Source organism: Schistocerca cancellata, chromosome 2, assembly GCF_023864275.1.
Source record: "Schistocerca cancellata isolate TAMUIC-IGC-003103 chromosome 2, iqSchCanc2.1, whole genome shotgun sequence".
NCBI classification, from domain to species: domain Eukaryota; kingdom Metazoa; phylum Arthropoda; class Insecta; order Orthoptera; family Acrididae; genus Schistocerca; species Schistocerca cancellata.
In genome coordinates this window covers 1,047,595,107-1,047,739,260 of record NC_064627.1, presented here as the reverse complement: position 1 = coordinate 1,047,739,260, position 144,154 = coordinate 1,047,595,107, and the positions used below count along the sequence as shown (strand labels likewise).

Genomic DNA, 144,154 nt, shown 5'->3' with positions numbered 1-144,154 from the left:
GGTGCCGGCCAGGTTGGCCGAGCGGTTCTAGGTGCTACAGTCTGGAACCGCGCGACCGCTACGGTCGCAGGTTCGAATCCTGCCTCAGGCATGGATGTGTGTGATGTCCTTAGGTTGGTTAGGTTTAAGTGGTTCTACGTTCTAGGGGACTGATGACCTCAGAAGTTAAGTCTCATAGTGCTCAGAGCCATTTGAACCATACAAGTAGGCGATGGCTTTTGCACTGCTTGATTGAAGCCATGGTGAAGTAGATGTTTTGAGTACCTGATGTTTTCTTCAAATAGTGTCATGTCGAACCCACAATCAAGTCCAAATCAAAAGGAAGGGACATCATTGAAGTACAACACTCAGAACTGAAAGCTTGTTTATTACTGCCACCCACTTTCTGGACGGACAGTGCAGCTATTTCTAGAAACATCAAATATCCCAGAATGCTGATATTTATACCGACATTGAATATTCCAAAATATACAAATGTTATGAACATTAGAAATTTCAAGAACCTTCCTGAAATATTAAATAACAAATAATTACTGCTGGTCAGGTTTGAGTGGTGACCTGCAGTTTGCCAGCCAGTGACAATAACCTCTACACTGCACTGCATTGATTAGAGCTCACAGCAGTATTTTAGCATGATTATTTAAAAACTCAACCAGCAAAACAATGTATAACACTGATCAGAGCCACCAATTACAATTTAAGAACTCACTATTGCTGGAAACAGCAATTCTGGTGGTAAATGTTTCCGTAAATTGTCTCAAATGACCTTTTAAGACAGGGGCACCTAAGTTTTCAGCTCATGGGCCATGCCTGGGCCTCGTTACTTAAGTACTCAGCCTGGCTAGCATATTTCCCCTATTGCCACACCACACTGTCAGGCACAAGGAGAGGGAAAACTGCACACACACTGTATTTAAATGGGAATGCAGTCACACTGCATACTACCTGGTTTTATATTTCATGTTTGTGAACAACATATGTCACAAACAAAATAAATTTTCAGTATTATTTAATTACTTTTATTGTGCTGAAGATATAATTCCATTCAGGTTGCCATGTAATCATGAATTATTTAGTTTCACACAAATATATCGATTGAAATATTGTAGTGCTTTTGCAGCCTCATTTTGCAGACTTGGGAAACTCTACCTGAGGAAAGCATTGTAAATGTCCTGAACAGTTTTAACATATAAAGAATTGTCATTAAAACGAGAATTACCTTGTTAGTCAGTCAGTTACATTTGCATGTGCATAGGGGTGCATTCAACTGAAATGGCAAACTGTCTCAAAAACCAAGTGTAAGATTGACAGTGTCCTTGAAATGGTTTAGGAAACTGTCTTTGTAATTACTTCAAGGCCACAATGTTGACCCTGAAAGATGCGTAGTCAGTATGACGGGAATGCTGTGCAAAGGAGCCCGGTTCGATTCCTGGCTGGGTCGGAGATTTTCTCCACTCAGGGACTGAGTGTTGTGTTGTCATCATCATCATTATCATCATCATCGTCATCTCCTTCTCCTCCTCCTCCTCCTTATCATCATCATCTCATCCCCAACAATGCACAAGTCACCGAAGTGGCATCAACTCAAGAGACTTGGACCAGGGAAGCAGTAGCCACACTACATTTCATTTCAACGACACAATGGATTCCTGAAACTTTTCGTTTTTTCTTAATGGTAGTGAGCTTAGGGAACTGAACTGTCTTTGTCAGAATGTGTACAATGCAGTTTTCTTTTTAAATTGGTCCACATCAAACCAGAAATAAGTTACCCTGCAATCTCTTACTGCGAGGAGTGTGCAGTCAAGTTCACTTAAAAGGTAAAGTTTGCAATCCATTCTGGATGTTCTAATTTTTTTCTAATTGTTCATTCTGAAAGCATATGCTTCCAATTTTTATTCATGGAAAGTACAGGAGATACACAAATCACAACAGCACAGAAAAATAGAGCAGTATTTCAGCTACAGACTGCCACTTTTCCACATAGTTACCACGATTTGCTGTGCAATTTTGTCAACGATGAACCAGAGTCTGCATGCTGTGCTTGTAAAAATCAGAACCAGCTGAGGCTAACCAGTTCATTACAGCTTTGACAGCAGCATCCAAGTCTTGAAAATGTTCACCATGTTGTCCATCATTTAGAGGCCCAAAGAGATGGAATTATGAAGGTGCTAAATCGAGACTGTGCAGTGAAAGAGGGAAGACAGTCCAGCCAAATTTTGCAATGAGTTGCGTGGTCGCAAAACTTTTGTGGGGCCTGGCGTTGTTATGTTACAGGTGAAAGTTGGTTTCTTTCTCTGGCTGGACCCTAGAAATTTGGGCTTTCAGCTTAGTCAGTGCTATCTTGTAGCGTGCTGAACTGACAGTTTCTCCAGACTCCAGGACCTCCAAAAGAACCGTATCTTGGCTATCCCACAAGTCTGTGCACATTACTTTGCTTGCAGATGGCTGTCTTCAATTTTTTCTTTGATGGAGAATTTGCACATGGCCATTCCATGGGCTGTCTTTTGTATTCTGAGCCGGCCGGTGTGGCCGAGCAGTTCTAGGCGCTACAGTCTGGAGCCGCACAACCGCTATGGTCGCAGGTTCGAATCCTGCCTTGGGCATGGATGTGTGTGATGTCCTTAGGTTAGTTAGGTTTAACTAGTTCTAAGTTCTTGGGGACTGATAACCTCAGACGTTAAGTCCCATAGTGCTCAGAGCCATTTGAACCATTTTTTTTTGTATTCCGGCTCTTATTGGTGACACCACATCTCGTCTCTGGTGATGATGCTGTTCAGAAAAGTGTCACATTCAGTTTCATATTGGCTGAGCAGGTCCCGACAAATTTCCATCAATGAGATTTTTGTTCTTAAGCATCTGCAGAACCCTCCTCGCACAGACTTTGCGATAACCAGAATGTTCCAACATTGTTTCCAAGGCATTACAGCCAACATTCAGCTTTGCACACAATTTTCTGGTCATTATCCACCGGTCAGCATCGATGAGTTGATCAAGACGCTTGTCATTGTGCGGGATGACAGCTGTGCAGGGTCGACTGGGCTGTAGTTTGTCATGTACACCCTTTTCACCACCTTGAAAATGCCATACCCATTGCCCCACATTGTGGCTTGTCATGTACGTGGCATAGTCCATATCAATTCAGGCAGGCTAGGGAAAAATCTTACGTTCGTAGTCTCAGATGTTATTGAATTAAACTGAAGGACTAAGTGAAGAACATGTAATTTTTTTGTTTTCTCCAAAAAAATTTCTGCTTCGAAATGTAGCCCTCCAAAGACAACACTGTGCATATGATTCTGAAGAGGCGAATTTTGGAAAAAAATTTAAATTGCTGTATCTCTGGAACAGTTCTAGATATTTTGTTGTTTTTTTTTTTTTTTATTTGAAATATAATTGCTTTAAGATTACAAAGAAATCCTCCATTTGGACTTACCTGTCAAGTTATTTTAGTATAGCATTCTGAACTTTTTTGATAGTTTATGGATTTTGATTTTTGTTGTTGTTGTTGATTAGTACCATATAGTTCTACATTCCCTGAAAAAGAGAGCTTCCACTTTTAGGTCGAACAGGTTTTATAAACAAGTTAAATTTTTTCCATACATTATCACACAACAGGCTCATAAAAATCAAATTCTAGCCTTATTTAACAAAATTTTAGTTTTGAAATATTAGTAAGAGACTCATTTTTCAAGCATTTTAAATGATTCCAAAATGTATTTGAAAGGTCCAAAGACTTAAAGGTTTCAATTTATACAACGTCTGTGCACTCTGTTTTGCACCGAAATTATCCAGTTAATGAACAAAAAATGTGTTCCACTTCTTCATTATCTTCCTTTGATATAGAGTGGTGCCTTTCTGTTGAACCAATAGGAACTGGAGCACCTACAATCTTCAAAACATTGGGAACAGGAAGTGAACACTGATGGAGTTGCTGCTGTCATTGAGTTGGAAACATATCCAGCAGCTGGTAAATTTGGTAGCATAAAGTTCACTACAATTTTGTTTAACTCATAACTGGTGTCTATAATCTCTGCAATCCACCACTCAAAATCACACACACACACACACACACCACGAACATCACCTTTCTCAGGTTGTGAATCTGAATATTGTCCTGCTGTTTCTGAGGTGTTGGCCAAACGAAGGAAATTTCTTCTTTTTTGCTCTTTAAAAATTGCGTGCAATACGAGTTCACCTATCACTGAGTCCAAAAATGTGTCTTCTGAATTCCTATCACAGGAGTAGTTTGTTTGGACCATTCTTCTTTTTTCTGCTCACAGAATTCTTCGATTTCCTATTTGGACAAAAGAATGAGGGCTGTGGATGTGTAAGATTTCACATTTCTCGCAAGATCCTCACATTCTGAATCACAGCTGTATTTTGGTCTGGAAAGGTTATGTTTTGTAGCATGGTGCTTCAGCAGGCCTCCTACACCATCACAAGGCCCCTTCTCGTGACCAGTAACATTGTATAACCCATCAGTTGGCACAAGCAACTTACTCAATTCAAACAGCTGCTAACGATTTTTAAAATGACTAGGAGCACCATCAGAAATAATGATGATCTTCTCTGGCCCTGTTTGCAGTTGAAGAATTTTGCGCATTGCTAGCAAAGCATGTACTGAGTCATGCCCTGTGTCATCACTTATAACTGCAACACTTGTGGTCTTGTTTTGAAGTATGTTTTTCCTGTGAAAATTGAAACCTAGTCAATACTCCAAAGATACCCTTGTACTTCTTGTGGGATAATTACAGATCAATTCTCAGCAATATCACAGTGAAGCACTAAACATAGTTCTTCAGCCTGTACACACCCTTTCACCTCCAAAATGTGTTGTTGTTGCAATTTCCTAAGATGCTGCTGTTTTACTGATTTCACTGACCATTTACCAAGTTTATCAATGAAACTGTCAAAGGCAACAGTTTTCTTAAATAGTCTATTTTCCTCCCATGTCGCATATGTAATTTTGCAGTTATCTGGTCTGTCTTCCAGACCAAGGGTCTGTAAAGACAGTCTTCCCTTTCCAGGGCAGTCACCACTTTCTTGGAACAAACAAGTCTCTTGCTTTACGTATCATACTACTAATGACTTCACACGCCCAACTAAGGTGTCATATGTCACGTGCTCCAGTAAGTTCTTCAGTAACCACATGAAGTTCAAAATTCGCACAGTATACACATACACAGACATCTCTACGTGGGTTTGGAACTACCCACTTAGGTCGTAGTGCATAAAATTTTGATCTTCCAATATGTGAAGTTGTATAGTTGCTCTTATAAATTTCAAAAGTTTCTTTAATACTGCACCTCTTCACTTTCACAACTTTTTGACCTTCAACTGTTACAGTTATAGTGTCTTTTTTGTTGGCAGTCTGGCAAGAACAGCCCCATTTATTTTCCAGATGAAATGACTGCACTGTTTGAACTTGAGCTGCTTTTACAGGATGACCGTGATAGGGATCTGGTCTTCCAAAGACTCCTTTTACAGACCTCACATTTCTTGGTTTGTCTACCATGTACTTTTATACTGATGAAATGTGGTTCAAAATTGTTTTCATTGAAAATGTCTCTGAAATAATAGTTAAAACATGCACCTTTTCACTGTGGGATGCACAATATTCAACAGCTGAATTGATATTTGTGAAAAACTCCTGGCAGGAGGAGCAAGAGTGCTTTGGTTCAAGTTCTTCTGAAGATGGAATTTCTACTATGAAGAGTGTGGTCAGTTTTGCTGTAGTATATTAATTCATAGCTTTAGTAATTTCTCTGTGCTTTCTTGAGGCATAGAGCTTATGACTCGACTTCACTGACCAAGGTTTCTTAACAGGACAAACACATACCTCTGTAACTGACTGATTCAGGGTATTTAATTCATCCTCTATAGATGCAAAATCTGCATCATCTGGACCATGGGAGGCTTCACCTTCTTCAGATACTATCATTGTTGTTATTCTGTCAAAACATTTAGAACACAAAAGTCGTCACTGGAAATATCTTCACTTTGAAACAGAGTCTTCAAATGAGAACACTTATTCCCAACCTGAACCAAGTCTGTTTTTTTTTTTTTTGTTTTGTTTGTCTTATATATCACTCTTTAACGGATATGCAAATAGTCAGCACACTTCACTCTCCTGTGGCCCCAGTCGGAACATATTTCAAACAGTCCTTTTCACAAAACACACTGCAACAGTGTCAACTGGCAAATTCCTCATGGAAACACTGAGCTCACTGGATGGTCTCAGATTTCTTAGAAGCCTCTTCAATAAACAAATTAGCACTGAACAACTGCAACACAGAAACCTGCAATAAACAACCACGACAAAGAAACTGACAAGAAACTACAATAAAGTGTAAGAAATATCTGAAACAAAGAAAGTGATAAGAAATAACTGCAACAAAGACAATAGAGATAAACATTGTAACAAAGAAATAAGTAAGAAAAAATTTCAGTAAGAAAATTAAAAAAAAAATATTTTTAAAATAAAACCTGTCCAACTTAAAAGTGGAAGCTCTCCTTCACAGAGAATATAGTACAACATGGTACTAACCTACAGAAAAAATCTAACTTTTGTGGATGGGCATTTTTGAAAAAATGATCTGGGGATTATCACATGCGTGCGCTGATTGGCGGGTGCGGTTGGTCAAGCTGTTCATCTTCTTTCTTTTTATCTTCATTTTCCTTTTATGATGAAGGTGATTTTAGCCCATTGAACACCTCACGTTTTTTCCCTGTATTTTTATTACCATGACGTCTTTAGATTACGTCCCCTCAGCTCACCCAGGCTAACTAATGGCTTTAGGTATAGTTTGAGTTCCTCCTGTTGTCATAGGTAGCTTCATATAGAAGTTTCTTTACTAGCATAAGCAACTGTGTGCAGTTATATTTAGGCTTCATCTCCTGTTTAGCTCGTATCTTGTTCTATCCATTTCATTTTTTGATATACGTTAATCCATGGTTGGGAATATATGCTATTTACCCCAACCCATGTATAAACTTTCTCGTATTTGTATGCGCATGCACATTCAAGTAACTTGTCTTGTCTTGTGCATGTGCATACATAGCGGGTCAGGCTTGTAAGTGAGTGACTGTTTGTAGCTGCAGTTTATGGCGGGTCATGGCCCATCGAACATAGGCAAGTGTGAGGTGGAGTGTACACCATTAAGTTAAGTAGTGGTTTTGACTTTGTACATATGTACTGTTTGTGTTTTCCTTTTCTTTTACGTTTATAAATGTATAGCTATGCTGTTCTTTTAATCATTGACAGAGGTCTTCTTAGGCACTTGTGGGTTTTATTGTTGTTCTGAAGAAGGTGTAGTTATCTACGCCGAAACCTGGGCTAACACTTAACACTAGGTGCTTTTTCGCAATCGAGGTGGGTTTTTAGTTTTTTAATAACTTATCTGATTACAAACAAACTAAATGTGTTGTACCCCAAGGACCAGTAATGTTCCTTCTATACATAAACGATCTCAACTTAAATGTTGATACACATAAAACAATCATATTTGCAGATGACACCACAATTCTACTAAAAGGAGACAGCAATGAACAGTTACAGCAGACAGTAAACACAGTCACGAAACAACTTAGTAGCGAAGCTGGGCACAGAGTAATCAGCTTGTAAAAAAAAAATAAAAAAAAAAAAAAACAATTGCACTAAAATTCCACAATGCTCCTAACAAGGACATGTTTATCCCATTGGTCTCTATCAATGACAAACCAGTTGGTAACAGTACTGAAACCAAATTCTTAGGACTTTGGCTGCAGAACAACATCAGATGGAATAAGCATACTGAATATCTCAGTGCAGAACTGAGCAAAAGATGTTACCTTCTTTGCTCATTAAAATCATGCTGTAGTGAGAAAACAGTAATGAATGCATATCATGCCTACTTTCATTTTCGTCTTAGATATCAGGTCACCTTCTGGGGAAACTAACTCTAAGATAGCTTATAGCACTTTTAAACTACAAAAAAGGGCCATTAGAATCTTGTTTTTGTACAAGCCTAGAGACCCTTGTAAACATCTGTTTAAGAAATCTGGTATTCCTCCATTACCATGTGTATACATTATGGAAACCCTTTTATTCTTCAAAATGAATGTAATAGGTAAGGACCGCAGACTGCAAAAAAACTGTGTTGTACACAATCGCTTTACCAGATAAAACAGTAACTTACATACAACTCAAATCAGCACAGCTCTGTGCCAAAAGGTGCTTTTCACATGGGAGTTAAGCTTTATAACAAACTTCCTGAAAACATAAAAGCTATTACTGAGGTCAGTACCTTTGGCAAATCTCTAAAACCATATTTACAGCATCACAGCTTTTACTCCATTGAAGAATATTTAAATCTATGAAGTGTATTATATAAATACTTATGTATACAGTGTGTTATTGTAATCTTAGATACATATGACTTTCAGATGTATATTTATAACTTGACTTGTCCAATGTCTTATGAATTGCTGCTCTGTAGACAACAGGACCAATAAATACAAATACAAATACTTAATAATTTATCATGACTGATGGTATCAAACACTTTTGACAAATCTAGGAATATACTTGAGGTATGTTCCTGCCTATCTAGGGCCTGTAGAGTTTCATACAGAAAAGAAAAGATAGTTGTTTTAGTAGAGTGATTTCTCCTAAAACCATGTTGAGATTGTCATTTAGTAGAAGGTGTAATTAGATGAATGACAAACACTAACTTCACTTAACAAAAGTTTATTCCGCACTTGAACATGCAAGAGCACGGAGCAAACTGCCTCCTGCCAGAACATATACAGCATATATACAGCTACAGAACATTCCAGTGCAATGATTCTTGACAGTTGTGGATACTTCTAGAATGTACTCAAATTGAATACAGAAATTAAAAATGTACAGTCGAGGTGAGTTTTGAACGCACGACCCTCCATGCAACAGTTTAGTATCATAACCACTACAACACGGTGCTACTCAGCTTCTTCTGCGACATTCTCCCTCCTTAAGGGAATAGCATCTTGGTGTTACGTCCTAGTCCAGGAATGAGTCATCCATCCTGCATACTCCGACTCCTGATGACTGATGCTCGCCCTGGTGGTGACCTTCTTAGAACTTCTTTTGCCGCAAGCTGGTCTCTTGTCGTCTTGTGTCGGGGTCGAAATCTTCAACCTCATAAGTAACATCAGACAACTGTCCTACCACCTTAAAAGGTCCAAAGTAGCGCCTGAGGAGCTTCTCAGAGAGACCAGCCTTCTGAACAGGAGTGAAGATCCAGACGAGGTCACCAGACTGATAGACAACAGGGCAGCGGCTCGCGTAGTACCATCAGCGATCATTTTCTTGAGCCTGCGGCATGCGGAGTCGAGCTAATTGCCTGGCTTCCTCAGCTCTGGTGGTTAACACCTGGCCGATGTAGTCGTCGTCCATGTCATTGAGATGTAACGGAAACACAAGTGTCCATCGTCGTAGTCACCTAATGCCCATTCACCAGGAGAAATGGCGTAAATCCTGTGGTGTCTTGTTTGGCGGTGTTGTCAGCAAACGTCACGAAAGGTAACACCTCATCCCAGTTGCTCTGCTCAACACTGACGAACATTGATAGCATGGCAGCCAAGGTCTTCTTAAGGCATTCAGTAAGCCCGTTAGTTTGAGGATGGTGGGAAGTCGTCATGTGATGAGTAATGTTGCAGCGACGATTTATTTCTGTCACAAGATTCGACTGAAAAACTTTCCCTCAATCCATTAACAACCTTGGGGCACCATGCTTTAATACAATGTCTTTCACGATGAATTTGGCTATCTCAGATGCTTCGGCTGTTTTCACGGCTTTTGTAATGGCATAGCATGTCAAATAATTAGTGCAAACAATAATCCATCTATTGCCACCAGCAGACATTGGAAATCATCCTAGGAGGTCAGTCCCAACATGGTGGTGAGTCAGCCTGGTGCTTTCCAAGGACGTGCCTTTTCTCCTCTGGCACTCTTGACAGTGCGACACACAGTGACAGATACTCCTAAATAAATCTGGCCAGAAAAATCTCTTGTGGATCCTATTGTATGTCTTAATAAATCCTAAATGTCCGGCCTCAGGTGTGTCATGGAATTTCTGTAGAACATCTAAGTGCATGTGTTTAGGAATCACCTCTTTGCAAACGGATCAAAGTTTTTTTTGCAAAGTAATCCATAAACTACCTTAAATTGTCCTTTCACATCCTCTGACCGATTTAAGACCAGCATAATTTGAGATATCTTGGCGTCCTCCTGCTCAGCAGAGAGATCCTGGAATGCAGCGAGACAGTCACCATCTTCATCAAAGTCTTGATGGTCTTGCACAGGGTTTCTTGAGAGACAGTTGGCATCTTGGTCTTTCCTTTTACTTTTGTACACTATGGTCATGTCATACTCTTGAAGATATAATGCCCACCTGGCGAGTCGTCCTGTTGGATCCTTAAGACCTGTCAGCCGGCAAAGTGAATGACGGTCTGTAACGACTGTGAATGGCCGACCCTAGAGATACTGTCAAAATTTGCACATGGCCCAGATCACAGCAAGATATTATCTTTCTGTAGTTGAGAAGTTTCTCTCGGCTTTTGTAAGTGTCCTAGAAGTAAAGGCTATAACGTTCTCTTTTCCATCCGAAATTTGCACCAGAACAGCGCCGATCCCATACCCACTGGCATCTGTGTGTAGTTCTGTAGGTGTTCTCTCATCATACAGACCGAGTTCAGGGTCAGTCATCAGAGCTTTTCGCAGCACATCAAAAGAATCTTGTTGAGCACCAGCCTAGATAAATTTAGCATCGGCTTTTAACAACTCTTGGAGTGGCGTGGCTTTGATACAAGAGTCTTTGATAAAATGACGGTAATAAGTACATAATCCAAGGAAGCTTCTCACATCTCTAATACTTTTAGGAATAGGAAATTCTGTTATAGATCTCACCTTTTATGGGTCTGGCCACACACCTTTGTTTGACACAAGGTGTCCAAGTATTTTGATTTATTTTGCTCCAAAGAGACACTTTCTAGGATTAAATTTCAGTCCGCCTTGTTGGAGACACTTAAGAACGGCTCTCAGTCTTTTTATATGTTCATCAAATGTCTCTGAGAACACTGTAATGTCATCTAAATAACAAAGACACATTGTCCACTTCATGTGACGTAGAAGATTATCCATCATCCATTCAAAAGTTACTGGTGCATTACACAAACCAAATGGCATTACCTTAAACTCATACAGGCCCTCAGGGGTGATGAATGCAGTTTTCTCATAGCCTCAACTTCTTTGATTTGCCGGTATCGTGAGTACATGTCCATGGTTGCTAAAAACTTACCCCCCTTCAGACAATCTAGTGTATCGACAATTTGTGGAAGAGGGTAAACGTTCTTTTTAGTTATCTTATTAAGCTTCCTGTAGTCACCAAAAGCGCCAACTGCCAACCTTCTTCCTAATGAGAACCACTAGTGACAACCATGGGCTCTGCGGAGGCTGAATGATATCATTCTTCGTCATTTTTTCTACCTCGTCACGAATTATTCGATGTTCCGCTGCTGAAACACGATATGCTCTCTGGCTTATTGGTTGATGGTCTCCTCTGCTAATCCAGTGTTTCCCCGTCGATTTGTCTGATTTGATCTTCACTTGTGGATTGAAGCATTCAGAGAACTCTTGAAGAATGGCAAGTAGCTTCTCCTGTTGTTCCTTAGTGAGATCTGGTGATAGTCGAGCTAGAAGATCTTGTCTCGTAGTGGTAGTGCTAATTTCACCAACAGACTCAGCATGGGAGGTTTCTATGACGCTCAGCTGTTCTTCAATTAACGTCTCAGCGTTTGCTACGCAAATGTGTCTTGGAAGGATCTGCGGTTCTCGGCGACAGTTAAAAACCACAATTCACCGAATCCGTTCTTAAATGAGACAACAGAGGCTGGGATGACCAAGTTATTCTTCAGTGGTATGTTTCTCTCACATTCCACTACAAGATCCATGGGTTGATGCATGGCATGGCACGTGACAGTTACCTTTCTAGTGCTGACTGCAGGAATGATCACTTCATCCAGCACACATAATCTCCGCACACTCAAATTCGCATCTTCCTGTCCACAGTATCTCATCTCTAGCATAATCTTCGAGCAACCGCAGTCTATAATTGCCTGAGAAGCTTTCAAAAAGTCCCGTCTGAGAATGAAGTCACGACTACACTTTTAAGACGACGAATTCTAAGGGCTGTATATGGCCACTTATACCCACACGAATGACATCTTCTTGTAGGTTTTACATATTTCCCATTTGCCACCTTCAGCAGAGATGTTTTGTTGTTGACGAATATGCTTTTCTGCAACTGGCGACGGTACTTTTCCGAAATGACTGAATATGGTGCTCCACACTCCACAAGAGCTTGGGCTGGTTGGCCATCCATGAGGATATCGATGTAGTTTCCTATAATTTTTGTAGTGATCGACGGCGGAGGATTTTTCTCTTTGGCAGCCTCACCTCCAAGGAAGGTCGCACCCATAAGTTTTCCAGATTGCGGTAGCTAGGTGATCAGCTAGAGCTTCTAAACGGCAGTGGAGACCTTGATCGGCGTACTGGAGCGTCCTCTCAAGCGGCTGGCATGTGGCGATGGTGACCTATGTTGTCCTGCACCCACATCATCTCGTTCATCTTCGTTGCCCTGGAGTTGGCGTCAGCTGAGCTCGGTCTGCTGTCTTCTGCCATGGGTGTCATCAAATATCCACCACCTTTCTTGACAATAGTGCACCACATGTCCCTGTCGTCTGCAGTGGAAACATACTGGTTGGTTATTCTGGGCCCTCCAGACATCGGTCTTCCTTGGTGTCCAAACAGGTTCCTCATGTGGCATTGTAGGAATGTAATTCCGCATGAGTCTTGACTTTTTCACCATTTTAAAGGGAAATAAAGGCCGAGAGATTGGGTTCAATGTCTGTTCCACTTTCTCCCGTATGATCTCTTGAAGTGTCTCTGTTTTTTTTTTGCTCACCGTGCAGTCCAAGTGCCTTCTGGACTTCCTCTCATATCTGACTAAGAACACTTGTGAAATCAGTTGCTTCCTCCATCACAGATATCGATACAACGTTTGGAAGTTGTTCAAACTTCTTGCACGTAATTCTTTTTTGATGCATCGCCTCAATTTACTGTCACCATTTTATGAAGTCGTCTGCTGTTGAAACCTCCTTCAGGAGTAGGGCTTGATGCGTGTCCTCAGCAACACCCTTCATGAGATGTGCAACCTTATCTTCCTCCTCCATTCTAGGATCCACTATTTTACACAACTCCAAGACGTCATGAATGTAGGATGCTGTAGTTTCTCCTGGACACTGTGCCCAGCACTTTATCTTCAGCCTTGCATTCTGTCGTACATTGCCGAAATACTTGTGCAGTTCCGCCTGGAATACTTCCCAGCTTCTGAACGTCTCCTCTTTGTTCTCATACCATTTCTTGGCAATGCCCTCCAAGCAGAAAAATACATTAGCCAAACACACAGTGTCATCCTGTTTGTTAAATTTGGCTATATGCTCAAATACTTTCAGCCACTTGTTTGCATCTTGGCCATCATTACCAGAGAACCCAGAAGGATGTCTGATGTCGTGGCAAACAGTTGCTGTCATTGTAACATCCTCTTCATCTGTCTCCGGTAGATTGCGAACTGTTGAAAACGGCTTGAACTCTGGTTTCTTACCATGACAATGGCGGCTCTGTCTTGGCCTGATGGGAGCCACTGTGTTATCGATAATGTGCGCTATCACAAGTTCCATTACCCAGCGTCTCCACCAGAATAATATCATAGAGAAGAAGGTGTAATTAGATGAATGATGAACAATATCTTCACTTAACAAAGGTTTATTCAGCACTTGCACATACAAGAGCGCGGAGCGAACTACCTCCGGACAGAACACATACAGTATATACAGGGTGTTCCATTGATAGTGATCGGGCCAAATATCTCACAAAATAAGTGTCAAACGAAAAAACTACAAAGAATGAAACTTGTCGAGCTTGAAGGAGGAAACCAGATGGCACTATGGTTGGCCCACTAGATGGTGCTGCCATAGGTCAAACAGATATCGACTGCATTTTTTAAATAGGAACCCCCATTTTTTTATTACATATTCATGAATGTTTTAGTTGGACCACTTTTTTTTGCTTTGTGATAGATGGTGCTGTAATATTCACAAACATGTGGCTCACAATTTTAGACGAACATTTGGTAACAGGTAGGTTTTTTAAATTAAAATACAGAACGTAGGTACGTCTGAACAATTTATTTCGGTTGTTCCAATGTGATACATGTACCTTTGTGAACTTACCATTTCTGAGAATACATGCTGTTACAGCATGATTACCTGTAAATACCACATTAATGCAATAAATGCTCAAAATGATGTCCATTAACCTCAGTGGCATTTGGCAATACGTGTAACGACATTCCTCTCAACAGCGAGTAGTTCGCATTCCGTAATGTTCTCACATGCATTGACAAAGCGCTGACGCATGTTGTCAGGCGTTGTCAGTGGATCACGATAGCAAATATCCTTCAACTTTCCCCACAGAAAGAAATCTGGGGACGTCAGATCCGGTGAACGTGCGGACCATGGTATGGTGCTTCGACAACCAATCCACCTGTCATGAAATATGCTATTCAATACCACTTCAACCACACGCGAGCTATGTGCCAAACATCCATCATGTTGGAAGTACATCACCATTCTGTCATCCAGTGAAACATCTTATAGTAACATCGGTAGAACATTACTTAGGAAATCAGCATACATTGCCCCATTTAGATTGCCATCGATAAAATGGGGGCCAATTATCTTTCCTCCCATAATGCCACACCTTACATTAACCCACCAAGGCTGCTGATGTTCCCCTTGTCACAGCCATAGTGGATTTTCCGTTGCCCAATAGTGCATATTATGCCAGGTTACGTTACCGCTGTCTGTGAATGACGCTTCGTCGCTAAATAGAACGCGTGCAAAAAAACTGTCTCTGTCCCGTAATTTCTCTTGTGCCCAGTGGCAGAACTGTACACGACATTCAAAGTTGTCACCATGCAATTCCTGGTGCATAGAAATATGGTACGGCAGCTAAAACACCTACTTGGGCATCATCATTTGTCGCAGGTCGTGGTTGACGTTTCACATGTGGCTGACCACTTCCAGTTTACTTAAATAACTTAACTATCCGGCGAATGATCTGGACATGTGGATGACATCATCCAGGATACCGAGCAGCATACATAGCACACGCCCTTGGGCATTTTGATCACAATAGCCATACATCAACACAATATCAGCCTTTTCCGCAATTGGTAAACGGTCCATTTTAACACGGGAAATGTATCACTACATGAGTTTCGTTCTTTGTAGTTTTTTCGTTTGATGCTTATTTCGTGAGATACTTGGCCCAGTCACTATCAATGGACCACCCTACAGAACATTCCAGTACAATGATTCTTGACAGTTGTGGATACTTCAAGAATGTACTCGAAACGAATACAGAAATTAAAATTGTATAGTCAAGGTGAGTTTCAACTCACGACACCAAGATGCTACTCAGCTTCTTCTGCAACAGTATGTTACATTTATTTACGAAATAGGACAGTCTTATAAAAGTGTTTCTCTAGAATTTCAGAAAACACAGACAGAGAAACTGGTCTATAGTTTGACACCTCTTCCTGGCTTCCTTTTTTGTGTAGTGGTTTTTAAACATGTTGGAAAGCTGGCAGTTGAGGAGGACAGGTTTACGATACGTCAGTGGTTCACAAATTGTCTCCACTTTTTTTTTATACAGCAAATTGTGGTATGTTATCTATTCCTGATGAATGTTTCGATTTTAGAAGCTAGATTTCTTGCTGTACTTTTCACGTATTAGTTGGTGTGAGAAATGTATTTTCTACCTGTTCAGTTTTTGAGGGATGTTTATGGGTGACCTTGTGCTCAATACATTTTTTTGCTACATTTACAAAATAACTTAAATGTATTAGCTACCTCCTTTGGTTTGCAGATAGTATGCGGATTTTCATTGAACTTTTGTTTTGTTCCTACCTGTTTTTTTTTTTCTTCAAACAGCTTTTATTTTATTGGATGCATGTCTCATGTATCTGTCATTTTTTTATTACTTTCTTGAGAATTATTTTATAGTTTCTAAAATACTTATCAAAGTCTGATGTTCTGTGATGTTTTTGGAAATCCTTAGAGGAATTGTTTCTCTGCACATGATTTTCTGATACCTGGCATGATCCATTTGTTTGTTTAAGTTTTGACCTAATTCTTGGTGGAAACGCTACATCGAAATGATATTTCATTGTACCCAGAGAGGTATTAAATTTGTCATATATTTCCAGCACCATAAATTTGCTCCCATGATTTTTATTTTATTTTTTTTTTAATATTTCTAAATATTTCGATATTCTGATCATTGTAAGATGTGATCTCACATCTGGTCTCATATGTTCTTATCAGTTTGTTGGCCTTGGCATTGAAGCTTATGGTTTGTCCATAGTAGTCTCAATGTCCAGTCTATTAGTTCGTCTTTGTAATGTTGCTGATTAGAATTAATTATTTGGTCCATTGCAGATTTTGTAGAGCAAGCTTCTCATGTTGGTGAATGTATTGTTATTTTCAAGTTATAAGAAATTTTATTTTGTGGGGTTTGCTAAAGTCCACATTGAAATCACCACATATCAGGAATGTGTGTAATTTTTTGCAGTTAGAATAAATGTTTTGCTTGTGTTGAAAGTTTTTTTATGTCTCTATGAGGAGATCTGTAAAGGCATACCACCATTGTTTTGTGTGATGGTAATTCTATGGATGATATTTCAAAATCCTTTTCCCTATTTAGTGTCTTTAGTTGTTCTGTATTTTTGTACGCTATCCCTTTTCCGACAAAGATGCAGTTCCCACCACACTGAAGTTGCTTTCTACAAAGTAGGCTGCCAATTTGTAGTTTGTAATGTTCACTGTTTTTAATATATCCTCTCTTAACCAGTGCTCATTATGACATGCCACAGAAGCGTCATTTAATTCATTTGAGGGCATTATTTGCAATTCTATTAATTTATTGCACAGAGACTTAACATTCTGTTGTAACAGCACAAAATTATGAACTATTTTTCTGGATTACTTGGTTGAGCACTTACCTTTGCTTTTCTGACGTTTTTCATTTTTTCTAGTACCAGTAGATGATTGATTTATTGGCAGAAACACAAACAGTTTTTGGTAGTCTTATTTAAACTAACACCCTCTTTACTAAAAGTCAATTTCCTTTTTTTTTTATAGAAGCTCGCACATCTGCCAACACTTTACTGCAAGTTTTTCAGCCTAACCTATTCAGATGAAGCCCATCTTGTCTTAGACAAGATATCGTGGCCTGTGAGAAATACAGGGCGTATCGACAAGAATCGTCCGATTTGGCACATCCACATTTTTTAAACTAATAAACATACACAATGAATTTTGTTTTTTAATTAACAGGAAACTCAAAAAGCTTTTTCATACCTTTTCATAGGTGTTCAATATACCCCCTTGAGATACATAGCGTATACAGATACAGTATTCAGGTAATTTTTTTATTTATTTACATGTCAAGTGCTGTAGGACCAAACTGAGGAGCAAATATCCAAGGTCATGGAATGTGCCAGTACATGAAATTACAACATAAAAGTAATAACAGATAAAAATAAAATGTTTATGAGCCCAAAAAAGTCAGTCTATAAGTTTAAGTAAATACAATCAACAATACAACAACAACCAGCTTAATTTTTCAAGTAACTCCAACAGAACAGAAGGAGTGACCCTTGAGAAAACTCTTCAGTTTCGATTTGAAAGCGCGTGGATTACAGCTAACATTTTTGAATTCGGGGGGTAACTTATTGAAAATGGATGTGGCAGTATACTGCACACCTTTCTGCGCAAGGGTTAGGGAAGTCAGATCTGAATGCAGGTTTGATTTCTGCGAAGTATTAACCGAGTGAAAGCTGCTTATTCTTAGTAATAAGCTAATATTATTAACAGGAAATGACAGCAAGGAATATATTTATTGAGAGGCGAATGTCAAAATACCCAGACTCGTTAGCAGCGGTTGACAAGATGTTTGTTAACTTACACCACTTATTGCCTGAACCACCCATCTCTAAGCCAAAAATATTTTTTAGAATGGGAAGAGTTCCCCAAAATGTAATACCACATGACATAAGTGAATGAAAATAAGCAAAGTAGACTAATTTTCATGTTGAACGATCACTCACTTCACTTCAGATACCGTTCGAATAGTAAAAATAGCAGCATTAAGGCTTTGAACAAGATCCTGAACATCATCTTTTCACAACAGTTTACTATCTATCTGAACACCTAGAAATTTGAACTGTTCAGTTTCACTAATCATATGCCTATTCTGTGAAATTAAAACGTCAGGTTTCGATTAATTGTATGCTAGAAACTGTAAAACCCGAGTCTTTTACCATAGTTTATTTTCTACAATTCATTAAGTTAGGTCAGAACTGCACTATTTGAAACCGAGCCTATGTTACACACATCCTTTACTACCAGGCATGTTTTTTCTTTTTAAGTAAGTACCGTTTTGCCACACCGTGGTCGCAGCACTGTGGTCGGTGTTCTGCACATGCACACTGGGTACCTGCATCTGTTGTCTACGCACTGACGCTATTACAGTCCGATTCTTCCTTGTGTACGTTGTGTACCGAGTGTAAGATACCTCCGATAATCGTGAGTCCTGCTGATTGTGAAGTACAGGCTGTTTTAAGATTTCTTAGTGCTAAAGGCCTAAAGGCAATCGATATTCATCATGAGATCTGTGCAGTTCACAGAGAAAATGTTATGAGTGATGGAATGGTAAGAAAGTGGGTGAGAGCATTTAAAGATGGCCACAGAAATATACATGATTAACAATGGAGTGGGCGTCCTTCGGTCACTAATGAAAGTTTGATGCAGGAAGTGGACAATAAGGTGAGAGAAAACAGATGCTTACTGTAAGACATTGCACAATCTGTACCATTCAATTCAGAACAAAAGACGTGGCAAGTTGAGCAAGGGCATCGTTTTGCTGCAAGACAATGCCCGTCTGCATGTTGCGAATCAGACCAAAGATCTTGCTCCGAGTGACTACCATCTGTTCCTGCACTTTAAGAAACACCTGGGCAGTCAGTGTCTTCAAGACGATGAAGTCAAAACAGTGGTGACGCAGTGGTTAACAAGTCAGGTGGCAGACAATGTTATGTCAAGTGCCTCAATATTGATGGAAATTACGTAGAAAATTAGATTAAGGTTAAATTATTGAGATATCTTAGAACTTTTTTCTGTAATTTCAAAAGGAACAGGAGTGGCTCCAGCACAGACCCCTGCCCCCCCCCCCCTGCCACTTCCCATTCCCACCACCTTTCACCCTCCTCAGCCTATCTAGTTCCTCCTCTGCACATTTAACTGCACCTGAAGGGCACAGATCTAATGCTCCTGCTATTCTCTACAAACTTATTTCTACTACAGATTCTGCATTCCCAAGAGGATCTCACTAGAATACCCACTGGCTTTCTCACTGCATCCCCCCCCCCTCCCCCAAATGAATGTAACCCACTACTCACAAATCTACAACAGAGCCCACACTTCTCATTCATGGTAAAATTTTTCAGTCACAGAGAGAGAGAGAGAGAGAGAGAGAGAGAGAGAGAGAGAGAGAGAGAGAGAGAGAGGGGGTGTATATATAGACCATCTTGAAAAACTGCCCATCTAATTTAACTCCAGGTCTTTGTAGGATGTGTCATCTGTTTCAGTATTTTGCAATATTTGCAAAACAAATAACTTTGCACAAATCAGTGATGAAAATAATCACTAATACTGTTGCTAACAACTTAGATTTCATTCCTCTACGGACTTTCTTCTAAAAGCTTAGCTGGGAACAATTACTGATTACCAAGCTTACTCAGAGCAGTATTGCCAAACACTACTGAGAAGACTTTGGAAAAAAGAAACTTTTACCAAACTTTGGCCAGAAAGAACAATGAAGAAACTAAATTGATACTTCATTGTTGCTTCAGTAATACAGCAACTTTATGTAGTAAAAATACTGCAAAAACAGTCATATGCTATTTATTTGAATTAGATACTACTTACTAATGTATGTAAACAATCTTTACGGTCTCCTGTTCTGACGTCAGTAGGGTGTAACATCTGAATAGTTTATTCAGCATTCAGCATTGTTGGCTGGAAGTCTTACTTTTTGATGAGTCAGTGTTATATGCCACAGCTAAACATGAGGTCTGGGTGATTGAAACCAATGGTGGCTATGGTCTTCTTGTCTCTAGGAACAGATAGTTTATGACGGCTAAAATTTCACAACTTCTGGTAGTGAAGTGCCAGCAGATTACTAATGAATCTGAGTGTTCCTCTCATCAGTAACTTTTTACTTATTACCATGAATCTGGCACAATACCAGAAAGAAAAACCAAGTCTAATTGCCAAATGATTGTGACAATATTAGTACAAACAAGGTATGTGTTATTTTCTTTGCTGATGCCCAAAAAAGTCAGAGTAAGATTCATTGAAAATAGATTCATGACAACACAACCATGCTGCAATGTTACAGCTTGCTTGGAGTAATCACGTTCAAATGGATGTAGATATTAGTAGTAGTGTATGAGGCTTGTCCTAGAATGATTACCCTGATCTCTGGACTGAAAAGAATGTATTTTACAACTTGAAATTTTATAATCAAGTGTTTTAAACACACAACCTGCAACAAAGTATAAGCAGGTGCTGTCTGTCTTCACTGTTATGTAGATCTTTTAGTGCCTCGAGAACCGCAGGGTAAATTCTGTCTTCCGCCATCTCTAACACACTGTATTTTAAGTACGAGAGTGGGAGAGTGGAGATGTGTGTACTGCGCCACCGGTTTCTGTGTGTGCAGGATGAACATCTATCAGAATACCACAGTTGTGGCAGTCTAAGCTGACAAGTGTTTCCCCACTTGCGCCATAGAAGCTGTGTGTGAAGTACAAGAAGCAAGCACGCGTTATTTTTTGACGGTGTAATGATTGTCTTTGTTATGAACAAACTAAATATGATTTGACTAGAGACTTAATTTGGCTGTTAGACTTTCTAGAAGCAAGAACTGTCTTTGAATTTCTGGTGGTTATTGAACTCACGACATTGTAAATATACTTAATTTTATCTGACGTTGACGCAATTGACTTGCAACAATTTGTATACTTATGACAATTGTGGAAAAAGGAATATACCACAACTGAACTGAAAGTATTGTTAGAGTACCTAGTTATTTCAAGAGCACACACACACACACACACACACACACACACACACACACACACACACACACACACACTAATGGAATTTGTCATAGCTAATCCATCACAGTATCATAGTTTGGGAATAATGGCACTATTGTTAACCACCATATAGAGGAGACACCGAGTCACAGACAAACACGAAAAAAAGACTGCCATAAATGTTGAGCTTTCGGCCCAACAGCCTTTTTCTAAATTTGAGAAAAACGACCTCTATAGTAACAGTAGAGAAAAAATGACCTCATTATCTGTTATTAAAGCTGTCAGTGGCTTAGAAAAAGAGGTCAACATGCAGTAATAAAATTTTTTGACCATTTGTCCAGTAATACAAAATACCTGACAGGTAGCACAGCAAGTTTTAAACCTAACCTAAAATCATTTCTCCTGGAACAATTCCTATTCCACAGTTGATTTTTTTTAAGTGGTGGCCTGTAATAAAGCCCTAGCTTTAATTGTAGGTGTATTGACAAAAATATGTTCATTGATGTTAACACCCATCACCTATATGTATATCTTGTAAACTGACATGGTCCACATTTCAGTAACAATTGTTCAAGTGATCTATTGAACACTTAACTAAATAAAAATAGATTTAATTATATGAATTACTGAAGTTAACTGAAACCATTGTTAAACTCTGATGGGTTTGGTATGCTATAGCAACATTCAGAAAGGTTATGATGTTTACATGCCCTGTCTATCTGGAAGCAGTAAAAGCTGTAGTGTACTAGAAGGAGAGAAGCCTTATTTCTGTTGGTCATGTAGGGCTCTTACTCTGCACTTTCATCTACTTCCTTCCATTAGCCTTTCATTTCTGCCAATAGAGTTCACATTCTCTTAAGTCATAGGATGTGCTACTTTAATAAATTGCTCCATAGAAGAGATGGTTTGTGTCACAAAGCAATTTTTATTTCTTATAAGCCATTTGTATTACAAAACTTTATTTAAATATTAGTTGCTGGATAATATATCAAATATTAAACCTTAAGCTAAGTGTTTGTCAGTCTATAACATCACAAACATTAAGTAAACTGTTTTATTAACAAAATCAGTAAGGGTAGGACCCCATAAGAACTTAAAATTTGGGTGAACATTTATCAGATCCAAGTTACACACAACCATAACTAATTAATAATTTATATCCATTTTAAAATGATGAAGACATTTTAACATATGCCTTTGTATAAATATTAGAAAGTATTTGTTGATTCCCATTAATTTAATGGGATCTTTTGTGTATACAAGAGAAATTAGAGGCTTATTTTATAAATAATGATTTCTTACTTTTACACTCTTCTCCTGAGTATGTTTAAATCTTCATTAAGGTTGCTCATGGAAAGCACTTCCAACACACAATTAAAATACCAGATATTTCTGAACCACAGTAGCTTGTATCCTTTAAAATATTCTTAAAATAATGAAAGCAAGATGCTCATAATTTTCTAAAAAGTTATTTTGATAGTGAGAAATTGACACAAATGAGCTTATTTATTTGGCACTGATTATCTATAAACCCTGTTATGTGTGATTACATTGTAGTTCAGATGTCTAGTGTCAAGTTCCTCTTATTTATTGTACTGAGGAATCAGACAGTGAACTCTGGTAACACTGGCCCAGTGGTAGCACTGCATATGCCACCAAAAAATACTGTTCTGCCACCATAGTCTTCAAATTATCCTCAGGGATCTGTGGTAGCACTGAAACAGTTAACATACATCATACAGTTGATAGAAAAAGTAATCAGTAGTTTATTAGCTGAACCAAGCAATCTTTGACAGCTTGAGTTGCACATTAAAGTGAAGTATCTAGTTTTTAATTACCTTAAAGCTCTAATTCAGCTTGTTTTGTGGTGAGCAGCTAAGTGTGTGTGCCAACCTTTTCATGAAATGTTCTTTAATTTTAAAAATATCTAATTTTGTCATTTAGCGGACTTTTAATGTCAAATAGTTGTTGAGACAAAGTTCCTGCTTAAGTAAGGCAGTAAACATTGTGCTAGCATTATACAGCTTTTGAACTCCTCAAAATAGTGTTTCTACAAAATCATTTGTCATACAGAAAGGTGGAATGTTCCCATCTGCTATGTTTTTTATATTTCCATAAGTAACCAATTTTTTTGCTGATATTTGTATTATTTTCAATTCAAAAATCTATTAGCATGTGATACTTACATGAAAATATCAAGATCATACTTAGATAACTACACTTTAATATATTGTTCAGACCACAATTTTCGTTATGTTCACACTGATGCAATTTGTTTTCATAAGGGCACTCCTGATTTGAAAATATAATTAATTGAAGTCGGTACAACAACTCTCAACCTGCAAAACCCTACGAGCTAATCATTATATTTGAGAAAAGTGAACCACGCCAATAGAAAGTTTGGCCGTGTCACTTTCCTATGAAGTACCTTGAATCACTTTAAATTAGTTCCATGGCAGATTATGTTGAAACTGTTGTTAGATTCTGAACTGACTACATACTATAGTAACTAATTTTTTTATACCAAATGACATACAGCATTGATTAACTCACTGATTAATAATTTCTTGTAGCTTTACCTAAGCTTCAGTATGGCACTCATACATACAAATAAAGGGACCCACATTATGAAAGAGTAATAGGATCTGTGTATTTCCTGTAAGCCATAATCTTATTTGTTCTGGTAGTTTGTCCAGCCCTGCAAAATCCAGCCTAGCTCATTTTCGAAGTATAAGGTATTTATGGAACAACAGTTTCTTCTTACATCCATCCAAGTAGTAGGATTCTTCCCAAAATTGGCAGTTCATGGTTCGAAAGCTCTTGAAGACTTATGTTGCGTTGACTGGCACAGAATTATGAGTATGACCTATGCACTACTGTGCAATCTTTCTTAATCTTTCCTAACCTTACCTGGTTATTGTCCTCTCTGCCACTTCATACTTCTCAATTTCTGAATTCTCATAAGTGACAAGAAATGTAAAACTCATCTTAACTCTCCTCCTCCCCCACCCTCTTTTTATCTTGCTCTTACTCTTGTTGCAATCCTGTTTTTGTCAATATTTTCATTTATTTTACCACATGATCAAATGGTTCTGAAAGTCTTCCGAGATCTGTGATTACTGCCCTGAACACACAAATTTGAGAGAATAGGTCATATCTTTTATTCATAGTGTATGTGCAGGTGCCCATAGATTACCAAAATTAACAGTAATGCTAAGGGTGTAGTTAGTGATTTCATTCTTGTAGATTCGCTTCGTCAGCACAAAGTACATGCGCGCGTACCCCTGTTTTGTCTTCAGCATAAGTTAGATTAAGTAGTGTGTAAGTCTAGGGACTGAACCTCAGCAGTTTGATCCCATAGAAGCTTTCCACAAATTTCCAAAAAAGTTCATGTTGGCACTGAAGATGCATTTGCCTTTTTCATTCCCCAGTGGACTGCAATGACACCCTGATCAGAGATCTATGCTTGGATTCCTGCCTCAGTCAGACCATCAAGCAGCCTAGTGTGAATAACACCATAGGAAGTATTCAGTTATTGATGGGCCTCTACAAAAACAGGATAGCCGTGGAAAAGTGAAGCTGCAGGCAGTTATGCTTGAGAATCAGAAGCAGTCTTCAAAAGCAAAGTACCAGTGTGTAAGAGAGCAGGATTTCACAGGGCCAGCTATAGCAACACCACCGTTTTGATTAATAAACGGATTTACCATAACAGAGGGCTGGCCATTTTCAGTGCGTGAAACCAAAAGGTACCATGTTGCAGCTGGGAGGATGTAAGTCATTAATCTCATTCTATGTACGTTTAGTAGTCGTCGACTGTGAAGATGACTGGCTCATTGCGAGAAAATTCTGCATGACTGGCAGCATCTCAAATGGCACACTCCTTCCAACTGGCACACCCAGCTTAGGTGATTGAGGTGTGACCTGTGGTGTGAACGAACAACTGACAATCACCTGCTGCATGTCAGACGCATGGGACAGCATTTAGTTGTGCACAGGAAGGAAGAAGAGAGAGGAACCTCAAACACTAGTGAAGGAAAGGAAAAAAAAAATACACATACAGAGTGGAAGGGAAAAGATGCTGCAAAGGCTGGGGTCTTGTGGTAGCCGAGCACGATCCCACTGAAGAGTGGCAACCAGCCTCCCCAGCCCCCTCCCTTGCTGGTTGGTTGGTGGGGGCAGGGGGAGGGGGACGTTATTTGCATAACCTGCTTGTACTAAATGTCTTCCATCAGTATTAGCATTTAAAATTACAGTTAAGTTGAGCTTATGATACAAATTTCATCAATCTTCCATCAGTATTATTGTTTAAAATTACAGGTAAGTAACTTATGATACAAATTTCACTAACCACAGGCAAATATAATGAATTTCTTTTTATGTGTGACACTAACTGCTGAGAATGTTGTATATTATAAAACAGATTCATTCATACCTCCTCTGCTACTGTATACAATTGGTCTGCCATTGTTTTTCCAGTCTGTTGCACCATCCTGAAGAAGATCCCCTTCTTGTTTTGCAGCAGTATGTATGGGTGGTCAAATTCCTTAAAAATTTAACAAAAACAATTTGAGTATTTTTTCAGAAAAGCAGATGTTTTAAATTCAAGATGCAACTTCAGTACTTCGATTAAACTAGAAAGTGAAGCTACCATATGATAATCCCATTGCACATTAACATGGCTAGCTGAGGTCAAATCAAGTTAAACCCTCACTCAAATAATGTGAGATTATTTAATGCATTGTTTTGTTTGTGCAGTTATGCAATGATGATGACTAGCATATTGGAAATAGTTGTAATACTTACAACAACACTTCCAGAATCCATTACAAGCACTTTGTCACTGTCCATGACAGTGTGCAAACGGTGGGCAATTGTCAACACTGTGCAGTCCACAAATTTCTCTCTGATGGTATGTTGTATGAACTCATCGGTTCTGGAAAGGAATATATTTCTGTTGTTTTATCAAATCTAATACTACATAAAAACTTTGTCTCATCGGAATTATTGTCTTTTGGCATTTAATTATTAGAGGGCTGTTTCAATGTGTTTCAATGTGTTCCACTGAAAAATAATTGAAACACGCTTTAAGACATTTCACACACTATGAGAGGAGACAATCAATTCCTATTTTGTAGAGTGCAGACGGGTGCTGACAGTTCACAACAGCACCCACTTTCATGCCTTACAAACTGACCTATATGAATTTCTTCAGGTTGTCAAAGATGTGAAAATCACACAGTGAAAGACCCGGGTTGCAAGGAGCACATTACAGTGTTTCCTAGCCAAATCGCTGAAGCACAGCCTTCATCCAGTTGTGTGTATGGGGTGAAGTCATTATCATGCAGCATGGCAATTCAGTCTGACAGCATTACTGGGCATTTTAACTTTATCATTTATCACACTTTCTGCAAAGTGTCTTCTCATAGGTGCTGCATATTAATTGTGGTTCCACACTTCAGGATCTCAATGAGCAGAAGGTCCCTGCAGTCTCAGGAGGTGGTCAACACTACCTTACTGGAACTTGCCAACAGCTTTGTATTTCTTTGCCCAGGGAGATGTGGGATGTTTTCAGCATTGACTTTGCTGTAGGACAGAATCATCCTATTGCATGGTAACACCATCTCCCACACTTCAGCAATTTGGTTGCGAAACACTAACATCCTCAGTGCAGGCCAGATCATTCACTACGTGCTTTTCATGTCTTGATGCACATTGACTGTTCACCAGTTTTTCAACATTCACAATGGGGAAAAGCAGCATTTGACATCATGCTAACTGTAACTTTGGTCTTTGTAATTGGGAATGTGATTAAACAACATTGTAACGAACAGAGTAGGCTAACATGGCTGGATAGCAGAGTTAAAATTCAACCATAAAAATATACAACCATAGATATATGTGAAAATCTTACTAGTTGTCCAGGATTGTTTTGGCCATTAAAACTGAATAATATTTGAAAGTAACTCCATTGATATCACATTGGTATTTTACAATAAGTGAAAAATGTTTCCTGTAAATGTGGCACATTTTGAGAATGTACTGTAGTGAATTGCCAGCTTCAACAAATTAAAAAAAGTGCCATCAAAAGCCCATTCTTCCTCTTCCATAAGATTTCTGCTATAGTACTTTTCATTCTAAACAAAACAACTGAAAGAATATTTTGCAGGAATCAAGTAAGAGCAGCTGCCATTCAATCTTTAACAAGAGCAACTGTGATAGCACTGAAAATCACTTAATTATGTATTTCACCTGGGGTCGACATTAGCTGTAGCTTCATCAAGTATCAGTATCTTGTTTTTCCTGATTATTGCTCTTGCTAAGCAAACTAGTTGCTTCTGCCCAGCACTAAAATTTGATCCACCTTCTGTCATCTGCCAACTGAGACCATTCTCAGATTCTATTACTGTATCTTTCAGATCCACCTGAAAACAAAATTAGAATGACAATAGCAGCTTTGGTCTGTGGAGCAAATAATTGTGTTGTGATTGCTCTGAGAAACTGTAAAATCCAGGTGTTTTGATTAGATACAGTTATAAAATGTGATTTCACAACATGGACAAGTATTTAACTTACCTTATTACAATGCATCTCTTTGGTATGTAGATTGTTCATATAATTTTTTGTTCTACTCATCCTTTCTGAAAGTACATTTGCATAAAGATGCCTATCGCTGGTAGTTAACAAGAGTAAGACACTATTTATTGATTATTAGTCTTTAAATGCCGCCATGAAAAATTACTTGGTATATGGGACATGGTTGGCTTTTTTGTTCATATACATCTGTTAATATGGATTAGACACATCAGACTTGCTGTTTCATTATTGACAAATGATATTTGTGATATGTAAGGGCCCGATTTTTGGTCATGAGACAGTCAGTCCACGGCCGAGTTTCAGATGAGGAACCTGTGTTGGTTAGAACAACAACAATGCTTCAACTTCACTGTAGAATAAGTGTTGAACAATCAGGCCATGTGTAAAAACAATGACAGTGTCTGCTCCATATGTACCTTTCTATTCTTCAAGAACTGTGAACTTTGTGGTTCTGTTTTTACTGCTCATAGATATTCAATAGTTAACTATTGTTGCAGCATGTGGAGGTTGCCTGCAAACTATTGAGGTTTATCGAAGGTTAAACAATAGTGCACTGGCCATATCATTATTATTGGGGGGCTACAAACAGCAAAAGTAAGACACTGAAACATAACTGTGGATCTGTCGGCTACATTATTTACCATTGTCAGTAACCAAATTACAAACCCCATTCTTCAGCCAGTGTAGCGACACAGTACGTCAACACAGAGGACAACAAACAAAATAAAGAAAGCAGGTGGAACCACTACACAGACCTAACGGCATCACTTTTGCAACCTTTAAAATATCAACACAGCTTCTATTCTCGGAATAATAAGAGTCTAGAATCTTAAAACGTTTTGGTGGTGCACTTGATAAGTGCACCTTTTCCATCGCATGTTTGAAGCTGCAATACAATGTTTTTGGCCATTCTTTAGGAAACATAACTTGTCACAGTCTTCCAGTTTACTAAACTCTTCATTTGCTTGCCCACTAACAACTTTTAACCAGATAACATAATGTGAATTCATTATGAAGGACTTCAAAAAGTCAATTTTTCTCATTGCGGAAACTGTCAAAACGCGAACTGGAAAGGTTGAAATGTGTTTTCAATTTCTGTAGGCAGTATGTGAATCAAAGATGTTTGGCTCTGAAAACTGTGTGAACTTGCTAATAGTTCTTCAGATTAAACTGTGATCCTCCCCACCACCAGCTTTTCTGAACTCTGCTTATGGGAGTGATCCTTAAAATACATTCTCCACTCTTGAAATTATTTCAGCCCCAACTTACAATAATCCATTTTCCTTACATTCTGCACCCAACAGGTTCCTATGTTAAATACAATTTCCCGGACTTCGCATCACAGTAACACTCTGCAGACAACTGGCAGAATGTCACCAGTACGGAAAATGCTGAACTTATGAAAATATTTGTCCTAGGCTGCTTTGAATTGCATGGGATTCAAACTCACTATTTGCACTGTGTTTGGTTTCTTGGTGCAGTCCGAATTCCTGCACTGTTGTAGGCACTGTTAGTTCATCCAGAATTTTGTGCTTTTTGGTGTCTTTTTTGGAGGGGGGCGCACCAATTTCTGGGTAGACTGCTACTCACCATATAGAGGAGGCAACATCTCTATAAGGTTAGTAGCAATCTATCCTTTATGTGATATTGTCATTATTCCATCCTGGATTTTCCATTGTTTGATCTTACTCAGCATTTATGTGTGCATAGGAGTCAGTGCCAGAGGTACCAGAGTGACAAAGTTGCTTGGTGTGAACAGCAATATAATGTTAAACTGAAGAGTACACATTACACTCTAAGCACCTTTTGAAATTCTAACCCCACAGTATAGTGAATCAAGAGAATTAGTCATGTATCATTTAAGTCCCTGGTTCAGAAATGTCACTTGCTATTTATGAATGGTGTTTACTTGGCAAATAAGTTCTGTACAATTTCATTCTGTTCCAGAGCCATGAAGTTGCCATAGATTACTGAAATTTACAGGTTTGTTACCATTGCTTTCTCTGCTATTTGAAGAAAACTTTACTATCCATAATTCATGCAGCGATTTCTACTTTCACTTTGTTTCAGGTAACTTAAGAAATTACATTTGTTCCTCAGGTGCGTGTAATTAGATTTCACAATAGTGAGCATTCTACCATTTCCAAAATCAGTTCATTTGTTCTGATGTGCCATACTGACAAACAGCACACAGAAACATTGGTAAAAATTTGGGTAAGTGTATAATGAAAAAAAGCTTATTCAAACTAGTTAAGAGATTTTAGTTTTGTAGAAGAACTTCTACAGTTTACTTATTATTGGTGAACACTTCCATTGTGTGTAGTTTTAAGAAACTTCGCCTTTTGTGTAATCTAAGTTGTGGCTAGTCATACACTGGACTGTGGTTTAGTGAATGTCAGTTACATGAAGTCTTAAAGCAGTGGCTCATTACTTACTAGCAGTAATGTGTTAACTAAAAATCTACAAAATGCCTATTTACTACAGAATTTTGAGTGTATAAATTTTGTCAGAAAAGGTGACAATTCTCAAAAATATTTTGCTGATACATAACACTCCATTGTCTTCCTGAAACTGATACTCTCAACTGTAAGTTATAAAATAAGATATGAAGTGTAAAGGTACAGCTTGTGGAGGTGCTTTTATTTTGTATGTGGTGAACTGCATCAAGGGACAACATTGATGTTAACCATGGGACAGCAATCACAACAACTTCGTGAGAGGAAATACACTATGTGATCAAAAGTATCAGGACACCTGACTGAAAATGACTTACAAGCTCCTGATGCCCTCCATCAGTAATGCTGGAATTCAATATGGTGTTGGCCCACCCTTAGCCTTCATGACAGCTTCCACTCTTGCAGGCATAAGTTTAACCAGGAGCTGGAGGGTTTCTTGAGGAATGGCAGCCCATTCTTCATGGAGTGCTACACTGAGGAAAGGTATGTATGTCAGTTGGTGAGGTCTGGTACAAAGTGTGTTCCAAAACATCCCAGAGGTGTTCTATACGTTTCAAGTCAGGACTCTGCAGGTCAGTCCATTACACGGATGTTATTGTCATGTAGTCACTCTGCCACAGGCCATGCATTGTGAACAGGTGCGCAAGCATGCAGAAACATGCAATCGCAATCCCCAAATTGCTTTTCAACAGTGGGAAGCAAGAAGGTGCTTAAAACATCAATGTAGGTCTGTACTGTTATAGTGCCATGCAAAACAAGGGGTGCATGGCTCCTCCATGAAAAACATGACCACACCACCACCACCACCACCACCACCACCACCACCACCTCTGAATTTTACTGTTGACACTACACACGCTGGCAAATGACTCTCCGGGCATTTGCCATACCCACACCCACACCCTGCCATTGGATCGCCACATTGTGTACCATGATTTCTCACTCCACACAACATTTTTCCACTGTTCAATCATCCAATGTTTATGCTCCTTACACCAAGCGAGGTGGTGTTCGGCATTTACCAGCATAATGTGTGGCTTATGAACAGCCTCTCAACCATGAAATCCAAGTTTTTCTCGCCTCCTGCCTAACTGTTTTAGTACTTGCAGTGGATCCTGATGCAGTTTGAAATTCCTGTGTGATGGTCTGGATAGATGTCTGCCTATTACACATTACGACCCTCTTGAACTATCTGCAGTCTCTGCCAATCAACAGACGAGGTCGGCCTGTATGCTTTTGTGCTGTGCGTGTCCCTTCACATTTCCACTTCACTATCACATCGGAAACAGTGGACCTAGGGATGTTTAGGAGTGTGGAAATCTCGTGTACAAATGTATGACAAGTGACACCCAATCACCTGACCATGTTTGAAGTCCACAAGTTCCGCGGAGTGCCCAATTCTGCTCTCTCACAATGTCTAATGACAAGTGAGGTTGCTGATATGGAGTACCTGGCAGTTGGTGGCAGTGCTATGCACCTAATATGAGAAACATTTGTTTCTGGGGGTGCTCAGATACTTTTGATCACATAGTGTACATGCTCTGACATGGAAGTAAGTATTCGGTGGGTCACCAGCTGCCTTAGAAATGTGTAGACTTCCGAAGTATAGTTATATGAATAATGGATGCATGTAATCAGAAACAAAAGAAACCATTTTACTCTTATTCTGTACGCAGAATGTAGAAGGTGTTCATGTAGTACAATTATGTCAGTAACTAAAGTTAATCATAAAAATAAGGTGCAGAAATCCTTAATTTTAAAGCAGTTTTGGTCCTCTACTTCTTTGACTACAACTATTCCAACTACAACAGGTACATGAAGGTAAATAAGGTATCACACAAAGCCAATACCATGCATTTGTGTGTTTTATTTATGATGAAAAGCAATAGTACAGAAAAGAGACTTACCTCCTCCAAAGCTTGCCATAATTCCTCATCTGAATGTTCGTCAAAAGGATCCAGATTTGAGCGCATTGTTCCAGAAAAAATAACTGGTTCTTGAGGAATTATTGAAAGTTTTCGGCGAAATTCTTGTAGGCCAATATGTTTAGTATCAATTCCATCAATAATAACTGACCCAGTTGTGTGTGCTAGACGGAAGAGAGCTGTAATGATTGATGATTTACCAGCTCCTGTCCGGCCGACTATACCAACCTATGACAATGGGAAGTCCTTATGTATTAAAACTTTAAATAATTGTTTTGTTCTGTCAGCAGTTACTTTCAGCACTCACACATGCACAAATGGCTGTCAAGACTGCTGCTGCTCATCAAGTGGGAAAAAGAAAGTAGCCAGACAGTGGTCTTTATGGTATTTGTAACAGTGCCTAGATAATGTAAAAGAAATGGTGGGGCATTTCATGAGCTGTAGACATCTTAGATACCCTGGAACAAATGACAGCTCTTCACAGCCTGAAGAAAAACCAAAGAACCCAAGAAGATACAGTAAACAAGAACAGAAAACTAGAACCCAACAAGAAGACAAAAACAAGTTGAGAGTGGGAAAATTAAATCTAATAACCTTGACAGGAAAGACTGAAGAGATTGTAGGCATGATGGAGAGGAGAAAGAGTCATATCCTTGGATTGAGTGAGACCAAGTTGAAGTGAAAATAACTAAATTGTTGAGAGGGGGGTACCAATTATACTGGCAGGATCACAATAGAGGGGCAAAAATGGAGTGGGGTTTGTGTTTTACAAAGACATTGATCCAGTTACAGATGTGAGCTTTGTAAGTGAAAGGATAATAAGAGCAAGAGTGAACTTGGGAAAGAATAGTTCTTCTATACTCCAAGTGTACTCACCTTAGCAAGGGTGCAGTGAGAAAAAAAAATTCCTTGAACTTTAAGACCAAGTAAGAGACAATAGCATTATGATAATTGGAGATCTGAATGCTCAGATAGGCATGGATAGAAATGGATATGAGGTGGTGATGGCGGGCCCCTTTTGGATACGGAAGACGAAATGTTGAGGGTGAAGAAATGCTAAATTTGTGCATAAGGGATCATCTTTTAGTGAAGAATACATTCTTCAAGAAACAAGATAGACATAAGATTACTAGATATGGTAGAGATGGCAAATTAAGACAGTTATAGACTATATATTAACAGACAAATTAATTGGAGGAAAAGTAAGGGACACTAAAGTCATACCAAGTGAGCACTTTGATAGCAACCACAGGTTACTGGTAACTGATCTAAATTATAAGATGGAAAGTTTGAATGCTGTACGAAGAATGTCAAAAATTCAGTAGTGGAAGTCGAAAGAAGAAGAAGAAAATAAGAAAAGTTTCCAAAATCTAGTAGCTCAAAAATTGCCAAAAACTGAAAGGGGTAGTGTAGTGGAAGAGTGGAACCTATTTAGAACATCAATAGTTAATAGTGCTGTGCAGATATGCAGAAAAACAAAGGGTTAAGTTAAAGACAAAGAAACCAGTTGGTGGAATGATAGAGTAAAAAATGCAATAAGAAAAGGTAATATGGCAAAGAAAAACATGGAGTTTGAAAAAATCGGGGCAGGGGCTGGTACCAAAAGATGAACATGAACACAAGGTGACAACATTGGAGAAGGAATACCAACAAAAGAAACTCCAAGCAAAGAATTGTGAAAGAAAAAAAAAGGAGGAGAGTTGGGAAATATTCACCCAGAAACTAGAGCAGGATAGCAAAGGGAACCAAAATCTGCTATATGGGTTACTGAAAAGTAAAAGATCTGATAAAGAAGACATAAAAACGATTGAAACAGATGATGGGGATATTATCAGGGATATGGAAGATATCAGAGAAGAGATTAATTATTTTGAAATCTTACTGAATGGGGAAGGCGCACAAGAAAGTGACACCGAAGTCTTTGAACTAGAGGAAGAGCAGGATTCAATCTCTTGGTTAGAAACTGGGAATTCCCTGAAACAGATGAAAAGTGGGAAGGCAGCTGGAGTAGGTGAGCTGACAGCAGATATGATTAAAGCTGCAGGAATCCATGAGATACAATGGTTACACCAGGTGCTGGGGGTGATATGGAAAGAAAAAGTGCCGTATGAATGGAGAAAAGGAATTATAATACCATTGTTCAAGAAAGGTAGTAGAAAGAAGTGCACCACCTACCAAGGAATCACACTGCCTTTAGATAATGGAGAAGGTCATAGGAAAAAAAGATTGCAGAAAAATTGTAGAACACCAATTAGAGGAGGAACAGCATGGGTTCAGAAGTAATAGGGGAACAATGGATCTCATTTTCTTCCTCCGTCAGTTAATGGAGAAATACTGGGAAAAAGGAAAGGACTTTATAGTAGTATTTGTGGATTTGGAAAAGCATTTGACAGTGTACCAAGGGATAAAAATATGGGAATGTTTGAGAAAACAATGTTCCTGATACATTAATTAAGAAAGTCCAGATGCTGTACGATGATTGAGAGAGCATTGTACAAGTAGGAGGTGGAAGATCAAAATTGTTTAAGACAAAGAGGTGTTCAGCAAGCCAGTTTGCTCTCCCCTTTACTTTTCATTACACTTGTGGACACAATCGTGAAAGAGACCAAGGAAGGAGAAAATTAAGGTCAAGGCTTTTGTTTTTGCTGATGACATCGCCATTTGGGGGGAGATGGAAATGTAGGTTCAGGAGACTAGATTACTGGAACACAAAATTTAAAAAATTCAAGTTAACTGAGAGTAGGAACAAGACAGTGGCAATGAAGATGAGCAGGACATCCACACCTTGTCACATCGTACTGGAGTGGAGAAGGTTGAATGTGTGAAAAGCTTCAATTATCTGGGTAGCATTATATCACACGATGGAAGTTCCAAACTATAAGTCTTAAACAGAATAACAGAAGGATCTAACTTCCACCAAGTATGAAATCTAATCTGGGACAAGGAAGTCCCTCAAAGAGCCAAACAGCCTATGTATGAAATGTATCTCCAGTCAATCATGATGTATAGTCTAGAGGACTGTCATAAGAGAGAAGAGAGTCAAATACAGGCATGTGAAATGAAGTTCCTTAGGTCAGCTCTACAAAAAACTAGGAGATTGAGTCAGGAATGATTATGTAAGGAGAGACCTGCAGGTGAATTGACTACAGAGGGGAGAATGAGTGCTTTGAGACTCAAGTGGTTTGGTCATGTGAAGTGAATGCACTTGACTCAAACTCCACGCCAGTATTTGGAGATGGAGGTACCAGGAAGAAGACCAGTTGGGTGGCCTAGAAAGAGATGGACAGACCAGGTTAAGGAAGGTCAAGAGGAGAGGAGTAATGTGGGACGTAGTGAAGAGGGAAAAGCTATACCAGGACAGAAACCAATGGAGGCATATCGTTCATAAAGTTCCTACCCGGCTCACTGGAAGGAAATCCTGATGATGATCCTGATGGAAGTTAGAAATGTGGATTCAAAATATTTCAGCACAGTTTAGATTCTCTTGGTATTTGAAAGATTGTGGATGCAAAAAAAAAATCATGTCTTTGTACTCCATAGAACCATGAAAAGCAGTACACAAGGCACATTGGAGACAGCATTTAAATTACAGCACAAATTTTCTTTTCTGGCAAATAATGGTTAATAGTGTTGGTAGTGCCATGTGTAGTGAGGTCACAGATGGAGACATTGCTTGCTACATGTATGGCGAACCAGGAGTTCCAAGCCCATGGCTGGTGACTGCTATCACTCCTCTCACATTGCAAAGTTTAAGAATGCTGTAGAAAGCACTTTGTGACACACTGGTGAACATTGCCACAGGAAACTGGTATCTTTGTTTAAGAAGGTGAATAGTGCAGATGGCACAGTTTTGTATATTAAAGAGAGAACCAAAGGTTTGTTGTGTGCCAAAGATGTGAATGCCTGTTAAAGCGAAACAGTCTGAAAACCAAGTGGGCAACTACCCTGCTTTATTGGGCATGGTTAGGTGTGTGGGTTATTTGACTGAATGGACTTTTATTCAAGTGCAGTTCATAGAGAGAACTTTTCAATGAAAATATCAGCCCTGTCTGTAAAGATTTACTATCGAAGTAGTATTAGATGTTCAGCAAAAGAGAGTGACCAAGACAGTAAGTTTGAAAACTGACATTCAGTAATAAAACTGATTATGGAAGAGTGTACTTTTGTTGTATCAATTCATCTAACTGGAAAGGTCACTGACCATTATTATAAACTGCTTTGATAATTTACTATAGTAAGAAAACTGTAAAATGCTCTTAATTCTGTTACAGATGGGCTGTTTTTCACAGATGCAATGAACACAATTTGCAAGGAGAAATAAGTGTAAATCTTAAGAAGTATGGACACATGACCAGTCTACAAGGGATGGAACTGTGTGTTCAACATTCCAATTAGTGCCCTCCATGCTACTACCATGGCTAACAAGTGAAAGCTAACTAAAAGCCCAAGTTCACTTTCCCCAAGTAGATTGAGTGCAGTTGTGCATTGTGACTGCAACAAAACCACCATGGTGATAAAACATAACTGAAACTAATTCAAGATCATCCAAAATCACAGAACTATTGGCAATGACTGTAGATGGTACTCACTGCCCACCCTACTCTCCCCCTCAGTTGTAACTTGTAGAGTAGTTTCTGTAACTATACACACCCACATAATTGTCACACTATGTTCTCTCTCTTTCTAGGGTAACCTTTTTATGTGGAGGCACTGACGTTTTACTAAATTGCTTGCTCAATCTTTAACAGCTCAGTGACCACCCAGCAAAACATCTGCTGCATTACCACCCCCCTGCTTAGGGATTATTATGTGATTCAGTTGCAGTCAGTGTTAATGGACATTCATTTCAGATAACCAGTAAGAAATCTGGCCTGGAATGTCAATTTGAGCTTTGAGTATAAGAAGTTCGGAAATTTTGTAAGACTATATTAAAACAAATATAAAATTTTAGCATGAAATTTACACTTAATTTGGTAAAAAATGTGCTTACTTTTTCTTTAGGCTGCACTGTGAAACAGAGATTTTTGAGGACTGGTGGATTCATTTTGTCATATGACAAGGAGACATCCTTGAATTCTATTTTTCCTTCAGATGGCCAGTTAAATGTTTCTATAGCTGAAAGTTTAGCAAGCCATTAGATTTGTGATTAACATATGTACAAGAAATTAGTTAGTGATCTAAACCATATGCAATAAGTATATTCACAAATTCAGGTTTTTACCAAATTGTTTCACCTTACAAGACATGCATTTGTAGTAACTGAACAGTGATTAAAATCTACTAAAATAATGTATTGTATGTGAGAAGTTACTAGTAAACTTCTATTAGGGTAATTTTATGACAATTATGTGGCAGTTTATGACAGTAAACAAATTGCAGATTAAAAAACTTCTTTTCTTCAGTAGTGTGACACAACAGAGCACTGAACTGACATACAAACCAGATGTTAAGATTGTGAACTTCCAATCCACCTGTCAAACTGTAATACAAGATGTGACTCAGGAGCTAGTCTTTTGTTTCTTTGTCTTCTTCATATATATTGATACATGAACTCCCATATGTAGCTGACACACCACAATCTTATTCTGTGATGCAGGTAACATTTTGCTACTACTGTTATAAGAGAATTACACTTCAGTGATCTGTGCCTCAAAGCAACAGTCACCAAATGTATGTTATTGATATTTAAAGCAGGCAGTTCTCCTCACACCATAGTAAGTTTATGTACCAGTTCTGAGTGTGTACATTGATGAAAATTACTGTGGATGAAGCAAATTAATTTTCTTTGTGGAGAAATCTGTAGTTCCATAATATAACCAAGTATTAGAAATAGTGTACCATGGAACAATTTTCTCCTTTCTTAACAGTGGAATTTAGTTAAGAGGCTATGCAGTTGATGTTAATTTAAACAGAATGTTAGTACTGAGAATAGTATGACATAGGTAATACAAAATCACAACATGTCATGCTTGTGCAGGGCAAATATCAACAATATATTCTTTATATTTGTTCTGATCAACTGATTTGATCTAAAAGCTTCCAACACTAAGTGGAATTTTAATTTCTGACACAAAAATGTATATTCATTCAATGAATTTCAAGACTGATAGGAACCAGTAACTATAACATTATAGATGTAAGAAATATAAGATACAACTTTGCCACTTTTTAATGCAGTTGTATTAATATTACTATATTTAGCTTTTGTGAAAACCATTGTTTTGATGGCTCCATTCAGAAATGGTCTAACTACACAATGGAACATCAGTGACCTAGCAATCCAAGGAAACAGTATTCACAGCAGACCATTAGCAAGCAGGCTGAACAAGAAAGTGACTTCGGTTTTATAAAATACATACAATTTCTTCAAAGTGGAACTCAGACTAACTTTACTAAATGCTGTTCATTACTGTTGACCATTCATTATTATGTAATGAAAGATCTTTTTGATTCCCCACCAAGTGATCAGTCATCAGACTATGTATTAGTCTCTTTTGGCAACATCTTCATATCAGACTAACATTTGCACAATTATGCCCTCAGTTATTTGTTGCATGTATTCCAGTCTCAGTTTTCCCTCTTAATACCATATCTAACAGATTCTGAGATTTTCTGACATTCCACGATTCACTAAATGAACTGCTATGCTCCCAACGTACATTTTCAATTTTTTTTTTCTGAAAACTGAGGCCTATGTTTGATGCTAGTAGACTTCATTTGGCCAGAAATGTTCTCTTTGCCTATATTAATCTGATTTTATATTCTGAGTCAACCATCTTGGCTCATTTTGCTTCTAAGATAGAATTTCTACTCTGTGTACTTCATGATCATTAATTTATATTTTAATTTTGTCACTAAACTTATTTCTGCTCTCATTACTTTCTTATTTCTTTGAATTACTCTCCCTTCATATTCTGTACTCAGGCTATTCATTCTAGTCAAGAAGTCCTGGCAATGTTTCAGTTTCACTGAAGACAGCAATATCCTCTGCAGATCATATTGATATCCTTTCAGCTGAATTTTTATCCCACTCTTATCTTTTTATTCCTATCGTGCCATTTTCAATGTGTAGATTGAACTATTGGGGTGAAACACTGTTCTTTGTCTCCCATTCTTATTGTTCCTATTGCTTCATATACTTTTGCATATTACCCATCTTTCTCTATACCTTAGTCCTATCATCCTCAAAATGTAACATCTTGCACCATTTCACACTGTCAAACACTTTCTGTGAAATAAAATCATTTTAGCATTTATATTTCTGTAATTTTGCTTCCATCATGAAGCAAGTCAGCAGTGCCACTTTCATGCCCTTACCTTTCCCACAGACAAAGTGGTCATCCAAACAGATCCTCAGTTTTCTTTTCCATTTTTTTCCTATATTATTCTTGTTAGTAACTTGGCTGCATGAGCTGTTAAGTTGATCATTTGATAGTTCTCACACTTACCTGTTCTTGGAGAGTATGTGAATGATATTTTTCAAGTTGTGTGATGGTAAGTCTCCAGTCTCACGAAGATGAGATGCTGAGTTGCAGACAGGCTCAACAAAAAGATTTTGCATTGAGCTTTCAGCCGAAGCTTTCCTCAAAAAGGGGGCGACAAAGGGGAGGGGGAGGGGGGGGGGACAAATTCACACAATCAAACAAACATACCTCACTCCTGACTGCTAGCTCCAGCCAACCTGAAGCGGCTAGAAATAGTGGTCATGTGCGCGTGTGTGTTTTTCCCTTTCTGGAAAAGGCTTTGGCTGAAAGCTCAGTGGTCAACATCTTTCCACTGTGCCTGTTCGCAACTATGTGTCACCTTTATAGTTATTAGCAATCTATCTTTTCATGATAATATTTCAACCTGGACTTTCCATTGTTTGATTTTAACTAACTTTAACAATTATTTGGTTGTCACTCCTCCAAAGATTTTTAAAAATTCTGAAGGGATGTTATCTATCCCTTCTGCCTTATGGTTGGAATTCTTGCAAAAACTGAACAGACAGGTACTAGATCCCAATGTCATTCACATCTACTCCAATTTTTTCTGTCATGACAGACAGTTCCCCCCTCGTGGAAGTCGTCAATGTACTCTATCAACCTTTCTTTTATCTGTGTAATTCCCATTGTGTTCTTAATGTTAACATCCTTTCATTTTATTTCATTGAATGTTGCTTTGTCTGTGCCAAATCAGTCATTCTGATTATTTCGTTTTCAATTTCTTGACTTTTCCCTGATGCCATTTTGTCTTTGCTTCCCTGCACTTCCTCAGTGACTTGTTGTTGTATTGCTGTTTTTCTTGAACTTTTTGCACTACTTTCACTGATCAATTTTATTTGTTCTGTTGCCCAAGATTTCTTCAAAGATATCCTCCTAATTGCTATATTTCTTCATTCAAGTTCTGTCATGGCCCTTTTTAGAAATGTCTATCAACTGACCTGTCTATTATGATATTCACTGTCCGGCTATTTACTCCTTAAAGAACTTATTTCCCAGTACTTCAGTATCATACTTCCTTCAAAACATTCTTCTGGACCAGTCTCAGTTCATCATTACTAAACTGTTGGTTGGTTTAAAAGGGGGGAAGGGACCAAATTGATTGGTCATTGGTCCCTTGTTCCTTTTAAAACAATCATACAGGCGAAAGAAGAAAACAAATGGGATGGAGAGCACAATACCGAAAGGAAGGAAATATGATAATGACAAAGGCAACAAACAGTACAAAAAACAGGAGGACAAGAAAACCACAGAGATATGCAAGAAAGAGGTAGAAGAAATTAAAACAATAAAGCAGATTACCATGGCTGGCTGACCGTAAGAATTAAGAGGAGAAGCCAGCCATTCTGCAACACATTAAAACCTCCACCCTAAAAGCACCAGGGTGGAGGACACACACGGACAAAGAACATGTGCTAAAACCTACATAGAAGTATAAAACCCACTCTCATGGATAAAATTTAAAACTAAAGCTGTTGTGGAGGCATTGTCGCCCAACACCAAAGGCAGGGTGCTGGGAAAGTTAAAAGTCTGCTGCAGAGCGGCAAAAAGTGGGCAGTCCAGCAAGAGGTGGAAGACTGTCATTTGGGAGTCACAACACTGAGGTGGGTCCTCGCAACAGAGTATGTAACCACGCATTAGCCACGTATGGCCAATGCAGAGCTGGCAGAGGACAACCGATTCCCTGCGAGAGGCCTGCATGGAAGACAACCACACATTCATTGTCTCCTTAATGACATGCAGTTTGTTGTGCATGCTATTATGCTATTTCATCTCCCAAAGCCAGAAAACCCTGTGGTGTAAGACAGAACGCAGGTCAGCTTTGGAGATACCTCACCGGAAGTGGTTTCCGCGTTGCCTGTTTGGCCAGCCTGTTAAGTTCATTGCCGGAGATTCTGACATGTACTGGGGTCCACACAAACGCCATGGAACGGCAGGACTGTTCCAGGGCATAGATGGACTCCTGAATGGACGATACCAGAGGGTGACGAGGGTAGCACTGGTAATAGCTTGTAGGCTGCTCAATGAGTCAGTAGACAGAAGAAATGATTTGTCAGGGCATGAGTAGATGTACTCAAGGGCACGAGATATGGCCGCCAGCTCTGCAGTGAAAACACTGCAGCCAACTGGCAAAGAGTGCTGCTCAATATTTCCATGAACATATATGAAGCCTACGAGACTATCAGCCATTGAGCCGTCGATGTAAACCACTTCAGAGTCCCGGAACACATCAAGAATCGAGAGGAAGTGACAGCAGTGAGCAGTGGGTTTAACGAAGTCCTTAGGGCCATGCAAAAGGTCCAGACGAAGCTGCGGCCAAGGCGTACACCATGGAGGCGTACATGAACAGACTGCAAGTAGAGGTGGTGAAGGGAAGGACTCCAGTTCAGAGAGAAGGGACTGCATGCGAACTGCAATCGTTAGCCCCATCTGGGCCACCGATGCAGGAGATGGACTGCTCAGGCAGGAAAAGGAGACAGTAACTCGGATGCTCTGGGGAACCATGAATGTGTGCTGCGTAACTGGTGAGCAGTTGCGCACGTCTGCTCTGCAGTGGAGGGACACCCGCCTCCACCAGTACGTTTGTCACCGATCTCATCCTAAAAGCTCCTGTCACTAATCGAACCCCACAGTGGTGCACAGGATCGAGCAAATGCAATGCTGAAGGTATTGCCGAATCATAAACCACACTCCCATAGTCCATTCGGGATTGGACAAGGGCTCTTTAGAGCTGCAGCAGCGTACAGCCATCTGCACCCGAATTGGTGCTGCTCAGGCAACAGAGAGCATTGAGATGTTGCCAGCACTTCTGCTTTAGCTGACAAAGATTAGGGAGCCAAGTCAATCAAGTGTCGAAAATCAGTCCTAGGAATTGGGATATGTCTCCACTGCAGTGAGTAGATCATCATTAAGTTAATGTGCGGGTTCCGTATGAATGGTACGATGACAACAGAAGTGCATGACATGACTTTGCGGCTGAAAACTGGAATCCGTGGGCTATAGCCCATCACTTCCTTGTGGATGACTCCCTGGAGGTGCCACTCAGCAACAACAGTACTGGACAGTACTGGAGTGGCAGTACGAAATGCGGAAGTCGTCTGCATACACAGAAGTTGAGACAGAGGGCCCGACAGCTGCTGCTAGACAGTTAACGGCCACTAAAAATAGAAAGACACTCAATACAGAGCCCTGTGGGCCTCCATTCTCCTGGATATGGCTGGAAGATGGGAGTCACCAACTTGTACATGGAAAGTACAGAGCGACAGGAAGTTTGGATAAAAATTGGGGTGGTCCCCGGAGACACCACTCATACAATGTGGCAAGGATATGATGTCGCCAAGTCGTGTGGTATGCTTTACATAAGTCAAAAAAGACGGCAATCAGGTGTTGCCATCTGGAAAAGGCTGTTCGGATGGCGGACTCTATGGACACGAGATTATCAGTGGTAGAGCGACTCTGGCGGAAGCCACACAGATATGGAGCCAGCAAGCCACCTGACTCTAGGAACCAATCAACCACCAACATACCATACTTTCCAGCAGCTTACAAAGAACGTTGGTGAGGCTGATGGGCTGATAGCTATCCATATCAAGCAGGTTTCCACCGGGATTGAGCACTGGAATGATGGTGCTCTCCTGTCATCGAGATGGAAAGACACCATCGCACCAGAGCCGGTAGAAGATGACGAGAAGATGTCGCTTGTAGTCTGATGAGAGATGTTTAATCATCTGGCTGTGGATGCGATCAGGTCCAGGAGCTGTGTCAGGGCAATGTGCAAGGGCACCGAGGAGCTCCCACTCTGTGAATGGGGCGTTATAGGATTCACTGCAGCGTGTAGTGAATGAGAGGACGTTCCCTTCCAGCCACTGTGAGTGTGCTAAAGACTTGGGGGGGGGGGGGGGGGGGGGGGTAGTTCTCCAATGCAGAGGCTCGAGCAAGGTGCTCAGCAATCTCATTTGTGTCAGTACGTAACTCACCATTTATGGTAACACTGGGGACAACTATTGGGGCCTGGTACCCGAAAAGATGTTTTATCTTTGCCCAGACTTGGGAAGGTGATGTGTGGCACCCAATGGTTACGAACACTGGCACACAGCTGTTAAAGGCTATGAGGTGCTCGAGGGAAGTGTGCTGCTTATTCCGCTGTAGAGCTCGCCGACGCTCCTTAATTGCTTCAGCGACTTCTGGCGACCACCAAGGGACTGCCTTACACCTCAGGCACCCTAAAGAGCAAGGGATTGCATTTTCTGCCACAGAAACTATTGTGCTAGCCACCAGCTCAACCATCACATCAATGTTACCGTGTGGGGGAGATTCAGCGGTGACAGCAGAGGTGAAAGTTCCCCAGTCCACCTTGTTCAAAGCCCATCTTGGCTGGCGTCTGTGTGCCTGATGCTGGGCAGTGACAGGAAGATGGGGAAGTGGCCACTACCACACAGGTCATCATGTGCTCTCCAGTGGATAGATGGGATAAGTCCTGGGATGCAAATTGGTAAATCAGTGGCCGAGTAACTACCATGAGCCACACTGAAATGTGTGGCAGCCCCAGTATTTAAGAGGCAGAGGTCGAATTGCAACAGTAAAGTTTCAACTTTTCTGCCTCTGCCAGTAAGCATGGTACCACCCCACAAAGGGTTATGGGTGTTAAAATCTCTCAAAGGCAGGAAAGGTTTAGGGAGTTGATCAATCAGTGCAGCTAATACATACAGGGGTACTGCACCATCTGGAGGAAGATATACATTACAGACAGTTATTTCCTGCATCGTCCTTATTCTGACAGCCACAGCTTCAAAAGGGGTTTAAAGGGGCAAATGTTCACTACGCTACAGTTCCTGCAATATCCCTTGTAGCCACAGAGAACAGAGGTCCACATTGCTGGGAACCAGGTTGCCTGGAGGGCAATGCAGATAGCAGGTGTAAAGCTTAATAGTTGCCATTGCTCTGTCAGGCGGTGAAAAAAACCGCTGCAATTCCACTGGAGGATGACATTGTGAGACTGGGAAGACATGGAACATTCAATGAGGCAGTTTACGCCTGAGAGTCACCTGCTATCACCGATTTATTGCCTGAGCAGTCTATATCCATGGTCTCTGAGGGTCTGGCGAGAGCTAGGTCCACAGTGGATGCCAAAACCTCCACCCCATCCTCAGCCACAGAGCTTTTAGGTAGTGGTAGTGGTGCCACTGCAATTTCCTCGGTCTTAGGGGTTTTCTTTTTGGATCTCTCTCGCTGCTCCTTGGGTTTCCCTTGCTGGGAGGACTTCACTGGCTCAGTCTCTGGGACTGAGGATGAGTCCAGCTGATTTTGGGCTCTTCAGCCACTGGCATGTGTCTTCTTTCCCACTAGAAGAAACCTGAGAAGGGAGTGATCCAAGGGATCCCTTCCTAGCAAGAGAAGCTGAAGAAGACTCATGCTTCTCTGGCTTAGAAGTGGGAACGGATGTCCCTGAAGGTTGTGTGTGTGTGGGGGGGGGGGGGGGGGGGGGGGGTGTTGCTCCCAAAGTAGGTAGTATAGGAGCAACAGGAAGGGAAATTCCCCACCATCAAGGGAGAAGGTTTAGTCTTCCAACTGAGAGGTGGGTTGGTAGAGCTGATGGTGCCAGAACTGTTTTAGTGGTGGCTTAAGACAATGTCTTACACACAGGATGCAGGTGTTCAAATTTTCTCTTAGCCTCAGTGTAGGTCAGTGTGTCCAGGGTCTTTTACTCCATGATTTTCCTTTCTTTCTGGAGAATCCTACAGCCAGGCGAGCAAGGCAAATTGTGCTCTCCGCAGTTGACACAGATGGGAGGTGGATCACATTGAGTGTTGGGCACCCGCAATTTCAGCATGTGTCACTGGAAGTGCAGCGGGAAGACATATGGCTGAAGTTCCAGCACTCAACGCATCACATCGTGGGAGGGATATAGGGCTCCGGTAGACCATCACCTTGACCTTCTTGGGCAAGGTGTCACCCTAGATGGCCAAGATGAAGGCACCGGTGGCAACCTGATTATCCTTCGGACCCTGGTGGACATGCCAGATGAAATTTACACCTTGCCACTCCAAATTAGAGGGCAGCTCATCGTCGGACTGCAAAAGAAGGTATCTGTGAAATATGATACCCTGAACCATATTTAAGCTCTTATGGGGCGTGATGGTTACAGAAACACCCCCAGCTTGTCACAAGCTAGTAAATCCTGTGACTGGGCAGAGGATGCTGTTTTGATGGCAGAGGATGGTGTTTTGATCAAGATTGACCCAGATCTCATTTTGGACAAGCCCTCCACCTCCCCATACTTGTCCTCTAAATGCTCAACAAGAAACTGAGGCCTCATCATCATGAAAGATTCCCATCAGCTCTCAAACATACAAGGTACTGGGGCAAATATTGTCCGCTGCCATCCTTAGCCTGATGTTCCTCCCACGGTGGATTTAGGGTCATGCTTCTGTGTGTTGAATTGAGCTCGTGATGGCTTAGAGACTGCTGGTGTTTCACCACCAACAAGAGATGGACTACACTTCATTGCGTGTCCTCCACCGTGATGCCACCCACTCTGACCAGGGGCCCTCCCCACGGGCACCACGTAGCCGCAGGAAAGCCACCTGGCAGGATGGCCCTTGCTGGGAGTCCTGATGCCCCAGGGGATGGGCATCTACCCCTTGGCATATATGGGGAGTTAACAGCGCAGGCATCAGCAGAGTGATCCCTGTGTGGTCAGCGGGCTATAACCAACAGTGTACATGGTGGCTCCACCACAATGGAGTGGCTACTGCGCTGGATATCAGGTGCAAAGTAGTCCATGGTCATAGTCGGCGCAGAAATAGACACTGCATAGCACATGGTGGAAAACGCTCCCAGGAACGTGTCCTCACCCAAGAAATGGAGAATGGGCAGGACTGCAATGTGACGACGAGAAACTGGGCTAAAGATCTCAATGCACAATAGACATGATGAACCATGTAAGGCACCCTTCCCCAATTGGCTCGCTCTTCAGGAAAATTTTGAAGAGTGGAGGTCAAACCCTACAGGGGACCATCACAAAGGCTGAAACATGTGAAACTCCTTTTAGTCACCTCGTACGACAGGCAGGAATACCTCGGGCCTATTCTAACCCCTGGACCTGCAAGGAGGGGGGGGGGGGGGGGGGGGAGTGTTTACTGGTAGCCTGTTTGGCCAGGCAGTCAGCAAGTTCATTGCCCGGTATCCAAACATGTCCTGGGGTCCAAATGAACGTCACTGAGTGTCCACTGGTGCAGAGGGCAGAAAGACTCCTGGATTAACAGTACCAAAGGAAGTGTAGGGAAGTACTTCTCAAAGCTTGTAGGCTGCTTAAGGAGTCACTACAAATGATGGACTCACCAGAGCAGGAGCAGATATGATCAAGAGCATGATAGATGGCAACCAACTCTGCAGTGAAAATGCTGAAGCCATCCAGCAAGGAGCATTGTTTAGTATGGCCAACATGAGCATAAGCTTAGCGAACAAGACTGTCGACCAGCGATCCATCAGTGTAGGTTATTTCTGAACCATCAAACTTGCCGAGAAGAGAGATAAAATGCCAACAGAGGGCCCCAGGTGGAACTGAGCATTTGGGGCCTTGCACTAGGTCCACCTGAAGCTGTGACCAAGGTGTGGCCCATGGAGGTGTATAGTAGTGGGCCTGCAGGAAAGGTGGTAAGAGAGGAAGCGTCTAGTTCTTGAAGAAGTGACCTGACACGGACGGTGAAGGGATTCTCAGTTCTGGGCCGCCATTTTGGGAGATGGACTGCTGTGTTGGGGAAAAGAAGATGGTAATTTTGATGGCGAGATGAACTATGTATGTGAATGGCATAATTTGCTAGCAATAGTTGCTGCCAGAGGCACAATGGAGGAATGCCAGCTTCCACAAAAATGTGGTTCATGGGGCTAGATCAGAAGGCTTCCGTCGCAATGCAAACTCCACAGTGGTGGATAGGGTCTAGTAGACCCAGTGCAGAGGGGGCTACTGAACCATACACCACACTCCGCAATCAGCACAGAACTATACCAGGGCTTGGTATAGCTACAGCAGTGTACGACAATCAGCACCCCAATTGGTGTTGCTCAGGCATCGAATAAGATTTAAGTGCCGCCAGCACTTAACCTTAACCTGCAAAGATGGGGAAGCCAACTTGAGCGGGCATTGAAGACCAGTTCCAGGAATGCGGTAATTCTCCACTACATCTAATAGTTGGTCTAAAGTTCTGGATTGGGGTGGATGGTATGACGACGACAGAAGTGCATCACACAAGCTTTGGCAGCCAAAAACTGAAAGCCATGAGTGAGGGCTGATGACTGTCTTCTGTATAGCTCCCTGAAGTCGCGTTCAGCCACAACACTAGAAGAGAATCAGAATGAAATACAAAAATCATCAGTGTATAGGAGGGGAGAGACTGGTGATCTTACTGCTAATGTGAGACCATTCACAGCAATTAAAAGGAGTGGGACACTCAGGACAGAGCCCTGTGGGACCGCATTCTCTTGTGTATGGGTGTGTACTATGGGAAGCACCGACACAAACTCTGAGACTGGAGTGTGACAAAGTCCGTATAAAAATTGGGAGTGGGCCCGGAGACTCCATTCATGTAGAGTAGCGGGGATGTGGTGTCACCAAGTGGTATTGCTGGCCTTCGTGAGATCGATAAAGACGGCAATAAGGTGTTGTCACTGGGTAAAAGCTGATCAAATGGCAGACTTCAGATACACCAAGTTGTCGATGGCAGGGCGTCCTTTGTGAGAACTGCCCTGGGACAGAGCCAGAAGGTTCCAAGACTCAAGAAGCGAACACAACTGCCGGCTCACCATACGTTCAAGCCGCTTGCACAGAACGTTGCTGAGGCTGATGGGACAATAGCTGTCAACATCTAACGATGTCTTCCCAGGCTTTAGTACTAGAATTATGACACTTTCCCACCATTGAAATGGGAATTCACCATTGTTTCATATGCGGTTGAAGACAGTAAGGAAGCGGTGTTGGGAATCTGCTGACAGATGTTTCATCATTAGCGAATGGATGCGATCTGGGCCAGGGGATGTGTCAGGACAGTCGGCAAGGGCACTGAGAAATTTCCACTCACCGAATGGGGCATTATAAAGCTCAGGCTGGCATGGAGCAAAGGAGGCATTGTCGCTCCACCCTCTGTTTGAGGAGATGAAAGGTGATATGGTAATTCTCTGACACATAGAAGTGAGCATAATGCTCAGCAAGACACTCGAATTACATCTGGGTCAGAAGATACAGCTCCACTTTTGGAAATTCCAGGTACACCTGGTGGGTGCCGATAGCCGTTAAGTTGGCAGAGCTTTAGCCAAACCTGGGAGGGGGAGGTTCATGTTCGAATGGTGGAGACAGTGTTCCCAACACTCCTGCTTTCTTCGTTTGACGAGGAGACGAACCTGCGCTCTGAGCTGATAAGATTCTCCAGGGAGGGGTGGCACTTATTATGGAGGGCCTGCCTATGGTCTCTAATGGCAACAGCGATTTCCGGTGACCAAGACACTGACATCCACCAGGGGCAACCGGAGGAATGAGGGATTGCTGATTCAGCTGTGGTAACAATGCTCTTAGTGACGACATGGATCACTTCATCGATGGTGGCATGCAACGGATATTCAGTGTTGGTAGCAGATGTGTGAGTGTTCCAGTCAGCCTTGGGAAACACCCACCTGGGCAAATGTTGAGATGAGGGACGCTGTGGTAGGGACAGGAAGAGTGGAAAGTGGTCACTACCACACAAGTCGTCATGTGCTCTCCAGTGGATAGATGGGAGAAAGCCAAGACTGCAAATCGAGAGATCAATTGCCGAATATGTGCCATGTGCCATACTGAAATGTGTGGGGACACCTGTATTTAGGAGGTAAATGTGGAGGTGAGTTAGTAAGTAAACATCTTTGCCACAGCCATTAACCTTGGCTCCACCCCACAAAGGTTTATGGACACTAAAATCACCCAGAAGCAGAAAAGGTGGGGGGAGTTGCAAAATGAGTGCAGCCTAAACATGGAGTGGTGTGAAACCATCTGGAGGAAGGTAGATGTTAGAGATGGTGATTTCATGTATTGTCTTCACCCTGACAGCCACAGCTTCCAAATGTGAAGGGGCACAGGTGTGCTACAGAGGTAAGGACGAAAATACATACTCCACCTGACAGTGTCACAGGCAGGATGGTTTTTGTAGTACCCCCGGCAGCCACGAACGATGGGGGTCCGCACTGTGGGAAACCTGGTCTCTTGAAGGACAATGCAAAAGGCGGGTCTACTGCTGAAGAGTTGCCGTAACTCAGCCAGGTGGGAGAAAAAAAAGCATCACAGTTCCACTGGAGAAAGACTCTTTCATCTGGGGTGGCATGGAGTGACCAAGGAGGCAAATTAGGCTTCAATATCATCTGTTGCCACTGGCTGAGTGTTGGCATCCAGTACCATTGAATCTGTGTCGTCGAGATCTAGATCTTCAGGGGATGCCAGAATCTCCACCTTATCCTTAGACGCAGAGCCATGGGGGAGTGCTGATATAGGGGCCACTGGGGGCTCCCATTTCTTCGTGGACTTCTTCCTTGATGTTTTGCCCTTTCACCACTCCTTAGGGGCTTGCTGGGAGGGCTCCTCGGAAGTAGCTTCAGGGACAGAGGAAGACCCTGAAGTCCTCCAACCAGCAGCCAGTGCCTCTTTCAACCACTGGCTGGTGTCCAGTCTACCACTCACAGGAAGAGGTAGGGGAGGGGGTGTGGGGAAGGGGGGGGGGATGGACGACTGGAAGGTAGAGTCCAAAGGGACTACTTCTGCATAAGAGGAGGAGGAGGAGGAGGAGGAGGAGGCCATTGCTTCTCTGGCTGGGGAGGGGTGGGGTGAGGGAATTGATATGTCCCCAGCATTTTGGGGAGGGGTGGGGGGAGGGAATTGATATGTCCCCAGCATTTGGGGGGGGGGGTGGGGAGATGCTGCCAAAGTAGAAAGCTCTGGGAGCAACAGGAGATGTACCCCAGTCAACTGGATGGGGGAGGAGGATGGGTGGCCCTGAGGGCCCACTGGAGCAATCTTAGAGGATGGTCATAACGGCATCGATAGCGATGGCAACGCCATCATGGCGGCAGCATATGAACCTTGTGGAAAGATAGCCTGTCCAGGGTCTTTTAGTCCATGATTTTGCTCTTTTGGAGTACTGGGCAGTCTAGTGAGCAGGGGGAGTGAAGCTGTCCACAGTTCAGAGGCACCCACGGAGAATTCGGACGCAGCAAACGTCCACAGTTTCTACATGTGGTGCTGGAAGGGTGCTGGGAGGACATGTGCCCAAATTTCCAGCACTTAAAGCACCGCATAGGGGGGGAGGGACATGGGGTTTGGTGTCACATTGGTAAACCATCACCTTAACATTTTCAGGTAATGAATCGCCCCAAAGGCCAAGATGAAGGCACCAGTGGCAACCCTATTGTCTTTGGGTCCCCTGTAAACGCGTCTGAAGAAATGAACAGCCCACCATACTAAATTGGCAAGTAGTTCATCATCCGACTAACAGAAGGTCACGATGAAAACTAATTCCCCTGACATATTGAGGCTTTTGTGGGGAGTGACTGAATCAGGAGTATCACCCAGCTTGTCACAGGCGAGAAATGCTCAGGACTGGGTTGGGGATGCTATCTGAATCAAAACCGACCATTGCGCATTTTGGACAGTGCCGTCACTTAACTACACTTATCCTCCAGATGCTCAACATAAAACAGACTTCGTTTCCAGAAAGGAGTACCCATCAGTTCTGCCGCAAACTAAATAACATGGTGAATAAGGATCCCGTTACTCTGAAGCCCTACGATCCTCCCAAGGTGTTGCTAGGGAGGGAAACTATTTAGGGTCCTATCTGTCAACATTGTATTCTATCTTTCCCTTCTTAGAGACTGCTGGTGCCATTCAGTCACCAGCAAGAAATGACAGTGCTTCATTGCGGGTCATCCACCCTGATGCCACCCCCTCCAATCGGGGTCTCCCCACGGGTGCCACCCAGCCACAGCAAAGACCACCTGGCAACAGAAGAAGATGGCATACCCCGAAAGTGTCCTCACCCAAATAGTTGAATTGCTGGTGGAAATACAAAGCCATGATGACAAAAGACTCGGGAGATTGAATCTAAGGGGACCTTCTGTGGAATTTGGAAAGTGGCAGGTCGAACCATAGAACGGGACATGAACTCTTAGGGCCAAAAAGTGACACTCCTTGCAGTCACATCTTACAACAGGCAGGAATACCTTGGGCCTATTCTAACTCCCAGACAGGGAGGGGGGGGGGGGGGGGTGTTGTACTAAACTGTACACTTCACAGTCCAACACCTGATTTCAGAGTCAGTCTGACCACTACGTAGTCCAGCTGGAATGGTCCCTTACCTCCAAGCCTTTTTCTGGTGTATCAGCACCTTTTGTGATTTTTGAACAGTGTAGTCACTATTACTAGCTGAAACTCAGCACGAAAGTCAGTCTTCCTCCTCTCAGCTCCTACTACCAATCCCATAATCTCCCACTACTCTTCTATTCTTTCCTCTGCTACTATCATTAACAATTCATAGTGGTGTCTAAATACAATGCAGGAAAATTCACATATTCTTAAGTTGCTGTCACCATTTATAAAATAGTGTAATGTACATGACTTCTATAGCACAGGCAAAATTATGACATTCTTAACATCTAATGTCACCACATATGGAGACTGAAGTACATAATGTACTAGACAAGTATAATATAATGCAATGAAATTTTAGAAGCCAATGATACTGTGTGAGATATCAAAGATTCAAATTATAAAGTATGTATCTGATGGCCTGCTGTACTACATTTTAAAAATTTTACAGGGAGAAGATCAAGCAGAGTGAGGCAAATTGTTGAGTGTGTATTTTCTGATAGTTTCACAAACTAATCTGTGCCTTGGTATATCAAAAGTAGTTCATTCCCAGACAAGTTATTTACTATTGATTTTTTGTGTAGATTGCAGAAATAACATACAGCTTAAAATTGTCAGCACTCAACTTCCTAAAGAGGAAAATAGTGCTCCATAGCATCCTCCTTACACATTGTACTTGTTATTTTTGTTTTATTTGTGTGTTAAATATCACCACACAAGCACACCAGAAAAAATACGAGGGAGTACCAAAGAAAAACAGAATAACAATGCTGTGGGTGGAGCTTGTGTAGTATAAAATTCTGCCACTGCATGTGTATAACAAAACTCATTGCCAGTTCAGTGACATTTGTTGTTGACCTGGCTTGTTCTGTTCATCTGCAGTGATTGTTTTTGCTCCTGCTGTTTTGTTCTTGTTTCACTTTTATGATTACAGGTTTAAGTGAACAATGTGCTGCATTGAAAGTGTTTTCTACCTGGTAAAAATGCAGCTGAAACTTCAATGTTGAAAACAGCTTACAAAGATGATGCTGAGGGGAAAACTAGAGTGTATGAGTGGTTTGCTCAATTTAAAAATGGCGACATGTCTATTTATGATAAACCATGTTCTGGATATCCATCAACAGCCCAAATCGATGAAAATATTGAAAAAATTCAGGAGGTTGTGCTCACAGGCTGTCGACAGAGAATTTCTCAACTGCCAGAGATTACAGGTTTATCTTTGAGTTTGGTTCAGTGAATTTTAATAGAAGATTTAGGAATGAAAAAGGTTGCTGCCAAGTGTGTTCCTTGAATGCTGACTGACGAAAGGAATGTCTAGTTTAAACATGTCATGCTTTGAAACAACAGCTTTAAATTCATCCAGATTTTCTATGAAAGGTCATTACTGGTGATGAGTCATGGTTACAACCCAGAAACAAAGCAACATACAAGCCAATGGAAGACATTGTCACCCCCCTCCAAACAAAATGTCGTCAAGTCAAACCAACCATGGAAACAATGCTGATTTGCTTTTTTGATATCAGTGGAATAGTTCATTCAGAATTTGTTCCCCCCAATCAGACTATCAGTCAAGCCTTTTATTTGGAAGTTAAGAACGCACACAGTGTTCGTCAGACAACTCTATTTGTGATTGACAGGAGACTAGTTCTGCCACCATGACAATGCACCTCAACACACAGCTGCCTTTCACAGTTTTTGGCTAAAAATGGCAAGATTCCACTGCCTTGCATACCTTACTGACCTGATCCGGCTTCGCGCGACTATTTTCACACTTGGAAAGGGGGCATGAAAGGACACCAATTTGGCAACATTGAAGAAGTCAAGAAAAAAGAAGGGGGGGGGGGGGGGGGGAGCTGTCAGCCATTTCTAAAGATGACTTGTTTCAACAGAGGAAGCACCAGTGGAACAATGTATTAGTTGTAACGGAGAGTATTTTGAATGGGATAAGGTTGCTTTGTAAACAATTTGAAAATATATAGCTTTTTAAAAATTTTTTTTGGTGTCCCTCATATGGCTACCAGAGTAAAATTTATGTCATGGAGATACACACTTCTGCATAAGCTGCTGTAAAATTACAACACACAATACACTCTCTTACCTCTTTTAGTTTCTGAAGATATGGAAGTTTCATCTTCATCCTCAGATAGGTCCTGTTCAACATTTGTGAATTCTAACATCCTCTCTACAGATGTCATCTGATTGACCAGTTCTGCAGATTGTCTCAGGCCCCACTGGAATGTTCCACTCAGACTTATAGCCTGAGTTACAGCTAAACCTACACTTCCGCCAAACATATCTGAAATTAACAAATTAATTATTGACAGTTTTGTTGATGAGAATGTTTGATCATATTGTTTTAATTTTGTGCAAAATTTGCGTTTTTTTTCAATTGAGAGAAATCCCCAAAAGAATTTGAAAGTTAACCTAAAAATGTTATTAGGCAGCCAGCCTTTGTGGTCATTTGAATGTACGAATATTTAAATGTAACCATTTGTAGATGTGTCAACTGGTAGCGTTAAGGGGAGAGGGAGGGGGGGAGGGGGGAAGAGAGAGAGAGAGAGAGAGAGAGAGAGAGAGAGAGAGAGAGAGAGAGAGAGAGAGAGAGAGAGAGAGAATTTTCTTGTAGTTTAGCAGTTATGTCTTTTGTACATGCATATCAACTGCTGAACACCTTTTTGGTGCATTGTCATTTATCATTTTCCATCAATGCAGTTCTTAGTTAATATAGCAGAAGGTTAACATACAACATCTTTGTGCAACAAACATTAAAATGTACGGGAAGAAATTTCCCTATTTCCATCTATAATAAACTCTGCAGATCCTGAGACCACCAGTTTATGCCAGCAGTATCTTCAGATCTACAGCAAAACTTGGAAAAGACGCAAATACAACTAGTGGATTGTGTACAGGTTAAAATAATGGAATACACCATAATGAAATACGCCATAATGAAAATTATTACTGACATACTTGTGAAAATTACATGCTTTAAATATGATGATGTACCTGTTTTTAAAACTTGTCCTAATATAATTGAGCCATAGTGGCATCAACAAAAGAAACACAGAATCAGCACAGTGTCATCATACTTACATATCATCTTGTTAACAGTGCTACTGTTCATGAACTGTTTTACAGTAGCCACAAATTGTGTCATAAGCTCGCCAGATGTTGCTTGTGTAGGTGTACATATTCTTCACTCACATTATTGTATGATACGGAATGGAAAGAAGAATACAATCAGTAAAGTATGTAGCTGGATAACCAGGAGTGCAAGTCATCACAGTAATAAAATGCAAAGTTAGATTGTAAATAAGGGAAAATATGTGACCATAATTCTGGTAAGCTCTTGGGGTGAATTTTAGACAAAAATATGGTAACATACCGAAGAGCAAGCTTATGGATTTCACAAAATAATATAAAAATGATACAACAAATAGGGAAGGAAGCCAAATGAATGAAAACAGCGTTTAATAAGTAATCAGTGCCCCCTGTTGGCATGACTGACAGAATGCCACCTGGACAAAAGAGGTCAAAGGAACTTAACCATCAGAGGGCCCATTGTAATCTGCGACAGTTCCTAGAAAAGAATGGTAAAACACTGTACTAGTCAATTAACAAGGTTGTATAGTTATATGTATAATCAGAGAAGGGACAAGAAAAAACGAATAATGCTCTCTCAACTTAAGAAAATTATGTATAACATTCTATACTAGACAAAAAGGGAAACTTTAGAGAGGCATTCAGTAATTAGTGCAGAACATTGTCAGATTAAGCAAAGGAAGAATTGGGTACAAAAATCACTCACTGTTATAAATTTGTAACCATGTCACAGCTTCTTAAAATGTTCTTTATTGGACTGCTAACAGAAAAAGCCCCACAAACTGACAAGCACTTTCACCATAGAAGAAAGCCAGAAGTCTGGACAGTGCTGTCTAATGATAGATTAACATGTCTTCATCCTATCATTGTCACCAAACGGAGGAATACTCCCAGGAACAGGTTCCACCAAGCACATCCGATTTCCTTTTGCTTTGTAACTCTTGTTCCTAACAAACTCTGCATTTGTTCCTTTAACTTTGAACATTTCTGATTATCTTATCTGAACACACCAAACAATTAACAGACACCAAATTTATTAATTTTAATTTATATCATTGCAGAACAGTTCAAGGTCAGGAAACAGACATGCTTCAGTACACCACAACAGATAGAACATTGTTCATGCAGCATTTCTCTTTCGTGTGTGCATTGTATGACACCACAATATTGCGAAGGGTTTTTGCAAGAACAGTCTGTATGCTCAGCCAACCTTTCTACTCCCTCGATTTCATTTTCCGTGGAAAAACTAAGCCAACAAAACTTAAGCATTTTCTTAATAATATTTAGTTTCTATACCATTTCCTCTACTTCTGCCTTCAAAAATCATGCATGAGGTTGTCATATTCTCTAATCTGCACTATGCACAGACTTAGTGCTACAGACAAAATTAACAGCACCTTTCGTAGGAAATTTATTGTAGTTAAATTTTGTACTGGGATACATTTTCTCTAGGTGCTGTAGTTCGAATTATTCAAGAAAAACATTGAAAGTGACTTCCAGATGCACCCACAGACAGTGCCTCCACCCGTATTTTACCTTTTATGGGCTGTGGGGTATATACTTCCCACCAAATGTATTTCTTTACAGTGTTTAAGGGGAACCTGTGCTACCACTACTGCAATTCAGTAGCAGTCCACTGCACAAGCTGTAGTTTGTTTGTTGTGAAATATAGCCTCCAGAACTGTGGAAAGTATGTATACCACCAAACAATGGTGTTTTAGATGTTATTGGGAAGTATGGTTACCACCAAAGTAGTTTCTGGAAGAGACTTGGGAAGTATACTTCCCATAAAATCGATCTCTCATTTGTTGCCCTTGGGAAACATACAAACCACAAACCTACAGGTATCTCAAAGCTTTTGGGAGTGTGTCTTACCACCTCTGTCTATGGTTGGTTATTCACTTCTATCTTCTTGTTGGTTGTATGCATGACTGTACAGTGTCTCCTTCCTTTCCTTGCAAGGTAGCTTAAAGGTTAAGATAATATGTGCAGCAGCAAACTATTTTGCTTGTAAAAAGCTAAAACTTGTCAATAATTATTCTGCAAGTGGAAATTAAGTAATTTGGTTGTTGCTGAATGAAAGAAAAGTTTAAACCTGAACCCTGAACTCAAGTGTGACAATACAGTGAATGAATGTGTGTACAATAGCAAGTCAAATGATCATCAAAAATGTTGGACTCTGCATGAAGAAAGTGCATTTTGTTAGAAAAATGACTTTTTAATCATTTAAAGTTAACTTCATTGCAAAATTTGCAAAAGTGTAGGAAATTTGAACCTAGGAAGAAAGAACAGGGCAAGGGCAAGGGGATTCCACAACCTTGTGCTACTGTGTGTGTGTGTGTGTGTGTGTGTGTGTGTGTGTGTGTGTGTGTGTGTGTGTTACAGGTGATTCAAGGATCTACAGGTGATTCAAGGATCTACAGGTGATTCAAGGATCTACAGGTGATTCAAGGATCTACAGGTGATTCAAGGATCTACAGGTGATTCAAGGATCTACAGGTGATTCAAGGATCTACAGGTGATTCAAGGATCTACAGGTGATTCAAGGATCTACAGGTGATTCAAGGATCTACAGGTGATTCAAGGATCTACAGGTGATTCAAGGATCTACAGGTGATTCAAGAAAAGGAGACATGGTTTCTTTGCAGAAAAAAATATTTAAACTCAGAAAGTTCCATTCATCAAATTGCTGTCAAAATACTTCTTTGTGCTGAATAGAAGACACTGGAAAATGCGTACACTAGGACATTTCATTTCATAATGAACAGGAAGTGACAGCAAATATATTTCGGGCCGCTTTTAAAGTCACAAAAAATGTTTCGGTGGTTTTGAGACAAGAATTGACTTGAAAAAGTTAACGGACTTCACATAGGACACACATTTCCAGAAGGTAAAAGGTGGCCTAACATTATTAATGGTATTGCACTAGGAAAATACTGATTCTGACGAGATCAAAAATTATCTTTTTATTGACGATAGCACATCAGTCAGTCACTCATTTTAATAATTTATTTATGAACCAAACTCCCCAACACAAGAGCCCACAAATATATTCATTCATATAGATGATTTGAACAACATTACTAATGATAGTATTTGTAACCCATTGCTAAATTATTTGTAACACATTGTACTTTCTAATGACTTCCTGAAAGAAAATCTTATTTCATTCAAAACAGATGCAGCAGCAGTGATGATGGGATGAAAATAAGTAACCTCAATGATGAAAACCCAGTTCTAAGCAAAGAAGGGAAAGCATAAAGGTGGAAGGAGTATATAGTGGGTCTATACAAGGGCGATGTACTTGAGGACAATATTATGAAAATGGAAGGGTTGTTTTGCGAGTTGGAATCATTAACAGCTGTCTGGCGTGCTGAGCACTGGTTGGCAGTTGTGTGCGGTACAGCCCTGGGGTGCAGACAGAGAGTAATGACCCGTTGAGAGCTGTTCACAAGCGACCCAGTAGCAAAGGCGTCACAGGGGTGAAGAAGAGAGTGAAACATTCTACTGCCACTATAGACAGACAGGTCTCAGCAGGATTAGTTCAGCTGCAATGTACCTGAAATCTATTTGACTTACTTCCACCAGTATGATAACACAACCAAAAGATAGAACGCCATTTGCATTAAATATCTTCTGCTATTTGACAATTGTCACCATCCACTTTTGGTATTGGAGGAATCTACTTGTTAGCCTGTGAAAAGTCACTGAATCATCTATAGTGGCTACCTGGAGAGTGTAAGCTGAATGCAGGAAAAAATTCCTCACCATGCAAACAGCCTCTCAAAATCAATATCAATTTGATATCAATGACATGCCGCTGGGCGGGTAGAAGTGAGGGTGAGAGTACCACAGAGATGATTCGAGAGTTTTAGCGGTAGTCGTGCGATTTTTTGGTTGCCACGAGATCCATTAATGGAATTTCAGTCTCTCAACTACACAGGGAGACATGATCATCTTAATAAAATCAAGTACATTGCCGAATTTATAAAGTGATATGTAGTATAAACCTGATATTTACAAGTTTAGAACTACTGAGGGCCTTGGGAGAGCCAGTCATGCAAAACTCTACCATCTGGTGAGCTAGATGTACGAGACAGGCGAAATACCCTCAGACTTCAAGAAGAATATAATAATTCCAATCCCAAAGAAAGCAGGTGTTGACAGATGTGAAAATTACTGAACTACCAATTTAATAAGTCACAGCTGCAAAATACTAACGCGAATTCTTTACACAAATGGAAAACTGGTAGAAGCTGACCTCGGGGAAGATCAGTTTGGATTCCGTAGAAATGTTGGAACATGTGAGGCAATACTGACACTACGACTTATCTTAGAAGAAAGATTAAGGAAAGGTAAACTTACATTTCTAGCATTTGTAGACGTAGAGAAAGCTTTTGACAATGTTGATGGGAATGCTCTCTTTCAAACTCTAAAGGTGGCAGGGGTAAAATACAGGGAGTGAAAGGCTATTTACAATTTGTACAGAAACCAGATGGCCGTTATTAGAGTTGAGGGGTATGAAAGGGAAGCAGTGGTTGGGAAGGGAGTGAGACAGGGTTGAAGCCTATCCCCGATGTTATTCAATCTGTATATTGAGCAAGCAGTAAAGGAAACAAAAGAAAAATTTGGAGTAGGTATCAAAATCCATGGAGAAGAAATAAAAGCTTTGAGGTTCACAGATGACATTGTAATTCTATCAGAGACAGCAAAGGACTTGGAAGAGCAGTTGAACGGAATGGACAGTGTCTTGAAAGGAGGGTATAAGATCATCAACAAAAGCAAAACAAGGATACTGGAATGTAGTCGAATTAAGTCGGGTGATGCTGAGGGAATTAGATTAGGAAATTTAAAACTTAAAGTAGTAAAGGAGTTTTGGTATTTGGGGAGCAAAATAACTGATGATGGTTGAAGTAGAGAGGATATAAAATGTAGACTGGCAATGGCAAGGAAAGCGTTTCTGAAGAAGAGAAATTTGTTAACATCGAGTATAGATTTAAGTGTCAGCAAGTCGTTTCTGAAAGTATTTGTATGGAGTGTAGCCATGTATGGAAGTGAAATGTGAACAATAAATAATGTAGACAAGAAGAGAATAGAAGCTTTCGAAATGTGGTGCTACAGCTGAAGATTAGATGGGTAGATCACATAACTAATGAGGAGGTATTGAATAGAATTACAGAGAAGAGAAATTTGTGGCACAACCTGACTAGAAGAAGGGATCGGTTGGTAGGACATGTTCCGAGGCATTGAGGGATCACCAATTTAGTACTGGAGGGCAGCATGGAGGGTAAAAATCGTAGAGGGATACCAAGAGATGAATACACTAAGCAGATTCAGAAGGATGTAGGCTGCAGTAGGTAACAGGAGATTATGAAGCTTGCACAGGATAGAGTAGCATGGAGAGCTGCATCAAACCAGTGTCAGGTCTGAAGACCACAACAACAACAACATCAATGAACTGCATTTCCCCCAGATTTTAGTTTCCTGTTGCACTAGTTATAGACTGTCAGTTGGTGACTTAATAAAGAGTTTGCATCACATGTAATTCACTTCAGGTCTTTCTTAAACAAGCTATATTCAATGCACCACTATTTACTGAAGAATGCAGAGATACTTTAAATTGAAATTCACAAAATAGGCAGAATCTTTGGTATCAGGTGGGCAGTATCAAGCTTCTGAAGTGTGTCAGTAGTTTGGGAAACTCCCAAGCTTTGGTTGTTCACCTCATAGCTGCCAAAGATGATCAAAGCAGGAAGTCAGCTGACACATATATGAACATTTATTCAAGTCCATCACAGAAGTTGATTTCATTAATATGTGGCACCCTGCAAGAATTATCAGATCCAAGTCTAACTAGAGTCACCAAGACATTGCATGGCATTTTGTCCAACAAAAGATCAGAAATGTTCGAAGAAGGAAACTGAGCAGTGGTCCTCATTACTGTGAAGCTCTCAAAGTAGTAGAAGAGTTGAATGCATTGGAAAACGGAACAAAAAGCAGACATTCTTAGCTCAACAGTTTTCATGATTGTTTAAAACAGTAGTTGGAGAATTGTCTCCTGCAGGCAGAAAATACTGTTATCTCTCAATGTGCAGATGTGTTGGACTCTTCAATTTGTGTTGAAAATCCTGGAACATATGTTGAAACAAGTGTAAAATTTTAGGTCATTTTGGTATTCCAGAGAGAGGGACACTTAGGATTTCAGGATTATTTGATAAAGAATAAAATTTCAGCATCCTTCCTGCCTCTGCTCAGTGCAGTGACGTATGCTCCTATATGTACTAGTGAATGTGAACATAAGTTTTCACAAATGAATCACCACCACACCAGCAAGGATTTCATATCATCTTTATACTGTCAGTGACCCAATGATCATTAAATTAGTTTGTCCTCCACTACAATAGTTCCAATCTATGAATTACACACACACTGTTGGTTGAGGAGAGGCAGACATCTTGCTACCAATACCAAGAGTAAATTAAGAAGACACGACTGCAGCAGCTGTGAACTGGCGTAAATTTGGAAACTGTTACAAAGCTAGGTAATGTTAATCTCAATGCAGCTTCACACTTCAATAAATAATGAGTTATATTAAAAGCTTAAGTAATAATTGTTAGATTATATCTAGTGTGAGGATACTACCAAACATTTTTAGTAGTAGGACACTGCAAGCAGCTGTAATAATAAACTACTACTATAGCAGGTTAATGTGAAAATTTGGGTTTTAGGATTGCTTTAACAAACTTAAGAGTTGGAATGTGGGAAAGTAAAGATGCCAGTGCTGTGAACAACATGATCTGGTACAGAGTTAGAAGAAACGTAAAGAAAAAAGTTTAGATGTTGATACAGGATGTGTGGAAGAAAAGTTGTAAACTCTGAACTAATACAACTAGGGTTTGCCAATGAATCAGTGACAAAATTTGAAACAATTGGAAACCAGGAAAGTGGAACAGGGACACTGTAGTGAAAGGTATCCTCATGGTGTCACAAGCACTTTTAACATGGATGTTTCAAGTCCAGGGCCCAATGCTCTTGCAAAATTATTTCGAAGATTTTAACTTCCATACTGCATGTTTTGTCTGACTCCTGTTTATCTTCATACAAATTTTCTTTTTTTATCAGTCTATCTTATTCTATTTGTGTATAAAGCAATTTGTAGTATATATATTTATGACTTAGGTTAAAATCCATGATCTCACTGTGATAATGAAAATTATTTTGAAGTACAATGCTAGAAATTGTAACATTTTGAAATAGAGAATGATTCTGTTGTTTATGTTGAGAAACTTTGAAGATTGCATTACATTTACTGTAATTCAAAAATTTCACTGAATATGAAGTTAATGAAATTTGTGTCAACAAAAAGTTCAGTGTAAAGATTTTTAAATGTTTTGAAACATTTTTGATCTAGTGTATTTACACAAAGCTATGTAATGCTGTAGGTTTGCTGTCTCGAAATAGCAGAAAGGGGAACAGATCTGAAATACTGATTTTTGAGGGTGGGAATTTTGACTGAAGGTAATTTATCATCATATTGTAGTTATAGCCAGCAGCTACATTTGATAATATTTGTGGCGACCATCAAGCAAGTCAAGTGTAATATCTCTGTTTTGCCAAACTCTTTGCTGCAGTCTGTGGCCACATGCGAAAGTTTACATACGTGGACAGAGATCAAGAATGTATCTAACTGTACATGTGTGCTTCCGAGTAATAAAATAGTGTTTATTACATGTGGTATAGTGTGCATCATTTGATTCGGCAGTCCTACAACACTAAAACCCATACCGGTGACCCTGACTTTTGTTTTCGGGTGCTACAACAAACTTTCGTTCCATCGAGCAGTACACAATGGATCACATGCGTGCCAGCTAAGTTCTCCCAATGGACACTTTGGTAGCGTTTTCCAATTATCCACTGTGTGTTCAACACAGTTTCCAAACACACCTATTAGCAGTATGTAACATGACAGTGCTTCTGCATTCCCACAGCCATGGGTGCCAGCATCAGGTACAAACAATAACTTTCTGTTATTGTACATGAGTCAGCAGTCATGTGGCAGTGTTCCTTACCAACAGAACGTTTTTTGCACACAAAACTTTGAATACGAATGTTTTAAGTTCAGTATTAACTTTCCAAGTGTTCCGAGTGCTCAACAACTGCAGACACAATGTGCTCAAACCCCAGGGACTATGTTTTCGGGTTTCCCAAGTGCCAGAGCGAACTTTACACCTGAATCAGTGGCGTTACAAATCGAGCCAGACACCCAAGATGGGAAATTTCATGTTTATCCTGGAACTCCACAGTTTGCACCAGACACCCCCCTACCCCCTTTCATTTCTAGTTGACACAGGGGCCGAGGTTAGTCCCCCCACTTTGAGCTGCCAATAAGTCCCTGATTCAATCTCATGGAATAACTAATTTAAGCCTGAAACTGCAGGACATTAACACCCCCTTCCAGTGGACTTTCGTTATCCCAGAGGTGGATGAATCCGTGCTCGGGGTAGATTCTCTCTTAGCCCACACACTGTCACCTAATCTACAATGAAGTACACTAACCATTAACTCCACAGACCGTACCATCAGTTCAGGTATCTCTTCTGTCTCATCTGAGAGCGCCACTATTGTGAGAGCTAGCTGAAACCGCTGTTGCAGTGCTCTCTCTCAGATCACACAACGATGAACTCTGCTTATGCATCGCCGCTGTGCAAGCCAAGCTCACAGACACTCGTAATCAGGTCACCAAGCTGTCTCACACAGCCATGCCCCAGACCCCTCCCCCCCACACACTGCTTCCTCGCACCAGCCAATGATGACGCGTGACGTTTATACTGCCGGACAGAAGCTGTGCCCGTGATGCTACCAAGTACCCCACTGAGCTCTACGACAAGAACTACCAGTGGATCCCTGCCACAGCTGCTGACCCACTGGCCTAGGACACACAAGCGTCTGCACTACAGGTTAGTTGTTTTGCATCGGGTGCAGGCCCATCATCCCCATCGGTGTTCGTGATCAACAATGGTACTGTCCACAGAATCAATACCACAGAAGACCCACTGGTACATACAAAAGGCTAGGCACTTAAATCCGGAAAAACTTAAACACGCCAAAGCTATTATTCAGGAACTTTTAGATAATAAGACTATTTAACTTCTTCTAGTAGTTGGTCATCACCCATTCATTTGGTGCCCAAGAAGGATGACACTTTCCGCCTCTGCAGTGATTATCGGGCACTTTTCACCAGAACAATTCTAGATAATTATCCCATTCCAAATATTCAAGACTTTGCTTCCCAACTGCATGGGGGCATGAATTTTCAGTGTAATCGACTGTGTCAAGGCGTGTCACCAACTGCCAATGGCACCAAAGAAGTTGAAAAACTGCTGCTACCACCACCCCGTTCGGGTTGTTCAGTATTTGTTTATGCTGTTCGGCCTTAAAAATGCTGCACAGACATGGCAACGGTTCATCAACTCGGTCAGAGAACTGGACTTTGCATATGCCTACCTGGATGACTTGTTAATTTTTTCTTCCTCCCTCGAGGAACATTAACTCCATTTAAATACAGTGTTCCAACTATTAAAAGCAAATGATGTCCTAGTGAACAATGACAAGTCACAACTCCACTGCACTAGTGTGACTTTTCTGGGCCACGGGGTTTCTGCTGATGGCATCTGCACCCTACCCGAATGGTCGAGGCCATTAGTATGGTGCCTTTGCCTAAAAATTTTCAGGGCCTCCACCACTTCCTTGGAATGTGGAAATTACTGCAACACATCCCCCCCACACTGCCGACATACAAGTCCCACTGATGGATGCTCTCGCAGGAAAAAACACTTGAGGGTCTCGGGCAGTCACGTGGACTCCAGATATGCTTGCGCATTCGATAACCTAAAGTCAGCCTTACAGACAACTGTTACGCTCGCTCATCCCATTCCTGATGCTCCCATCTCGCTTACTACAGATGCAAGTGATACAGCAGTGGGGGCAGCACTTCAGCAATCCGTGGGTTCTGTTGTACAGCCACTCAGATTTTTCTCCCACAAACTGTCCGCTTCCCGACATAAATGGTCGACCTTTGACCAGGAACTGTTTGCTGTTTATGACACTATCAAATAGTTCCAAGACAATATCGAAGGTCGCCATCTCGTGGTATTTACCGACCATGAGCCATTGGTATATGCTTTCTGTCACCCAGGCAAGGACTCGTCCCCAAAACGTTTTCATCATATGGACCTCATATGTCAGTTCATGAATGACATACGTTACATCAGAGGTGCAGACAATGTCGTCGCCGATTTTCTATCTCGTTTGTCGGTTTTATCTTCACAACTGGACCTCAGTGAACTCCCTAAATTGCAGACAGATGATACTGAACTCGCTGCATTGGCCTCTGATGTTAAAACAGGACTCCAACTAGCGTTATGGACACTTTCTGGGTTTTCAACACCCATCTGGTGTGACATTTCATTTCAACAGGACGCATACGTCCGGTGATTCTGGCACCTCTCTGCTGCGACATTTTTAATAGTATCCACAACTTGGCACACCCTCGCATTCGCGCCACCACACGTCTGATATGTGAATGTTTTGTTTGACTCGGGGTGATAAAACAATTTCACAGTTTTGCGTGAGATTGTGTGGCTTGTCAGCACACAAAAGTAGGATGCCATGCACATTCTATGAACAAGCCAGCTGTCTCAATGACAACTTAACCCACATTCACCTTCTCCAGTATGTCCCCTTGCCTGTTGTTACTGACCTATCAATGGTAAAAGTACTACGTACTGCAACAGGCATTCAGGTCCGCTACCCCAACTCCTCACAACCCACAGTTCCCTCCCTGGATCACTCAACTGCTGTACGAGGATTCACCTGGTCAGGCAGGACCATCCGCCCTCCCCTCCCTCTCCTCCCCCCCACTCCCTGCTGGCTCAAGGACTTCCATTACTAATGTAATGTAAGGTATGGTATGGTATGGTTTCAGTTTAAACACCCTCTCCCTCCTCCATGGGTATTCCCTTTACATGTATGCCCAAGTATTTATGTTTTGTGCTCCACACTCTGGCTCAGGGGGGGGGGGGGGGGGGGGGCTAACGTGGCAACTATCGACCAAGTCGTGTGTATTATCTTTGTTTTACCAAGCTCTTTGCAGCAGTCTGTGGCCATATGCAAAAGTTTACACATGTGGACGGAGATCAAGAATGTATCTAACTGTATATGTGTGCTTCCAAGTAATAAAATAGTGTTTATTACATGTGTTATAGTGTGCATCATTGGATTCAGCAGTCCAACACTAAAACCCATATATTGAAATATCTGAAGTCTTTGTGAATGGAAAATAATGATATGAAACTATTAGATTTATTATTGCAAACAATGTCAAATGTTTACTTGTACTTCTTTTAGAGAAAGTTTACTAGATGAGAAAGATTGCAGAGTAAAGGAATGTGAATACTGTGGGATGTTTGAAAAATCAGTTCCATTCTAATGTGTTTTTGTTCTAAGTATATGCGGTATTATTCTGAGTGACATGTGAATTATCTGCAATGCATTGCTCTGCTAGGGGTAATATAATAGTTTTTAGGCACTGTGAAGACAGGATGTTATGAAGTATATTCTATGATATTAGAGATTATGATTAAGTTAGCTTGAGGATGTGTTAGATTTATTGATGCTCTGTTTTGTGATTTATATTATTCTTGTTTGATAGTATGCTGTGTATAGTTTTGACAAGTGACTAAGATGAGTTCATGCTATATGTTGAAGTAAGGGTTTGATCTATGATTTATTCATGAGTTATTGACATGCATGCTTTAAGTCTGACATTTGTGGCACATATATTCTGTATGAAAATCTTTTAGTGATTACATAATGGCATAGTATTGGATGACAGAAATAAATAGAATGAAGCAGATATTGCACCAAACTATGTACTTTTCAAAGATAATCTGAAGGTGGCAATCACATGAAATAAGCCTGTAATACTAAACAATATAATCAAACATAGCAGTCTGTTTAGTTCCATAATATAATATAGTACAATATTGCCCTTATATCCAAATCCTAGTTTATACCATAATTCATCGATATCAGAAATGTGGTGCTTACCTTCACCGTAAAGTAGAAAGCTGAAGGTGACAACTGCTATGTAGGCCAAGCATCCCACATCAAGCCAATAAGCAAAGGCTCTGCTAGTTGACAGGAACATATAGAATGCAGTTGTATTCAGGTCCTGGAAACAAGGAAACTATTCCTTGATTACCAGTTCAGTAATTTTGGTGTTTTTAATCATCTTAATTAAAACTGAAATGCAATGGAAACTTTGGTCTTTAAGAACAGAAGCAGCTGAAAAATTAATGCACAGGGGTTTTGGTGTCTGGCTACTCATTATAAATCAAACTTTTGATAGTGAAACAGGCTTATCAGTCAAGATGAAATTAATCCCTAGGCCATGAAACATTTTCTATGAATACCTTTTTCCAGTACCTTTAGTCTAGCAAGATAGGCTAAAGTGCTTTGGGAATTTTTAATGCAATATAGGATTATTGGAAAAGGAAAGCTGTGAGGTCGATGAGTGTTTTCTGGGTAGCTCAGAGCAATGTCCACAAAAAGCAAAGGTTGAGGTTTAAGTTTATTGCACCATATGTTAGATAAAGAAAATCTGCCTGTCTTAGTAATGCAAATATAAGCAATGTGAGAGAACTGGTGTTCAAGGAGTATTATCCAAGTCACTGGTTATACACAGTGTTGTGCACCAAGGAGATGTGGTGGCATGTGTTCTTTTAAACATAAAATCGGAACATGTGATAATAGAAGCCAACCTAATGGCCAGGGTGATTTATCACAGAATAGTTGAAGTATTAATTAGCCTTATGGTAGAACACAAGTGAGAAACATGCCAAAATCAATTACTCTGATTTTAGATTACAGTAGATTCCACTTTTCAAATTCACGATGATACATCATGCTAAATTAAACAGTGGCTATTGGCAGCCAATAGACCATGTTTTGCTGTAACAAAACAACTATCTTAAATACAATTCTAATGCTCACATATGCTTCAGAAACTTTGCCACTAGTAAGGGATACTAATAAGCTGATTGCCTTTGAGAGTAAGGTACTCCAGAGAGTAATAGGCCCTTGTTGCAAGGAAGGAGGTGGAGGAGAAAGTATAACAATGAGCTGTATGCCACATGTAGAGCCAGCTATTGTAAAAATTGTAAAGCCAATGAGACAGATGGGCATTTGAGATGGATGGTCGATTCAGATTGCCAAAGAAAATACTAACTGGAAATCCCAGAGATCAAAAAGAGCACCCGAGTGAAAACGAGGTGGGTAAATGGTATCAAAGAGCAGGTAAAGAGAATGGGACACATGAATTAAAGAATTAGCATGTAATCTGAACACCTTCCAGAAAAATTTTTGAGGATCCAAGGTCCGCAATGGACTGTAGACCAACAGAAGAATGTAATGTAAACATGAATAATGTATGTGAACATTAGGGAGACATTTAAGCCAAAACACAGGCAGAAAAGCAAATAGAAATTTAATTTCGTGTTTGGAAATTTAACGAAATGTGGATAAATAATCCCTTTCAATTTTTTGGAAATTTACACAAAATTCCCAGTGATTTTATGATGGAATTTTCTTTTATTCAGTCATCACTGCACTTCATAAATATTCTATTTCTATCTCCTTCCTTAATCACAGGGGTGTGTGTGTGTGTGTGTGTGTGTGTGTGTGTGTGTGTGTGTGTGTGTGTGTGTGTGTGTGTGTGCGCGCGCGCGCGTACACTAATTTTGTGGTTTATAATAAAGCCCCCCATATGATTTTTCTGTAATCTCTATTCCTCTGTAGTAAAACACAAGTTCACACACAATTTTGTTTTCTTTTTTACCTTCAGAATACACAGTTCTGCAATTTATTGTCTGTAACTAAACATCAGTTTGGTTTCTAAGTTGATAGACATGCTCTTTAGCCAAATTGTTTCGTGACATGCAGGCACAGCGAACTGTTTCACGGTGTGGAGGCACAGAAGTAGCCAAGTGTGATCAATGTCTAAAGCCAATGATTTTATTTCAATAGTCATATTTTGTCATCGGTAGTGCAGTGTGAGTTAATTAGTGTAGTTTCATGCCACTGTTATGACCAGTTCACCTCATTAACTTTTTTTAGCTACATGTGCATTTGCCAGAGATTGTGGCCTATGCTAAATCACGATGAAGGCATTCATGACTGTTCACGAACAGCTTGAAGCTACAATGGCCACTATCTTCCAGCTTTATACAGCCTTTGCAAGTTGCACTGGTGGGCAGTTTCCCATTAAGCTTGACAGCTAGAGTTTTTGCTGATGTGGGCCCTGAGAGAACCCTGGTCTGGCAACGAACAGTCACCTGATGGCAGTTGGCTGGACATGCCAAAATATGGAGCTGTTTTGCAATAAAGGTAGACAGCTAATGTCAAATACCAATCACATACCATCACCACCTAGGTTTGAGGCATAAATGGGATAACGAGAGAGCCAGCAAGCCTTGCCTGCCCTGCTTGTGCGATGATCTCAATCAGTCTGGCCATCTCCAGAGGGAAAATAAGCTGTTATTAGTAAGCTTTTTTAATAACAGGTGCACGAGTGCCCTCTTGGGGAAAAGGTATCACACGAGGAAAATTAACTGATGTACACTCTTTGTATTCCAGGAAGAATTTTCCATCCTGTGGAAGAGGTCATTCTGTGAGCAGTCAACAGCACATGTTGCAGATCATTGCCCCCTTCACACCACATACTGTCACTTAAGTTCCAAGACCAGTCCCAGTTCTGTCTGAAGACTGGCAGATGATTTAAAGGCAGCATCTGCACAGCCATCAATTTACAAAATTTTTTTAGATGATTATCAGGGCCTGTTGGTCTGGAGCTGCTGAAAGGTGGTCAGAGAGAGAGAGAGAGAGAGAGAGAGAGAGAGAGAGAGAGAGAGATCTTGCTGGTTCTGTAAAAAGATCACCTGCAGATTCCTTGATCTACATTAGACAGTGTAAACTTGTGAAGTCACTAGAATAGCGCATGCACCATGCACTGGGAATGACCATTTGGCTAAATAAGCAAGTTTGAAGTACACTTGGGGTGTTTTAGATTTGGCAAAACCGAGTCCAGGTATTTGTCAATTACATGAGTATTCACAGTCGAGTTCCAGAGCTCATGTTTAAAGTGAGCAACTTTGACTCTTCTATCTGCTCTTATTGCAGCTCTGCAGAATTATTTTTATTTTACTTATTTTTCAATTTGCATGCACTTTACTAATTAGTATGCAGGCAGTAAGTGCTCAGATATTTTGAAACCTTTGCTAACTTTACTCCATTTAAATTTTTTAATGAAAGCATTTTTCATGTGCTGATCCCAGTGACAACTAGTTTTACTGGGAATCTGTTACTTAAAAGATGTAACTAACTTTTTACTGCAGTTAAATTTGGCAATTAATGTTTTAGCTTGTATGTATTTATGGACTTAGTGACAGCACTCAGTAGGGAGACTGGCATCCTAAAGTTTCAGTAATGAACTTCAGTGTATGTGAAACTAATTATCTTGCGAGATAATTAACACTAAAGTCCAGGAGTAGCTACATTGCCCATTACAGATTTTGCCTCTTTACTTGTTGGATTCTAACCTTTACCATTATAGTTCTGATGACCTGATTTTTAAGCACTAGTTGACACAGACTCCATCTCCAGACCCACAGCAGTCATTGGACCAATGCCTCTTTTTCAAACTCTTCAGTGTCCAGAACTTCTGTAGACTGACATGTGCACTGTCATCATTCTTATCATATAGCTTTACAAACAGAGTGCGATCCTGCATTGAGACAGTCATGTCGAACGTTACAGACGTGAAAGGAGGAAAAGCCGTGTACCTGGCGTGTTTATACTAACTTCAATGGGTCGTGCACATGACAGGTGTTTTCATTTATGTATTCTGACACATACAGCACCATCTATTGATCAATTTTTACAGTATTTTTTCTTTTGCCATGTGTTTTCCATCTTCTCTGATAATTTGATGTCATTCTGACCAGCAGTTTGAAAGTTTGATTATAATCACTCTGTACATGTGGGCCCCATGCTGTTGTGTATGTGGGAGACAGGAGAGAGTGGAGTGACAATTTTTCCATCACTCATTGGTCAGTCACCACTTTGTTAGACTACAGTGATCTGGTACACTAAGTACTACACATTTTTAAAATAGTCATTTTTAGTTAATAAACAGTCAGTGGTTCATTAATTTTGACAACATAGAAATTCTCTTCTAAATGTTTCTGCCACACTAATTTTATTAAATCACTCTCTTGCATTACGAGTGAACAATTTAATAACACTTCTTTCTTACCTGATGCTTATCAAACTCTTTGCTAAGAAGTGTCTGTGCACCAAATGCTCTGATAGTGCTGAGTCCCTGGATAGAGGCATTTAAATGTGTGAATATTGGACTCCGAGCTGCAAGAGAAAGTTTTAATAATTGCAGTTACAAAAAGTCAGACATTTTGAAGATCTAGTATTTTTTGTTTTTACACAGTAGCATAATAAACTGGAAATGTACTCACTTATTGCTTCCAGTCTCTTTAAACTGCCTGCAGTTGAAAGGAAGAGTTGGCGCATAATACAACCAAAAACTGCAAGTAAACATGTAGGAACTAGCAACCAATAATTTACAACTGCTACCATGGTGACAACTCCAAGAAGTACCAGGATGATCTGAAAATTGGAGCTGAACAATAAGTTTTGAAACAATAGATTTCACTCACTTTTTGAATGTGCCACCTATCTACTCACATGAAAGCATTCCATAATAGAAACTGGTAACTTCTCATCAACAATTCCCATGTCCTTTGAAAATCTGTTCACTATTCTGCCTGTAAAGAAAATTAATTATTAACCTTGGAAGAATATATTTTGTGTGAATAATAAATATATTTTGCATTAAAACTGTTACAGACTATGATAAAGCAAAAATAACTAAAACCAACCTGAAGGATTAGCATTGAAGAAACGCATTGATGCAGTTAAGACACTCTTGAACATGTTGTTATGCAGGCACATGGAAGCATGAATTGCAAACCAAAAGAATAAAAATGAACGTCCAAGTGTTGACAACAATGTCCCAATTGTCAATCCAGTATAAATGTAAGTGCATGTGAATGTATCTAACCAAGACACTTCTCCAGTTTTGTTTCCAGTAATAGTAGTATTAGTAATGTATTGCTGCTCCTCATTGTTTGTCCTGTTGGAAAATCATTAATGGTGAATAAACCTTTTATGTTAAACATTTTTTAGACAATAATGATTAGGATATTACATGGTGCTTAAGTGGTTTCCTAGTCTAACTGAAGCTAAAATAATTATAGAAGAAGTCCTTTATATCATCATTATTTCAGTGAACCCAATTACATAATACTTATGACCACTATAGTTTTGCAATTTTAAAAGCAGATTGTGCACAAATAGGTTGTTTGCCACACCATGTAGGTAAGTTGTTATATTTAGTAATTATATACAATTTTAAGTTTTATAATTCTACACTGTTAGACATCAGGACACTAGGTGATATATTTTACACTAAATTCTTACATAAAGTCGAATTCTCTGTTTTCATTAATCATTATACTCTGATTTATTAAGCTCAGTATTATATTTTTAATTAAATTATACACAGGTCCAGAATGTTTATATATATTGTGGATTATTTATAGCCTGACAAAGTCAACTGCATGTTCATTTCATGTTACATTGGTGTGTGTATATTCTAATGGAAAGTTAACATTCTTTGTAGGTGATTATAAACGTATAAACTAAGTACTGCCATACAGTGTCTGGTACATAATTTATTGGTGTAAATATTCTAGCTAAATATCTGCTCAATACAAAATCCAAGAAATGTTTCCGATTTACTGTCTTCTCCAGTGTTTTTAATTTACATACCTCTTCCTCTTTTTTAAGGAGGAATTTGCCTTTAATTTGTCAGTGAATCTGTTTCTATTGGAAGATTATGTTTTAATTAACCCAGTTTATGATCTTGACGGAGCATTACATCACCCGCATAAAATACTGTGTCACAAAGCATGGTAAATTTATACCTGCAGTACTGTAGGGAGACAAACACACAACTGTAGGTAACAGAGTATCATAACAAAATGTTGTATCAGGAATTTATTAATATTTCTGTTTGAAGAAGGGTTAAAAACGAATACTGCATTATTCTGTGGAAGTATGACTAGTCATGCACACAATGCAAATGATGTTTGCAAATATTTTGAGGAACTCACCAATATGCAACCCAATAATCAGCTCCACTTGTTATAATGGGAGTGAGTATAAATCCTATCAAAACCACAACACGTAGGAGCCAACTGCCACCAGCAGAAAAGTAGGCATTATATACAGTGGCTGATAAATGACCCAATGTTCTCATTTCAGACTCAGGTAAAGGGTAATTTGCCATATCCATTGACCTCATGCTTTGCTGTAACCAAAATTGAGAAATCCTTTAATGTATGCTCAACCATTTGATAAGACAATAACAGTGATAAATGTCAACTTTAGATTTTATACAATCACAGCAGTGATCCTTGCTGAACACTGAGGAATTTGTCATGTGATCATGATCTGATAAAATGTGACTAATTAAACTTATCCATTGTGATCACTGCAGGAAACACTAATGTATCTTGTGTATTAATTATGATGTGATCACTTCAAGTTAACATACGTTGTGTGGACCTCACTTGGCAAAATGAGCTATGTGGTAGAACTAAAGCAGATTATTCGTTCAGTTCTATACATCCTATCAATCATCTCAGATGTTAAACAAGTCAATTTGTATAAAGATAAGCAATCCATGGAAACTATCTGCTCACAACATCAACAAAATCACTGGACTGGTGAGTACTATTTCTGCTTATGCCATCCAAATTTAATCTAGTGAATTAAAAATAAATTGCTCAGTGCTGTTGTATCCTCAGTTATTGTTATAAAGCTGCATGACAAACAACATAAATAGGACTTAGTAGTACATATGTAAAAATATTTTCATTGGAAAATACCTTTGTAATGAAGTAAATATTAAGCTCCTAATACAAGAAATAGCAGCTACACAATAAAACTGAAGTGGGAGCAACTTTTTCATAGTAGCAGCTTTCCTACTAATTGACTCATTTATATGGCTAATTAGTTTCATGGTTCACAGATCATATGCATAATACATCTTAAAGATGTGGACCAAGCCATTTTGCATTGAATTATGAAAACATGCTGAAATTTTTTATTATTAAAGATAACAGTAATAGGTAGTCATCTTCTGAAGAGGAGTTGTCAACCAGAAACTTTCAGTTTGTTTTCATATTTAACTTTGTTGTGTGTCAGACATTTGATCTCATTAAGTGTCATCAAAATTTTTAATTGCAGCATTTTACACCTCTGTTTGTGCTAAAGACAATCTAAATGTGAAGTAATGAATGTCATTTTTCCTTCTGAAATTTTAATTATGTACGTCATTCTTGAGCTGGAGTGGATTATTTACAACAAATTTCACAAGGGAATAAATATACTGTGAAGCTGTTATCAGAGTGGCCAACTCAAACAGAATCTACATGATGATCAAGGGCGAGCACCACATTATTCTTGCAGCACATTTTTGAGCCACAAAGACTTTCTTCAATATGAGTTACCCCAGAATATTATTCCATATCATGATATTGAATGAAAGTATGCAAAATGTCAACTTACTGATTTGTGTCTCCAAGATTTTCAATTATTCTAAGTGCAAATGTGGCTGAACTAAGTTGTTTTAGCACTTACACAATGTGCTTTTTCCAGTTTATCTCTCTCTCATCAATACAGACACCTAACAATTTTGAAGTTTCCTCCCTATTCATTATTTTCTCACAGTAAGTTACATTGATCATTGGCGTAGTACCCTTGGATGTGCAGAACTGAATATATTGTGTCTTTTTTAAAACTGAGGGGGGAGACCATTTGTAGAATACTAGTCAATGATACATCTAAGAACACTGTTCACCATTCTGTTTCTGTATGTACGTTTGGATTGATTACAATATTTGTGTCATCTGCAAAAGGAACTAATTCTGCTTGTTCTGTATTACATTGAAGATCATTTACATAAATGAGGAACAGTAGTGGACCTAAGATTGAGCCTTGGGAAATCAAACATTTGATTTTGCTCCAGTCAGAGTAATTTCCCTGTATTACATTGTTGAATGAGTACAACCTCCTGTATTCTTTTGTTAGACATGACATTGTACGTTGTTCGGCTATACCACAATTCCCATAAAACTTCTGCTTATCTGCAAGAACATTGAGATTCACACAGTAAAGTGCCATTGACAGGTCACAGAAAATACCAGCTGATTTTATTATTTAATGCTTCTAAAATTTTGTTAGTGAACATGTCAATAGCATTCTCTGTAGAGCAGCTCTTCTGTAATCAAAACTGTGATATACTGAGGATATTATTGTTGGTCCGGTGAGATTCTGTTCTCTGTTATGGCACCATCTCAAAAAAATTTGGAATAAGTCAGCAGTGAAACAGGTCAGTAGTTCCTGATACTTCTCCTGTCACCTTCCTTATAGAAGGATTTACAGTGACATATTTCTGTCTATGGAAAAAAGCCCAAAGTTAGTGATGCATTTCATATTTCAGATAACATGGCTTATTGTATGGAAACAAGTAATTAGTACTCTCTTGGAAGGAGCATAAAATCCAGATGAAATTTTATTTGAGAGAAAATATAATTTTCTTTATTTAAGGAGAAGATTATGAAACTTTATTTAATTGTATGAGAATTTTTTAAAAATACTGCTGTAGTTTTTCTCTAACTGCTTGTCCCTGTGCTTTCTACTGTATTTAAGAAATAATTATTAAATTTATTTGCCATCTGTGCCTCAACATTTATAGCCCATCCATCAGTGCTATAGCAATTTATTGTGTTCTGTGGCTGGTTGTCCTGCCTCTTATCAGTACATTTGATACAGCTTTATGTCTGTTGTTGGAATAATTATTTCTGACATTATGTCGATGTTTCTTGATTTCTTAACTTTTCATTGTAATTGAGCAGTTTTTGTAGCAGGATCTCTTACCTGTTCTTGCCAACAGTCATTTCCATTTTCTTTTCACAAGATACTTAAATCCCTCATATTAGCATTTGGTTTATTATAAATTTCATTCTAGGTCATCTCTTGTAAACTGTTCTTAAAACCATTTGTCCTGGAGTCAATTATTCTAACTGACTTCCACTGAAGAGCACCCATACTGCAAGGCACTACATTATTTATCCTAACAATGCATCATGATCAATTATCTCTTTGCTTTCAGCTTCATGAAAGAAAACATCAATTAGGATCCTACTGTCTTTATCCAACTGTGCTAGAAAGTTCCTTACTAAGAAATTGTAAGTTTCCAGATCATTTTTCCTATCACAATCTTTTAAAAAATCTACATTGAAGTCACCAGACTTACCTGTTTGTTAAGCAAAGCAAGTGTAGTAAGGAATCCAAATTCCTCATGAACAGTATACAGGATCTGTATACATTTACAATTTAAAGTGAACCTTTTTTCAGTAGTAATTCACAAGCATACACTTCTGAGTGCTGATCACTACAAAATCTTTCCCAATGTTTTTGAATTTTGGTTCTGTATTAATATACATAACAACTGTTAATCTCACAGTAGTTCTACATGAGTGAGCTGCTAGAGCCAAATCTCATGTAATTTATGCTACCCTGTGGTTATGTGGTTCTCATTAAACACATGATGCATTTGTTATCAGAGGCCTCCAAATTTTCCAAACAGACAAGAAGCTCTTCTATGTAATTACCCAGTCCTCTAATATTCTGGTGAAATAAGCTAACTACTTTTCTGAGCATTCTTGAGCATCCTGTGGGGCATTCTTGTTATTTTGACTTCTTTGACAGGGTGCCTGAGTCCTGATCCTGACCTAAAAGAGTACCCCCCCAGACCCAAACAGCCAGAGAGATCTTTCTTTGTGAGATTGTGGCCCCACATGCATTTTTTGCAAAAATGCTCAGCCAATCCATCTTGCCCTCTCATTTGTTGCTGTAGGTAGTACATCCACATCTCTCAGTGGAAGCAACAGGCACTGCACACACATGGGATTTCACTCAAGTCAGCAGCAGCCTGCTCAACTGTGTGTCAACATAGCTTACAGCAGTGTTAACTCAGGGCTGGTCATGGCACTACAGGACCACCACAAAACACCCATTTGTGCATGTTGTTGCTACTCCTGTTTCATCCAGGTCACTCCTAATGCTGTAATTAATGTCCTTAGCCAGACTGCTCCCCACTCCACTTACTACAATAATCTGATGCTCTGTATTTAAATGTTTGCACAAATTCCTTATGTCGTCTGTCACCTGGAAAAGCCTGGCACTTTGCTTCACAATATTGATGACCTGGTACCCTGTTCCTAACTTGTCCTGTACCATCTGGCCTACACCCCTCCAATGGTTACTACCTAGCAGGAAGACTTCTTCCTACTCTTACTTTGAACTGACCCCACAGCTGGATGAGGCTTTTCCTCTTGTACTTCAAGTAACAAGTCAAATTTATTCACTACTGTAAGTGCTGCATGTTCTAGTTCAGCCTGAAGTGCACTAGTCTGTTTCCTGTTCAGCAATTCTGTTGTCTTTTGCATGGTCTACAGTTCCAAGGAAGAGCCTTGTCAGGTTTCCCACTACAGTCAACCACATGTGAAATTCCAACCCACACTATGCATACCACTCTCACCAACTATTCTTTGGCAACAGCCACATTTATCATGCATTGCATCACAGATTACATGTTTAAAAATGGAATTAAAGCAGTTGACACTTTTCATTACACGAATTTTCATTTCAATGAGCCACAAAAATTATGCCTACAGCTTAGCACTTCAAGTGTATGATATAATTGAGAAAGTTAACCAATTTTTCTTACAATAAGAACCCTGCACTCACTTAACTGCAATATCTTAATTAACTTATTCACAACAGACTAACTCTTAATATATGCAACTGTAGGTAAACAAACTACAAGTTCAAATGTTTCTAAATCAAAAACAAGCATTTAAGCACCTACTGGCATAGATGTAACTAGCATCAAGCACTATAGTGACATTTATTAATACAGTCAACAGATCATGCTTCCATGATATATTTGTCTCATATTTATGTGTACCTGACTTGTTTCACATACCCCAAATGTTCTCTTTCTTGATGGGCCAAGAATATGAAAGAAAGAAAAAGAAAGAAAAAGAAAGAAAAAGAAAGAAAAAGAAAGAAAAAGAAAGAAAAAGAAAGAAAAAGAAAGAAAAAGAAAGAAAAAGAAAGAAAAAGAAATAAAAAGAAATAAAAAGAAATAAAAAGAAATAAAAAGAAATAAAAAGAAATAAAAAGAAATAAAAAGAAATAAAAAGAAATAAAAAGAAAGAAAAAGAAAGAAAAAGAAAGAAGCTGTTTTCATCTACTTCCTTAAATTTATTCCTCTTCAGGCAAGTGAGATTAAGTTATTTTACCTCATGTGATCGACCTTGAACAGAATCTTCAAATAATTCAGTCAGACCTCGTGTTCTTCCCATATCACCTGCAGCTTCTTCCTTTACGAGTAACTTCGCAAAGTCCAAGCCAGTGTTTTGTAGGTCTCTGTATGAACCTTTTGCTTCTATTTCACCCTGAAATGATAATTACTGCTAGCACTATGAAGTTTTTTCACTATGAATTATCTAAAATTAATTTGCAAGATTATGTCTTAACAGACGAGCATTACTTATTAGTTGTTAGCAGCAGCAGCAGCAGCAGCAGCAGCAAGTTGTATAAATGCATCCTTTTATAATTTATAATTTAAATTTATCTCACAAACAAATGGTTAGAAGGAATTACAGTAATTAAGAATTAAATAGTAAAAACTAAGCAAAGGATCCACACTAAAGTCAAAGAAACAAGAATGGAATGTTAAAGAATGAAATTTAAGTTTACCTCAATGTGAAATTTGCCTTCTGTTATATTCCTAACTCCAGTTTCCTGTTGCTGTTCCAACTTCATACTTTCCCTTTCCATACATATACAACTGATGTTGGTCAACATTTATTTGAATGATAAAAAGACAGATATAATCTTTTATATGATTAACAAAGGAAGCTATTATTCAAAAAAATTGTTCACATGAATAAGAGCATTTACTTTTCTGAAATAAAAATTATTACAAATGAATGGCATTTTAACTACAAATTTATCTACTGCTCCAGTTCATCATCATTTCTGTGACATGTACATGTTTATTTTAAGTCAATTTTCTGAACTTTTCCAAACATATCAGTTTATTTAATTATTTACTTGTTATTTGACTGTAGCATATTAAACTACATTCCCAGGTTCCAAACAGGGACCAGTTTATAATACCTTCCAAAAATTACCTTGATTTTTAGGGCAATGATTTAATCCTTTCAAACAACAATCTTATACAGAAGGAAAAAAATTGAGAATTCAATTCCACTAGTTTGTGGTGAATAATTTTATTGTGGTTCGAAGCCAGCTTCACCATCCAAACCCAAAGACAACAGCTCTTAAGTCTTCTGTAACATCAGTGTAGAGCCATCAACAATAATAACCTATAATACTTTATTTTGCTTTCTGTACATCCAAAGCTTCAGCAATAAGGGTGGATTATGTTATGAACTATTTATACACCCAAACCCAGTGTGTCTTGATTTTTCCAATCACAAAGCCCTACATGATTGCACAAACCTGAAAGAAAAATTATTCAATCTCTCAATGCCAAGGTTTTTTATGCAGGTGGTAATGTGGATACGAATAATTTAACAGGCTTAAGGATGGTGCAACCTGACTTTACATTTTCTCACTGTTTAAGGTGACAAAAATCCTGGAACCTACAGGAGGTAGAATTGTAGACCATCGGGTCTGTAATCTGAAAGTTACCTTCTGAGCCACCAGGATACAAAATATGACCACTGCCCACTGCAATGTTGTATGTTGTCTTGCCTAGTGTTGCTGAGGGCACATGACTTAAGAGAATATGAGCTGAGCAGAGATGAATAGGGGATCGTCTAGCAACTAAAAGTGGTGCAAATGCAGAAATCCTTTGTCTTGAGTGACTGACAAAAGCCAGATTGTAGCCCAGTGCCTGGATGTCACAATATCAAACAGTGAAACTGATTGGCTGTTTGCATGCTACTGTCTTTAGTGTCTATGGAATGTGATTAAAGAAGGCTGAAACCATGAGTAGGCAACAGGAAGTTTGATGTCCATATCTTATCATAGAACATAGTGATCAGAGGCTTGCCCACACTTTATAACAGGATAGGCTGTGATCTGTGGCATACCTGATGTACTGTGCTGGTGCAGAGCACTAGTGTGTTGATGCAGAGCACACTGTTCAGCACACAGTGTTCCATGTTGACTTAACAACATCAGTTTAAATTACAGTGAGCACGGGATGATCAAGATTGTAGCACTGAGTAATGAAATCAGTGTCACTTAGACGAACCCTGTTTATTGTTAACCTGGGTTGATGGTCATGTTCAGATATGCTATCATCCAGGCTTACAGCTGCTCAAAACATGCAATGCGCCATGGATCAGGCCAGTAGGAGCAGTATTACATTATGGGGGCATTCACCTGGGCTTGCATGGGGCCTGCAGTAGTAATCAAAGACACCATAATAACTGTGGACTACATAAACATTATTAATGATCACCTTATGGTTGATGGGTTTCCAATGGCAAAGGCATCTTCCAGCAGGGTAACTGGACATCATAAGACCGGAATCTTACTGCAATGAGATTTGAGGAGAGTGACAGTGCAGTCATGTTTATATCTTTCTCATCAAATTCAGCTTATCTGAATCTGATGGGACCCAACAGGGATGATGTTAGGCACCAGCTTCCCATAAATTACGGGAAGTGTGTGAGCTGTGCATAGGCATCTGGTGCCATAAACCTCTGGAAACCTATCATATACTTTTCAAATCCATGGCATGCAGAATCACTGCTGAATTGTGTTCAAGAGATAGACCAACACCCTTTTAACTAGCTGGTCATAATGTTTTGACTCTTCAGTACACACTCCTGTAGAATACCTTAGTAAATTATCTATCAAACAAATTGCAATGAGCCACAGGATTATAAATTTCTTATGTTTAATAGTTTTGTTTGAGAAGTAGACAGAGAAAATGCGATATTCTCTGTTATTCACTATTTAAGTTACAAATAATTTATTTATTGGTGAATAGTCTATGTGAAATTAGATAGAAATTAATTTAAATAATTCCCAACTCTGGTTACAGCCCTTCCCTCTACTTACTTTCATTACAAGATGCACACATTTCTAGGTATGATCTAAAAATGATGAATGATTATTAGGAAAAAAGTAGTAAGCTTACATGAAATTTGATGTAATCTCCTTCAACGTACTGTCCTTGGCTAGTAATTTACTTATCTGAACATTGAACCCACGACAAAGCATTTCTGGAAGGCTTCTTTTGGAAGGGGCTGCTCTGCTGTGACCACCTCAGTGTCAGAAATGGCGTCTAAACTTTCTCCTTTTAACACAGTTTTAATTTTTTCGAAGAACCAGAAGCCACAGTGCTAAATTTGGAGAGGAAGGCAAATGTGGACCAGCTAACCCTCTCCAGCCAAACGTTTGTGAATAAAAAGGGACACAACAACACATTTTCATGAGGAGGGAAGCTATTGTCCTATTGTCCTATTTTTCAGATCTTTTTGTGCATAATTACATGAATAGTGCAGCGTGCTTTTGTAAAATTTACCTTTCTTCTCCTTTGAATGAACTGATCTTACTAGTATCTCAAGAAATAATGAGCACAACTGATTTTCATTGACTAACATGCCTTTTTAGGGTTTTAAATTTGACTGGTTTTCTATTGGGAACTCTGAATTTTCACCTAAGGGCTATACCCATTGGCCCACCTTTCATCTCAAGTTGCATTTTTTGACATTAAGTCCAAGTCTAAATGAAGATGGAATGAAGATGGAATGAAGATGGAATGAAGATGGAATGAAGATGGAATGAAGATGGAATGAAGATGGAATGAAGATGGAATGAAGATGGAATGAAGATGGAATGAAGATGGAATGAAGATGGAATGAAGATGGAATGAAGATGGAATGAAGATGGAATGAAGATGGAATGAAGATGGAATGAAGATGGAATGAAGATGGAATGAAGATGGAATGAAGATGGAATGAAGATGGAATGAAGATGGAATGAAGATGGAATGAAGATGGAATGAAGATGGAATGAAGATGGAATGAAGATGGAATGAAGATGGAATGAAGATGGAATGAAGATGGAATGAAGATGGAATGAAGATGGAATGAAGATGGAATGAAGATGGAATGAAGATGGAATGAAGATGGAATGAAGATGGCCCAACTGTGTGCAAACTCAATTTTCTTTCCTTTCCTCGCTCAAAATTCTGGGAACAAATTTTGCACTTGTCTCAGTTTCAACTGATAGTTCGTAATTGCTTGCATGCATCTGTACAAAAGATTAAGTTTGCTGAGCTCTCCAGTAACTAGCAATTTTTGCAGATTTTCTTTGGTTTTCTCAGCCTGGGCATCCCAAATATTGCTTACTTTCTACTGACTCATTTCCCACTTAACTCGCTCATACAACTTGTAAACAGTCTTTAGAGTTACAGCTTTGTTACCATACACCAATTTCAACATTTCACAAGTTTCTTTAGCACTTTTTTGAAACTTTAAACAGAAATTTAACTTCACACATTATTCAAAATCCATGATACACGAGATATACAGTAAATGCAATCTCACTCTTGCGTGTCTGGACGATGGCCAAGAATTCAGACCGTGTTTCAACTTGACGCTGCCTGTCTCAACATATCAGGCTATCTGAAAAATTACAACAAATAGTTTTGGTGTCAACAGTTGCCACTGAAAAAACATTCACTGTATTTTTTATCACATCTTGTACATTCTGTGAAAGGAATGGTTTAGGTCATGACATCTGACATGCAACCACTTTTCAACTTTTGTCAACACAAGCAAGTAATCAGTGAGGGTAAATGGGTACCTCACAGTGTGAAACTCCATGGCAATGTGTGTGGCAGTCTGGTTTTGTTGGATATCCCATTTTACTGTTTAGGCAGTTATTTAATGTTCCAGTCTGCCATGCACCACTTCCTCTGTGTGGTCAGCAGCAGTCTATTCTTTTAATATTGTTATTCCATCCTGAATTTTAGTCTACTGTAGCCACTAGTGACTAAGGGCAAGTCAAAGCCCTGAGTAAACATACTGTTTTCTGACTGAATAGTGTTGTGGAGTGGGTCTGGTGGTCCAGTCTTACCATTCGTTTTCTGGTCTGAACGTGTTTGCAGACTCATTATTGAAAAGCACAGCTACTTCATTTTACAAGACATGGCACTGCTTCAAAAGAACTGTGTAGGATACAGTGACAAAATTTTTAGATTTGTTTATCACAACATTTTACTGAAATAGCTTTTTAGGAATTATTTTGTATTCATTCAAATTGCTTGTACAGTATAGTAATGAACTGTTTTTGAAAACCCATACTTACATTTCGTAATATTAAAATCTGATCTGCTTGTTTTAAGAACTGTAGCTGATGAGTTACCAACACACAAGCTTTATTTCTCAATAGACCAGAAATGCAGCCATCAAATAAGTGCTTACTGACATGAGCATCAACTGCTGACAGTGGGTCATCTAGCAAATAAATGTCTGCCTTTCTGTAAACAGCACTGGAAAAGAAATAGGTAATTTTAGACAAGTATTTGTATTTTCATACTATTCATCATATTGCAAGATAAAAAATTATTAAATTTATGAAAACCATCAGATCTACAGCAGAAAAAATATAATGTTAAAACCAGGCTGCATAATTTGTCAATACACATTTTACATCAAAACAAACATATTACAGTCTTTGCAATTTTCATTGCACCTACTGGACTGTGCTTCATGTCCGGTTACACTGAAACACACAGGTTTGTGAACAACAGATAATTTTGTGTTTGCAGATTTTGTATAGATTTACTTTTATGTATCTAATGTTTACATGTTTTTTACTTTTACAACTTGTGATTTTACTCAGAGAAACTGAAGAAAGTATATCCTTGATTATGTGTTGCAATAGTTTAATTCATCACTAAATGTCCAAACGATTTGATCATGTAGTCCACATGCTCAGGCCTCTTTTTGACACTGAAGTGAACAGGTAATGGACGTATATGGTTAGTGTAAAAAACACACTGTTTTTAGTGTTTCTCATTTGGTATTTGTTTGCACAAAGATGCTGACAAATCTGGAATATTTTCATTGAGTACTGGAGCAACCTGGCCTTAGTTAATTTTTTTAAAGATTAAGTCATCAGCTAAGGCTATTGTACAGTAAAGGTTAACATATTGCAAAAGCATCTTCAAGTACAAAATATTGTTGATGTATCAGTTAAGAAATTCGAAAAAACAAGTATGAAGACCAGCTGCAAGCTGTCACATTCAAAATACAACAAGGGTTAATCAAGATTAGTATTGCATTTCTGCACTTACCGAGCAAGGTTGATGCGTGCCTTCTGCCCACCACTTAGCGTGACACCACGCTCACCAACCAGTGTGCGGTCACCGTATGGGAACATAGCAAAGTCTTGTTCTAAAGCGCATGCCTTCACTACCTTGCGGTATCTTCTTCTGTCAAATGGTTCACCAAACAATATGTTTTGACGCAATGAAGCTGCGAACAGCCACGGTTGCTGTGAGGCATAAGATAGTTTCCCTTTCACACACAGGGAGCCAGAGCATAAGGGTAGTTCATTCAAAATGGCCTGGAGTAACGATGACTGTAACAAATTATTTTAAAAATCAGTTTTTCCACTATATAGCATCTTCTTTGAATAGTATCACCAAGGAATCAAAGTAAAGCTTACATAATTTGGTTCAAAATTGATACCTACAAATAAAACAATCACTAGAATTGCAACATTACTAGCATCTTTTTGAAGTTGATGCTAAATGATCTAAAAAGACCTTTGTTAGGTTGAAATGTGCCCCACTGAATTTGAAGCAGCAGTCAGCTGATTGTGCAGAGCTGACTCATAGATGTTATAATACCAAAAATTGGTGTAGTGATTTTGTAAGTGTGATTCAAGCTTTCTTTAGAGGCACATTTACCACAATAGAGCAGAAACAGCTAAAGTTGATTTTCTGTCTTGTCAGATCTAAAATGGTATTCCAGTTTTACATTTCCATGAAAGATTAAAATTTCACTTGCAAACATATTTTGCACAATGGGGAATAACAAATTAATAACTTAATAATGCACAGTTTTTCATTAACATATGCTATGCACAGAATTACTTTGAATAGAATTGTTACCAACAATATGTGTGTTGTATTAATTACAACATGAAATGTGGAGAACAACTTGTTAGTACTAAGAGAGCCTAATGATTCTAACAACTGATTAAATTAAGTGTGAGAATTTACCATTTTGAATGAGATGGAGAACAGATATTGAAAATAACATGCACTAAACCATACCATTAGGAAGATGAAACATTTTTCTAAACCATTTCAGATAATATAGTCAGTTTAAGAGGAACCTGAAGGATTTCTACATTGTGCAGACAAACTATGAAAGATATACACACATCACACACATCACCAGAAAGAGGAAGGTTCAAAGTTTTACTGACAAAGACACTAAAGCATACATTTCACATGGGCACTGTACATTGGTTGAGAAACATACTGTAATCCACTTCACTCTACACACAAATCAACAGGTCCCAGTTTACTGAATCAAAAGCTTCAGCAAATTGATTTCTCAGCTATTTAAGGGTAGCTGCCATAGGCAAGGCAAAGACTGTCATACTCCAACAGAAAAATATCGCAATGTGTGAGGGCTGGTGACCTAGGAGGTCAAAAGCATTATACAAGATCTTTTTGTTCATCACTCCCAATCCAATGTCACGAGACAGTGTCATTAAGATAATGGTGCACCTTGAGGTGGAAATGAGGAAGGATGGCATCATGCATAAAATGAAATCATTGGTTTCTTTGTGAAGTTGAGGAAACAAATTTTGCAGCATGTCCAGGTACGACATTCATGTTGGACTTTACACCAAGAAAAATAAAGACCCATAAATTCTGTGAATGGAAACAGCTTAAAAAACTGTTTTAGTGTGTATCTTATGCTCAGTCACAACTCCAGGATTTTGTAACTCCCAAATTGTTACACTATGGCAGTTTACTTTATGTGAGAAACGAAACCAATTCATCTGAAAAGGTGAGTTGTTTGGATAAAGTATTGTCTGCCATATCATGGAGAATTGAAATGCAAAATTTGAACCTTCTGTTACAGATGCCAGAACGCAATTGCTGCAGTAACTGCAATTTGTAAGCCTTCATATGTAAGTGTCATTTCAGAGCACACCTCACCATTGTTTGAAGAAGTTTAAGTTCCTGGCCTGCCCATCTTGTCAACTTCCGAGGGCTCTGTGTGAACTTATCTTCAATATGTTCAATATTTTCATCACATGCACATGCATAACATGAAATCAGCTTCAAAGAATTTTGTACCCCAGTCATAACTTTGTGTGAATTGCAACATGCAAAATGATCTCTCTTGTCGAGTAGTTGCCATGTTGTGTCAAGCAAACAACAGCACAGCTGTGTTAAAACTTTGAACCTTCCTCTATGGAGTGACATGCACAATGTGTTTCTGTCTCTTATAGTTTGTTACAGGCAAACAATTGAAATCTGTTTTTGAACCACCCACTATTGGTTAACTGTATCAAATTACTTTATTTGAAAGTTGACACCTTATCAGTGAAACAGTGTAAAAGCTGCAGTCCTTTTATTGATGTGGCCTGTAACCTACATCTAGATAAACCACTCTGCAATCCACATCTAACTGCCTGGCAGACAGTTCACACAATCACTTTCTGACTATTTCCCAAACATTCGACACTAATAGCATGTTGGAAGAATTAACACCTAAAGCTTTCAGTGCAAGGTCCAATTCATTTTTATTACAATCATATTTCTCCCTATGTAGATGTGAGTAAAAATATTTTCACATTTGGATGAGTAAGATGGTGACAAATTTTATGAAAAGACCTCACTGCTATGAGAAATGGCTTTGGTTTAATGACTTCCATCCAAGCTTGTGTATTATATCCACGACACACACTACCCTACATCATAATTGAAAATTACTGCTCTTTGAACCTTTTCAATGTCCCCCAATCCCATCTGTTATGGATGCCATACCATGCAGCAATATTCTAGCAAACGTGGAAAGATTGGTGTACTTTTAACTTCTGGTGTTATGATTTTTGAGTCCTATTTTCTTAGTTATTGTTTATTTTACTTATTTACATGTCCAATAAGTAAAATAAGTAATAACCAAGATGGACAGCTGGATGAATGAGTTAAAAGGGACAAAGCTATGAGGTCATCAGCCCCCTAATCCTGTGTGTCTCAAGCTAGGAGTAGATATTAGAGAGGGACCTCAAAGGGCAAATCCTAATTAACTCAATCGCTTGCAAGAATCAGGAAAGCTAAGGGATAGAAAAAAATAGAAGGGGGCACAAAAAGGTGAATGTGGGTGATTTACCCTGCCTAGAATGCCACCGGAGGCCCCCAGGACATGTTATGCAATTGGAGAGAGAGCCTCTGCATCTGAGCAATGTTTCCACACCCTCCACCACCACAAGAAAACTAACTATACATCCAGTATAAAATTTCAGGAAATAACAGTGATGATGACTGTCAACCAAAAACAGATGTAAAAGAATAAGAAGAATTAAAAAAGGTTGGAATGGCTGGAGCCAGGCTGGACTATCAAGCAAAGGCAGGTATGGGGCACCTTGTATCAGAGCAGGCAACAGGACACCCCCTCCAGTCCCTTAAGTGGATGACAAGGCCTATGTACCGTATGTCAGAGGGAGGAGGAAAAACCACCTTCATGGGTAAAATGTAAAACCAAAACAGCCACCGTGGCATGGCATTGTCCACTAGTACCAGAAATAGTGTTTCAACATGTTTAAAGTTTCGTAATAAGGTGATCAAATTAAAGCAGACCAATAGGATATGGGTCACCATGAGAAGCACCACACAACAGTTCTCTGGCCTGTGCAGCCCTTCACTGTTGCTGACACTGACCATCACCTGAAGTAGGAACATGCCATCTTTGGTCATGTTGAACACCATGGTTTAAGCATAATCTAATGAGTTATATGCTGTAGCCAAGGTGTGGGTGAGCAGTAGGATGGGATGGGGGGTGGGGGGTGTCAGCCACCTCTGTCATCTAATCACTGATGGCTGCCACCTTACATCAGGACTCTGCAACTACACTGACACCAGCAGTTGCCACCACCAGCATGCACTGCCTGCCTAGTGGGCAAACTGCTGGCATTGGCAAACTGCTTGCCTGTAGCTTCTACCCCACAGAACAACAAACTTCCCTCCAGCTGTGATTTCACCCCTATAATTGAGAAGGAAATTACTTTTTAACCAGGGATATTTTACTGATGGTCCGCCACACAACTCTATCTACTCCCACCTCCACAGTCCATGTCCTGGCTAGGAAACTGCACTGCTCATCCTGACTGGCCAGCAGGCGACTCACCTATAAGGTAAGGGCCAGATCCCAATCTCTAATTTACATTAAGAATGGTACCATAAAATATTGCTTACTTAATGGTGAAATTATTTGAAATTGTTAGTGTTGAGTATCACAGTTTTCCACTAACCTTTCCTGATCCCACTGGTCCAATTACTGCAACAAGTTGCTTGGGTGTCACAGTTAAGTTAACATTATTTAATGTGTTTTCTGTATTATTTATAGACCATTTTGCTGATGCCTCCATTAGATCGATTCCTGCATCATCATCATCTGAATACTGAGTGATTGAATCTACGTTGTGTTCTTCCATGTAGTCTGGTAACTTTTTTATTTCATCATTCATTAAGAATCTCTGGAAAAGGCATTAGTCAGCAACTATTTACTATTAAGAGAAAATACATGTTTCAACAAAAAAGTATACATACTTGTACTCTTTTTGTTGATACCAAAAATTCAGCTCCAAAAATAATTGCCTTTGGAAAGCAGTCACCCATAGTATCAGCCAGAAGATTATAGTACGCTATTACTACAAAAACCTGAAAAATGACCATTTACTGAGTGAAAGAAATTGTCATTGAATTGAGACACTTCCATTTTATCTTCTAAAAATGTAAAGATACTGCTACCTTTTCTGCTGTTATTGCTTCACCAAGTAGAACATAGGTCACAATGCTGATGAAGATAGAAAACCTTGTAACAAATATTCCAAATGATGACATTGTGCAGCGAACATAAGCAGTTGATCTAATAGATGCTGTTTCCAACCTGAAAGTGATAAAAAGTATTTTACTCTCTCATTTGGAAAGCCTTACAGCAGTGCATTTATATATATATAAAGTAAACACACATATTCAAAGCATTCCATATACACACCTCCTACATGCTTCAATTAACTTTGCAAAATAGTTCTCCCATGTATACAACTTTATAACTTGAATTCCTGAAATAATTTCATTCATTAACCTAACCCTTTTGTCAGATCTCAAAGCTGTTTTCATTCGGAGGTATGACATCCTTTTCCCCAAAAGGCCTGCAATAGAAACATGTTTCAACATTAATTTAGGAAGCATATGCATAATGCATGCATTTACAAAAATTAAACTAAGAAAACAGTCTTCACTTTTCATGTAATTGTGATGTGAAATAATTAGTGACTGATGAAAGGAAGATGAGAAGTTAAACTGCCAAAATTGCACATGCATATAAAATTAATTTGAAGGGACCCCTAACAGTTAATGAGAATAAGTAGTTTGAAGCCGGGGGGGGGGGGGGGGGGGGGGGTTTCAATCTGTTCAGATAACCAGATAAATTACTAATGCTCTCCACATATATTTTGTTAGTATAAAATCTACTACTACACAGCAAATTCAAACTTACCAATACTTTCTAAGATAAAGAAGCTCAAAGTCTAAGTTTTCTATGAGCTATCTACTTGTCAAGAAATTATAAATTTCGTCAATAAGATCAGTCTCTGGATCAAAGTAATCTGCCAGATGTGCAGCCATGTTGTTAATAGGTAAATTAAGTCTTTGGGAACGGTTTTACTGATGATCACACTAATTCCTACTTGTGATTGGCACAACCATGTAAAATGGCAGGTATACAGATGTGAGTGAAATTAAAATGAAGCCTCTGCAGAATAAATGCCACTGGACTTTATGGGGAACATTAGATTTTGTAACAAACTGAACTGATGGTACTTTTGTCTTGGCCTCTGTAAAAACTGTTTAAAATTCCGTGACAGCAAAAGCACAGTGTGTCATATTCTAAATACGAGTTCCACATGGCATATACAGTCCCATGATTTCTTATAGAATTATTGAAAATTTTCTATTTTTGCACTAATACTGCCTATCCCTGAATTTTGGAAAAAGCAACATTCCACTTGCAGATATGGTAGTTTACTCATTTTAAGGTTTTTTTGACAATTGTTTTATGATACAATCAAAACCAGTTTTGGCCCTCAGAGATAGTCTTCAGTTGCTACGGGTGGCATTTGATGAACAATTTAACTGGTAGAAGTTGATGGAAGTCTGATGGGTTCAGCCATTTTTGGCTGTGGTCAAGAATAGCTAGCCGACAGTACTGCCAGAGTGACCAGTTCTTGGAAGAAAGCAAAGGTCACATCCATCTATAATAAGTCCATTATCCTTGACATTGATTTGTTTGAGAATCTTAGAACATATGAGCTCTAACATAATGAGGTATCTTGAACAAATGATATCCTCAGTGCCAACCAGAATGGATTTCAAAAACTTCGATCATGTGAAACCCAGTTTGAACTTTTCTCACATGACTTTCTGAAAGCTTTCAATCAAGGCAGTCACATAGATACAGTATTTCTTGATTTCTGTAAAGCATTTGACTTAGTTCCATGCCTAAGCTTATTGTCAAAAGTATGATCATATGGAGTATCAAGGAAATTTGTGTCTGGATTGAGGACTTCTTAGTAGGGAGCACAAACGCTATCTTTGAGAGAGAGTTGTCAGATTTAGAAGTAACTGAAGTTGTTCCCAGAGAAGTGTTGGAGGGCCTCGGTTCATCTTGTATATTAATGGCCTTGCAGACAATATTAATAGAAACCTTTGACTTTTTGCAGTTGATTCAGTTATCTACAATGAAGTACTCTCTAAAGAAGCTGCATAAATATTGAGTTGCATCTTCACAAGATTTAAAAGTGGTGCAAGGAGTGGCAACTTGCTTTACATGTTCAGAAATTTAAAATTGTGCTCTTCACAAAATGAAAAACTTAGTATCCTATGACTAAAACATCAATGAGTCACTGTTGGAATCTGTGTGAAAACTTTGTAGCAATATGAAATGGAATGATGACATAGGTTCAGTTGTGGGTAAAGCAGGTAGTACTCTGCGGTTAAATTGCGACTTGGCATATACTACAATCACCTATGTATGGCTCACTTAGGTATTTTGATAATATTTGATCAATCTACAGCATGCTTAGAGGCATTCAAACAATCACTCTTCCCACACTCCATATGTGAATGGAATGTGAAGAAAATAATAACTGGTACAATGGGACATACCCTCTGGTAGATAGCATGGTTGTCTGATGTGTTAATTTGTTGCACTTCACTGTATCTAGTACCAATTCCTTCCCTGGTGACAAGTTTACTTAATTGCTGTAGTCAGGGTCATTAATAAAGATGTCAATACATATGACAAATCAGTTTTGTTTACACACAGCATTTCAGATTTTTTTAATTTGGTGTGGAAGTGTGAAGCACAGTTTATTGTGCCAGCACTGCAAGGGGGCAGGCATGGTTTGTTTCCCATCCCACATGACTCCTCACCCCACAGTGGTTCATGTGAGGACCAGCCTTGCTTCCTCCAGTCCCTGCTCCACCCTTCTGTCAAATTACAGGTAGGTATCAGTACATATTCTACAACTGCTGATCATGTGAGACCTCAAGACTGCTGTTGTTTATAGTGGAGTCTAATTTGATACCACATACTCTATTTCCAGAATGCCTTTGAGCTCATTAGCAGCATAACCTGGTAGATAGACAAGATACAAGTAAATGGAATTTCAGGGCAAGTAAATGATTACTTAATTCTATACTTTTGAGTGAACAGAAATTGCAATGTGCTATGATGTAATGTAGCAGATAGTACTGTAGTTTTAGCCTTTTATGCCATACAAAAAAGGCTTTATTAGAACATCAGTTGGCTGACATTTTCATTTGCAATCTTTAAGCCCAACAAAGTATACCCTGATGCATGTAACAGAAGTATTTAATGTATACTCAGTTTTTGTAATGGTACCAATTTCTTTTAAATATATACAATATTTCCACATCTCTAAGATGAATTCCAGGGGCGTGAAAGGGTTAATCAGCATGCGTTCATTACTCTTAAGTTAATGACATGTTTCCTGACCATTTAATGTGCCTAAGAAAACGTTCACATTTTATTTGCAATCTTGGCATCACAACATGCTGCTATTGACAAATAGCAAGGTTCTTAGGGTTACACACTTAAAGAGAAATAATGCTTCTTCAGACAATTATCGGAGGTGCTGAAATTTAGCACACAGTTATTCTCCATTTACAACATTTGATATGATTTAGGAGTAAAGGAGACCACTCACCAAATAGCAGAACCTTATTAGAGTCATCAATAGGAACACACAAGGTAAACGAAACTTGCTAGCTAGCTGAATAAATTTTATTATCGAACTACAGTACGTAGATACTAACACATGCAAATACGCATGTATGCATATATTACCTGCTATTTATTGAGTGGTCTTTCCTTATCATTTAAAATGATCCATTTGTAGTATTTGCTTTTCATTGGACATCTTTATGCATCAAGTCTACATATTTGCAGTAATCTGCCACTAGAGGGATCTGAAATTTAGCTTGTCAGTGATGTCTTAACATAGCTATGTCAATGCATGAGAAACAGCTTGCTGTAATCAAGTTCATCCACACATGAAGCACCCTCTCCTTCAGCATGAACAAGACAGACCACACACAAACACTGCATTATCTGCAATGCTGACATTGTGTTCATTGCCATTCATTATCCTCCATACAATCCCAACTTGTCCTCATGCAATTTTCATCAGTTTCCAAAACCTGAAAACACCTTCAGGACCTCATGTTGATAGTGATGAAGCAGTGCATACAGAGGTGAGGTGGCGGCTGTGAACTAAAACAATCTACAGTTTAAGTATCAACAAGCTGGTCTCTCATTGGGAGAACTGTGTCCATTGTCAAGGTGACTGTTGAGAAGTAAATGTGTAGACATGAAGAATAAAGATGTAGAATATGAATAGTATTTATTTTATTTAAAAAAGCTCTGAGTTTTCACTTAAAAATTTGGAGGCATAACTTTTCAGTATGCCCTCTTGGTATGTAAACTAAAGTCTTTGGTGCCATCTGTGTGCACTAAATTTTTGACAAGAATCAAACCTTTTGATAGTTAATTTTAGTTGACCAGCACAGTTAATCCACATTTCTTTAGTTTTCATGTACTGCACAATTCCAGCACATATTTTTAGCGTGGGAGTAACAACTACTCTTGAGTGACAAAAATTGGTAACTCACCTTGAAAAGGAATAAATACCAGCAGACAGGAAACACCTGCTAATGCAGCAACCCCTACTCTAGTCCACATGAAATAGGCAACAACAACCATCTCCAATGGGCCTATCCAAAGGTAATGTACAAAAAGAACGGAAGGATCAAATCTGTTCATATCATTTGCCAATAGATTTACAACTTGTCCAGCTACTGCTCCACCTAGAGCAGCTTGACTCATTTTCATTGCCTAGAAACAGAAAATTTAGCAGTGATGTCAAACATAAGGCTAAAGTGTACATTCTTTTACATACCATTGTTCGCTAAGGTAACTCTAGGAATTCCATGAAAAAAGAGAAAGGAATCTTCATGTAGCATTAGATATTTTATAGCATGCAAGAAGAGTTCCAAGAGTAAATCAACCATTACATTAACACATTGATAGTTTATCATAGGATAGATTGAATGTTACAGATTCCACACACTCAAGATTATACTTTGTAAAAAATGGTCACCTCTATGGTAGTTACTTTTTGCTCTTATAAATAACTCTAGAAATATTTAGCATATAACAATAGGATTTTCACAATGTTTTGGCCAGTTTTATTTTAACACACTAAATTAATTGATACCTAGTTAATGAAGAGAGAGTGCATACTATACTGCAAACTACTATTGCTTCAGAGGAAAAGATTAGTTACTAATGTTATCAGTTACAAGGCTGTGGAACTGCATTAAATACACTCACCTTTCTGTAAAGCAGTGAACAGCAAGCTATTCTTATCTTCATTCCCATGTGGAACATTGCATGGGATAGGGGATAGAGTATAAGTGATGATACCACAGAGCAAGCAACCATTCCAGCAGCATACATATATGCCGCATGCAGCTCCACTTCGCCATCATGCATGAAGTAACGCAGAAGTCTCCCAAGGAATAGAGGCTGTGCCACTCTAAGGAATCAGTGTGAAAATAATTTATAATCCTGTAATCCTTTTAATCCTTCATTTAAACAGAACTTAGCATTACAGTAAAGTATTACTGTACCCAAATAAAAATTCAAAGTCTTTACTAGTATTCAAATACAGACCTATATTTTACATATGAAAGACCTAGGTATTTTAATTATTGAGAAAACTAGGTATACTCTAAAGTTCATTATTTTCCTCTTTTAGGAATACTGGTATTAAATTCAGACTAGCAACATCTCTGGCAACATGATTATTTTTCCCAAGCAAAACAGAGTGTCACAAACATTGTTTTGTGACTAACTTTAATAGTCTTAAAAACCTAATTAATGAAAGCTTTGTCTTTCTTTTATTCTTGCATAATTAGAATGAAAAGGTGCCCGGATGTTTTCAAATAATTATAAAACCTAGTAAATACTCTATGGTATGTTTTTCATACCTATCTGACATGCAGCAAGCACTGAAATTCATTGTAATGAATAGTGATGTGTAGGTTACACTGAGAATGCCATTTTAAGTTTATTAAAAGTTTATTAAGTATGCCTACATTTTACCAAATCTGAAGGTCTCTGCAACAAGCCTTGTACCATCAAATATCTGTATAATATTCCTACTGCCACAACATACATATGACTACCCTTCACCAACATCTGCCATGTTTAATTTTTTCTTACTGGTTATGATAAACTTACTGTAATGAATATGAGAAGGTGAATTTATTATTGTTTTTAAAAATAATTATTCATACTCTTTCTGAAAATAATACTTATACTGAAAATTATGTGGGAAGTATTTCTAGTAGTCAAGCCCATAATCATAATCTGTCAGAATAATTTAAGAACTGCATGGCAATTTTGTAAGAATGTTCCACTACCTTAATCATTTTGACATGGTAAAACTTCGTTCAGACCTATAGATTTAAATGTAAAACTTACCTCACAATAAGTTCAGCAGACATCTGAATAACACCATAGAACAGTATTTTAAGGCCAAAGCATTTAACAATAACATTTAGCAGCTTGGGCGTACTATTCCTGGTGTGTGCCTTTTTTACTTCCTTCCGCCACAATCTAGGGAATAAAAACTTTACTAGGCTAACATACCACTAGTGATGGAATTCCAACATCAATGTAACCACTCAGTTGAAGTGGAGATATCCTTCCCAATTATAATCTATAGTAAATGTGACATTATGTAATAAAATTTAACAATAGTTATTTAATTAATTTTTATTTATTTAATAAATTTCCCAAAGAGATTATAAAGATTACTAAAACTTATTTAGAAAGGCAAAAAGTAACTGTTAAACAATTATTAATTCCATTTCTGTAAAGCATTACTACAAAGGTCTAGAGGAATGCTGACTCAATTTTCAGGGAAACAAATTGCAGCACACAAAGTGGAAACCTACAAAGCTCATGTCAGCTGATAGTGTAATTTTAAATTAGGAAATAATCATTGTATAGTGCATGTAGTGTATGCAGCAAGTCAAAATTGAGAAATAAACAGTGTGGCACCAGGTTTTTAAATTATTGAATAACCTTTTTGTTAATTATATTACACACTCAGGATAAACCAAATGAAAATGAGCTGTTTTAAACAGACTGGCCTTTTATTCAGGAGGATTTAGGCACCAATCTCCATCCGGCCATCCTGAATTAGGTTTTCTGTGGTTTCTCTAAAACACTTCTGGCCAATATGAGTGATTCCTACTATAGGGCCACAACAGATTACTGTTCCATCCTTAAATTAGACCAGGAAACACAAATGCCTGTGTATGATTTTTCTTAAATTGCTATGTTATGACATGTCCAGTGTCATTGACACCAACGATTGTGACTACTAGAAGCATTAACATCCGTCCTTCCACTAATAATCCTTAATACTAATTTATATATAAGGAAAGATAATGTATTACATTCAGTACCAATTAAAATTGTGTTTATAGACATATGATCTTGTCTGCAATTGCGAGAAAGAACTTTATACCTTGCGTTATCTAATTTCTCACACTGAAACCTCCAGATGTCAGACCCTCAGATAGGTACCAATTGTTTTATGTCAATGATTTAGTTCATACTATGTGCTGGTGGCCAGTAAAATGGGCATAAACGTTAATTTTAAATTAACACCAGAGCTAAAGAGCACTTGAAAAACCATAACTTAGAAGCATTAAACTGTCTTACCAAGGACCCTGGGTTCAAGGTCCAATGATAATTTTTTTAAATGTATTTTGTGTAAAAGTGTTGTATGGATCTATTAATACTTTCACACATATGATGTAGTTGTTTATTCTACTGTTCCAATTTTTTTATATTTATTCTGTGAAACTACAAATGAACTAACTGCTTCATCATGAGTGATGTCTTGTGTCACAGATGTCCAACAGACCACCACACCTATCTATACAAATTTACTCTGTAGGTTTGCTACTTTCAACTAACAGAGCAAAAGCAGACTGCCAAAAGAACTTTGCCACAAACACTGAAAAGCCCTGTCAGATGTCAGCAAAATGTTTTCCTATGTAACAGTTTCACACACAAAAAAGTTACCAGTGGGGTTTGAACACAGGACCTTTGGTACAATGACCTCATGCACTACCATCTCACCCACATGATATATACAAAACAATCATTGAAAGATACACTTTCTATGTACCTGTAGTTCTTGTGTTACTTTTTATGCATATTCTACTGGATGTCAGCACATAGAAGGAACTAAATCGGTATTTTGATTGATAATCTATTGACATACATTTGGTACTGATCTGAGTGACATCTGAAGGTTTGGTTGTCAGCCTCATTTGGATTATTTAAATGTGGTAGAGAAGTTAAAAATGGATAGAATTAGTCCAAGAAAGATACTTAGGCACAACTAAAAAAGCAGAATCATGTCTTTTACAGATGGAGTTTTACAGAAAAATGAAGACAGGAAATAAGAATGATTTCAACAGCTGTAGATCAGATTAACCAACAGAATTTTTGTTTCTCAAAAATCCTGAGCAAGCTTTTATATAATAGATTTGTTGATTATCTGGACAAAAACAGATCACTTTAGAAAAGGTGAATCTATGGAATCAGGTATTGCCAGTATGGCAAAAATATACAATTATTAGACAAAACAACAAATTATCTTCAATGTTTTTGGTTTTCTTCAAAGTATTTGATGCTATTGCCCATGAAATACCAATACAAAATTTGGAAAACTGTCATTCAAATGCAAGCAGGAGAGTGGATACACTCATACTCTAAGAAACAATATGGAGTGTCACAGTGTTTGCTAATAGAGTTATTGCTGTTTAATCTGTTTAAAAATGATGACTGTATCTAAGAGAACGAAGAATATATTCTGTGCAGATGGCGCATGGCAATACTTAATGACCCAACTGTAGAATATCGTTAGAGGCGCATATATTCTGCTAACATTGCAGCCCAGTGGCTCATGAAAAATGAACTGGTTATGAATTGAGAACGACAAAGTACAAAATGTTGAGACAAATAAGTTTGTGTAAGTTTGGAGGTCGAAAATACAAAGCAGCAGGAAGTATAATGCACTGAAGTTAATTATTATTGTGAATAATGAGCTGAAATTGAAACATTAATTCTAGAATGAGATCATCTCTTGTGCTTGGTAGAGCACTTGGTCACGAAAGGCAAAGGTTCCAAGTTCAAGTCTTGCTCCGGCACACAGTTTTAATCTGCCAGTTTGTCAGTAGAATAATTTAAGAACTGCATGGCCATTTTGTAAGAATGTTCCACCACCATCATTATAATGGAGCCAAATTTCTTACAGACAAACCTATGCTGTATCCTTGTCCATCACTACTCCACCCCTGCCCCCAAACCCCTTGCCTCATAGTTCATATCCCTGCATAAACTTTGATGCAAGAACTGTCCCATACATCCTCTCACGACCACCTATTCCAGTCCAATCACAGGCCTCTCTCATCCCATATGAAAGGTAGGACTACCTGTGGAAGTCACCATCTACAAACTAAGCTGCAACCACAACCCTGCTTTCTACATGGGCATGACAACTCATGCTGGCTGTCTGGATGAATGGCCACTGACAAACTGGGAAAGAGAACTAGACCAACCAGTTGCTGAACATGCTGCCCAACACAATGTGCCTTACTTCAATAACTGTTCCACAGCCTGCACCATCTGGATCCTTGCCTACCCACACCATTTTTCTGAATTGTGCAGGCGGAAATACCCCAGTCTTGTAATAATAATTTAACAAACAAAAATATATTTAACAGTAAGAGATTACTCATTCTTAGTAGGAATTTTAACTTCCATAGTAAAATAAGTAATCTATTATTGTTTCTGAATATCCATTACAATTATGAAAATGGTATGTTGTGTTTACATGCTGCTCCTTTACATGTACAAAGCTTCAAATATTAAGATAGTTCCCTCATATGAACTTAGAATCCCACATTTAACCATTTCCTCCCAGAACCTCAATGAAATTGTTTATAATCAAAAATATTAACAATGCCTAAATTATTTTATTTGAGTGCATCAAAACAAAATTTTTGTGGGTTGTCTCAGATGCAAGAGTGAAAAAGCAGTTCTAGTAAGTGTGGCTTATCTTTGGCAAAATTAATCTTTTGTGAATTCTTTTTGCATCTTACTAAGTATTCGGGAATAACATCTAAAACCCTACAATAAGCAGAATAGTTGACAATTCTACTTTACCTTTCAAATTTATCACCAAGATAATCTGATTTGTGTTCCTGGAGTGGTTCATACAAATCTTCTTCTTCTATCTCCCTCTTAAGTCCTATCTTGAAAAAATCTAAAGTCCACCTAGAAAAAAAATTTTTCCATTCAGCTTTTAATGTGAGAATAACTCATGTTCATTCACTTTCCTGTCTAAGTTACAATTTCAAAACGTGTACATACCAGAAAGTTAGTGCGGAAAGTGGATTTGCCGTTGATCTAGGATGTGGCTGTCTGCCATGTTGTTTCAGCTCTTCCATAATATGCCCAGCTTGCTTCTGCAGAAAATTGACAAAAACTGGCAGTAGTTATTAAAATTTAACACTTTCTGATTATAAAACAGATTAATGAACTAGTCTCACTTTCTTAGTCATTTTAAATAAAAATTTAACTACACAGATAAATCTACCACATCATATCCAAGTTCATGTTTCTTATGCTTACAATTTGACCATTAAAATTACCAGTTCAGTTGGTGACATACTGACCTGTAACTTAGGTGTTGAGTAAAACATTCAGGAATGAGTAATAAATGAAAGACTATCTTTCGTGCCTACTCTAAAAATGTAGAGGTAGGATCATACAGAGCAGCTGTTGCTGAATTTTTTCGGCATACTTGACAAGCACCAAAAATGCATAAAGGGTCATCATCCCATGTTGGATTAACCAAAAAATAAGATATGACACCCATTGCCTCAGATTTTGATGTAACTTGGCATATTTGTTCCTTTTATGAATCTAATTAAGGAACCAAAATATTTTTGAGTTAACAGATTTTGGTTGAAAGGCAAAGGAAATTTAGCCAATTCAAATACATTTTTATTTCTTCCCTATTTACCAACTAATACTGATCAAATTTCATTTGTACATGAATCACTATGTAAAGGTTTTATAGAAATATGAATTAAACATGAAATTTCACAGAGCCAGGAAAAATCTTTAATTGCAGTTTTCAATATTTTTAAAACCAGATATTGAGACCTGCTCTAAGAGCAATATCAGTGAAAGGAAAAAGGATAATTTAATATCTTTTTATTCTTGATCTGAAAGTTCTCTATCAAATAAGAGAATCAGTAGGTTTATCACTCTTTTGCTGTTTATTACTTTACAGATGAAAATCTGTAACAAAATTAACATATTTTCTTGCAGTTCCTTTTGTTTGACATCATCCACCTTGCTCTTTAAAAATTTGAAAAGCAAAAGGAATGTAATAGAACATAGATAAAATACTGTACATAATGTGCAGGTATGAAATTACACTGGAAAAAAATAAGTATGCCAGTGTGCTTATTTAGAGGTTTCCAATTCACTCAAGATTTATTGTTGCAACAGTTCATATGGAGTACATGAAATGATTACATTCACAGATCAATAGCACAAGCAATGCTGAGGTACCAGGTATTGATCCAGGCTGTAGCACCCATATTAGTATGTGGTGTAGCCTCCACAGGCAGCCGTGCATGCACCGACTCGGGCATCCAGTTTATCAAATAAATGGTGAACACTGTTCTGGGGTAGGTTATGCCACACCTGCTTGACCTATGCAATCACCTACCTGCTGCAAAAATGGCTTAAGAATGGGTCTAACAACATTCTGCACATATCAGGTGCTGGTTAGTGTCCCCTCCAGAAACACCAAAGTTTTGACTGGGCAAGGCAAGTGTTTCATGGATGAATTCACTTTGAGAGTGCTCACCAGGACTCTATTGTGCACAAAAATGACCATCACTTTTGTGCAGGCAGAATTTTATTTCACCGTTTAAGACCATAGCATGTCATTTCATCTTCCAAGTGATCCTCTGGCAACACCATTCAAACCATGCATATCGATGGTGTGGTGTGAGTGGAAGAAAACCTAGAAGAGTGCATGCCTGTAGTCCCTCTGCTAATAACCAGTTTGCAACAGTGTGGTGACACACCTGGGCTCACGAGCCCTCTTATTGTGCTGTGGTAGCTGTACAGTCTTCCACTGCTGCTGTTATGACACTTCTAGCAGGCATCTGCTGTGTACATGTCCAGAACCTTGTCTGTGAGTGTGTGACTGTTCATCTGACCACCAACACAAGCTTTGTTGCTTAACTTGGGTGGTAATTCTCCAAAAGGACCATCTAGCCACAGGGAAGGCCACAGTTTGAAACCCCTTTTAAAATCTTTTGGCTGTAGAAAGCACGAGTGCATCTCCACTATACAGTTTCCTGCTTGTTTCACATGTTTGCACTACAACAAGCCTTCCAACTAGAGAGTTCTCTATTAAAGGGTAGAAACAGATTGCACTCTGGCAGCTATGTCACTACACTGTCTGTTGGCAGACAAAGTTGAAATCATTATCAGTACATATACTTTCCCCACAGGTAGCATATGCTGTCATCAGATCAAAATCTGATGTCTTCCAGGTGTACTAATTTTTTTCTGATAGTGTATTTATGCAGTGCTTTGAACTGGTCACATATTGCTTCTTCCTGCATACATTTTGGAATCAATGATGTTAGGGAGGGGTCATTGGATAATATCCAGGCCTACTTCATCTTGTTCATAGAAATAGTTGGCATTTGCTATTTAACAGTATGTCAACAGTGTTCTGTCCTCAACTAAGGACTTTGTGAGTGATAAAGTAGGGAGGCTAGAGAGGTGTGTGAACTGAGTCATGAAACATGACATATCAGCAGGTGGAGAGTTCATCATGAATGAAGGTTTGTGGTATGTGAGAAATATGTGAGCCTACTTGTTCAAATATAGCAAAGAGCTCTCGAGTTGGGAGGTCAGATTTCTCTGTGAGATCAGCTGGCTGAAGGTTTGCCAGTGATGTTTGTAGTTTGTAGGTCCTCTGCACACAACATGGGTGCCGAGATAGTAGCTCTTCTGATGACTAATCACTGTGGCACACAAGAGTTGCCATAGGGTGTGGTGCCAGTGTTCGCAAAGTCCCTTGCTGTGTGTGTGTGTGTGTGTGTGTGTGTGTGTGTGTGTGTGTGTGTGTGTGTGTGTGTGAAGCAATAGTGTGGAACTTGTTGACACTACACAGCTAACAGTTTGGCAAAAGGCAAGAAAGCACTACCAACTGAGTCAGCCGTTGTACAAGATAAACGGCCGAGTACTTTCATGTGTACGTGTCATAAGCAACCCTGGGGGGATGTTAAATTGACCTAAAGGAGGTTGTATATCTTGTCTGACTGCTTTTCTGACAAAGGATACAAGTGTGCATCAGCTGCAGCGATCAGTCTTTGCTTCAGGTAGGATAAAGCATTCAGTAATAAGTCATGTAGTGGTTTGGATGTTTAGGTAAGCAAGGTCATGAAGGTATGCAATACTGCATCAGAGTGAATAAGGTACAACTGGGTGGAGAGTACCTGTTTAAGTATCACACGTGATTGGCAGGGAGGAGCCTGGCAGTAAGCACAATTCAAAAGTCAGTGTCATGTTCATGTAAGAGCCAGCTCATGTTGATAGGAGATCATGTTGACTCCTGACAATCAGCAATAACATCATTAGCTCCACTTATGTAGCAGATGTCTATGGAATATTGACAGCTTAATATGTGTGTTCGCTTGAGTCATGTGGGTGGGAGATGTCTTTGCCTGTCTTGTGGACAGCAATAGAGTGGCCAGTCATCAGTAAAGATTATCGTCATGGAAATGCCTGACTGGCTCAGACCATGAGGAGCTTATGGTTGAAAGTTTACCACTTGTCCTGAGAAGACAATAGCTTTTTAGCGAAAAATCTGAGAGGCTCAGTTGTATCACCAGTGTGTTGCTACAGGACTGCACCTACTTACCTCTCACCACAACAGTGACAAATGTGTGATACTGGGTGTGCCAGCATAACAGCAAGGGTTGAAGCCATTTTAAGAGTGTCAAAAGAATGGATCATTTCATCCCTCCAGGGTGCAGGAGGTGTTTCTGCCAGCTGTAGCATCAATAAGTTGGGCCTGGATGGAAGTAGTGTGAGGCTTTCATCGCCAATATAAGTTTATAATGCTGAGGAATCTCCTCAGTTTATAGTAGTCTGTAGGCAATGGGAGATGATGAATAAACTCGACGCAGTCAGATGTTGGTTGGATGCCTTCAGAAGAAACGGTATAACCCAGGAAAGTAACACTGTCACAAGTTAGTTGCAAATTATCACTAATTTCGATCCTTTGTCATGCTGTGTGACCTAGACTTGGGCCAGATGCTGTTCATTTTCTTCAGTGGTGTGTGTGTGTGTGTGTGTGTGTGTGTGTGTGTGTGTGTGTGTGGGGGGGGGGGGGGGGGGGGTGATTGGGATGCCATGAAGGTACGCATACAGAAATGCAACATTGAGCAATACAGAATCAATAAACCTTTGCTAAATCTGGGCCACACACTGAGGTCGTAAGGCATGGAACACTACTCAAAGTCTGAAAGGGGGGTGACGAGTGCTGTCATCGGTATGTCCCCTGAACATGAGAATTTGATAATCTGTTCAGCAGTTACACACACACACACACACACACACACACAGCCTCCCCCACATGCACATATACAGTAGAAGAAACAAACCATCTTCATTGATGACAAGGCTCATGCCAGAACACTATTTGCTGTCTAAGGGGTGGATAATGCCAGCATATAATAGTTCTGACAGCCATTATCACATGACGCCTTAAGGGGGTGAGATGGCAAGCCTTGCAGTGTATGGGTGGTCCCCGTGTAGCATTGATTTTATGGCAAGTACCATTAGTAATCACTGCCATATGCCCATCATATGTACTCATAAAAGTAGGGGTACAGTCGAGGTACAAGATGGGCATACACTGGGGAGAAAAACTGACAAGCAAAATGCCACTGACCTTAGAGTCCTGTAGAGGTGGTGATGCTGAAGAGGGTGAGTGTAGCTGCAGTCATGTTGACTGTACGTGTGTTAGTTTGTGTAGTGTTTGATAAGCCTACAACAGTTGCGTAAACTGAAATGTTTAAGAAAGTTCATACCAAGCACAGGTTCTTCAACATATACAACATGGAATTTCCAGATCAAGTCCAGACCAAGAGCAAGATGATGCATTTTAAGGTCTGCTGTGCAGAGTACTGTGATGTTAGACTTGTTAGCAGCATGTAATGGAGCCTAGTCAGTGATGTGTGAGCAGGTACCAAAACTGTAGGTATGTTGCTGGTCTCTGCACCCATAACAATCAGGAATCAAACTTTTGATCTGATCCGATATGTACAGGTGGCTACCTTGGTTGGAGTTTGTGTTTGTCGACTATTGCATAATATCACGATTCTGTGCGGACAGCAACAGGGGAAGGAAACAAGGAAAGGGGAAACAAAACTGCACAACAGACCAGGTAAAATGAAGGTAAAAGGCTGGGAGAACCTGGCTGATATGGAGGTATGGTCAAGGCCTCCATAACCAGTACTTACCTAACTGAGGGACTTTAATTCCAGAGGAAAAATTGAGGGCTTAAACCTGGGAGGACAAACCAGTTTCACAAAGAAAACCAAGGACAGACTTAACCACGCGATGGTTGTCTGCTAACACCCAATACAGGGAAGGTGGGAGGGCATATTTAGTGTGAAGGGCCAAAAGGCAGAGGCAGTCCAGCAAAGAATGGACCGCAATGAGGGCAGCCCCACAAATACCAAGAGGGGCAGCTTGTTATGGAGTAAAAAACTAGGTCAACCTAGCATGGCAAATACAAAGATGGCAAAGGGTGGTAGATTCTCGCTGTGAGAGGCAGAGGGAAGAGCGCCACATGGTAGGGATCTCCTTGATTGCACGAATTTCATTAGACATGAGGGTAACCTCGGAAGAGTCAGCTCACGGTTGAGGAAACAGGAATTTGAGTAAAGATGCAAATCCACCCCTGAATGGGGGGCAGAGTGGAGGGATGTAAGTGGCTGCTCTCCCATCCAGAAATTAGGAAGTTCCTTACCTGGGATGCCTATGTGACCAGGAACCCAAAGGAAATCAACTGAACAAGCAGCAGCACCAAGCTCAGTGAGAAGCTAGTGGATGGTAGAGACCAAGGGGTGATGTTTCATGAAGCAAAGGGCCCAATAGATGGCCATTAGTTCCACAGTAAACACCCAAAAAGTGGCAGGCCATCGAGGGTGCTCCATGCCAACAGGAAACATGAAGGCATATCCCATATATGAGTGGATTTAGAGTCATCAGTGTAGAAAAACAATGGCATGCTGAAACACCACTAAGTGTATTCAGAACAAACAATGGAACACCATTGGAGCAGTGGAGGCTTTTGGACCCCACAGGAGATACATATGAATCCTGGGCTGAGGAACTAACCATGGGGAGAGGGTGGTTGGGAGAGAACATGGGGAAGAGGACAAGGAGGGGGAGGTGGGAATCATTGCAGAGAAGTGAGGCAGAACCCAACTGGTAAACCCACCCAGGCATGGGCAGTGGGTACGGGCCATCCTGAGGTCACAAAAAGAATGGGGGAGGGGGGGTTGAGCAGTTGAGCAGAAGGGGAGAGAATAGTGATGGCAAAGGAAACTAGGAGCTGGGACCACCTAATTTAAATGGGAGGGACCCCAGCGTCAACCAGAAGACTGACTACAGAGCTAAGAGCTAGTGTGAAAGGCATCAGTGGCTTCATGGATACCGCAATGGTGAAATGGATCCAAGAGGAGCACTGCATAAGGGGCAGCTGAGCCACAAATGCAACCACCAAAAGCACCTCATGGGTGGCAGGACTTGGGGCTTCATGTCACACTGATAACACATGACATTGATCTTCTCTGGAAGTGTATCTCTCTCAAAAGCCAGAATAAAGGCACTGGCACCAATACATTTTTCCTTATGACCTTTCTGCACATGTTGAACAAAATGAATGCCCAATTGTTCCAGATTGGGCCAGAGTTCATCAGCTTGAAGGATGAGTTCCCTATTAAAAAATGACTCCTTGAGTCATATTCAGACTGGTCATTACCAAGATAATCACAAAGAGCAGCAGAAGAAATGTTGATCAATATGGAACATAACTGCATCCTACTCAGAGACTCCACTTCTCCATTTTGCCAAACTTTTCTTCAATATCTTTCACACAAAAAAAGGCATTATGGTGGTGAGAGTGTCCCTGACATAGTACAAACCAGGTAGCAGGGAAGATGTTTCATACCAATCCATGTAGCACAGCACTCCTCCCAAGGTGTAACCAGGGAAGGAAATGCTATATAAGAAGCAGAATTGAAGGATGGCCAGATGTTTTAGAACTTTTATTAATTCATATGCAAAGCATTTGCTCCGATCAGTGGCTCTCCCTATGGGCACCACCTAGCCACAGCAAGGGCTGTCTGATACAACAGCCATTGCCAGGAGTTCTGATGCTCCAGAATGACAAGCAACCAGTCCTACACATACATTGGGAGGCAACAGCTCAGGTATCAGAAGTTTGATTCTTGTGTTGCCACGGGGCCCAAACTGATGGGTACATAATGGCACCACAGCAAGGACTGGCTACACATGCTGGTGACCTAGCAGGGCAAAGAGAGGCTATGGCAGGGTAGGAAGAGAACAGAGGAATCCATGCCGTAGACACTAGGGATGAGTTTTTCCCCATATAGCTTGCACTAGAGGGAAAATTTAAAAGTGGTAATCGAACACCAAAGTGGGACCAAAAATGCCAAAAGAGGATAAAAAGAAAAGGAAAAGGGAACAAAATCAAAGGAAAAGGGAACAAAATCCAAGGAATACAGGAAATCAGGTGGATAGCCAAGCTGACTTAAGTAAGAACACCAAGAGAGGGGAAGGAGACTGAAGCAAGCAAGGACCAAGGATGGCGAGGGAGGGGCATGTGGAAGGAAATGCAGCCCTGGAAGGAAGACTGTTGCAGCAGCTCAGGGCCCTGTGGGTGCCATGCACTATCTCTTGAACCAACAGAGAATATGACATATTCCACTGGGCCCTGGTGCTTTGTTTAGCTGTTTCTCAACACCGCTGACACTAACACTGATTTCATTCATCTTTTCAGTGGTGCAAGGATTAAACTGGGGCAGTGGTTCTTTGGTTCCTTTATAAAGGAACAGAGTTAAGCATTTCAGCTTCTGCTTTGCTACCATCAATTTCAGTTCCTGTCTCATTCACTAAGGGCTGGTGCCACTAACAGCATTTACAAATGACATTTCTTTGGGTTCTGTGAAACATCATTTGACAATATTCTGCTGTGGTAGTCATTTATGGCATCATGCATTGCACTCTGGACAGCCGAACACATTTCATTCAGCTTGTGTCTAATTGGAGCCCTACACTGTTTTACACCTATTAGGCAGTAATTTTCGTTCCCTTAAGTTCATTTACAGTGACTGCAATCTGTGGAGATTCCCTCCCACTATGAACTGTTGTACTCAGTACATATCTATCCAGTGCATGGCTGACTATTCTTTTAAACTTGAGCCAGAGATCCTATACACACTCCTGCCCTGTGCTGAGTTTCAAATTACTCATTACTGGTTTTTTTTAATCTAGTTTATTGGACAGACATTTCTGCTTGTTTTAATTGTTCTTTGTACTTAGTAATCCTTGTTGCCTCAACTGTCATGGTCACTGATACCAGTTTCAGTAAGGACATCCACAGAGAGGTCCAGTCTATTTGTTGTCAAAAGATCCAATATTTTTCTATCATGAGTGAGATTCCTAACTATCAGTTCTACATTTACATTGATACTCTGCGAATCACATTTAAGTGCCTGGTAGAGGGTTCATCAAACCACCTTCACAATTCCCTATTATTCCAATCTTTCGTAGTGTGTGGAAAGAATGAACACCTGTATCTTTCATACGAGCTCCGATTTCCCTTATTTTATTGTGGTGATAATTTCCCCCTATGTAGGTCAGTGTCAACAAAATATTTTCAGAGAAGGCATTTAGCAATGTTTCACATGATGTCTTATCACACCCACCATTAACAAAACTAATTTTTCCCAATTAATTTTTGGACAGTTTGATAAATGAGCTCATGCTCAAACCTCCAGATATCAAACTCTCAGATCGGTACCAAACATTAGATGTCAATTGAGTATCAACCAAATCCCAGATTTAGTTTGTAGTGTGTGCTGTTGTCCAGCAGAACGGGTGTAAATGTTAATTAAAAGTAGCACCAGAATTACAGAGCACAGGAAAAGTAAGAGTAGGTAGTGTGTAAAGCTTTCATGGCGAAGTTGGTAGAGCATTAGATCATTGTACCAAATGTCTTTGGCTCACATCCCAATGATAATTTTTTTTTTACTGTATTATGCATGAAAGTGTTACATGGACTGTTAATGCTTCTGCAAGTGTGATGCAAGTGTTATGCAAGTGATTCTTTATTCTGCTGTTTTGATTGTTTATGTTTATTCTGTGAAACTACAAATGCACCAGCTGTATCATCACAAGTGGTGTCTGTCCGGTTGCACATGTGTGATGGAACACCACAAGTATCTACAGGGTGTTACAAAAAAGGTACGGCCAAACTTTCAGGAAACATTCCTCACACACAAATAAAGGAAAGATGTTATGTGGACATGTGTCCGGAAACGCTTAATTTCCATGTTAGAGCTCATTTTAGTTTCATCAGTATGTACTGTACTTCCTCGATTCACTGCCAGTTGGCCAAATTGAAGGAAGGTAATGTTGACTTTGGTGCTTGTGTTGACATGCGACTCATTGCTCTACAGTACTAGCATCAAGCACATCAGTACATAGCATCAACAGGTTAGTGTTCATCACGAACGTGGTTTTGCAGTCAGTGCAATGTTTACAAATGCGGAGTTGGCAGATGCCCATTTGATGTATGGATTAGCATGGGGCAATAGCCGTGGCGCAGTATGTTTGTATCGAGACAAATTTCCAGAACGAAGGTGTCCCGACAGGAAGATGTTCAAAGCAATTGATCGGCATCTTAGGGAGCACGGAACATTCCAGCCTGACTCACGACTGAGTAAGACCTAGAACGACGAGGACACCTGCAATGGATGAGGCAATTCTTCGTGCAGTTGACCCTAATGTCAGCGTCAGAGAAGTTGCTGCTGTACAAGGTAACGTTGACCACGTCACTGTATGGAGAGTGCTACGGGAGAACCAGTTGTTTCCGTACCACGTACAGCATGTGCAGGCACTATCAGCAGCAGATTGGCCTCCACAGGTACACTTCTGCGAATGGTTCATCCAACAATGTGTCAATCCTCATTTCAGTGCAAATGTTCTTTACAGATGAGGCTTCATTCCAACGTGATCAAATTGTAAATTTTCACAATCAACTTGTGTGGGCTGACGAGAATCCGCACGCAATTGTGCAGTCAAGTCATCAACAGATTTTCTGTGAACGTTTGGGCAGGCATTGTTGGTGATGTCATGACTGGGCCCCATGTCCTTCCACCTATGCTCAATAGTGAATAGTGTTATTCGTCTCATAACATACAATTTCTAATCTTATGATTAGTGTACAGGAGACACATCAAAAAATGGGTAACAACTTAGGCCTAATTGGTACAAATAATTTTAACATTAATATAAACTTTTATTTTTCTTTCCTCCATTTTGTGAAGGACAGCTACATTTACACACAAGACTATATGTAAATTTATCCTGCTCAAATGTTCAGTTCATCCTTCATGAACTCCTCAACAGGGTAGTAGCAGCATTTGACAAGTATATGATATAGCTTTGTTTTCAGTGTCTCTAGGTTCATACTCAGAACACCCTTTCCTTTTAGCTTGTTATGAATTTTCATTGCCATATACTGAGGAGACTGTGCATATAGGTTTAAGCGATGAATGGGAAGCATAAAATTGTCTGTTTCTCGTGTTATATGCGTGATTGAAACAGTTTTTCTCGAATAACTCTAAATTGTTATGTAGAAAGATGATAATATCATAGATGTATAGGGAGGGAACTGTTAATAACTTGTTTTTCAAATAGTGGGCGACATGATGTCCTTGGATGTGCAGTACACATGTTCCTTATTATTCTTTTCTGTAGCTTTAGTATGCGCAATATATTGCTTGAATTTCCACAGAAAATAATACCATACCTTACAACTGACAAAGTAGCTGTGGTATGCAATTTTCCTTGTATTCATGTCTGTTGCACCAGCTAATAATTGCATAGCAAATGCAAAGCTACACAATTTAACAGGTAGTCAACATGTTTATTCCAATTTAAATTTTTATCTAGGTTTAACCCTAAAAACTTTACAGAATCTACTTCTTCTATATCCTGATTTTTATGAGTTATTTTAATTTCTTGGGGCTTTCACTGTTTTGTTCTGAACTGGACCATGTGGGTTTTGGGGATGTTCAATCTTAATCCATTCAGTTGGAACCATGTTTCTAGTTTGTTCATTGTATTTATTATGTAGAGAGGGATGTTTTCTGGCTCCTGGTTTTCAATTACTACAGATGTGTGTTCTGCAAATAAAATCGATGGAGCATTTATATTGTTCAGTAAATCATTAACATAGAACAAGAACAAAACAGGGCCTAGAATCAAGCCTTGAGGGACACCTTGGGCTACTGTTTTCCATTTTGAATAGTAATTTGCTGCATTTGATGAGACAATCACTCTGTTTCTTATTTGATAAGTATGAAGTAAGCCAATTTAGAGCATTACCCTTGATCCCATACTTGTCAAGCTTATGGATAAGCAGCGGATGATTTACAGAGTCAAAGGCTTTTGTGAGATCACAAAAGATTCCTGCAACTTTATTATGGTTGTCTAATGATGTGCTGATCTTGTCAAACTTGTTAATTGCATCCGTAGTACTTTTGCCATGCTGGAAACCAAATTGGTTTTCCGTAATAATATATTTCTCGATAAAATTTCGAATCTGCATAGCAGCAGCAGCATTTTCAAAGATTTTTGAAAGGACTGGAAGGAGGGAGATGGGACGATAATTCCCCATATCCTCTCTTGACCCTTTTTTGAGCAACGGTTTTACTTCCACATACTTCAGCACCTCTGGGAAGCTTCCTTGTTCAAAGGATTGGTTTATTGTTTTAGATAGTGGGTAACCTATTATTTTACACACAAATTTAATGACTTTTGCTGGTATTCCATCCCAACCTGCAGAATTTGTTTTTTAGTTTTAATATAATTTTTTCTACATCTATTGTTGAAACTGTTTTGAATTTTGTGAGGCATTCAGAATTATGATTTAGTCAAAAGGGACATACATTGTTCTCACAATCTGCAACATTAACCTCTGGTTTCACTACATTAATGAAGAACTCATTGAAGCATTCTGAAATTTGAGCCGGATTTACAATGGTCTCATCTTCAAGCTTAATTGTACTAATTCCATGTCTAGAGGCTTTGATACCTAATTCGTGTTTTACAACTGACCACAGTGCCTTTGATTTATTCTCATGTTTTAAGATTAATTTATTATTTGTCATTTGCTTTGCTGCTTTGACAACTTTCTTAAATGTACTTTTGTATCATTTAACATATTCAACAAATTCAATTTTTTTTATTATGTCTTAGTTCCTTGTGTAGCTGCCTTTTCTTAGCACTGGAGATTTTTATACCTTTAGTGATCCACTTTAATTTTGTCATTTTATTAAAATAAGTTTTTTGTGGAAACATTTAATTGAAAACACTTAGAAAATCCCTTAGAAATGCTTCAAAATTTACCGTGCATGAAATATTTTTATCAAAGTGCCATTCTGTCTCCTTGAGCTTATCATGGAATAGTTTCTTGGTTGAAGATCCTTTTTACATAAGCTTTTTTACATGGGACTTCTCTACCTGCTCTGGGTAGGTCAATGAATAATGCTGAATGATCAAAAATTCCTAGATCTAGACAATTTATATCTATCTTCAAATACATAATTCGTTAAAATATTGTCAATGCATGTAGCTGACTGAGCATTTTCTCATGTTGAAATCAGCAGCAACCACAATTTTTTTCCTCTTTTCTGTACTGCGGTATTCTAACAAAATCTGAAATTTTACGTAGGAAATGCTCAGTTGTCACCTTCCTTGGGATTCTATAAATTGATATTATATCTACATTTAAGTCTTAACTCAACACAGCAACTTTCGAAAATACACTCTTCATTAAAACAATTTAAGTCACATCTTACATGGTAATCTAAATCAGAATGAATGAGTATGCTGAACCTCCTCATGACTTATTTATCCTACAAAAACTGGTAGCTACCTTGAAGCTTTCAATTTTATTTAAGATTTTTATGGTATCACTACTAAGCCAGTGTTCATTTAAACAAATTACTTTAACATATCTAAAAAGAAAGATGATGAGACTTACCAAACAAAAGCACTGGCAGGTCGATAGACACACAAAATTCAAGTTTTCGCAACAAATGGTTGCTTCGTCAGGAAAGAGGGAAGGAGAGGGAAAGACGAAAGGATGCGGGTTTTAAGGGAGAGGGTAAGGTGTCATTCCAATCCCGGGAGTGGAAAGACTTACCTTAGGGGGAAAAAAGGACAAGTACACACACACACACACACACACACACACACACACACACACACACACACACACACAGACACAAGCAGACATTTGTAAAGTTACAAATGTCTGCTTGTGTGTGTATATGCGGATGGATATGTGTGTGCGCATGTGCGTGTGTGCTCATACCTGTCCTTTTTTCCCCCTAAGGTAAGTCTTTCCACTCCCGGGATTGGAAAGACTCCTTACCCTCTCCCTTAAAACCCACATCCTTTCGTCTTTCCCTCTCCTTCCCTCTTTCCTGACGAAGCAACCATTTGTTGCTAAAGCTTGAATTTTGTGTGTATATTTGTGTTTGTTTGTGTGTGTCGACCTGCCAGCGCTTTTGTTTGGTAAGTCTCATCTTTCTTTTTAGATATATTTTTTCCATGTGGAATGTTTCCCTCTATTATGTTCAAATTACTTTAACACTTAGAAATTCAGATAAAAAAACTTGTAGCTCATCTAACTTAGAGCTTCTGTCACATGAGTATTCAGCACTTAAACCATTTATATTACAATGTGTTATATAGTTACTACTAAGATCATCAATTTTATTTTTTTAAAGACCTAATATTTAATAATGAGCCATCCTCACAAAAGGGTAGGTCTGGATTCTTCTCTAGCAGCCCATCACCTTGCTTGTACATTTCTTTGTCACTTTGATATTGTGTACTTACATCCATAGTTACATTCTTGGTGGCACTGGATCTGGATGATGTTATAGTGATTTCCCTGGTGCCAGCCATAAAAAAAAATCACTGTTCATCTCTGGAGCTTTCCTTGTTCTGGAAGACACATGCAGCAGCTTGTTTGTCTTCCAGTATTTTTGGAGCTTGCAAAATTTGTGCTTCATTTCTTTTTGGCTTTAACCATTTCGTAATTTGAGTGTTTCCCAGCTTGAATGTTACTTTCTGGCCTATTTGTTTTAAACCATTTCGTGATTTGACACTGATTGATGGCTATATTGTTCACTGCATGAAAAGAACGCTTTGTTACTTGCGATTGATTTCCACTTGTCCTGGGTACTTCATTGCACCGTGAAAAAGGAGTAATATTTTTTTCCGTAAGTACCTCCTTTCCTAATGTATTCAAATGAAGACCATGAACTGTATGGAGCCTTTGCTCCAAACTGTTTATGTCAATAATGTCTGTATTTACAAAGTGAGTACATATTTCACTGAAACTCTTGTTTGAGGCATGAATTTCACTGTTTACACATGACCACCTCTGTAAATCTTGACGATGCAGGATATTTACAACAAGTACATTCGTGTGAGATAAATTGAGGTATTTTCTCAATTCTGTGCTAGCCTTGAACGACTCATTTCTATATACGTCATTTGATCCTCCCAGCAATACAACAAAGTCATCCTTACACAAACTAGTTACTTCATGTAATTTTGTCAGGTTTTTCAGTTCACTTAATGGAGCCCCAGGCTTCACAAAACAGTTCGCCCTGTAATTGTATTTTTCCATTAGTACTGCGGCAATTCCATGGCCGTGGCTATCGCCTAACACGCATATTTTTCCGTATTTTACAATGTTAGCATTCAAAAGTTCACCGTGTAACGGCTTGTTTACTTTTTGTGGTTCATTTAGTAACTTTTCGACTTCGGCTGGCGTGTTCATTGAATCCTCAGTAGTGAACACTCCCACAAGGTCGTTATACATTCTAGTTTGACAGTTTTAATGCATTAAAGTTTCACTGCTGCTTTGAGATTGTATTTTCCAAGTGGAGCACGTTATCATGATTTCATATGGGTTACTCTACCTGTGCTGCTAGAACATGTGCCTTTACATGTACGATACAACATGTGGTTCATGCACGATGGAGCTCCTGCACATTTCAGTCTAAGTGTTCGTACGCTTCTCAACAACAGATTCGGTGACCGATAGATTGGCAGAGGTGGACCAATTCCATGGCCTCCATGCTCTCCTGACCTCAACCCTCTTGACTTTCATTTATGGGGCATTTGAAAGCTCCTGTCTACGCAACCCTGGTACCAAATGTAGAGACTCTTCGTGCTCGTATTGTGGACGGCTGTGAGGGATTCTATGCGACGGAGGGTGGATGCATGTATCCTTGCTAATGGAGGACATTTTGAACATTTCCTGTAACAAAGTGTTTGAAGCCATGCTGGTACATTCTGTTGCGGTGTGTTTCCATCCCATGATTAATGTGATTTGGAGAGAAGTAATAAAATGAGCTCTAACACGGAAAGTAAGCGTTTCTGGACACATGTCCACGTAACATTTTCTTTCTTTGTGTGTGAGGAATGTTTCCTGAAAGTTTGGCCGTACCTTTTTGTAACACCCTGTATAGGAACTTACTCTTTAGGTTTGCTACTTTCAACTAATTAAGTTAAAGCAGACTGCCAAAAGAACCTTACTACAAACTCACATGTCAGAAAAATGTTTTTCCATATAACAGTTTACTGCATAAACAATTAAAACAACTTGTTATCAGTGGGTTTTGCATGCAGAACCCTTGGCATGACAACTTTGTGCTCTAACAACTCCCCCACACAAAATCGAGAAAATTATCACTCATAGATACGTCTTTCCAGTGCTCCGTAGTTCTGGTGTTACTTTTAATTACCGTTTACATGTGTTCTACTGGATGACAGCACAAAGCATGAAGTAAGTTGGTGTTTTGTTTGATACTCTCTCGACATACAATGTTTGGTACCAATCTGAGTGTCTGAGATCTGGGGGTTTGGGTATCAGCCTCTAAATAACACAGTGAACAATAAGTGTTGCAGTAAATTTGACCAGTTAGTTTTTTAAACTTTTTGCTGTATACAGGAGAAATTATACATTGGGATGTGAATGTCAGACAAGAAACCATACAATCTCTTGAATTGTCAAACTAATTTAACAGTTAAAACTGGGAATGGGAGCAGTTAAGTTAGAAACTATTTGCCTCCATTGTCAATGTGCGTTTCTGAAAAAAGTATGAATGTTTACAGAAGGTTGGTCATGATCTTTCCAAGAAACATAAATCACAATTAAAGAAGCAGTTCAAATTGTAGCTGTAGAACAGCAGAAAAATTTTATCAATGGGGTACAAAGTGAAACCAAGGTAACAGTACACCCTGCAGGAAACAACTACTTCAAATAAAAAGAAACAGGTCCAGGTTATGTTGGAGCTATGTTAATCCAAAGATTAGATAGCAGATAATGCCTGATTATCACCTGATGATGTACTCTGATTACAGGAAAGTACTGTTACTGAGAAACTAAATGTTCATTCAGTGAAATTTTATGTTCCCTCTGAAACTGCATGGCCTTGGCAAATTTAAAAGATTTTCTTATGCCAAAGAAATATTGAAACAGGTACATGAAAATTTAAAACCAAAAATTCGAACCGTTCAAGTTGTATTTACCATGCAAGGCAAAAATGACAAATTTGGGAAAACTGAAGATGTGGACAAACTAACTTCATTAAAAGTGATTTACTACATCATGAAACAGATTCAGATGCAGACAATTCCAGCACATGAAATTGGTCAAGTAGAAAAAAAACAGACATCTGATTATTCTGTTTGTAACGCTCAAAAACTAAAGAGAAGAGTTTTCTTATCAGAACATCACAGACATGGGAAAAATTTGAGTCCTGGAACCAATGAATTAGTAAAAATTTTTAACAGAAAGTTGAACAACCCAGAATTTTCGTGCTGTGAATGATTTTTCAGTGAACAACGAAATGAATAGATGAGAAAATTACAGATTTTATGTAATCTTCATGACCTCTAATCAGTTTTTAAGTTGGAATGTGCTGACTTAAAAATTGTGTATTCAAAATTTTGTTCCGAGACCTAAGTGGAGTGTTTTGGCTGGTGCCTGTGGTACACAGAGTGTATATGCACTGTACAAGAAAATTTTTATTTTAGTAATTCATGGGTCTGGTATCTGAGATAATTACAGAGACACTGCATCATATATTGTCTATATAGGGGCAGGCAGGGAATGTATGCTGAGACATTATGAAATGTATCTATCAAAAAATAGCAGTTTTTACAATCAAAACTAGATGACAACAAAGAAGATTCTATTGAGTAGTCAGTGGGTTTTACTTGACCAAACTGATGATATACTGCTCAAGCTCAGGTGGAAAATTGGTTGATAATAGGGCAGCTGAAGAAGTTAATACCACATTCATACAGCAGTCATTGCAATGAATTTCACGGAAACTGTGCTTTCATAAGACAAGATTCAAGCAATATTCATCCTGCCACAATTCACTTTAGGGATGCAAGCAATGAAACACTTCCCATTCTGTACCATTTCTAATGACCTTTAACATGTTTGTTTTTTGAGATCCGAAGAAAATAGTTTCTGAAAGGGAGCTCCCCACACACAACATTAACTACTTCAGTTGTGGCTGTGCTGGCCAATATAAAAATAATCTAATGATCTGTGTCTTCATGAGAAAGACCTCCAAGGCCACCAGTCACTTTACAGCCAATCGTGGTAAAACAGGATGTGATGGTATAGGGGTACTGTAAATTCTTAGCTAGGAATGTAAGTCTGCAGTGACATCTTGACAGGCAGATAATGACAAATTAACTACTCAAATTTTGCAAAGCCAATATTACAAATATTAACATTAAATGTACTGGTATCTCTAAAGGAATGAGTTGAGTCAAATCAGACTTTGTAGAATCACATGAAACACATTTGAACTCTTCCAGGAACAAGAACTTTCCACAGCTTCCAACCATTCTATGACTTGGGAGTAATAGAGGCGACGAGAATCTGTAGCTATGCAAAACCAGCTCTCACATTCAGCTTACTTAACAAGAAGCAAACTGGAAACTAGATGATTTATATTCTGGAGGTTTTATAGCTTGTATTTATGAAAAGTTTTGGTATTTTGGTGTGGTCACTGATGTAAATGAAGTGGTGAAACGTGTCTATAATTTTACATCCTCCATAAGTCATTTTTCTGGCCCAAGAGAGAAGATTTGTGTGTTATATCCATCCTTCATGTCATTACAACTGTGGATCTTCTGAACACAATGAGTGGGAGAACTTACTGATTCACTGATTCAAGTTTCAAAAACCCCAATGATACTTTAACAGTGACCTAGAATTTAGACCAATAGTGAATTTTGTGACAATATGTCAAATATAATCTCAGATGTGTGTTTACCATGTCAGTTTTTTTTAAATAATTTTATTTATGAAATTATTAAACAATGGAGTTAAAATCCATTCATTTGGTAGTGCAGAGGTTTTAGAACAAGAATAAAAAAATAGTTATTCCAGTATCCTTCCTGGCCATGTGAAGTTTCATAATGTTTTTCACATTTCTCTGAACACACTACATATTGACACACAAAGGAAACAAAGGTGTTGGTAAGTAACAAAGATTTAAGTTTTTTCATATATTTGAACACACTGTATTTCCTCCATCCAACAACCAAAAACTGTAAAATTCCGAAACTTTAGATGGCTGTGGAACCCAAACCATTTGGGACAGTGCAAAAATAGTTTGGATTCTTACTTAAATCAATAACTGGAACAAGTATGCTAAGTTATACAAAAATATGAGGCCACAGATGTCATGGTGCATTGACCTGACATTGAACAAGCCTGTATCTAACAGAACAATTTATGATGAGAGGGACCCTCCATGGGATATAATCTGTAAAGAAATTTCTGAAGAAGTAGCTACTACAGCACAGCTGGTGTAAAACAAGAAATAATGCTTTAGAGAGAGGACCATTAACTGAAATGTGTTACTGTCAAAAGGGTAAAAGTTATGTAGTCAATCCCAGCCCCTTGTATTTTTTTCATATGTACATGCAATATTCATACATAATAAGCACCAGACTACTACTCGGAGATTTGGAGATTGTGTCACTCCCAGGATAGTATCCACAATGGACACTAAAATTTCATCTAAGTTCTGCCTTGGTAGCTCGCAGAAGCTGACCCACCTGTGGCAATGGCCAGTAGACAGCCAGTTAGTGAGAAATGCTGAGTGAATTGTGGCAAACATGGAAGCTATCACAGCATGGGGAATGACCGAGTGCCCAACTATGCCAGCAAATTATAATGACATCATATAATAACATCATGGAAGCAGAGAGATACCTTCATACAAGGGAAAAAGAGCGTTTTAAGGAAGGCTGCGTGTAATGCAACAATAAGTATTCAGGTGCCACACCAGCAGAAAACAGCCCCTGAAAGGTGAAGTTGCTAGGTCTGAAGTCACTAGGAGAGCTGACAACAAGGGAAAAACCAGGACCCATGTTAGCCATCCCCACCACCTCAGAGTGTGGTCTGTGTGTGTATATGCAAGTATATTCAGATGGATGTCTGTGTGTGCGCGCGCGCGTGCGAGTGTATACCTGTCCTTGTCCTTTTTTCCCCATGAGAGAGAGAGAGAGAGAGAGAGAGAGAGAGAGAGAGAGAGAGAGAGAGAGAGAGAGAGAGAGAGAGAACAGGAGACTGCCTGCATCCATGGGTCAATGGCCTCCCTGTGGTGTAAACACAGGATGATGACTGGTTTGTAGGACACTCAACTACACAGTCCCATGTTTTTACACAGTCCCATGTTTTTACACAGTCCCATGTTTTTACACAGTCCCATGTTTTTACACAGTCCCATGTTTTTACACAGTCCCATGTTTTTACACAGTCCCATGTTTTTACACAGTCCCATGTTTTTACACAGTCCCATGTTTTTACACAGTCCCATGTTTTTACACAGTCCCATGTTTTTACACAGTCCCATGTTTTTACACAGTCCCATGTTTTTACACAGTCCCATGTTTTTACACAGTCCCATGTTTTTACACAGTCCCATGTTTTTACACAGTCCCATGTTTTTACACAGTCCCATGTTTTTACACAGTCCCATGTTTTTACACAGTCCCATGTTTTTACACAGTCCCATGTTTTTACACAGTCCCATGTTTTTACACAGTCCCATGTTTTTACACAGTCCCATGTTTTTACACAGTCCCATGTTTTTACACAGTCCCATGTTTTTACACAGTCCAAACTAGCCACTGCCATGAATGATTGTGATGACAACACAACCACCCAGTTCCCGAGCAGCAGAAATCCCCAACCCAGCCAGGAATCTAACACAGGATGGAGCAATGCTACCCACTAGACCACAAGCTGCGGACTGGAAACACCTGATGCTTTGCTGTGCTGGCAGAACTGCAAGTTGAGCACATGCTGGCCCCTTCTGCTGATATGGCCACTGCTCTGCTAGCACTGCTGTGGTACAGCACTTTGGAAGACAATCTTATATTACTGCCTAATAAATGTGTTATTGTCAATGATTTTTTCATGGCACTCTTGAGTGTAGCTAGGTCCTCACCACCATATCCCTCCTGGCTCTCTTCTGATGCCTGTTAGAGCCTGGGACTGGACTCCTACAATTGTATAATATAGGTTGCATTTATTTCAACCTTGTAAAAGATGTTTTGCATTCAAACTTAATGAGGGACCTCTAAAAGAATGACCTCCTCCATGCCTATCAGCATTGATTCTGAAAACATTGGTCATGCAAAACCCAACTTCCACTTCTCTTGACTTTGAAAAAGCATTTGTGATGGGACCACACTAATATTTGTTATTGTAAGTACAAACCGTGTAAAGAATTTCTTGGTAGGTACTATCCAATATGATGGAGTCGTCTATATGTGTAGAGTAACTTCATGTGTGCATCAAAACTGTGTACTGGGACCCATGCTGTTCCTTATGTACTAAAGTGACTTGGCAGACAATAGCAGTCTCTCCCTCTCTGCAGATGACAGACATACCTGTAATGAAGTAATGTCTGGAAAATGCCACACAAACAGTGTCAGATCTCAAAATTTTGAAACAGTGTGAAGACTTTAAACTTCTGCACAATTAAAGCAAGATCAAAGTTGTGCAGTTCATTGAACACTGAAGTAATATCCATTGACTACAATATCAAAGAGTCACAATTGGAATTAGCCAACCCATACAAATAATTGAGTAACAATTTATATGGATATGAAATGAAATTATCACTCAAACTCAACCATAGCCAAATGGGCGGCAGACTTCAGTTCATTTGTAAGATACTGAAAAAAAAATGCAATCAACACTCAAAGGAGATAGCTTACTCATGTGAGCCATTCTAGATCATTGCTCAAGTATGTGGAACCTATGCCAAATCAGAGTAACAGGGGATATCTAACATACTAAAAAAGGGCACAACAAATATTTGCAGGTTTCAGTCATGAGGAAGCACTGTGGAAACACTGAAAAACCAGTAACTGTCATGCTTGAAGACAGAGCCATACTATCCCTGAAACCTACTTATAAATTTTCAGGTACCAGTATGAAGTGAAGAATTTAGAAATGTACTTCAGGCTCCTACATATTGCGACACACACACACACACACACACACACACACACACACACACACACACACACACACACACACAGGAATTTAAGCTGCAACTAATCTGACATTTCATTTGCAACTGGAATGACTCCTCCCATAGTCATGCAGTTCTCTTACAACGGGCTAACAGAACATGAATAAATAAACAATGAGAAGAAACCCCAGTACATTGATCAATGTTGAGTAAACTTGCCATGCAATTGAGTGTTTTGAGATCAAGTATATAGAGTAATGTAATGCTAACAAACAAAGTTCAAATAATAACTGAAAATTCTTTCAAAGTAAATAAATGGGATTTTTTTAGTGCAGAGAATACTGAATGAAGCTTCTTTTAAGTTCTTCCTTTTTTTATTCCATTTTAAATTATTAACCTGCTGAGCTACAAGAAAATTTATGTTGTTTCATTTATTGTAGGAGTTTATTACAGCACCCTCTCACTCGCATTCTAAAACACTAAGACCTATAACATGGAAAAAAAATCAACATATAAGGAATAAGAGACTACAGAATGTCAGAAATTCAGGATGAAAACTGGAAGGTAATTCTAAAGCCCACATAATAGTAAGGCTATGAACATGCAACAAGTTGTCATAGGTGTTCTACAGATGGATAATGGTAATGAGGTAATGGCAGTCTCTGAAGGTCTCTGATAGACAAAGTTAGATGGTTGGCTGGCCCTCCCAGAATCTACACAAACTTGCAGTCAGTCATTCCCTAGAGTAGAAACCTGTTATGGTTTCACCATTCATTGCATAAAATTTTGCAAAACAAATATGTTGACAACTGCTGAGGGTTCTTTCCAGTTTCAAACTGGAGTAACTGCATTTACCCAACAGGTGAACTAAAGGAGGGAAGGGTGGCCTTCCTCTTACAATAAATGCTCAAGAATATTATCTTCGTATTCTGAGCATTTGTGTCACAGCACTGCACCAAGTTCCTGAGGAGGTCCCAATCATTTTATTGGTCATCTTATGCTTTCACAAGTTCACAATATAAGGATAAATGAAAACAGTCCACTATTCCTGTAGAGATTTAAGCAATTATGCTAACACTGATTGGTTGGTTGGATTAGAAGAGGGGAAAAGGGACCAGACTACGAGGTCATCTGTCCTTTGTTAAGAATAAAACAACGCCAAAAGTGTGAGAATAAAACAAATGAGACTGACAACTCAAAATGGAATGAAAGGAAAAATCACAAGAACAATGAAGAGCAACGAAAATGTAAATAGACAAAAGGGGACAAGAAAACCACAGAAACACAAGAAATGAGATGAAGAGATTAAAACAACAAAGATTACCATGGCTGGCTGACCATGAGAATAAAAAAGGATAAGCCAGCCACATTGCAAAACAAAGCCTCCACACTAGAAGCACTAGGGTGGAGGACACAGAGGGACAAAGGACATGCCCTAAAACTTAGATCAAATGATAAAACCCACCCTCATGAATAAAACGTAAAACTAAATCACCTGATGAGGCATTGTCAGATAAAATTAGGAGCAATGAGTCTGGTAACCCAAGATTTCGTTGCTGGGCAGACAAAGTGGGGCAGTGCATCAGAACATGGGCCACTGTCAACGGGGCACTGCACCAACACTCCGGCAGGTCTTCACAGCACAGGAAGAAACCATGGGTTGCCCAAGTGCGGCCAATGCGGAGCTGGCAGAGGACAACTGATTCCCTGCGAGAAGCCCGCATGGAAGACTTCCAAACATTCTTAGTCTCTAATGACATGCAGTTTGTTGTGTGTTCTGTTATGACATTCTGTCTCCCAATGCTGAAAAACCCTACGGCATAAGTCAGAATGCAGGTCAGGTTCAGAGATGCCTATCTCCAGAAGCAGTTTCCATGTAGCCTGTCGGCAAATCTGTTGCCTTGGATGCCGACATGTCCTGGGGTCCACACAAACACCACTGAACGACGGGATAGGTCCAAGGCGTAAATGGACTCCTGGATGGACACTACCAAAGGATGGGCAAGGGTAGCACTGGTAAATAGCTTGTAGGCTGCTCAAGGAGTCAGTACACAGAATAAACTATTCCCAGGGCATGAACGGATATACTGAAGTGTACGAGAGATGGCTACCAGCTCTGCAGTGAATACACTGCAGCCATCAGGCAAGAAATGCTGTTCAAAATGGCCTTTGTGGATATAGACGAAGCCAACATGACCGTCAGCCATTAAGCTGTCTGTGCAAACCACTTCAGAACCCCAAAACACGTCAAGAATTGAGAGGATGTGGAGTTGGCTCTTTAACTAATTGTTTGAAATAATTTTTGCAGAAACCATGTAGTACAATTTTGGGCGATGTTTTACACCTACCACTAACTTTCAACATATATTTTTACCAACATACCAAGGACAGATTTAAGTCACTACTAAATAGAATTGTGAGAGTGGGGTACCTGTGAGAAGATTGTTTCTTAAACCACTCAGCAGATATATCACCCAAGTCAGAGAGAGGGGGAGGGAGGAAGATCAGTAAAAGGAACCAGTTGATTATTCCAGTTGTAAAGTATAGCCTTTGCCCATACTAACTCACAGGAACAGTTAACTTCAATTTCAATACAAATAAACTACTTACAACAGCAACAAACACATCAACTGTATATAATCTGTTCAACACCACAAGGAAGTCTAAAAATTTCAGCTGAACTTATCTCCAGCTTTAGTCAGTTTTCAGTACTTTTAACTATAAACTTAAGTGCTTTCTATTTTTACTTCAAGCTCCGATTATATCCCAACATTTCTGGGGCAGTTTTGAACTTCAATGCTAATTGTTGCTCAGTCTACCCTCCCCTGCATTTTCGCTGTACCTTTTGAGACTGGAGCCCTTTCTATACTTTCCAAAGACATCCCAATCAAAAAACCCACAGTCCCCAATATCTGTGCATCTGTTACCTGTGTGTAATGAATCACTGACAAGTGAAACCCTATGACAAGTCAAGGAATCTGCAGCTTACAGGATCACAGAATCATCAGCCTCTGATTCAGGTCTTTCACTCAGCTCTGTACTGAAGGTCCACAATTGGTCCTGCTTATGATGCTACAGATTTTGAGCACTGGCTTCATCTCACAAGCAAGACTAGCAGTCTTTACCACTTCAGATAGCCACTCAAAACCAGAGAATCTCTTCTAATCCAAAGTGACATCATTAGTACGGACATGAGCCACAATCTGCAGATACCTTCACCCAGTGCTCTTCATAGCATATGAAGTCAACACTTCCACATCTGAGGTGACTTTCACCTCCTCTCCCCTCACCCCCTCTGGTGGGCACACTGGTTTTCTTGCCACATTGGCAGCCATATCCCTTACACTTGATTTCTCAACTACCAGTAATCCAACCGTCTGATTGCGCGCATCTTTCTGGCCAAGAAGCTTCCTCGCTCAAACAGGACAGGACTTCATCCGGCTTAGGATTTTTATCAGCCATAGATTGCACCTGAAACCTGTGTCACACAAACAGTGGGAGGCCTTTAGTTCACATTGCCCGTCTCCCTTAAAGTTATTCCTGCCTTCTGCACCTTAAACACCCATCCACTTCTTATCACGGGTGAGGGGTTGTCCTCAGTGTAGGCAGTAACCAGGGCAACTGCAGTAGGGAACTGATCTGAGATGTCACATGGGACATGCTGGACATACCTCGAGTCTCCAAGTGCAACCCCTCCCCCACCCTCATAATGATGTTCATTGCCCTTTAGCCTTAAACTGCATGACCAAAGCCAGCACAGCTTGAAGTAAATCACACACAAGAATTTGAATTGCAAACACACAGTGAACTCAAAGTAAGTCACTTCTAGTTAACAGATAATTCACAAACTGAATATTGTGCTCTGCCGTACTGCAGCAGGGATGATGGAAGGTGCCACCAAACTCTTCCTGATGTCTGAGATACTTACTGGTCCAAACAGAGGCTAAAATGTTTTCCTACATCTTTATTGTCATTAATTACATAGTGTGCCCAGGATTAGATTCCTCTGGAGGTGATAAATACTTCAGTGTATGTCATTATGTTATTGTAAAAACAAAGATGATGAGACTTACCAAACAAAAGCGCTGGCAGGTCGATAGACACACAAACACAAACATACACACAAAATTTGAGCTTTCGCAACCCCCGGTTGCTTTGTCAGGAAAGAGGGAAGGAGAGGAAAAGATGATGAAAGGATGTGGGTTTTAAGGGAGAGGGTAAGGAGTCATTCCAATCCTGGGAGCAGAAAGACTTACCTTAGGAGGAAAAAAGGACAGGTGTACACTTGCGCGCCCCCCCCCCCCCCCACACGTCTGTGTATGTGCGGATGGATGCGTGTGTGCGCGCGAGTGTATACCTGTCCTTTTTTCCCCCCTAACTTAAGTCTTTCCGCTCCCGGGATTGGAATGACTCCTTGCCCTCTCGCTTAAAACCCACATCCTTTCATCTTTTCCTCTCCTTCCATCTTTCCTGACGAAGCAACCGGGGGTTGCGAAAGCTCGAATTTTGTGTGTATGTTTGTGTGTATCGACCTGCCAGCGCTTTTGTTTGGTAAGTCTCATCTTTGTTTTTAGATATATTTTTCCTACGTGGAATGTTTCCCTCTATTATATTCATTATGTTATTGGTCTGTTAATCTTAATTTAACAGCCAAATAATTTAGTGGTTCCATCATTGTGTAAGTTTCTGGCAATAGGGAATGTATATTTTGAATATTTTAAATATTTTATTTTTGTAAAAATGCTATTAACTTCTAAAATACAAGAACTGCATTAGTTTAGCAGAATAGATAACATATTGCCTCTATATAGATCTTCGAACAGGCACACTGTTCTTAGTTTAAAACAGTTGATGTAATGATTGAGAAATTGCTGCAATTTATTGTTCTGTATTTTCACCTCATTTAGCACAAAAAATGAATGACTACCATTACATTTTTTAACATTGTTAAGAGCACAACATTTATCATTTGACCTATCTTTCTTAGGTTACTACAAGTCTCTATTTTAAGCAGTCAAAATTGGCTAAAACTATTTTAGATCTCAACTCCTGCAGCTCCACAAAATCCTTGTACAATCACAGTTTTGTTTTATATCTGTAGCTCAAATTTTGCTGAGCCCAGTTTATTTATTTAGGAACAACTGAAAACTTTCATTCCAGTCTACAATGGTTACATAGAGATTCTTAAAAATAATTCATTTTATATTCAGAGATTCGTCGTTCATTTCATTAAGGGAGACAAAAAAGCAGAAATTGCTAGCAGTTAAGCACAAATTATTATAGCAAAGATAGATGCAATGTTCAACGGCAAAGAGACACAATGTTCAATAGCAAAGATAGACTCAATGTTCAAGAAACTTTTGGAGAAAAGAAACATGTATGAACGTCATGAGCTCCAATAGCAATCCAGCAATACCAAAGAAGGGAATTAACATTTAGAAGGGCTGTGTAAAGGAAATAAATCTGAAGACAATATTATGAAAAATAACAGTAAAATTACGATGAGCTGGATTGTGTTAGATCAGATGAATCTGACAGACTACTGAAAGACCTAAGTCAAAACTTCAGAATTAATCAGATCCTTGTAAGAACCAGCATTGACTAAACTGTCCCACTTTGTATGCAAGAGATGTGTGGTAGAAGCCTCAGACACAGAAGAATGGAGCAATTTCAATCCTATAGAAGGCTGAAAGGAGTGGATTACCAAACCAATTTAATAATTCATGATTGCAAAATACCAACTGGTTATTTAGGGAACAGAAAAACTGGTGCAAAGCTCCTCAAGTAAGAAGTTTGGGTCCAGGGAAGTGTATGAATACATGAGACAATACTGACCTGAATTTATCTTAAAAGAGAGGGAAACTTGTTTATACCATTTGCAGATTTAGAGGGATGCTTTTGACAATGACTGGAATACACACTTCAAAACCCTGAAGTTAGATGAAAATACATTGAGCGAAAGGCTGTTTACAACTTTTACAGAAATTAACTGCAGCCTCTTTAAGAATATTAAAAGGAAGTAGCACTTGTAAGAAGGTAGTGAGAAGATTTTAGTCTATCCCCATTTTATTCCATCAGTACACTGATCAAGCAGGAAAGGAACCCAAGGAGTAATTTGCATAGTGAATTACAATTCAGGGAGAACTAAATTTTTTTTAGGTTAGTTGACAGCATTTTAATTCTGCCAGGAGAGTAGTTTAACATAGTGTCTTGAAGAGAGGTTATGAGAGGAACATCAAAAGTAACAAGATGTAGGCTTTTTCTTACGGAGAAGCTGACAGAATTTGAGTAGGAAATGAGACTAAGAATTTTTGCTGTTTGGTCAGTAAATAACTGACAACAGAAGTAAAGTGTATAAAATTCAGTCTTATTAGCAAGATGTGTGTTCCTGAAAGAAATTTATGTGCTTAGCTGTTGTATCTTTGGAAACAATCTTAAGCAGTAGCAAGCTGGAAACAGTTCTGTCAAAACATCCATCACTTCCAACTATAGTGGGACTACTTTGCCCCTGCAGAAATAACTTTGCTCTAACTTTGTAACAAGGATTCAATCTTGCCTAACACTATCCTAATAAACATTTCAGGATAATTTCAATTCTGTCCAACAGTTTAAAGCACCTATTAGCTCATTTCAGTTATTCTGCCAGTAGCTATCTTTGATATTTTCTGCTAACCAAATCTGTACTACTGTATTTGAGAGTTTTGTCAACATTAAATATTTTGCCAGCACAAAACTACTTGAATAGAAGGCAAATGGCATTCACCTATGTGTAGAAATTATTGTCTAAGACACAAAATTATAATCAACATGTCATTTATCACTGTATCATTCAAAGCAAGTGTGAAGGGTATTTTGTGGGAAAACTGAGGTAAATTTGCAGTGCTGACAAAGCAGACTGACGTCACTAGTTTTTGTCAACACTGTGTTAGACCTGATTCAGACTGGGATCAATCTTATTACAATGAAATGAGTACTGCTAGAAAATTAATGTTGTTGTAGTATGGCATGAATGTAAACAAAGCTAGGCCCTCATATATGCAGATTATAGCACTGAAAACCTGAAATCTATAAGAAATTTAACATTTGCTTAAAATGCAAAACATTTGCAAACCAGTTTCAGGTACTAGCAAATAACCTGAGAAGAGAACATTGTGGACAGCACTTTATTATTCTTGTGATTAAGACCTATTAGAAGAACAAATTCTTGATGAAAGTTCAGATAAGAACTGCGTGTTCTACAGAAGAAATCAAATTTACACATATACACAGACTGAAGCAATGACTGAAAATTTGTACTAAGGGGCTGGGATTCGAGCCCAGGTCTTTTGCTCACTAGGCAGATGCACTGATCACAGCACTCTAGCAGAGTGGCTTTACACAACTGCATGGATTACCCTAGCACATCCATCTTCAATCCAAATTCCCATTCAGCTGAAACCCACTTGGTATTCCCCTTTAAACTCAAACTTTAGATTTCAGAATGTCCTTGGAACCATATCATTCCATTTGATTAAAATACCTATGCCTAAGGTTTCAGGCAGCATTCTCCATTTTGTTCAGTGTTGAGGTGCTAATACAATACAGTTGGATAGCCTCTGCAATGCTGTGAGTTTAGGGGGAATACCAAGTGGGCGGAGATATGAGTGGAAATTTATATTGTGGAGGGAAGTGAGGTAGGGGAAAGCATGGTTAACCTGTGAAGGAGACCACATACAGGTGTACAATGTTGGTGTGCCCTATTCTTGAGAAATGCTAACGTGTTTGGAATCTGTACCAGGTCAGATTGAAAGAATACATCAAAGCAATTCAGAGATGGTGTTCTAGATTTATTACTGGTAGTTTCAAACACGTGTGTTATGGAGATGCTTCAGGAACTGAAATAGGAATCTGTGGAGGGAAGGAGATGTTTTTCGAGAAATGCTATTTAAAATTTACAGCATGGACATTTGAAGCTGACTGCCGAACTCTTCTGCCACCAATATACATTGCACGTAAGCATCATAAAGATGTAAGAACTTAGGGCTCATACAGACGCACATAGAAAGTGTTTTTCCGATCACTTTTTATGAGTGGAATAGGAAAGGAAATGACAGTGGTACAGGCTACACAGACATGCACATGCTTGTGGAGTATCTATGTAGATGTAGAAAATTAATTAGCCCACCTCAATGGTTTGGACGTTATCACAAGGTTAGACATGTACCATGCAAATTCATGTCAAATGTTTCGTCATACCGTAGCTTTATGATGATTAGTATCAAATTTTTGGGCAAATCTAATAATTTAGAAGACACAAACAATTCATTAAGCACGGCACGAACTTCGTTCACTAGTCAGTTCCTTCTGGCTCTTATTTTGATACATCAATGCTAAGCAATAAAAGACGACTTTTGTACATTTGCCTTCATTTTCACAGAGCGTGAAACGTCGGCCTTCCCAATAAAAATTTGAAGTGCGACGTCTTACAGTTTCGATGCTGCCTAAAAATATTTCACTATAATCAGATGTCACAGTCTCTTCAATTTATTAGCTATTGCACCCTTCTAGTTATCATACGTCTTTTCCATTAATCGCAGCGCAACAACCGACAGTTAAATTGTGGTTGGCAACATATAGTCTATTTACGTAATCAGAATAAGAGACGAGGTGCCATCCTGAAAGGAGTATCTGCAACGTAGCCTAATGGCTACATTAGTCTGAAGGAAACCAAACAATGCTAAATATAGGAGACAGCTGTAGCGTAACCCGACAACTACTTCAGAGTCGTTAACGTACTTTACGCTCCATTATTAAAAAAACCTACCAGACGCTGTGTTACATAGACAAATATCAGACAGTTTTATGCATCTTGGATCAATACCTCGCACTGTCTTGCAACACCCATCGAATATTAATTGTCTATGGATGGATAACAGATTGAAAAAATGAGGAGGGTGGGGCAGGAGGGAACTAACAATGAGTCAGTCGTCCCAATACTTTGACTGCACTGGGTTTCAACAAAATTAAGGATCTGTGCAGTATTTAAATTTTAGGAGGTAATTTTACGTACAATACAAAAACACAGTAGCCTTACAGTTATAGCTAAGAAAGCTTAGCAAACCAAGATAGAACAATAAACTGCTGTTAAAAACTGTACTGTAAAATGTCACACGAAACAAATGACAGCATTTTCTCGACAGTAAATCTAGTGCGAATACGGTCGTCCAAAGTAAAAGTTCGCGAATAACTGCCCGCGCATTATTGGAGACTAGTATATCCTACATCTAACGTACATTCTATGTACCAACAAGATCTCATGGACAAAAATAAACATTCACAGCCTTACGTTTTAAACGACATGTGGTCGGCGGATGGGTTACGTGAATCGGATGCAGAAAGCTTTTTCCGTTTAACCTCTTATCCGACACGAGCGTAGGAGCACTACACGAGTATTTTAATAAATTGACCAAAGGCACAGGTAACAGTGGATTCTTAGACCTGATTATTTAACTCGTCAAGTTCCATAGGGCCAAATGAGTGAATCTTCATGGTCTTTGAACGTGTCAGTACACGGACTTTAGAGAAAAGTTAATGTGTACACAAATCTTAGAGGGGCTGCTGCGTATATTGCAGCATAACAATATAACCAGAATTTGCGTAATTTTTTCAAGGATGTCCCCGACAGAACACGAATGAGCTAGGATGAAATTCAGTTGGGACTCTAAAGTGCGTTGAATACTGCTAAATTTTCTTAGTTCTTGCAGCTTGTTGAAAATGGAGTGATGCAGACTACTGCACAAGTTTGCACGAAAGACACGGAGGCGCGATTCAAACGACGATTGAATTTCTAACCGAGTGAAAGCTGCTGATTTTTGGAAATAAGCTCATGTTAAAAAAGTGATTATATATATGGTGTCCAACGTCAGAATTCCTGGATCAAACAGGGGTAGACAAGATGTTCGCAAACTTGCAACACGTCATTCTAACTTATTTTTTCTGAACTAAAAGTACCCTTTGTGAACGGGAAGAGCTATTCCAAAACATACAGCATGTAACAAGAGAATGAAAAGTGTGTTATATTTATGGACGCCGCAAGAAACGTTTTAGAGTCTAAGCTTCATACGTCATTATTTTAGCACTGTGTATTCTTCAGTCACATAAGTGTTCCACCCGCCTTGCTTCCCAAAGAATCCCTCTTGCTACGAATCGTAGTTGTACGATTGCTATGATTAGACTCACGCGGTGCTGCCTCACCATGTCGCCCTGATACGGTTTAAATTATTTCTGGTAACAACTACCGGTCACTACTGCTACGATGAAAAAAAAGTGCAGCACTTCGTTTTAGAATGGCTAGCAGCTGTAAACGTTGACCTTCCCCAGACCCCGAATGTGTAACACTTCTCACTTCGTAAGCAGCATCGCCTGTGGTAATTAAAGACTGCTTTGTTCGCTAGAAAAAAATAGTTGTCATATATTTAAACGCGATTTGCTCGAGCCTAATGAAGCGGACACTCCCAACTAAAGGTAGGTACCATTTCCAAGAATACTTGGCTACTTTTTCCATCTAATTAATGTTAGAGTACACGATGGGGCACTTCACAATAGTGTGTGTGTTATCGTATTTATTAGCTCCAAGTTTATAAGTGTTCGCTACAGTTATCACACTGCTCTACTTACGCCGATCACGTAAACAGTGCGCCAGGACCTAGAATACTGGCAAACAGCCGAACCTTACTGAATATTTCCTCATACCCTTCTAGCAACTAAGGCGCACAGGTGGCGCTAGCGCTACGAAGTAACAAGTGAGCTACTACAATTTAAACAGCGACTGAAAAAGTAAATCTTGTGGATATTGGTTTCCGCATATACCTTTTCTATGGAGATGGTAATTCATAAGATAAAGAAATATTGCAAATGAGTGCTTCTCCTGACGCTATAGTGAACTGAATTTCGATACGCTCCCACCCCTCGCAACCGGTGTTCCACGGATGCGTGTGTTTACAAAGACAGAAAACACTAAGGTGTTTATTTGGTTATATTTATAATACTTCTCCCCGAAATATGCTATTTCTCATCAACAGGCACTACACGTAGATTATTTAGCGTTGTCTACCAAACAGTTAACTGAGAAATAAAATCAGAAACGCGGAATAGCTCAGGGAGCAAAGCATCTGGCCAGAGTGAACACGTTTTGGTTTCGGATTCAACATATCTACGACAGAGAAGACACGATAAAACACTTGCTATGTAGTGACGACGACTAGAAAATAAATTGTTTTACGTGACAAACAAAAAGCTTCAGAAAACTTATATCCCGATTTTCTGGTCAGAAAAACTGTCACGATAATTCTGATCACGACATCAAAGGGAAAGGTGCCGTGACGTATCTCGTACATTGCACTCATAACGCGAACCAAGCGATTCGCTTTCCAGTGACACTTTGCTTTAACATATGTCACTTTGCCTCATCCACTATTGCTAAGAGCGCTGTCGCAGTGGTAAGTCATTTGCAATTCGAGGTTTTGCTGTGTCTCCAATGTCGACGGAACTTTACACCCAACTGTACTTCCCTTGGTCCCTTTCCCCAGTCAACAGGTTGTCTCACCTAAACTGACCTAGTAGTTAGTGTCGGAAGTTCCATGCGGCTTTTCGCGGATGATGCTGTAGTATACAGAGAAGCTGCAGCATTAGAAAATTGCAGCGAAGTGCAGGAAGATCTGCAGCGGATAGGCACTTGGTGCAGGGAGTGGCAACTGACCCTTAAGACAAATGTAATCTATTGCAAACACATAGAAAGAAGGATCCTTTATTGTATGATTATATGATAGCGGAACAAACGCTGGTAGTAGTTACTTCTGTAAAATATCTGGGAGTATGCGTTCGGAACGATTTGAAGTGGAATGATCATATAAAATTAATTGTTGGTAAAGCGGGTGCCAGGTTGAGATCATTGGGAGAGTCCTTAGAAAATGTAGTCCATCAACAAAGGAGGTGGCTTACAAAACACTCGTTCGACCTATACTTGAGTATTGCTCATCAGTGTGGGATTCGTACCAGGTCGGGTTGACAGAGGAGATAGAGAAGATCCAAAGAAGAGCGGCGCGTTTCGTCACAGGGTTATTTGGTAAGCGTGATAGCGTTACGGAGATGTTTAGCAAACTCTAGTGGCAGACTCTGCAAGAGAGACGCTCTGCATCGCGGTGTAGCTTGCTGTCTAGGTTTCGAGAGGATGCGTCTCTGGATAAGATATCGAATATATTGCTTCCCCCTACTTATACCTCCCGAGGAGATCACGAATGCAAAATTAGAGAGATTCGAGGGCGCACGGAGGCTTTCCGGCAGTCGTTCTTCCAGCGAACCATACGCGAATGGAACAGGAAAGGGAGGCAATGACAGTGGCACGTGAAGTGCCCTCCGCCACACACCGTTGGGTGGCTTGCGGAGTATAAATGTAGATGTAGAAACTTGACACCCTTAACCCTCCTAGTACTGCTGGGGTCAATACAAGAGTGCTGAGACACTGAAGTGTCAGAATATCGATGCTGTCGTTGACTTCCTGAATGGCTGTTTCGGCTCTTTAAAGACAAGGTATACGGCAATAACCCCAAAAACATCGCTGAGCTGAAACAGCCATTCAGGAGCTCATCGACAGCATCGATATTCTGACACTTCAATGTCTCGACACTCTCATATTGACCCCAGCGGTACTAAGAGATGGCTAACCCAATTCAAGGTTCATGAGGTACAGTTGCCCTTGCAGGTTGCCTGTCAAATTATTTGGAGGGGCAATGAAAATTTGATTTTCAGTATGTCATGTAAATATCAACAGAATTTAAATTTTTAAAATACTGTCATAATCTACTCATTAAGATGTATAATATTGAGTTAAAGGTTTAAAACAGTGATAAAAGTGTTATAGTTAGCAACTCTGTGTATACTGAGCCAGTGTAAATCGTGGTGCGGTAAATTACCCCAACTATATTGAACCAATATTTCAGAATGAGTGCACGTAGCGACATCCAACAAACTTTACATGTAATCTGAACCTTTGCGAAACTTTTTCTCACTGACACACCCCACAAAATGATAAAAGGAAAAAAAGTTTATCCCTTAATGTATTTTCGCTGTTCACGCAATAAAACTTCAGTGACAGGCATGACGTTTTAAATAATTACATCTTTACTTCTAACTGTATTCGCAGCACATTTCCCAGACAGTATCCATATATACCTTTGAATATAGTGAATATACTTGCAAAATAACGCTTAGGTGACAAAAGTCATGGGATATTTTCTAATATCGTGTCGGACCTATTTTTGCCCGTCGTAGGGCAGCAGCTCGAAGTGGCATATTCGCCTCGTTATTGAAAAACTTCTGAGAAACAAATGAAACAATCTACCTTTCAAGTCGTTGGACGTCGTCAGCATAAATATTGACCATGCTGCTTCTGTAGCCGTCTATAATTGCGAAAGTGCTGCCGATGCAGAATTTCATGCACGCGTATGTCCACACACAATTCGCGAAATGACAACAGTGGAAAAATTAGTGCTAATACGAGGCTTACCGGCAATCATTCTTCCCAAGCGCTATTCACAAGTGGAACGGGCAAGGGAGGGCCAGTTAGTGATACCAGAAGTACCCTCCGCCTCATACCATTAGGTGGTTTGCAGATTATGAAGTAGATGTAGATGTAAAAATTGAGACGTCATGAACGTTAAGCTTTTACTTAAAAGGAGCGCAAATTACGCAGACTACACACAGCCAGAGTTTGAGAGTGAGAGCACTTAGCGCCTTCCAGTAAATTTTGTAATTTCAATTCTTTTCTAAAGTTGGACGAGTGGTTCAAAACTAATCAAACCGACGGGATTAGGGCTTGCGTCTTCAAACATAAAGGTTTTGCATGCTTAACGTGAAATACTTAACACATTAACTTATTTGTAAAGTAATCAGAAATTGCCACACCAAGAAGAAATACAGATGATAAACGGGTATTCATTGGACAAATATATTATACTAGAACTGACATGTGATTACATTTTCACGCATCTTGGGTGCATAAATCCTGAGAAATCAATACCCAGAACAACCACCACTGGCCGTAGTAACGGCCTTAATACGCCTGGGCATTGAGTCGAACATAGCTTGGATGGCGTGTACAGGTACAGCTGCCTATGCAGCTTCAACACGATACCACCAGTTCATCAAGAGTAGAGACTGTGGTATTGTGACAAGCCAGTTGCTCGGCCACCATTGACCAGACGTTTTCAGTTGGTGAGAGATCTGGAGAATGTGCTGGCCAGGGCAGCAGTCGAACATTTTCTGTATCCAGAAAGGTCCGTACAGATTAGATTTTAGATTAGATTAGATTTACTTTCATTCCAATTGATCCGTAGTGAGGAGGTCCTCCAGGATGTGGAACATGTCAGAAAAACAACAATACATGACAAATATTTACAACTAAAACAAATAAGCTAATGTACCATTCCACAGGTCCCAAGTGGAATGATCGTCATTTTTTAATGAACACTAAGAGTCATTTTACAAGTACTATTGCACTGAATTTAAAATAAAAAAGTTTTTTATTTATTTATAAGGTAAGAAACATGTAATACAACTACTGTAATACTTATTTACAATGAACACATTACTGCACTGAAATGGTGCAGAAGTTAGATTATACTTACACACTTACACACACACAAGCACACACACACACACACACACACACACACAAATTTTCAGTGAACACATTACTGCACTGAAATTGTGCAGAAGTTATGTTGTACTTATATACAAATCAGTTGGTTTTACTAAGAAATTCATCAATGGAGTAGAAGGAGTTGGCCACCAATAAATCCTTTAGGCTTCTCTTAAACTGAATTTCATTGGTTGTTAAGCTTTTTATGGCTGCTGGCAAGTTATTGAAAATGTGTGTTCCTGAATAATGCACACCTTTTTGTACAAGACTAAGTGACTTTAAATCCTTGTGAAGATTATTCTTATTTCTAGTATTGATTCCATGAATTGAGCTGTTGGTTTGAAAAAGTGATATATTTTTAATGACAAATTTCATTAAGGAATAAATATATTGGGAAGCTGTAGTTAGTATCCCGAGTTCCCTAAACAGGCTTCTGCAGGATGTTCTTGAGTTCACACCACATATAATTCTTACTGCACGTTTTTGTGCCCGGAAAACTTTAGCTTGGCTTGATGAATTACCCCAGAAAATAATCCCATATGACATTATGGAATGAAAGTAAGCATAGTATGCCAGCTTTTTCATTTTTATATCCCCTATGTCTGACAAAATTCGCATTGCAAACAGAGATTTGTTAAGACGCTTCAGCAGTTCTGTGGTGTGCTCCTCCCAGTTGAATTTATTATCAAGCTGTAATCCCAAGAATTTAACACTGTCCACTTCTTCTATCTTCTTGTCATCGTATGTTAGACATATACTCTTGGGACACCCCTTACAAGTTCTGAACTGCATGTAGTGTGTTTTTTCAAAGTTTAGTGACAAAGAATTGGCTAGGAACCAGTGATTAATGTCCGCAAATATTTTATTGGCTGATCTTTCTAAGACTACACTTGATTTGCTATTTATTGCAATGTTTGTATCATCAGCAAACAAAACAAACTTGGCATCTGGTAATGTTACTGATGAAAGGTCATTGATATACACCAGAAAAAGCAAGGGCCCCAAAATGGAACCTTGTGGGACCCCACATGTAATTAGTTCCCAGTTGGATGATGCCTGATAGCTTGATACATGTCTCTTTCCTAATAACACCCTTTGTTTCCTGCCAGAGATATAAGATTTGAACCATTTTGCAGCATTTCCTGTTACACTATAATATTCTAGTTTACTTAAAAGGATATTGTGATTTACACAGTCAAATGCCTTTGACAGATCACAAAATATACCAGTTGCCTGCAATTTTTTGTCTAATGAATTAAGTACATTTTCACTGTAAGTGTAGATAGCCTTCTCAATATCAGAACCTTTTAGAAATCCAAACTGTGACTTTGACAGTATGTTATTTGAGATAAGATGGTTATAAAGACGACTGTACATTACTTTTTCGAAAATTTTTGAGAATGCTGGCAACAGTGAAATTGGACGGAAATTTGATGCTATTTCTTTATCTCCCTTCTTAAACAGTGGCTTAACTTCAGCATATTTCAGCCATTCAGGAAATATTCCACTGATAAACGACTGGTTACACAGATAGCTTAATATGTTACTTAGCTCAGAATCACATTCTTTAATTAACTTTGTTGATATTTCATCATACCCACTAGATGTTTTTGACAGGACCTGCAATATGCGGTCGTGCATTATCCTGCTGAAATGTAAGGTTGCGCAAGGATCGAATGAAGGGTAGAGCCAAGGGTCGTAACACATCTGAAATGTAACGTCCGCTGTTCAAAGTGCCGTCAATACGAACAAGAGGTGACCGAGACTACACCCCATACCATCACGCTGGGTGATATGCCAGTATGGCGATGACGAATACACGCTTCCAATGTGCATTCACCACGATGTCGCCAAATACGGATGCGACCATCATGATGCTGTAAACAGAACCTGGATTCATCCGAAAAAAGGACGTTTTGCCATTCGTGCTCCCAGGTTCGTCGTTGAGTACACCATCACAGGTGCTCTTGTCTGTGATGCAGCGTCAAGGGTAATCGCAGCCATGGTCTCCGAACTGATACTCCATGCTGCTGCAAACGTCGCCGAACTGTTCGTGCAGATGGTTGTTGTCTTGCAAACGTCCCCATCTGTTGACTGAGGGATCGAGACGTGGCTGCACGATCCGTTGCAGCCATCTCGATTGCTAGTGATACGAGGCCGTTGGGATCCAGCACGGAGTTCCATATTACCCTCTTGAACCCACTGAGTCCATGTTCTGTTAACAGTCATTGGATCTCGACCAACGCGGGCAGCAATGTCGCGATACGATAAACCGCAATCGCGATAGGCTACAATCCGACCTTTACCAAAGTCGGAAATGTGATGGTACGCATTTCTCCTCCTTACACGAGGCATCACAACAACGTTTCACCATCAACGCCGGTCAGCTGCTGTTTGTGTATGAGAAATCGGTTGGAAACGTTCCTCATGTCAGCATGTTGTAGGTGTCACCACCGGCGCCAAACTTGTGTGAATGCTCTGAAAAGCTAATCATTTGCATATCATAGCATCTTCTTCCTGTCGGTTAAATTTCGGGTCTGTAGCACGTCATCATCGTGGCGTAGCAATTTTATTGGCCAGTAGTGTATTTTCGGCAAGTGATAGTACACAAAGTAATAGTGCACAGTAATCATACTTGTGATCTTCTCATTTGCCTCAATATTCAAAAAACACCGAGTAACAAATGAAGCAGTCTACTTTCCTAATATACAGCAAGGCTAGTTGTGCATGGACCAAAGTTTTTTACTGAATTCCCAGAGGTGAGAAAATACAGAGAAGGTAACCCAATGAAAGGTTTGCTGATGGAACTTAAAGAAATATGTAAGGAAGAAAGGATGTGTATTGCTGAACACTGTAATTTGTGGAAAAAATTTAGATCAGTCCTTTTACCAGCAGTGAATGTCAAAACTCTGATGATTAACTATACTATAAAATAAGTAATGGAAATAGAACACACATTATGTCCATCTGGTCACAGTGATGACCACACATTTGGTATAGACACTCCTGATCAATAGAAGTCCACGGCACCTTGTTATTGTGTGGGTCCTATGATGCATGAGACAATAAGTTATTTGGTTAATGGGATGACTCAAAAATGACGCAAAAGAAGCGTTGAAACGAGTCGTCTAAATAATAAATCCTTTGAAAATACGCTCTGGTGTTCCATTTCCATTAATTTTGTTGCCAGCCACTGTCGCACGTTCTCAAGAAAGATGGAATTTCACAAGTTAAAAATACCGAAAAACATTCGTCTCTACTCACCATTATTTACAAAAAATGCGGTTCAATTTCTTTGATCTTTTGTAATGTATTATGCACATTCATTTTATATTGGACACCTATTTTAGGTACTGAAAGTTATTAACCGTATGTTTCTCAGGTATCAATAATGAATCAATTTTTGAAGAAAATTGGTAACCAGAAAAATCATTGATGAAATTTTGGCCTGGTGTTAAAACTGGTGAATAGGTCTGCATAAATGAAGTCAATTTTGATCCAATGACAGCATATGTCACCTGAGGAATAGTAATGTACTGGTAATGGTTTCAACATCGTCCACCAACAGACAGTGTACTGGCTTAGCTGCCAGAGCACCATCTGTGTTTATCCTTTAACAGAGTGTGTTCACAGCCAGAAGACTCAGATGCAAATATGTGAAGCAGGCATTCAACATACCACAAAAGTAGTGGAGCAACAAGGACGCCAGCCCAGTTTGTTAGTGGGGGTTGCGTACATCAGGGGCAGGTGTGTGCTCAGGGGCAAACCTGTTGTTCTTCTCTGATTGACAGGTACTTAACCTATTGTTCTCCTTTGATTGACAGGTACTTAACCTATTGTTCTCCTTTGATTGACAAGTAATTAACCTATCGTTCTGCTAAAGGGATCCTTGCTTTTGATTGACAGGTCCTTAACTTGTTGTTTCCCCCCTTCTATTCCACCTCACAGGAAACCTCTAACGCCCCCCCCCCCCCTTGCTGATATAGATAGACATTCAGGTCTGAGTTATTGGAATAACCCCTCTCACTCTTATCAATTTGATTGCCTAATTAATAAAATTGATCAATTAATTAACCTCTCCCCATATGGTACACCCCCCTCTCCTTCCCCCCTCCTATCCCTCCTCCAGAAAATGGCGGAAGTTCAAATTTTGGTGGAAAGATAGGTCAATTGGGCTTTCTCCACTAACCTAAACCCATCCCCTCCCCTCTCACAGAAAATTGCGGGAAGAGCAAATTCCAGCACAATTACCTCTACTAATCTAAGAAAATGGCGGGAAAAAGGGCAACTTGGGCTACATCCACTAACCTACATCGTCCGACAGCCACCTCTTCCTAGGAACTGGCAGGAAAAGAACTCAGCCTCTGCTGGATAGGATGGACGTAAGTCTTTATTTTTGAATGCAGTTTTTATTTAAACAATTTGAAGCAGTAGCTCCATCCAGTGTTTTCACCATGAGGTCCAGGGTTCACAGTACCGCCACCAGAGGAAATTCAATGGAAATGGGAACTGGGAGAAGGCCAAGGATTTTTGCTGCTGCACTGTGGTTCATCCCCAAACTACATACAAGTACTACAGATCATGTCCATTCACATCTACCCCCCCCCCTTCCCCATACAAACATGCTATCTTCGTTATACTGTACCATCCAACAGAAAACAATTTGAACTATAAAAGCTCCACTAACTTCATGCAACAGCGAATTCAATAAGATTTATACCACAACTCTCTCTTCTCATATATCGAATACATATACAGCATGCATACAGACATCGAGCCATGAGACGATCCTATTAAATATACAGGAATTGATCAACTGCACAGACCAGTTTAAAGTTTCATCCCTTGTACTGTAGGAGGATGAGCGTATCCCGCGGACTATACTGTAAGTCGCAAGAGACACTCTCTGTGACCCTGACTCGTTGTTTGAAACATTGTTTTTTTGTGCTCTAACACGCTTTGTACACTGTTAAACATTTTTCCGCCACAACTTCGAGGTCTGTGTCAGGTTCTAAACTGACATTAATACTTTCTGATCAATGGCCTCTCGCAGTAAAGTAGGCATCACACGGTGTAAATCATGTTGCTACTGCTTCTTCCATAGCACACCACACACACTGGATGATTTCAAATAAAAGTCAGTTACAATCTAAGTAAATTGGAAGAGTTTTGCGGCGTTCTGGAGAGTTTTCAAACTATAGTCCACCGGTGATTCACGACTCCACATTTAAACTCATCTGTCACAGTGACGGAATAGCTAATGCCTCTGCGTTCCGTTTCAACTCATTCCCCATATTTCGGTTATGTATGTGATCACTGTTTCGCTGCTAGCCATCCCCAGAAGGTGTTGCCCCTCTACAAAACTCTTTCTCCAACTCAAAAAAGCGTTGTCAGTCAATCATTATGTGGTAACCAACAGTGTGCCAGTGGACAGATGGGATGGAAAAGACACTGCCAATGTACTGAAATAATAAGCATCACAGTTGATATTGTGAACAATATTAGCAGTTTTACAGTAATTTCAACACCGACCAAAATGTGACAGCATGGTTCCTAATTTTTGTATTATAGCTAAACCACCCCTTCTCCACTTTGCGAGTATCATTGTGAATGTAGATAGATGACTGTGCAGTACATTCATTCATTGTTAATTCTGGAAGACATACAGCATCAAAGTATATCAGACAGTGCTCTACATATTTCTAACACCTCGAGCATAGTGCTTAATTTATGATCTATTTCTATGCTGATGGGAGTCACAGAGCATTCTTGCAGTCTTAGGGTAAAATTAGAGACTGAAAGTCCCCTCCCCCCATTCATATTGTTATTGACCAACCCGCCCTGTGGAACCGTTGCCGATTTAATCTGCAACCGACCTGAAGAAGACCACTACATTCCATGTCTCGTGAATGAATGGAGCTTGCTGAGTCCATGCCCATGCAAGTGCACAAGATTTCTCGAGATGCGCCCATGTCGATTGGGTTAGCACTTCTTATTGATGTATAATAACAGATTTGAAAGTGTTGTGATGTAATAGCAGACAGTTAAGAAGAACAAGAAACGGGTGATTTTTATGTGCGATGGAGCTCGAGACGGACTGAGTTCGAAGCATTTTTATGTATATCAACCAAGCCATCAATTTTCAAGTATTATTCCGGAGTCTAGGATCAGTAACTGGAAGTGTATTGGTAAGAGAGAACATAAACACACATACTCCTAAGGCTATAACATTCAGCACTTAAAACAGGCTATAATGTTAGATCGCTTGATTTTCCGACCTATCAATCGTATGGAATGTAGCGCTGTTAATCTTCAAATGTAAGAAATATATTTCAGATGCATAACATACATCTTTCTTCCCGGTTGCTCTAAGATGAACTATGTTGTTGAACCGTAAAACGAAAAACCCACTTCCTTAAAACATTGGCTCCGTGTGACACGAGCACAATATAGCTTTCCAAAGATGTATAGCGTCCACTGTTCACATCCGATCACGGTTCAGAAATTATACTATGCCTGCATCAGTCCTATATAAAATGATCATTGGTAACGGAAAATACCTCTTACAAGAAAACAGATAAACGCATAGAAGCAGCATCCAACATGTGAAAATCACAAGTCATTCCACCACTAACTCTGTAAAAACCACATTTGTCAGAAAAATGTGTACACGGGGATTGCAGTGCCTCACTAACACCTATCACTAACTTAGTTATGAAGCTGAAGTCTAGATTTTACACCCAAGGTGCCACAGGGGGATGGAGTACATCGCATAAATCATAGTTCATTTAGAGGAATGTGTCACATTTCATCACACATGAGATGGAAGTCCTCTGATGATCAACAGGTTTACCGTTAACGATCGCAAGTAGACAGTGCTTTAGATTACATACAGAACACTTGGCTACATACGAGTCGAATGCAGGCTATGTCACGTCACTGGTGCATACTGACAGAAGAGTGGAAAAATTGACCTGCAGCAACTTCTCCCTCTCTAGAATACCTCATCAGTCTACGACTAAATCATACCTCGTTAGAGCTCCATCTCAATCGATCAGCCCGTCCACTCCCTGTTACCCTTTAACGCAGATGCATGTAAGTTTAGAGGTGAATGGTTCTGTGTCTTCCTGAAAAACGTAAAATACAATAGTCAACTCGAGTGTATCACTGGTACCTCAACAGACATACAGTATAATGCTGCCTCGACGGAAAAAAATTGACTGCTTCCCTAATTCCCTACACTTTCATGTCAACATTTTCTCGGATTCCTCTTGCTGTCGCATGCTTGTTCCCATGTACAAATTCTTCTGCGCCAGCCAGAAGATACGAAAATACTTGCTCAATTTCCCCACATTTCGGTGTGTATTCGGTCAGTTTACACCTATTCCCCCGTCGTTTTTCGGAATTCTTTCGATTTTATGTCAGTCCCATCCATGCGATCATTACATAACCTCTCGTTCTGTGTTCTAAAATTGCTTTTAAATGTAGTACAGCTGCCAACACGTAGCCAAAATGCACTGGTCGGGAGGCGTAATATACCACTGTCCTCGATTTTATTCAGTCACCTCCACATTTGGAGAGCGTTTGCTCTATTTTCTGTATGTCTGCGTATATTATGCATGTGTCGCGGAAGGCTCCCAGGACCCAGTCCTCCCGCTGCAGCAGCAAAAATCCTCGGTTTCTCCCAGTTCTCGTTTCCATCGAATGGTCAAAACACAGTCCTGTTGCAGTAACGAAGATTAGCCTGTTTCTACATGGGTTGCAGAAAGTGGTAGATATACTTTTCTCCGACTCCTAATCAGTTCCGACTTAAATTGGAACGATCACATGCGTAAAGCTGCAGAAATGGCAGCAGTTGCAAGATGCAAAGGGACTACCTAAAACGAGGTTGGAATTTTACTGAAGCAGATAGTTTCGAGAAAGGTGACTTGTTTCGAGATATGAGAGTGCCAGAAATATGATTTACTAGTGGCTGTAACCATTAAAGGACTTCTCGATAAGATCCAAAGCAGGTGTGTGGT

The 144,154-nt window shown here is 39.4% G+C and overlaps 1 protein-coding gene across 1 annotated transcript; it reads right to left on the bottom strand.

Moving 5' to 3' along the window:
* Positions 1 to 22,499: 22,499 nt before the first annotated feature.
* Positions 22,500 to 132,151, bottom strand: LOC126149332 (ATP-binding cassette sub-family C member 4-like). The gene is made up of 26 exons (XM_049915808.1): positions 132,113 to 132,151; positions 99,855 to 99,949; positions 99,648 to 99,758; positions 95,880 to 96,014; positions 94,725 to 94,929; positions 94,004 to 94,226; positions 89,805 to 89,961; positions 89,558 to 89,696; positions 89,357 to 89,467; positions 89,059 to 89,283; positions 84,854 to 85,140; positions 83,863 to 84,046; positions 78,804 to 78,959; positions 73,542 to 73,738; positions 72,246 to 72,499; positions 72,052 to 72,131; positions 71,823 to 71,973; positions 71,609 to 71,715; positions 67,345 to 67,468; positions 54,233 to 54,430; positions 37,265 to 37,389; positions 32,257 to 32,502; positions 27,549 to 27,721; positions 26,103 to 26,232; positions 25,732 to 25,842; positions 22,500 to 23,014 (listed from the first exon to the last, which is right to left on the bottom strand). The coding sequence occupies exons 2-26, from the start codon at positions 99,929 to 99,931 to the stop codon at positions 22,985 to 22,987; spliced, it is 3,936 nt and encodes a 1,311-aa protein (XP_049771765.1). The 5' UTR covers positions 99,932 to 99,949; positions 132,113 to 132,151; the 3' UTR covers positions 22,500 to 22,984.
* Between the last annotated feature and the right edge of the window lie 12,003 nt (positions 132,152 to 144,154).

Excerpts from the sequence above, each read along its gene's own strand:
- LOC126149332 (XM_049915808.1), bottom strand. The coding sequence starts at position 99,931 with ATGGAAGAGCTGAAACAACATGGCAGACAGCCACATCCTAGATCAACG. Across the intron at positions 94,227-94,724 it reads GTTCACTGCTTTACAGAAAG|GCAATGAAAATGAGTCAAGC; the intron begins GTGAGTGTATTT and ends TTCTGTTTCTAG. Across the intron at positions 84,047-84,853 it reads GCACGCATCAACCTTGCTCG|TGCTGTTTACAGAAAGGCAG; the intron begins GTAAGTGCAGAA and ends TTTCTTTTCCAG.